General features: G+C 49.1%; 2 protein-coding genes across 5 annotated transcripts in view; both read right to left on the reverse strand.

The window, feature by feature from the left end:
- Positions 1-24053: 24053 nt before the first annotated feature.
- Positions 24054-83327, reverse strand: PRDM15 (PR/SET domain 15). Of its 2 annotated transcripts, none has more exons than XM_070466804.1 (24): positions 83243-83327; positions 70996-71041; positions 70376-70469; positions 68825-68978; positions 66336-66588; positions 57431-57532; positions 56891-57115; positions 55316-55436; positions 53782-53963; positions 53597-53691; positions 53180-53267; positions 45272-45439; positions 42660-42757; positions 40375-40506; positions 39359-39493; positions 38486-38649; positions 37601-37680; positions 37164-37283; positions 35618-35749; positions 34193-34276; positions 33672-33847; positions 29992-30072; positions 28286-28495; positions 24054-26727 (listed from the first exon to the last, which is right to left on the reverse strand). In XM_070466804.1, the coding sequence occupies exons 2-24, from the start codon at positions 71030-71032 to the stop codon at positions 26251-26253; spliced, it is 3408 nt and encodes a 1135-aa protein (XP_070322905.1). In that variant the 5' UTR covers positions 71033-71041; positions 83243-83327; the 3' UTR covers positions 24054-26250. The 2 variants fall into 2 exon arrangements, with proteins under 2 accessions (XP_070322905.1, XP_070322906.1); XM_070466805.1 differs by having other exon boundaries at positions 83247-83316.
- Positions 83328-91145: 7818 nt separating this feature from the next.
- The window catches only part of C2CD2 (C2 calcium dependent domain containing 2), a 62816-nt gene continuing 9782 nt past the window's right edge, over positions 91146-144179 (reverse strand). The window contains exons 2-15 of one of the 3 annotated variants that reach the window (XM_070466808.1): positions 141878-141976; positions 127793-127912; positions 124467-124571; positions 122818-122940; positions 119893-120013; positions 117942-118050; positions 114328-114392; positions 111684-111808; positions 110523-110739; positions 109295-109408; positions 106416-106543; positions 104189-104513; positions 101312-101348; positions 95381-95470 (exon numbers count right to left, since the gene is read on the reverse strand). In XM_070466808.1, coding sequence (XP_070322909.1) covers positions 101323-101348; positions 104189-104513; positions 106416-106543; positions 109295-109408; positions 110523-110739; positions 111684-111808; positions 114328-114392; positions 117942-118050; positions 119893-120013; positions 122818-122940; positions 124467-124571; positions 127793-127912; positions 141878-141976 — 1677 coding nt within the window. In that variant the 3' untranslated portion in view covers positions 95381-95470; positions 101312-101322. Of the gene's footprint in view, positions 95471-101311; positions 101349-104188; positions 104514-106415; positions 106544-109294; positions 109409-110522; positions 110740-111683; positions 111809-114327; positions 114393-117941; positions 118051-119892; positions 120014-122817; positions 122941-124466; positions 124572-127792; positions 127913-141877; positions 141977-144179 lie in introns of all 3 variants that reach the window. The other 2 variants (XM_070466807.1, XM_020875085.2) reach the window with 2 other exon arrangements.

The following is a 144179-nucleotide window of genomic DNA, read 5'->3' on the forward strand; positions in this document are numbered from 1 at the left end:
TGCGGGACCGGCCCACAGGGAGAGGGAAGTGGAGCCCCGGCCACGCCGCGGCATCCTCCACACCCCGTCCACCCACCAACCCTCGGCTCCCCCTGCCCCTCCCCCCCTCCCTCATCCTCCCCGCCCTCCCAGGGGCCCCTCCCAGGCCTGCCCCTTCCCCCTCCCCTCCTCCTTCTTCCCCCACCTCCTCTCCCCCATCTTCCCTCTCCCCTTCTCCCCCTCCTCCCTGTCCCTGCTCCCCGGGGCTCCTCCCAGCCCTGCCCCCTTTTCCCATCCCCTCCCCTCCCCTTCTCTCCTCCTCCCCACCCTCTCCCCTCCCCCTCCTGGCCCCCACCCTCTCTCCTCCATCCTCCAGGAGGCTCCTCCCAGCCCGGCCCCTTCTCTGCCCTGCAGGCTCCTCCCTAGGAAGGTGTCCTTGTTCACCTGGAACTGGAACTCCTGCAGCAACCAGCGTGGCCACTTCGGAGAATTCCCGGCATGGTTTGAAAGCTATTTGCAAATAGAACCTAACTTGTTGGCTGCCAGCGATACTGCCTCCCTGAATTCTGAAAAAAAGTGATTTGGAAGAACAGGAGCCAGATTCCTGGCAAGGATTTCCACAGCTGCCCCAGGGGCTGGGGTAGAAAGGAAGGAGGGGGAACTGACTCCCAATTTCTAGCTTTTCTCAAGCTACTGTGTTCTTTTTACCCAAACTCCCTTTTCAGAGACCACCTCCTCTGACCCTAGAGGTCCCGTATATGTCCTCCCTCGGGTCTTCCTGTGAGGTCAGGGTCAACACCCTGGTTGGCCCTCAGGTGGAGTGCAACATTAAGCACTTGTTTGTTGAATTACATTTGTGACAGTGCTCTGCCCGCTGGTATTTAAGCGGTGGGCTCCATCAAGCCCCATCCAGGCCCTCTTCCCCCTCACTGGATATTCCTCTCTTTACCCCTAGTCATCCAGGCCTCAGTTTCCATCTACTCAACAAAGACTCCTATATGCATAACTTCAGGCCAGACCTCTCCTCTGAGCCTCAGATCCCCAAATCCAGCATGGCACCCCACACTGGAATGTCTTTAAGCCACCTCAACACATTTGAGATGAGCCTATAATTTGCACCCTTAGACTGGTTTTTCCACCCATCTCTGTGAATGAGATGCCTTGTGTTCTGAAGGCCTGGAACAAAGAAGTATGTGAGAATCTCATGCATCCTCCATCCTACAAGATCCAGTCCATTGCCAACAGCTCCACCCTACACATGGACCACAGAGCTGCTCCAAAGGGTTCCTGTCTGCCCTTCTTGGGCTTGCCCAGGGCCAGGAGAGACTCACCCACTGGCATCAAGCTCTGGGCATTTGTGACCCCAGAATTCTCAGCCCAAATGTCCCCATGCCCACCCATCAGCCCCTGCATGGGTCTGTCTTCCAGAGAATGACCCCCTGCTGAGATTTGCCAGCTGGACTTGGGCTCTCCAAGGCCTTGGGAAGGTGGGTTTTTCAAAGCAGAAGGACAGAATACATTTTTTAAAAATTATTTTATTTATTTTTGGCTGTACTGGGTCTTCACTGCTGTGCAGGCTTTTCTCTAGTTGCAACAAATGAGGGTTACTCTCTAGCTGTGGTGCACGGGCTTCTTATTGCAGCGGCTTTTCTTATTGTGGAGCATGGCTCTAGGGCATAAGGGCTTCAGTAGTTGCAGCACATGGGCTTAGTTGTCCCAAGGCATGTGGGATCTTCCCGGATCAGGGATCAAACCCACATCTCCCGCATTGCAAGGCAGATTCTTAACCTATTCAGGGAAGCCCCAGGATACATTTTATTATTATTTTGGTAGCTTGATTTATCATCTTCACCAGTTTAGACAATTAGCATGTAGATTTCAATCTGAACCTGTCCTTCGAAGAAATGTCAGCATAGTCTGATCACTAACAGTAGCTCTTCCCTCCTGAGAATCTCCCAAGAGAACGCCTTCTCCCACACTAGCCCTGAACTATTTGGTTATTTGCCAGCAGAGTCATTACAGCCCCTTCCCATCTTCATACTGTAGCTGATGTTTTGAAAACACAAATCCAGGACTTCCCTGGCAGCCAATAGTTAAAACCAAGCCTTCCAACCCAGAGGGTGCAGGTTTGACCCTTGGTTGGGGACTAAGATCCCACATGCCTTGCAGTCAAAAATCCAAAACATAAGAAGCAACAGAAGCAATATTGTAGCACATTCAACAAAGACTTTAAAATAGTCCACATCAGAAAAAAAAATCTTAAAAAAAAAAAAACCCACAACCCCAATCTCACTGATTGAGGATGGAAATGAGCCTGCCCTTCTAGCTTCATCCTCTAGCTCCCCTGCTCTTGTCCTTGGTGGCCCCTCTCCACCCCCCGCCCCCCGCCGCCTCTCCCAGGTCCTCTGACCCAGTCTCCCCAGGGCCTTTGCACGAGCTGTCCTGTCTGTCTGGAAAGTTCAGCTGATGCCTGCTTCACCCCCACTCAGCACATCTCTCTGTTTTCCCCGAGTCCCAGACTCAGTCACATGAATCTGTTACAAGCTCATGGGGCATGTGGCTGGGTGTATCACTGTGTTTACTGGGGGGGCTGCTGATTAATACCTGGCTCCTCCACTCTGGGCCCCATGGGGACAGGGCAGCCCCTCCCCCTTCCCTGGCAGAGGCCCATGTCTAACGCCACCCCACCCACTCGTGTGGGTTCATCACTGACCAGCACTCCCTCTCTGTCATGGCCACTGGCCTTTTCCCCTTGGCCCATTGGCAGGTGGGGCTCTGGGTTCTAGGTTGCTCTGGCCCTAATCCTCAGTGGGCCCTGCCTGCCTTCACCTCTTTCTGTTCAGCATCACCACCTCCCTGAGGCCTTCCTGTCCACGAAAGCGCTGACCCACTCTACCTGGACGGCACACCCTCGGAGCCATGGGGGGCGCTAGAGACTTTGTCATCTCTCTGCTGACACTTGCTCTTAATCAGTTCAGTTACTCAGGAGTGAGTCTTGCTTACCTGGCCTCCAAGCCTCTAGTGCCTGGATGATACAACTCCCTAAGTCAGAGGCCCCCAAACTTCTTAATATCTCAGCGAGCCCCAAAGAAATGCCCTGAAGTTTCGTGTATTAAGCTTGCATCAGACAACTTAAAAAGTATTTATGGGAAAAGCATATAATCTAGCAACTTCACTCCTAGGTATATACCAATAAGAATTGAAGATAGGAATTGGAACAAAACTTGTACACAAAGGATCCTAGCTAGGAGGAGGCCACCTCCTGTCTCCACCACCGCCCCCCCGCCCCCAGCACCCCCGCCGCCCCTCCCCACAAACGCCCACTCCCTCCGCTCCAGGGCCCACATCCCGCTTTTGCGTTGCACAGGGGTCTGTCCTATCGCTGCTCCAGATCAGACCTCACCAGTCAAGGCTTTCCCCTCCGAGATATCTGTGTGGAAAGGAATTCTCCTTGGGTCTTGCTTCTCACACACGCCCAGGTGGCTTCGCCAAGTTCTGCAGGGAGTGTCCTGCAAGGTGGACGTCTGCCACCTGTGGGCCGAGCGCGGGAACTGCAGCGGCGGCCGCTTGAGACATCCTCGCGGTGCGTGCCGGGCACCGCTGTGGGCACAGGTGGCCGCGGCTTCGCTTTGGCCCTCTGGATCTCTCAGCCTGGGCTGCAGCGGGCCGCAAGGGCTGCCCGGTGGTGTCCAGGCCTGCCTCGCCGCCTTCCAGCAGGTGACAGAGTTTCTCCCTCTATAGGAGGAAGGTGGAACTGCGGCTTCCGACCGCTCAGGACTGAGAATTCAATAGACGTGACCCCAGGACAGTGTCAGCAAGAGTGTGGGCTCTGATTGTCTTTTTTCTTTCAGCCTGGGCTGCTTTCAAGGGCTTTCAGTGATGCACTGAAAACCAATTCTGTTAATTCCATCTGGTGTGTCTTCCCATTGAGAATAGGTTTCTGTTAAAATATGATACAATTTGCAAAAACAAAACATTGGAAGCAACCCAAGTCCCCACTGTTGGGCACTGGGTGAATTACTGTCACTCATCCCCCTGGATGGGGCTTCCCTGGAGGCTCAAACAGTAAAGGATCTGTCTGCAATGCAGGGGACCTGGGTTCAATCCCTGGGTCAGGAAGATCCCCAGGAGAAGGGAGAGGCTATGCACTGCAGTATTCTTGGGCTTCCCTCGTGGGCTCAGACAGTAAAGAATCCTCCTTCAATGTAGGGGACCTGGGTTCAACCCCTGGGTCGGGAGGGATTGAAACCCTGGAGAAGGGAATGGCAACCCACTCTAGTACTCTTGCCTGGAAAATCACATGGACAGAGGAGCCTGGCAGGCTATAGTCCTTGGGGTCACAAAGAGTCGGACACAACTTAGGGACTAACACGCACTGGTCATAGCAAACACCCTCTTCCAACAACACAAGACTCTACACATGGACGTCACCAGATGGTCAACACCGAAATCAGATGATTATATTCTTTGCAGCCAAAGATGGAGAAGCTCTATACAGTCAGCAAAAACAAGATTGGGAGCTGACTGTGGCTCAGATCATGAACTCCTTATTGCCAAATTCAGATTTAAATTGAAGAAAGTAGGGAAAACCACTAGACCATTCAAATCAAATCAAATCAAATCCCTTATACAGTGGAAGTGAGAAATAGATTCAAGGGACTTGATCTGATAGAGTGTCTGATGAACTATGGGTGGAGGTTTGTGACATTGTACAGGAAACAGGGATCAAGATCATCCCCAAGAAAAATAAATGCGAAAAAGCAAAATGGTTATCGGAGGAGGCCTTACAAATAGTTGTGAAAAGAAGAGAAACCAAAGCAAAGGAGAAAATGAAAGATATACCCATTTGAATGCAGAGTTCTAGAGAATAGCAAGGAGAGATAAGAAAGCCCTCCTCAGTGATCAGTGCAAAGAAACAGAGGAAAACAATAGAATGGGAAAGACTAGAGATCTCTTCAAGAAAATTAGAGATACCAAGGGAACATTTCATGCAAAGATGGGCACAATAAAGGACAGAAATGGTATGGACCTAACAGAAGCAAAAGATATTAAGAAGAGGTGGCAAGAATACACAGAAGAACTGTACAAAAAAGATCTTCATGACCCAGATAACCACAATGGTGTGATCACTCACATAGAGCCAGACATCCTGAAATGTGAAGTCAAGTGGGCCTTAGGAAGCATTACTACGAACAAAGCTAGTGGAGGTGATGGAATTCCAGTTGAGCTATTTCAAACGCTAAAAGATGATGCTGTGAAAGTGCTGCACTCAATATGCCAACACATTTGGAAAACTCAGCAGTAGCCACAGGACTGGAAAACATCAGTTTTCATTCCAATCCCAAAGAAAAGCAATGCCAAAGAATGCTCAAACTACCACACAACTGCACTCATCTCACACGCTAGTAAAGTAATGCTTAAAGTTCTCCAAGCTAGGCTTCAACAGTACTTGAACCATGAACTTCCAGATGTTCAAGCTGGATTTAGAAAAGGCAGAGGAACCAGAGATCTAATTGCCAACATCCACTGGATCATTGAAAAAGCAAGAGAGTTCCAGGAAAACATCTACTTCTGCTTTATTGACTATGCCAAAGCCTTTGACTGTGTGGATCACAATAAAGTGTGGAAAATTCTGAAGGAGATGGGAATACCAGACCACCGGACCTGCCTCTTGAGAAATCTGCTTGCAGGACAGGAAGCAACAGTTAGAACTGGACATGGAACAACAGACTGGTTCCAAATAGGAAAAGGAGTACATCAAGGCTGTATACTGTCACCTGCTTATTTAACTTTTATGCAGAGTACATCATGAGAAACGCTGGGCTGGATGAAGCACAAGCTGGAATCAAGATTGCCAGGAGAAATATCAATAACCTCAGATAGGTGGATGACACAACTTTTATGGCAGAAAGTGAAGAATTTCTTGATGAAAGTGAAAGAGGAGAGTGAAAAATTTGGCTAAAGCTCAACATTCAGAAAACTAAGATCATGGCATCTGGTCCCATCACTTCATGGCAAATAGATGAGGAAACAGTGGCAAACTTTATTTTTTGGGGCTCCAAAAAATCACTGCAGATGGTGATTGCTGCCATGAAATTAAAAGACGCTTACTCCTTGGAAGGAAAGTTATGACCAACCTAGATAGCATATTAAAAAGCAGAGACATTACTTTGCCAGCAAAGGTCCATCTAATCAAGGCTATGGTTTTTCCAGTAGTCATGTATGGATGTGAGACTTGTACTATAAAGAAAGCTGAGCACCAAAGAATTGATGCTTTTGAACTGTGGTGTTGAAGAAGACTCTTGAGCATCCCTTGGACAGCTAGGAGATCCAACCAGACTATCCAAAAGGAAATCAGTCCTGAATATTCACTGGAAGGGCTGGTGCTGAAGCTGAAACTCCAATACTTTGGCCACCTGATGCAAATAACTGACTCATTGGAAAAGACCCTGATGCTGGGAAGATTGAAGACAGGAGGAGAAGGGGACAACAAAGGATGAGATGGCATCACCGACTCAATGGATATGAGTTTGAGTAAACTCTACGAGTTGGCAATGGACAGGGAGCCTGGTGTGCTGTAATCCATGGAGTTGCAAAGAGTCGGACACGACTGAGCGACTGAACTGAACTGAACACTTACTTATCCCTGTGGAGGAGCAGCAGGCAGTGGGGAAGAGGGAGGAAGTCTGTTCTGAGAGGTGGCCCTGGGGTGATTACAGAGATCTGTAAACAGAACAAGGGGAAGGAGCTAATGAAGCCCAAAGTGTATATCACAGTTTTTCCAGGAGAGGTGGGGAACAGGAAGGCGGTCAGCTATCATCATAATACCTATCTATCATCATAATCAATATATTGATCATATTTTTTGTTCAGCGGCTAAGTCGTGTCCAACTCTTTGTGACCCCTTGAACTGCAGCACACCAGGCTTCTCTGTCCTTCACTGTCTCCCTGAGTTTGCTCAAATTCATGTCCATTGAGTCAGTGATGTCATCCAACCATCTTGTCATCTGTCATCCCCTTTTCTTCTTGCCCTCAGTCTTAGCGTCAGGGTCTTTTCTGGTGAGTCAGCATTTTGCATCAAGTGACCAAAGTATTTCAGCTTCAGCATGAATCATATAATCATTTTCAGTATAAATCATATAATCATTTCATGTAATCATAATCATTTCAATCGGCTATGTTGTTGTTGTTTAATCTTTAAGTCCTGTCCTACTCTTTACGACCCCATGGACTGTAGCCCAGCAGGCTCCTCTGTCCATGGGATTTCCCAGGCAAGAATATTAGAGTGGGTTGCCATTTCCTTCTCCAATCAATCAACTGTGCCTCAATTATTTATTATCTACCCATCAAGATTTAATCAACTATCTATCAGCTCGCAGCTATCTATCATTATCTGTCAAGTATTTATCAACTTGTTATTGATATTATTCTGGTGTTATTATTCTGGAACTGGTGTCAAGGGATAAAGCAAATGAGATATTCAGATTCTGTCAATACCTGTGATATAGAGGTTTTTGTTTTGAGAGGGTGGAAGTTAAGGAGCTCTGAACTTAAAAGGAATGTTAACACAGGGTCATGAGCAAAATTAATCAAAATGGATAATGGAAACACACTCTAAATCAGGCTGGTTAGCCACCATAAAGTAGTATATTGGGGAATCGTTCCTGCAAATAGCAAATGGCTCTCCTCCTCTGTTCCTCGTGTTAACTATGTTTATATACACATAAGACTCCCATTACTAACAAAATGAGAGGCACTGTTTACTGCAGTGAAACTTCAGGCCATCCTAAGAATAAAAGGTGAAATAGATTATTTAGGGTTTGCTTACAGTCTCAAAATGCCAAAACCCTCCCCACCTGATCCGTTACTTCTATCCATGATCTTATGATAATGAGATTATCATAATTTTTAATTTTTCACTATTAATTGTAAAAGTCAGCAAAACATTCACTTTCTAGAATAGCATAGCATTTGAAAGCTATCAAACAACAGTAGGTTATATACAACCAGTAAAATCATTCTGCAGAAATCAGGGTTTTCACGCTTTCAGTAACTAACTCCCCTTTGGATCCGAATTTCTGGGAGGGGACTGGAGTGAAATTCTGCTGCTGATCTGAGAAGGCAGGTCATGTAATTTCCCACATGCTTACCTAGGGCGGCACATGTGGTTGTAAAGCTGGAGTGAACTCAGATGAAGGTCATTAATGCCATCCTTAAATGATTCTCAGACTCACCTCCGCTTTATGACAAGTCATTTCATTTGTGATTTAAGGATTAAACAAATGCTGCCTGATTTAAATGCTCCTTTTTGATTTGCAGAGAGAAAAGTCAATATTAATTAAAGATGTGACTGAGATACAAGTCCTGTCTAGTGGGAAAGAGAAAACATCAAATATGTGACTGCAGAGTACATGACAAAATTAGTTAACTTTTATAAAAATTTATCCTTAAACTGCATTCCTTCCTAAGGTCTAGAGCACTTGTCTTTCCCCTGTGTGCATGCATGTGTGTTTGTGTGTGTGAACCTGAACCAAGGTCTCCCCACTGAGATTCCCCAGGACCCCCTCCCCAGGACACTGTCACCCAGACAGGCCCCCACACCCAATCCCATCACACAGGTGACCCCACATTCTACACACAGCACTTGGGGGCCTCTGGCAAGGGACTAATGGAAGAGGCCCAGCTCACACCCAAAGAACCTTCCAGACTGGCAGAGATTTGAGAAAAGCCTCCAATGGGAAAGCAGTGAACAATTTTAAAAAGGGAACTCAGAAGAAACGGTTCAGAGACAACTGTGTGGGGTCCGGGCCAGGGAGGGGGGATGGCTTAAAACAGGAGACTTGCATGTAACCTTAGGGGAACAAGATGTTTGCACCCATGAAGTTAGAAGATGGGGGGTGGTAAGTAGAAAGATGACTAGGGAACCAGAAAGAACTCTTAGAAATTAAAAACATTTTTAAAAGCCAAGGAAATCTTCTAGATAGTTCAACAAAAGGCAGAGATAAGAGGCTGAAGGAATGTCAAAACAGGAGGCGAGAGAAATGGAGGGATTGAGAGGTTATCAGAGAAAGAACAGAGAGAACTGCCAGGACTCAATGGACATGAATCTGAGCGAACTCTGGGAGATAGTGAGGGACAGGGAAGACTGGTGTGCTGCAGTCCACGGGATCAGAAAGAGTTGGACACAATTTAGCAACTGAACAACAGCAACAACCAGTAAGTTCGTCTTAACTAATAATTTAAAGTTAGCATTTAAATTAAGTGATTACTGTTATTAACCTCACATTGAAGACAGATTTTTTCATTTTAGGATCCATTTTTAAGTACTTTCACTTTCTGTGTAAATTGTTTTTTCTGCAACCAGCTAGTCTCCATGTACAAGTCAATAGCATGCAGAAGACAAAGAGGTGGGTGCCTGGATGGCAGCCAGGAGCACCTTAACTCAGTAAATATTGACAGGCTGGTGCCCAGAGGAGACGTCAAGACTGGCTGCAATTCCCTGAGAGCCCTGATACACCCTATGTTTAGGGTTCAAGGATAGGTCCCTGCCTTTCATGCTGAAGGCGTCTATAAGCTCTCCTTGGAGATAATTTTGAGTGCATTACATTAAAAAGTCTCATTTTTTAAAGGTGTCTGGCATTAGCATATACATACTACAATATATGATAGGCACTTCCCAGGTGGCTCAGTGGTAAAGAATCTGCCTGCCAATGCAGGAGACACACAGGAGATGTGGGTTTGATCTATGGGTTGATAAGATCCCCTGGAGAAGGAAATAGCAAACCACTTCAATATTCATGCCTGGGAAATCCCATGGACAGAGGAACCGTGTGGGCTACAGTCCATGGGGTCCCAAAAGAGTCAGACACAACTTAGCAAGTAAACAACAACAGCAACAATATATAAGATAGATCATCAACAGGACCTACTGTATAGCACAGGAAACAACTCAATATTCTTTACTAATCTATAAGGGAAATGAATCTCAAAAAGAATGCCCACTTCTTATGTGTAACTGAATCACTGTGCAGTATGCCTGAAACTAATACCACATTGTAAATCAACTATACTCCAATACAAAATAAAAATCAAATCCAAAAAGTTATGGCATCTAAAATAAATCATCATTATGAATGTTAATGGAGAAAATATTAAATTATATAGCCCTTTGCCTTTCTCTCTTCTATTGGTTTTGTTCCATATCAACATTAGATGTTAAACAAAAACTTGATATTTTATTAATTCAGATTCATATGATCATTTTCATACTTTAAGATTGCATAATATAAACCAGGAACACTTTTAAACCTTTCCATCATATCTGAAACTTGAAGTGCTGAAGATCATTCTTTCCTTCATTCAATAAAGTCTTACTGAATTAAAAAAAAAAAAACTATCCCATTTACTTTTCTTCAAGCTGGTAAGAAGAATTTGTGTTATAATTGAGCAGATAACACCTCCCACGTGTATGTTTTCCTGGCTTGCTACCCATGTTCCCTGAGTACGTACGTGGGTGCTAAGTCGCTTCAGTCGTGTCCAACTCTGTGCGATTCCATGGACTGCAGCCCACCAGGCTCCTCTGTCCTTGGGACTCTCCAGGCAAGAATACTGGAGTGGGGTGCCCTGATTTCCTCCAGGGTATCTTCCCTACCCAGGGATCAAACTGGCATCTCTTTCATCTAACATGATTGTCAGGCAGGTTCTTAACCCCTGGCACCACCTGGGTAGCCCTCACTTACTTTCATCCAATTGTCTTCTCCTTGATTCTGTCTTGTTATCACAGAAACCAGAATTCAAGAGTCATTTGTCTTAGAGACGAGACATCGACACAAACCACAGTGCACAACAGTCAGCTTGAGTAGCTAATGAAAAAGAAATCAGTAGGAAAGTTAAAAACAATCCAGTTAATGTGAGTCAACACCTTAATTCTTTGATTTGCAAAACAAAGGAAAAGGCTTTGCAAGCACCTTCCATGATGTTTGCCTTACTTATTAAAAGGTAAATTGGTAGCAAAGATGTTTAAAACAATGTCAACTGTCTTGAATAAATATATGTTCTATATCCAACAAACCCCAACTCTTTGTAGGGCACTGTGGCATGTTTTACAGCAATGGTTTAAAATACTTTAACCCACAGCCCCAGTGGACCAGCATTTCTAAGACGGTCTCTTCAACAATGATCAGGGTGGGCTCCGGACCTCCCTCCTGCCCCCCATGACCCCATGCTGGCTTCCTGTTCCCTTCCTCACATTGACAAGGCAAGGCTGGACAGGATAGTTCCTGCTAGCTGCCAGGGGCTCTCCCCGGCAACTCAAAGCTACAGGGAGAATGAAGAGTCCCACACATTGTAAGAGATTGCAGATGGTCTTGGTCAGAGGTAGGCATTGAAAGCAATTGTAGTTGCTATGGAAACCATACATTTTTCTATGCTAAACTGCTCAGCATCAAATCATGGTCAGGTGCCCAAAAAATGAAAATCACCAGAAAAAAACCTCATTACAAGGAAATTCAGAATATAAAAGTTCCACTTGTTTGTTTGTTTAAAGATGAATTTGTCATATGAATCTCTAGGGATTCGTCTCCATTTTCCTTTCCTCAGATTGGGTAGATTCTAATCAAATTCCCAAATTTGATTTTTTACCCATTTCAGAGTAGACTAGTACATAATTAAAAAACAACATATCTTTTTGAATGTAAATTTAGAAATCTCCGTAAAGTGATCTGTGCATTATAAGAAAAATATGAACAAAGCTAATGGAGGTGATGGAATTCCAGTTGAGCTATTTCAAATCCTAAAAGATGATGCAGTGAAAGTGCTGCACTCAATATGCCAACACATTTGGAAAACTCAGCAGTAGCCACAGAACTGGAAAACATCAGTTTTCATTTCAATCCAAAGAAAGGCAATGCCAAAGAATGTTCAAACTACCACACAATTGCACTCATCTCACACACTAACAAAGTAATGCTCAAAATTCTCCAAGCTAGGCTTCAACAGTACATGAACTGTGAACTTCCAGATGTTCAAACTGGTTTTAGAAAAGGCAGAGGAACCAGAGATCAAATTGCCAACATCTGCTGGATCATTGAAAAAGCAAAAGAGTTCCAGGAAAACATCTAGTTCTGCTTTATTGACTATGTCAAAGCCTTTGACTGTGTGGATTGCAACAAACTGGAAAATTCTTCAAGAGATGGGAATATCAGACCACCATACCTGCCTCCTGAGAAATCTGTATGCAGGTGAAGAAGCAACAATTAGACCTAGACTTGGAACAATGGACTGGTTCCAAATCAGGAAAGGAGTACATCAGGGCTATATATTGTCACCCTGCTTATTTAACTTATGCAGAGTACATCATACGAAATGCCGGGTTGGATGAAGCCCAAGCTGGAATCAAGATTGCCGGGAGATATATCAATAACCTCAGATATGCAGATGACACCACCCTTATGGCAGTAAGCGAAGAGGAACTAAAGAGCCTCTTGATGAAAGTGAAAAAGCTGCCTTAAAACTCAACATTCAAAAAACAAAGATCACAGCATCCGATCCCATCACTTCATGGCAAATAGATGGGAAAACAATGGAAACAGTGACAGACTATTTTTGGGGGCTCCAAAATCACTGCAGATGGTGACTGCAGCCGTGAAATTAAAAGATGCTTGCTCCTTAGAAGAAAAACTATGACCAACCTAGACAGTATATTAAAAAGCAGAGACATTACTTTGCCAGCAAAGGTCCATCTAGTCAAAGCTATGGTTTTTCCAGTAATCATGTATGCATATGAGAATTGGACCATAAAGAAAGCTGAGTGCCAAAGAATTGATGCTTTTGAACTTGGTGTTGGAGAAGACTCTTGAGAGTCCCTTGGACTGCAAGGAGATCAAACCAGTCAATCCAAAAGGAAATCAGTCCTGAATATTCATTGGATGGACTGATGCTGAAGCTGAAGCCACAATCCTTTTGGCCACCTGATGTGGAGAACTGACTCATTGGAAAAGACTCTGATGCTGAGAAATATTGAAGACAGGAGGAGAAGGGGACAAGAGAGGATGAGATGGTTGGATGGTATCACTGACTCGATGGACACGAGTTTGAGCAAGCTCCGGGAGTTGGTGATGGACAGGGAAAACTGGCATGCTGCAATCCATGGGGTTGCAAAGAGTAGGACACGACTGAATGCCTGAACTGAACTAGGCTTCCCAGGTGGCTCAGCAGTGAAGAACTCATCTGCCAGTTCAGGAGACGAGGGTTCGATTCCTGGGTTGGGCAGGTCCCTGGAGAAGGGAATGGCAACCCATCCAGTATTCTTGCCTGGGAAATCCCATGGACAGCGAAGCCTGATAGGCGACTGTCCATGGGGTAGGAAAGAGTCAGATGTGACTTACGACTAAACAACAACAATGTTCTCTGTCTCCATGCTGATATTGATAAATATATGCTCTAAAGTTAAACATAAGCTCACCAAAAATGAACCATAAACTCTTAAATAGAGTATGGTTTAATAAGTGAAAGTGACAGTCACTCAGTCGTGTCCAACTCTTTGAGACTCCATGGATTATACAGTCCATGGCATTCTACTGAAGTGGGTAGCCTTTCCCTTCTCCAGGGAATCTTCTCAACCCAGGGATCAAACCACATCTCCCACATTGCACGTGGAATCTTTACCAACTGAGCCACAAGGGAAGCCCAAGAATACAGGAGTGGGTGGCCTATCCCTTCTCCAGCTGTATCTTCTGGACCTAGGAATCAAACCAGGGTCTCCTGCATTGCAGGTGGATTCTTTACCGACTGAGCTATGAGGGAAGCCTGTGGTTTAATAAAAGATTCTCTAAAAATATAATTCATAATTCATATTTTTCCTGAAAAGCTACCTGAAATGAAAGTAAATACTGATCAGCCCACACAGAAAGGAGAGTTGAGCACAGAGAGAAAGAATTAAAATAAAATCTCAAAAAAACATTTTAAATATAAACTATCATAATGATCAGCAAATATAAATATTTCAGAAGACATTTCTACCTACACTCTAAAGTACTTTTAAACACTCATTTGCAAAAACTTGCTAGATGAAAATGAAAAATAAAAATGTATTCTAAAATGCTAACTGAAAATCTTGAACGTGAGTTACATGTATGAATGTGTGTGTGACAACAGAAGGAAATGTTTTCTTATCGCAGCAGACATCTCCTGCAAGAAAAGCTTCCTGTGAGCAGGGCCTCAAATTTTGGAAGCAGAACTATGCCAGCAATAGATTTTAGTATGGGGCATGAGAGACTAGATATATTGCTGATCTTATAATGTGCTCCATATGTTTGCTTTTCATTTGTTGTTGTTGTTCATTTGCCCATTCGTGTCTGACTCTTTGTGACCTCATGGACTGCAGCACGCCAGGCCTCCCTGTCCCTCATCATCTCCCGGAGACTGCCCACGTTCGTGTTCATTGCATCGGTGATGCCATCCAGCCATCTCATCCTCTGACACCCTCTTCTCCTTTTGCCCTTGATCTTTCCCAGCATCAGGGATTTTTCCAATGAGCCATCTGTTTGCATCAGATGACCAAAATACTAGAACTTCAGCTTCAGTAAACAGTCCTTCCAGTGAATATTCAGGGTTAATCTCCCTTAAGATTGACTGGTTTGATGTCCTGGCAGTTCCAAGGGACTTCCATGTAGAAATGGACATATCAGGACACTCCAGCCCACTCTAATTCCATAGAGATATTTGGGACCCAAGCAGTTTACAAGGACCTCAAGCTGCCCCAATCCATACAAAATCAAGAAGGAAGGTTCCTAAGAGCTAATTCTTTATTTATCTATTTTTTTCTTTTATTTTTTTGGCCACTTGAACGTGGCATGTGGGATCTTAGTTCCCCAAGAAGGAATGGAACCTGTGCCCCCTGCGGTGGAAGCTCAGAGTCTTAACCATTGAAACACTAGGGAGGTCCCAAGAGTTAATGCTTTAGCAAAGTGCTAAATTCTTTTCTTGCTCTTGAACCCAGAGAGCTCAATATGACTCTGATTCCTTACTAAGTCTGAGACTGCACCCAATTTGTCAACACAAAAGTTTATGTCACTTGTAGGTCACCCAAAGTTATGATAAGAAGATAAATGCTTTTACAAGCACCTTGGAGTTTTGCTAAAATGTCTTTCCTTATTATTACATCTAATAAAAGATCTTCAGTAACATAAAGATTTCAAGGAGTCTTTAAGCTAGAATGAAGCTACAATTAGATGACCTCCGAAAACAAATGCATTAGATTGCTGAAAGAAAAAAAAAAGTCTCTTCTGTTTTTTTTATGAATGAAAAATGAATGAAGAACAATAACCACAGAAAAATATGTCATTCTCTTTAAAAAAAAAAAAAATTCTAAACCTTTCCAAAACCTCCAATTTCTAAACTTTCATTTTCCCGTCTTAACAATGTGATGCACTTTCTAAATCTTTCTTAAAAGAACTTCAAATCTAAATATGATGGACCTGAGGCACTTCCCTGGTGGTTCATTGGCCAGAACTCCACTCTCTCAACGCAGGGGGCTGGAGGTTCAATCCTTGTTCAGGGAACTGGATTCCACATGCCACAGCTAGAAGACTCCGTGTGCTGCAACTAAGACCTGGCACAGAGAAGTAAATAAAACACATACAGAAAATGAACTTGAAGAAAGCCCTTTTACAGAGTCTCACACAGTGTGTTCACAGTGACAGGTAAGAGGAAGCCAATGTTACAAATTTTACCTACGTAGGCATTTGCCTGGACCCCAAGCTCATCTGATATTAGCATTACTGACCATAGCCTACATCTTCATGGTACAATAATGACATGGTGAAGCTGATGTCAGGGTCTTGTCAGTTCAGTTGAACTCTAAGAGAAGTTGTTAAAGACCTACTGAACTACAGTGATCAAACTGAGGAACTGTCTCTCCAGCTGTCCAGAAGAGTTGTATATCACATGTACACAATCTCCCTTACTTCAGATTCAAAAGGAAGTACCAAGTTAAAGCATATTACTCTGGGGGCTTCCCTGGTCCACTGGCTATGACTCCATGCTCTGAATTCAGGAGACCCAGGTTCGATTCCTGTTCAGGGAACTAGATCCCACATGCCCCATCTAAGGGTTTGCATGCTGAAACAAAGACCAAAGACCCCTCTCGCTGCAACTAAGACCCGGTGCAGCCAAATACAAAGAATTAAATAATCAGTTTTTAAAAAGCATGTAACTATGATTCAAAAACCTTCAACACATCATACTTTTAACCCCTGGATTGACTCTGACTTTAGGAAAAGAAAATATTTGGCAAGAATATTTACTTTGTTATCAAAAAAATAGACTGCTGTCTTCTGGAACCTGTAATTTCACAAGATCAAAAGTTTACACTTGGGGAGAACATTCCTGGACGAGCAGGACAAGCCAGAACTGCCTCCTGAGGATGTGTGCCTGCTGGGTTGGTGTCTCCTGTTCTCCTGGGCCCCTGCCTTAAAGGTATGTCCTTGTAGGTTATAAAGAGCTCTCCTTCAGCTGGGTCATGTGATAAAAGTAACATTATTTTTTGCAAGGCATTCTAAAAGTGAAAGGGAGATGATTAACTTAAGCAATATTTTCAGCCATTGTCTAAGGGAGAGCTCTATTTACATCCACTTGAAACGGAAGAAAAATACAAAGCACACATACAAAGTAATGTGATTCAAGTCACGGATCCTGAAAGCTTTATTCCCTGTCTAGTCAAGATGGGACATAAGGAACTGGATTGTCACTAATAGTACACATTCTTTCAAAGAACAAGAAGAGACTAGGAAAAGTGTGCAGCCTAGGGCCACGCCAGCTCCCATTGTGGGCCAGCTCAGTTTAAGACATGACTTGGAAGTATATCCAGATGTAACCACAATCCTTAGGGGAGGATGGGTACATTAAAAAGTTAAATTCCCCAAAAAACTGAAAAATAGATCATCAATGAAATTAGGTTCAGGAACTTTCCTGGTGGCCCAGTGGTTAAGACTCTGTGCTTCCTCTGCAGGGTCCGTGGGTTCAATCCCGAATGCTGCACACCTTGGTCTAAGGAAGTTAAGTTCAAAGTTTATATGGAGTACATGTTTGGATGAAAACAAAACCACAGAGGACTTCCCTAGCAGTCCAGTGGTTAAGACTTGATGCTCCCAATGCAGGGGGCCTGGATTCGATCCCTGGTTGGGGTACAAGGATCCCACGTGCCATGGGGTGTGGCCAAAAAAAAAAAAGAGAGATGTTACAGAAAGCAAAGCCACAGAAATGCACAATAATGAACTGCTTCTGTTCAAGAAATGAAAATCAGATTGCACAAAAATGAGCATAAGCTTGATGTCCATGAACAAACACAGCAACAGGTAGATTTCTGCTTGGCTTTATCATTGTTCTTTTTATTAAGAATCATGTAAAGACTCTATTTCTTATTTTATCTTACTTACAATGTTGTGTTAAGGGATCTATTTTTGAGCAACGTTCTTTGTACAAGACCTTTTCAAGAGCAGCTGAGCTCTCCCAACAGTTACTCTTCATCACCTGAGCTTCGACTCAAACCCCCAGGGAGGGTCAACATGTTCAGTTTTACTTCCTCAGGTCACAGAAAAGTCTACAATGAGTCCAGACTCATTGTCTTAACCCCCAAGGAAAATGAGGATTTTAGAAAGGCTATCATCTCAGGAATGTCCTGCAAATTTTATCACCAAAGACAGAACAACAGTCAATCAATTCTACAAGCTACCTATGTACTTTGTTGTTGTTGTTTAGTTTCTAAGTCATGTCTGACTCTTTGTGACCCCCCGGGACTGTAGCCAGCCAAGCTTCTCCGTGCATGGGATTTCCCAGGCAAGAACAGTGGAGTGGGCTGCCGTTTCGTTCTCCAGGGGAACTTCCTGACCCAGGGATGGAAACGGCATCTCTTGCATCTCCTGAATTGGCAGGCAGATTCTTTACTGCTGAGTACTTAAGTCAGGTTTAGTTGAAGTAAAATGATTCAGAGTTGCTAATTCACCAGATATAGCCCTTGTCAGGAAGACCCCTAACTCGAATATGCAAAATAATACTTTTGGGTTTACAGTCAAAAGTATTTGGAACCCTTGAAGAGAATATAGGCAAAACATTCTCTGACATAAATTGTACCAATGTTTTCTTAAGTCAGTCTCCCAAAACAATAGAGATAAAGCAAAAATAAACAAATAAGACCCATTCAAACTTAGAAGCTTTTGTACAGCAAAGGAAACCATAAACAAAGTGAAAAGACAACCCACAGACTAGGAGGAAATATTTGCAAACTATGTGGCCAAAAAGAGCTTAATTTCCAAAATATACAATAAGCTCATACAACTCAACACCAAAAAAAAAAAAAAACAACAACCTAGTCAAAAATGGGCAGAAGACCTAAAGAGACATTTCTCCAAAGGAGACATACAGATGGCCAATAGGCACATGAAAAGATGCTCTACATGGCTAATTATTAGAAAAATGTAAATCAAAACTACATGGAACTATCACCTCACATCAGTCAGAATGGCCATCATCAAGAAGTCTACAAACAATAAATCCTGGAGAGAGTGTGTAGAAAAGGGAACCCTCCCACACTGTTGGTGAGAATGTAAGTTGGTGCAACCATTATGGTGAATATTATGGAGGGTCCTTAGAAAACTAAAAATTGAGTTACCATACTATCCTGCATTCCCACTCCTGGGCATATCCAGATGAAACTCTAATCCAAAAAGATACATGCTTCCCCATTTTCGCAGCGATACTATTCACAATAGCCCAGACATGGAAGCAACCCAAATGTCTATCAACAGATGAATGGATAAAGAAGTTGTGGTGTATATAGTATATATACCATGAAGCATTACTCAGCCAAAAAAAAAGAGCCAAATAATGCCATCTGTAGCAACATGGATGGACCTAGAGATTATCGATGTTAAGTCAGGAAGAAAAATACAAATATGAGATCATATCATTCATATGTGGAATCTAAACTATGCCACAAATAAACCTATCTATGAAACAGAATCATAGAGAGCAGGCTGGTGGTTGCCAAGGGGAAGGAGGTTGGGCTAAGGTTGGAGGGGGAGGTTGAGGTTAGCAGATGAAAGCTTTCTAAACAGAAGGGACAGCCAACAAGGTCCTACTGAATAGCGCAGAGATCTATATCCAATATCCTGTGATAAATTATAATAGAAAAGAATATATATTAAAAGTAATGTGTGTATATATATTTATAACTGAATCACTTTGCTCTATAGCAGTAATCAACACATTGTAAATCAAACATACTTTAATTTAAAAAAATTGGAACCCTTCAAGTTTCAAGGGTAAATCGAAGAGGAGAAAACATCAAAAGTCTGAAGAGCTAGGGCAGATTATGGAGCTAGTTTGTGGGTTTAAGAAGTGAAAGGTTATTGGACAAAAACCTGTAATTGGCTCTTCTTGATCTTTACCACAAACAGAGCAAAGGAGCATACCCTCAATTATCTGACACAAGGGTGTTTTTTTGCGCAGAAACAACTGCATTATGAAATCTCTTCCACTCGCCTCATTAGCAGTAAAATAAATCACGTCTGGGGGAGTTGAGTTGTGTGTCTATTCTTGGTTTGAAATAATGGTGCGGAGCAGCGGCTCAGGGCTATTAAAGTCTGAGTGGTCGCAAGCTAAGGAAAAGCCGCTCTGCTGGCTGTGAGTCACCAGAATCAGAGAGGTTCTCCCAGCGATTCACGCGGCAAGCCAGAGGTGACGGTAAGCTCTGGAGCCTCTCAAGTCTGACTGTGGCTGGTGACTAAGCAGTTAAAACATTTGGGCTGTGACTCCACCTAAAGGCAGGTGTGGGGTAGGGGTGGGGGGTAATTACAGCCTGAGTGGGAAAGCTGAGCCCTGTCCGACCAACTGTCGGATGGGAGCCAGTAAAGTCATTTAACTTTTTCGTTGTTGCCTTTGCAGTTAAAAAGGGAAAAACATACTGTGGAGGTTCCTCAAAAAACTAAAAATAAAGTTGCCATATGATCCGGCAATCTCGTTCTTGGGCACATATCCAGACAAAACTAGAATTTGAAAAGATACATCACCCCAACATTCATAGCAGCACTATTCACAATAGCCAAGACATGAAAGCAAGGATGGAACCATTGACAGATGAATGGATTAAGAAGATGTGGTACATTTACACAGTGGGATATCAGCCTTAGAAAAATGAAACAATGCCATTTGCAGAAATGTGGGTGGACCTGGAGATGATCATACTAAGCAAAGTAAGTCAGAAAGAGAAAGACAAGTATCATATGGTATTGCTTACATGTGGAATCTAAGGTATGACACAAACAAACCTATCCATGACACAGAAATAGACTAACTTAATAAACAAAGTTGAAGAACTAATTAATCATCTCATCAATAAGATTGAGTCATTGGAGACTAGGATTTCCAAGTCTCTCAAAGACTCAGAAGTTTCAAGTGATAATTCCACCTAGATATAATAAATTTCTGTTTTGGGGGGTTAGTGCTTCAAAGCTTTGGTGCTCAAGGAAGTATGTTGTCTCCCTCGATGCTTAGGAAAAACACTTGCCTATTAATCTCTACTGTGGGTCAGGCTTACTGCCTGGGGCTGGGGGTGGCTCAGAGAGAATGATGAAATGATGAGAAAAAGCAGTCTCTGACTGAGCAGAGCACACACACCCTTTTGGAGCTTACTGAATGGCAGGGAGGCTCAGATATGAACAAAGTCATATAATGAGTAAACAGTGTAATTGCCGACTGATCAGTGCTGTGCTTGCTATCAGACGTGATATGAGGGTGACTCCAAGAGGCTTCTTTGAGGAGGTGGAGTTTGAGCCGAGATCTGAAGGACGAGCAGATTTAACCAAGTAAGGCTTGGGTGCTGGGTGGGTGGAGACCCTGGGAGTGGGTGGGGGTGGGAGGCAGGACAGCCACTGCAGCCTTGAGGCCGCAGACATGATCAGGGTGTGTCCAGAGACCTCTTAGAGTCTGTTCGAGGACACTAACATTGATGCATGGGTGACATATACAGCAACACCTCCACAAGGGCCACTGAGGCCGCCATGTGGAACGAGGGAACGAGGGGGGCTGACCGGCCCCATAGGGGTTGTCCACTGGCCACTTGGAGGGGGACAGTCACGGAGATGGGGACACCCAGGCAGATCCAAAGGCACTGGGGGTCTAAATGTGGCTCTGGGTTCTTGCCCGTCAGTAGGTGGAGGGCCAGGCTATCCGCTGTGAGTGGGGACAGTGGAGGGGAGGCGCCAGGTTTGGGGTCAGGGGTCATGGATTCCAGGGTCAGACGTGCAAGCCTGACAACCCTTGGGGACATCCAGGTGGAGATAAGTCGGTGGACTTTCTGAGAACCAAGGATGTCAATGCAGGAACCACACAGCGCCGCTCCCCCAACTGCAGCCAGCCCCCCACTCCCACCCTAGATCATCTAGGAAAAGCAGACGGTGATGCCTGAGGACTTCTAAAATGGCTCCTGCAATGCAGCACCCACTCCCTCTCTTTCCTTGATGAACTTGCTACCCTGTTTTGTGGCTAAAACTTGGAAGAGAGAATTTCTGGGGTAGGAGGCAAGCTCCAGGTGGTCATGCAAGGGCATGATGCACTAGCACCCAGGAGGAGTTGGAAGTCCCAAGTGGAACAGACAGGGATCACTGGGTACTGAGTCCCGGGTCCTGCATCCTTGGTCTTCCAGGGAGGTGTGCTAGACCAGGCTCCCTGCAAAGACTTGGGTAGGTCTGTGTCCCATTGATGGGCCATCTTCCCACAGAGACTGGGTCCGTCTCCCTCCTTATGGAGCAAATGTGGGCAGACACACCTGTCAGTGGGGGAAGAGCAGACGGTTTGGATCCAAGGCAGTCTGCAGGCAGGTGCCAACCCTCAGGTGTCTGGATGCCAGCTGCCTGCACCTGGGACCAGGGGGAGGGAGGAAAGCCTCAGATTCTGGGGCACTGGGGCTTGGCAGATGAGGTGATCCCAGTCAACTGGTTGTGTGGGTAACCCAGAACGGCTTCCAGACAATTCTGTTGCCTCCACCATCACGCAAGTCAGATCATTTGCTGTCATTCCAGAACCAGGACACTTCTGATGCAGAGGTGCTCAAGCTGGATGAAAACAGCCAGAGGCCCAACTGTCTCCCCTTTTCCACTGGAATTTGTTGGACATACAAGTATGTGCTGACAGCCTGCTGGATGCTGAGCAGGTGAATCCCACTCACTGGCAGGAGGGTTAGCTGCTATCAGCTGTCCTCTAAGACAGAACTGAAGCATCTAAAACAAGGTTCTCCTAATTCAAATCCTTAGAAGGTCTGATGGCACACCAGGTGTTTTGTAAGTTTAAAATGATCACTCCTAATAAGTCAGAAAAATTTGATCAATACAATTTAAGGGATTGCTCCAGACCACCCACCCAAAGAAATACCTTGCTTGTTAAGTTCTCCCTTCTCTGGCTATGCATGTTTTTTGGATCTATTCTCTCCATTTGAACTGTGGTGCTTAAGAAGACTTTTGAGAGTCCCTTGAATGGCAAGGAGATAAAACCAGTCAATCCTAAAGAAAATAAACCCTGAATATTCACAGGAAGGACTGATGCTGAAACTCCAATACTTTGGTCACCTGATGTGAAGAGCCTACTCACTGGAAAAGACCCTGACGCTGGGAAAGACTGAAGGCAGGAGGAGAAGGGGGTGACACAGGATGAGATGGTTGGATGGTATCACCAACTCAATGGATATGAGTTTGAGCAAGCTCCGGGAGTTGGTGATGGACAGGGAAGCCTAGCATGCTACAGTCCATGGGGTCGCAAAGAGTTGGACATGACTGAGCAAATGAACTGAACTGTCTGATTCTCTCCATTTAAGGGCTTACCCTGGTGGCTCAGACCGTAAAGAATCTGCCTGCAATGCAGGAGACCCAGCTTTGATCCCTGGGTGGGGAAGATCCCCTGGAGAAGAGAATGGCAACCCAATTCAGTATTCTTGCCTAGAGAACTCCACGGACAGAGGAGCCTGGCAGGCTACAGTCCATGGGGTCTCGACTAAGTGACTAACACACATGTCTCCATTTAAGCTTTACAAAAATTGCTACCACTTGCTTTGTTTTTCAAAAAATTGATGGCTATACTGTGAGACATGCAGGATCTTAGTTCTCTGGCCAGGGATTGAACCCATGCCCTCTGCATCTGCTCTGTTCCTTAAAACAAACAACAAAAAAAAAACCCTGTGAAAGCTTCTAATATTTTAATATCTTGTTTATTTTCAATGTTTGGGTCATTTAAAATAATCCAAACATTTCACAGGGTCTGAACTACACAGGAATTACAATCGTTCTCAAAATATACCAAGTGTGTCCACCACTCAGGATGAGTGATCTGAGCAGACTGTGAGCCACGGAAAAGCACAGCTCCTGGCAAATCTTGTCTTTGAACAAATTGATGGGATTTGAAGGACATGTGACTTCTCAGCCTTGGCACCTTTCAAAACCCAACAGGAAAGTGACTCACACAGCCCTGAGTTGGGAGCCATGAGCTCTGGGCGCCATGGCAATCAGGCCCACACATCTGCCTCCAGAGCCTGGAATCCTCCAGGACGGGTCACCCTTGGTCACATGGTCACAGAGGAGCAGCACCCAGCATGGGAACACATCCCCCACCTGTCTTTCCTTCACAGTCGACGTCAGGCAGTGGACCCTGGGGGCCAGCTCTGCGAGGCTCACAGCGTTGGGTGGCATGGAACAACACAACTTCACAAGTTCACGGGCCTAGATCAAGCATCTTCTGTTTACTGATTTAGTGTAACTCAGAGGGATTCACAGAGCTCAGAGGCCACAGTGATTTCATCCCATTTCCTCCTACAGTTGTGCACCTGGGATCAATTAAAACACTCAATCCTTTCTACCAGGAAACAGGGATAAATGTGCACAACAGTGTAGAGCTGATGACTCTTTGGGCTGAATAGGTTTTTTTTTTGCTCCCCAGTTTTTTATATGCAAACTCATAGCAACTGTTTTACGACAGCACAAATCTATTTTGCCTCAGACAGTGATCCTATAACAAATATTTCTACAGAAAACTCAGGAGTAAATCTGATTTTTATTTCGAGTTTTTGCTTATTATAACAAGAAGTATTATTACACATCTGTGCATTTAAATAAACAGTGGTAAGTACACTGGGGCCACACAATCTAAATTAGGTTCTTTAAAAACATACGCTGCATTCTTATCCTAGGCACAAAAACAACTTTTCTTAAAAAAATAAAATTGTGATTTAAAAGGCCTTTATTTCATAGGGAAGAGGAATAAAAGATAAATGCTAGCAGGTGTTTCATCACATCTGGGTTTTCTCCCTTGGTCATTTGTCCTTTATCTTCTGCAAATGCAAAAAGAAATGGTCAGCGATGTTTAAAAAAATAGCTTCGGGACCTTGGCGCACTTGATGACTCCACAGACACCTGGACCACTTACATTTGGAGAACAGAGACAATGCTTAGAAAATATATCACCCCTAGCCCAAGTTCATTTGATGAAACTATTATGTATAAAGCATTAATTATATACATAAATAACATAAAAATAATTATCATAAATTAAAAGTCAAATAATCGCCCACGACAAATTCAACGGAGAGGTGCAAGCTGGGAGTTAGGGACGAGCTGGGTGTGGAGGGTGAAATCTGCAGTCCCTTTCACATGCTGCATGGGTGATGAACTTGGTTCACGGAGGCCTGTATTGCACACATCAAAACCTAGCCCTCTCTCCCCTCAATATCTTGTGACTTAGAACTACGTGAAGTGCTGAGAACGCTGCCTTTTGCGTGACAGATCACCCGCAGCCTTTCACTGGCAGCATCAGGTGAGTCTGTCTCACTTATTTACTCTTTACTGAAGAAGGTCTCCCAACTAACACGGGATCACAAAGAGTGATCGAGACAAAGCAAAGGAAGCGTTATCTTTTCATTCTGGACAGGGCAAAGGCATCACTCAAGCTTTTTTTTTTTTTTTTTAATTTTTTTTTTCACTCAAGCTTCTCCGCCTGCCTCTTTGTCTCCCTGGCTGGGCAGCCAGAGGACTGGCTGCTGGCCGCCACCTCGGTGGCCCTGAGCCTCACCCACCACCCCTGAGATGGGTGCACATGTGTGACACAGCTGATGCCACTCAGCTCATTCATTCATTCATTCATTCATTCGGGGCGCTGATACTTCTACTGCTCAGCTAATGACTTTTTCTGCTTTCATACTACTTGGCAGGACACAGCACTACCTCCATATTTCAGAAAAAACCTACCCCTTTCCCTGTAAGGAGCAAAGTCCATTCAACATTTTTATAGAAAACTGGTCTTGAAACACATCAACCTTTGGAATTAAGAGTTTAAACAGAAAAAAAGACATGTATTTCTTCCCTGTTCTCCAGTTCAGGGGACTCTAGCCGAGTCTCAGCCACAATAAATATGTTTGGATGGCAGAGTCCTGAGACGGCTCCAGGGAGCCTCCAGGAGGGCCAGAGGGAGGCCCTCTCGATGCACGTCAACAGCGACCCCTGCGCTGGGGCAGCTATGCAAGCTGGACAGAGGCCTACAGTGCAAACAACATTGCGTGTCAAAGGAAAACAGAGAAGAATGTGGTCTCCGCAGTTTCGAACACGCGAGATATGCTCGAGATAAAGTTTATAAAAAGAACCATACTGAAAATGCATTCACGAACCCTATTGCTGAGACGCCTTGCTGAGCGACCTCATGCGACCGCCTGCCTGTGACCAACAGGAAGGCCAGAGGAGGGGCGTCGCCCACAGGGCAGCTTCCCACCTGGTTTCCGTCAACGACTTTGATTCAACTGGAATTTCAAAGAAGATAAATGTGACTTGAACCTGATCTGTTCAAAGTCCAGGAGCCGGGACAAAACTCTGTTCCTGCCCAGCACATTGCTACATTTTAACACAGCAGCTGAGCCCTAATCAGAAAAAGGAAACAAACCACTTCCCTTTGCCAAACCTGGAGTCCCTCCCGCTCTGGGAGGGAAGCCTAGGGGACCTGTCTCCCCTGGCAGAATGCGGGGGGGCTGCTCCCGGGGACAACTGGCCTGCCCAGGGTCACTTCTGAGTTCAGCTGACAGACTGCCATGGTTCTGGGGGCATTTGGAGATAATTCTGCGAAAGCTAAGTCAACCTTACTTACATTGCAATATGTGTGTGTTTTTCTGTTTGGTATCCAGCCAACAAATCTCACATGGAAACAAGCCCCCATCCGTGGTTCTCCCCCCGGTCTCTGCAAGCGGCCTCAGTAACTGTACATCTGAGGCTGCTGCTCAGCCGGCACCGGGGGCTGGGCGGCCTGCGGGGCGGGGGCTGGTGGCGGCGCGGGCGGCCCGTCCGTCTGGGGCACCGCCCGCCAGGTGAGCGGGTGCTGCTCACCCAGCTGGCTCCCCAGGGGCGTGATGGAGTTGACCAGGGTGGTCAGGTTGATGAAGTGGGCCACCGATTGCGGGTTCGAGGCTTCCGGCTGCGGGTGGATCTGGAGGTCATTCTGGCGGTTGTGCAGCATGGCGGAGCCGCTGACAGTGTCAAAGGTCACGGTCAGGATGGGGTTGTCCAGCTGGAGCTGGCGTTCCGGAGTGGTCAGGTGCCCGACGGCCACCGGCTGGAGGTTGGTAAACTGGGTCCCAGCCGTGGTGGTGATGGGGGTCACGGTGATGTTGGTCAGGCCGACGGAGCTGGACGGGGTGGTCACATTGGGGTCGCCCAGAGTCACCACAACCTGGAAGAGTCACGCACGACACGAGACCATTAGTTTCTGAAGAACTGAGAACAAGAGCAGCTTCCTGTGCTGTGCTTTGTAAAGGATCCCCGTGACACGGGGATCACATCTCACGCTTGGCCCAAAGGAAGGAGGTCAAACACCTGCTGGTGAAAGATTAAACCACGCTAGTTTTTCCTGGAAAAAGAATTCCAGGGAAAAAGAGAAACAAGATACAGATGTAATCATTGAGACCATTAGCTGGAACTGAGCAATAAATGATTTCAGTGTCGAGAAAAAAACAGAGAACAGTAATCACGAGAGGAGCTAAAGTGAAGAGGAACTCAAGAGCCTCTTGATGAGGGTGAAAGAGGACAGTGGAAAAGCTGGCGTAAAACTCAGCATTCAAAATACTAAGATCATGGTATCTGGTCCCATCCCTTTATGGCAAATAGATGGAGAAAAACTGGAAGCAGTGACAGATTTTATTTTCTTGGGCTCCAAAATCACTGCAGATGGTGACTGCAGCCGTGAAATTAAAAGATGTTTGCTCCTTGGAAGTAAAGCCATGACAAACCTAGACAGCATGTTAAAAAGCAGAGACATCACTTTGCCAACAAAGGTCCATCTAGTCAAAGCTATGGTTTTTCCAGTAGTCATGTACGGATGTGAGAGTTGGATGATAAAGAAGGCTAAGTGCTGAAGAATTGATGCTTTTGAATTGCGGTGTTTGAGAAGACTCTTGAGAGTTCGTTGGACTGCAAAATCAAACCAGTCAATCCTAAAGGAAATCAACCCTAACTAGTCACTGAAGGACTGATGCTAAAGCCAAGGCTTCAATATTTTGGCCATCTGATGTGAAGAGCTGACTCATTGGAAAAGACCCTGATGCTGGGAAAGATTGAGGGCAGGTGGAAAAGGGGAAGACAGAGAATGAGATGGTTGGATGGCATCACTGACTCAATGGACCTGAGTTTGAGCAAACTCTGGGAGATGGTGAAGGACAGGGAAGCCTGTCGTGCTGCCATCCATGAGGTTGCAAAGAGTCAGACATGACTCAACAACTGAACAACAACAATCACGAGAACAAGAGAGAATATTCTTTGTTGTCTCTTAACACACTGCAAAGCTCAGAAGGACAACACACCCGTGTGCGGTGCCAAGAGCTAATAAAAAAGACAGCACCGCTCTCCCCACACGAAAAGGGACAAAAGGCCAGAGAAACACAGAAACACTTGCAACCAGGATGACCAGGGCCACTCAAGAGAGGTGCGGCGTCCAACACATGCTGACAGAGAGCTGGGGGCCTTGAAACCCAAACAGGGACGGGTCGGCAAAGCGGAAGTTCTGGCTAAAAGCAGCAGCTGGACACACGACCCCCCTGAGAACCTCCCCAAAATGGCCCCAGCCAGTTCCCAACCACGGGGGTACGACTGCTTTTCACCACGATGGCAGTGACCTCTGGGTCTGCACTGGGAAACAGGGTACAGGCTGACGGCGGTCAGGGTCCAAGTCCCCATTGGGAAAAGGGTCACAAGCCGGCCTCCCAAACCCGGGCCCGACTCTGCACAAGCATCACCTGTTGGATGCTCTGCACGGCCGAGTCCGTCTCATCCCCGACAGCCCCCGAGAATGTGCCCTCCTTGTCTGAGAACTCGCTGAAGGTGGCGTCCTCCGGCGCCGTGGCCCCCGCCTCCTCCTCCGGCTTCTGCTTCCTCTTGGGAGCTCTCCTGGTGGTTTTCACGTGCTTCCCTTCGGCCAGCTCCTCCTGCTCCAGACTCAGCTCAGGCTGCGCGAGCAGAAGGTGAGACAATGACAGGTCAGCGTGTCATGCCCCTGGGGCGGCCTGGCACCACCCCCAGACACCGGGTGACCAGGTCCATCTGCTAATGTGCACGTCTAAGGATGGCAGCAAGTTCCAGCCGGTCTCCGCTGCTTTGCTTTAAAGTGAGGGAAGTTGGATACAAGTCATACTTTGTACTGAAATAGAAATATCTCTAAATACAGAGATTGTGAGCCCCTGTTTCAGCCCTGTTGAGCTCTGCCTGAGGCTACAAAGGCTTTCACGTTGGGCTCTCTGCTCCAGGTGCACTATGGACATAATTTTGGGTCAAGGATGAGTCTGACTGCAAGAACCGTGTGGTCATGGTTCTTAGGGACAGCAAATAAGGGCCCAGCAGTAATGGTGACCCCAGATGGGTGCCTGGCATACTTCTTTCCCTCCTGCTGACCCACAGCTGGCCCAGCCCAGGATCACAGAAGCCGCTGGGCAGTGGTGGCCCGCAAGGCTCTCCGCCCTGGTCACCCACCACCACTCCTGTCCTTGGTGCCATACCCATGAGGTGTGGTCCCACCCAGTGGCAGACAGACCCCAAGGAGGTCTGCCAGGACATGGCCACGAGGGGCTGCCCATGTCAGGGGTGGACGTGGTCCTGGGCCTCTGGGGCCTGGCTGTCCAGTGCAACCCAGCCACTGAGCACTGCACTCAAAGCTCTGCTGCAAAACAAGAGAGGGGCGAAGGCGATTTGAAAGTAACTGAGCATGAAATGTTCCCTTCAGAATAAGAGAAAACCTTTGTATAAAGGTACTGACTACAAATTCCTTTTGAAAGTAAGTTCATCTAATACATTTAAGGTTAATTTTGCTTGTAACAGTCTAATCACACTAAGCTCTTATGGATGACACTTGTGATGTTTAACTAAAGTGTCATCTTTGCTAGGTTGGGGCGCCCAGTTGTGTGGTCAAAACACCAGTCCAGATGCTGTCCTGAAGGTGTTTTCCAGATGTGATTAACACTGAAGCCAGTAGGTGCTGAGTAAAACAGCACCTTCTGAAATGCAGGTGGGCCTGGAGCAATCAGGTGAAGACCTTGAGAGCTGACAAAGTTCCCAGAGGAAGAAGGAATTCTGCCTCCAGCATCAGCTCCTCCTGGGTGTCCAGCCTCCGGCCCTCCTGGCAGATTCTGGACCTGCCAGACCCAGAATTGAGTGAGCCAACTCCTTAAAATAAATCTAATTCTCTCTGTACATGCATGCACGTGCGCGCACACACACTTTATTGTTTTCTCTCGGGAATGCTAATAATCTATCCTCTAAAAAGACACACATCTGTTTCAGAAAACTGAAATTCTAGAAATGTTCACAGAAACTAGAAGGCTCCTGGGGTGACGACCAATGAGCAAAACAGGGAAATGAGTGCGACACATGGGGGTTTCCCCCAGGGCTGCTCCTGATATCTGCTGGGCTCCTCCAGTGAGATGCCCCACCCCGCGTGCTCTGTGCTCACCTGGACAATGCCAATGGAGGAGGCGTCGATGGTGGTGGTCTCTGGGAGGTGGTCCAGGTCATCAATCCTCACAGCCAGGACCTAGGAGTGGGCGCAGGGCCGTGAGCCCAGGACACGGCGCCTGAAGGCCAGCCCAGGGCAGGTGGGGCCAGACACACAGCTGCCGGGCCATCTCCCTCAAGGCGTCTGCGTGCCCACCGGCTCTGCTCGGCACTCAGAAGCCTGGGATCCAGAGTCCTGCCCGGCTCTCCTTCCCTCCTCCCAGGTCCCCTTCTCCTTAAGTGTCCGCCGCGTTCCCACACACGGGGGTGTCACCTCGCCCATCCGTGTGTCATCATACTGTCCACTGCCCCCAGGTGGAGACCCTGCTTCCCTTCCTGTCCACGCTGTCCGCTCTCTAACTGCGTCCTCCCTCAATCTCAGTATCTCTCACTAAGAGCAGAGCAGGATAAGACAGTTCAGCAAACCCGTCCTACAGTGAGTTACCAAGAGTGAGACGCGTACGCGTAACACATCTTCCTTTCCTACCTGCGCCCCCCACCCGCAGCCCCCGTGAGCCACACCAGCCTGTCCTCAGGAGGCTGATCTCACACCGGGACACACGCTCGAGGTTGACCCGGCTCCTCCCTCACCCCGAACCTGGTCCACACACCACTGACGCTGGCTACACAGGTGACTGTGGTCACCTAAGTGAACAAGTCACAGGTGGTGCAGAGAGCACGCAGGACACCTGGGGAGGGAGGCTGTGATGGGGAGTTGCTAAGGGACGGAGGTGGCTGTGGATAAACGGAACGCAACCAGGGAGAGCACAGAAGTCTGTCCAGACAGCTCTGCCATCAAATGGCTTTACAAGCATCTTTCCATTTTTGTTCCAAAATTAATAAAGAGCAAAACTATAGGCTATATATCATGGGTGTGGCTTATTTAAGAAAGACGTCAGACCACTGTATTTCTGGGCTTAGGATCCAAGACCAGGACAGCACATACCTCTGAGAGGATGGTCAGCGAGGCGGTCATGTGTGCTTCAACAGAAACACTGATGTGGTGGCGAGAACCCAAGTGTGACTGGGGCTGCAAAGCTGAGTCAGAGCAGCGGGAGGCTACTGACGGTTCTCTCCCACCACACCACCTCCACTGTCACCACGACCCCCTCCGTCCCCATCACCACCCCATCACTGCCACCACCTCCATCACCACCGACGACATCATCAGCGTCCTAGTCACACCATCCAGAAGCCACAGAGAACAACCACAGAAGCACTTGTTGACTTTACTCTCATTGGAGATTAGACCACACGTGAAAAGTACTTTTAGTGCTTGTATTTTCCTCAATGTGACATTCATTCAAAGCAAAGGGAAAGACCGTAAGTGGAAGTCACAAAATAGCATCAATTCTGAAAGATCCTGAATATGTGAGAGCAGTTTATGCTTAACACCCTAACATATACCCTAAGGTGTTCACTTAGGTTGGCCAGCCTTCACCAGACCCCCACGCCTGAGTCTGTGCCCCGCACATCTGCACAGCCTGGCCGCGGGCGGTGCCCCCACTGCAGCAGAGCCTCCCCTGCCTCACTCCTGCAGTCTGGGGACGTTTCCTCCATTCCCTCTGCTCGCCTGTGTGTGACGTGTCTGCATCCTTCTTCTCCTTCCATCTACCACCCTAGATTGTCAGGTCCAAGAGGACGGGGCACACCCGGTCCAGCCGGTCACCAGCGCTCATCCCTGCAGGCACTAAACTATTTGTCTGAACACACAGAAGGGAACAACACAGAAACATCAAAGGATCCAAGGAAAGCAGCCCAGGGGAGAGAGGCTAAAAGTGCCCAAGACAGAATGGACTGAGAACAGAGCCCGGACAGAGGAGCCCGAGCCTGCTGGGGGCCCCTCCAGAGCACTCTGCAGCCCAGCAAGGTGGGTTTGAGAGGAAGAGGGGCCAAGAGGTGGCTGTGCAGATGGACCGATGAGGCAAGTGATCGTTAACCAGAGGAAAACGTCTGCCGAGCCGCTCCGTGTCCGCAAGGCCCCTGCACCCAGCAGCACGCATCACAGAGGCCATGGGCAAAACCCACCGCGCACAGTTAGTGCATGGAGCTACAGACACCCACGTGCCAAGAAGTCACTCGCTCCCACCCACCACGAGCCCCCGGGGGAGCCTGCAGCACCTGCCCTGGACCCCAAGACCCAGGCGGCCCCACTGACACTGGGCAGCCGAATGGATGCTGACACGTCCGGCTCCTGCTCCCGACTTTGTTTCTGTAGGTGGAGACGCTAGCAGGCCACGAGGTGAAAGAGGCTGGAGTGAGGGGAGCAAAGCTGGTGGAAGCCCAGCTCCTCGTGCTAAGCGGAAAGAGCCTGGGGTCCACGGGCCAGGGACCTGTGCAGGCTGTGGAGGACAGAACGAGGTGATGGGAGAAAAAGACACACTTCTCAGCCAAATGAAGCAGACGGTGCTTTTATAATTGCAAAAGTAACCCATGTTCATCAGAGGTAATTATTTGAAATAGAGAAAAACATAAAGATAAGAAATAACCAAAACTTCAGTGCCAGACCACAGTGCAATGCTTTCACCCTTTGTTTTACCACCTTGTTACACAGTTGAGTATCCTGTAAATACACAATGTGAATGACACGCTGTGGGTACACCTGTAGTCTATGCAAGGTGTCACTGCTTTCTTACGATGAGCATTCACAATCTTACTCAGAACTGTCTGCAAACACATTACAATCACGCATATCACTGAACTACCACTAACGTAGTGGCATTCCTCTTACTGGACACTCAGGGGTCCAAAGAGTCATTATTAAAACACTGGGGAGATGATCACACTACCCTCAGGAGGACATGCAACGGTGCATGTCCTAGAATTGGGTGCAATTCCAGTCATTTTGAATCCCAGAACCTCCCCTAATTCAATGGAGGAAGGATGGCACCTTCTTCTGTTAAAGGCTTTCTCTCGTGTCTCAACCACATGTATTTCCTTTTGTGAATCTCCTCTCCTCGGACACAGTGGGTTCTCTGTTATTCTCGTGGAAGGCATGCTATCTTTACTATTAACAGCTAGTATCTGTTAATGATACTGACACATTTTTCAGTTTTCCCTTTGCATGTTCTCTTGACCCCCAGAAACTCTAAATGTTATGTCAAATTGTTTGTTCAAAATTTTCACTGCTTTTGTGCTTATAAAGCGTCTAGTTTTGTTTTCAGTTTACTGCTTTTTCAAACACAATGACTTATTCAATGCCCTGGACCTGCCTTTAGCACCAGGTTCTGGGTGTCAGGGTCTACCTACCTTCCACGATATACTTCCTCTGTCTCAGTCCTCAGGGCCACTTTCTGAGCAGCCCCCAACACCACGCAGAGCCCCGGGTTCTGCACATTTTTTAGCTACTCTAAAGGGAGGAATGGGGGAGAGGGAGGGTGGCACCCCTGTCCCGCTGTAATTCCAGGGAGAGTGCAGTTGATTACTTCAGCAAAAAACCCACTTGGGGCTCTTGTACTCACTCATTCATTCGGTGCCTCCTACCCGCAGGCAGAGGGCAGCGTTGGACCCAGGCCCTGCCTCCAGGAATCCCACGGGTGGGGACCCTGCACGGTGGGGTGGGGTCTCGGAGCGGGGGAAGCCGGCAGGCCGCACAGGGGAGGGTGCGGGAGAGGGCGGCCCCGCCCCGCGCATGCTCACCTCGGGGTGCTTGCGCCGCATGTGCCTGCTCATGGAGGCCCTGGTGGACACCTTGGTCCCGCACAGCTGGCAGCTCTGCGCCTCCACCTTGTCGTGAGTGAGCTGCACGTGCTTCTGTAGCATGTACTCGGTGACATACTTCTTGTCGCACACAGAGCACGTCCACTGCTTGCCCACTGCCCGCGTGCACAGGGAGGGAGAGACCGGTGTGGGTGGTGAGGGGGCAGCCTCTAGGTCTCGGACCCAGTCACCCACCCACCCCGAGGCCAGGCCTCGGAAAGACCCTCCTCCCACCCAGGAATGCTTCAATCAACGTCTGACAACGCGAGCATGAATATTTGAAGGTTTTGTGGCTGAATTTTAGGGGGCAAAGGGCCACGGTTAAGGCACAATAGTGCCAGATATTCTGAAAAAGTCCACATAGAGCCTCACAGCCAAGCTCTCCACACCCCGCACACCCAGATGGCCCCAGCAGAGACCACAGTGGCTGGCCGGCCGGTCCCCAGGCGCCCCCGACATACCCGTGTGGATGAGCTTGTGCGTCTCCATCGTGTTTCTCTCACTGAACGTTTTTCCGCACAGTTCGCACATGAAATCTTTAATCCCTGCAGGAAAAGGCACATTTAATTTCACGATTCATGAGCGTTTTAACTGTACACAGCACCGGTCTTGTCCATGACACATTTCTGTATTTGTAAAGACTGGGAGCTGGTAAGTTACCCGGAGACAACAGGCAGTATGCCTTTATTCCCCTACTCAACCGGCAAACTGTGGCTTGAAAATCATCCTACTGCAGGTGTCTGAGTGTTCAGATCAGTGAGTCGGTCTGGGGTGGTCACCCTGCCTGCCTGCAACCTGGTAATATGGAAGCATCGAGCCATCAGACTGTCGCACTCCCCGAGCTGACAAGAAGGTAGGCCCTCTGCCTCTTAAATAAACATTTGCCCTAAATGTCAAGCAAGGCAAGTGACTTTCAAGGTCTGCTTATCTTGGTCCAAGATAAGATAGGGACCTATCTGCTCGGTCCCTGGTAATCGGAACCCTACGTTCACGTGGCTCCTGGAAGTGAGAGGGACAGAGGCCACTGCACCCCAGTAGGTGGAGAGTTGCGAGACCCCCAAGGAGGTGCAGGACCCAGTCCCAGGAGGTGAGTGCTTCCCCGAAAAGGGAGAAGCAAGAAACGGAGGGACTTCCCCAGGAAAAGGAGAACGGCATGCTTTTGTGAAAGCCCAGGGCCCTGGGGGCTGGCACTCCAGGGGGACCCAAAGCGGACCTGAGGGGTGCCCTGGCCGGCCCTGGGGGCAGCGAGAGAGGTGGGCATACAGGTAAGCTGGGCCAGGCAGTGGAAAGACTCAAATCCATTTTAGAGAGGATATGAACCACCCAGATGCTCCTGCTAGAAACTTCACACACAGCTCCACCACTCAGGGAGGACCGTTTCTCATTCTGCTGTAGATCTGATTCCGTCTTACACACATGTTTACCCACAGACAACCGTTTATAAGAAATGAGCTCACAAACTTCGATGCAAGTTAACGTGCATATCTCATCACTTGAAGGATGCACTGTCCTTTAAGGGGGACACACCACAATTCAGCCTCTGCCCTGATAGACACTTAACGTGGTCCAGTTTCCTGTCCAGATGACATGATGATCAAGGTACACACACGACAGGTCTTTGTCTGGTGGTTTCTCCGGGCTGAGTGGGAGGGAAGGGCACTGAAGGCATTGAGGGCGGTAACCAGGACCCGGTGTGTTTGGGGGGACACAGGGGGCTTGTTGCAGGGATGGGGGAGCTTCTGGGTTAGTTATCCAGCTTCCTAAAGCTCGACCAGAGAGCCTGGGGCCTGCTGGGATCTAAAGACCCTGCGAAGCAGCGGCGGCTCTGCTCGAGCGGTTTCTCACCAGCGGGCTGGTCCCTCTACGCCAGAGCACCGCGGACTCACCCGTGTGCCGCTTGTAGTGCTTCAGCATGTTGACCTTCTGCGCGAACTTGCGGTGGCACTCCCTGCATTCGTACTCCTTGATGCCCTTGTGCAGCTTCATGTGGTGGCGCAGCGCGTGCTTGGTCTTCATGCCTGCGGGACAGAGCGGGTTAGCCACACCCCCCACACCGGCCCCACACCCCGCTCAACCCCGCCCCCAGGGCCCATGCCCCGCCCCCAGACCTGCTCAACCCCGCCCCCAGGGCCCATGCCCCGCCCCACACACCGCCCTCCCCATACCCAAGCCCAGCCCCAGTATCTGCCCCCAGGCACCCCTCCCCATCCGGCCAGGCCCAGTGAGCAGTACTCAGGGTTCAGGTGTGGTGGGCCCTGCCCACCTAGGGGTAGAGCCCACCACACCTGTCCCCTCACAGCCCTCCCCAGCTCCTCTCTGCAGCTCCAGCCTGGTGGGAATGGGGCTGGGGCTGGGGCTCCACCCACTATGGCCAGTAGAAACTTCTAGAAATGTCTGTGTGCAACATTTACATGCTGCTTTCGATGCACAAAACTGAGGTCTGAGGTGGGAAAAACTATTTTGCATAACCATTCCGGTTATTTAAAAATAAATTTTTTTTTTGGTTAGGTGCTTGTGTTACTTTTTCAATAGAACAATCTACACTGCTGCACACAGTTACTCTGGAGAACAGACAAGAAACTGTCGCCTCGGGGGAGGGGGACTGGGGCCACTGGGGGTGAGGAACTTCTCACTTTCTGCCCTTCTCTGCTTAACTCTTTTAGTCTTCTACATGTAATTTTATTTTACGAGGCTAAAATAGGGGTTGATCCAGTGAGTAGAATTGTGGGACATTTGTGTTTGCTTTATACTTTCCTGTTTAATTTTAAAAATCAAGGAAAAACAAAAACTTCATGAAATATTAAATTTTTAAAAGATGCTAATGGCATCAAGACAAACTTTTAAATCAAGACAAATTTGATTTGTCCTGTATCTGAAGGAGGGTGGCCCTGCCGCTCTTCCAGCACACACAGCACTGGCAGCTGCTTGAAGCCACCAAAGATCCATAGCTCCAAGCCTTCCTCAGTTTTGGTTTAAAACAGAAACGGGTAAAAATTTTACAATGGACTGGGATTACCTCTTTCTGATTATACTTAGCGATATGAGCTATTTTACTAACAGGTTCATTTAACTAATTTCACCTGATTAAAATAAAGGTCACCGTCATCACCAGCCACAGAAAGTCTATCTGAATACACAGCTGGTCCTTGTAAGCAGCTGAGGGTTCTGCACCTCCACTGAGGCCACATGGTGATTCTGAGGATGTTCTATACATCACACAGTCATGCTGCACTATCTCCCTGCTCTTAGAACAGCTTAATCTATACCTTGGTTTTATGCCCCGCCTTTGGACTGATTTTCCTTCTTGACCCGCAGTTAAATTCTCTGGGTCTTATCTTTCTTGAGTAGATGACTCAGGTCTGGGCGACCCCCAAACTCCCACTTGGCCTGCTGCCCCTTCTGGATGATGGCCAGGCCCCCAGCTGCCCTCACCTTTCCCACACTCCGCGCACAGGTATTCCCGGATGTTGTCATGGACACGCATGTGCTCCTTCAGCATGTCCTTCCTGGCAAAGGACTTCCCACACTGCTCACAGGCATGGCTTTTCACACCTACAAGCAAACAGGGCAGGCTGTCACCGCAGGGAATCCTGACCCAAGGTCACTGCGTGAGGGCAGCACCAGAAAGCAGCACACCCCACACCCCCAACCCCACCCACCCCTTGCAGCTGGAGCCCTGGCCCCTGAGCCCTCCTTCCTCAGCCTCTGTGAGGACCCAGAGGGGGACTGGGCAAGGAGGGGCTGAGCTGGGAGGAGCAGCAAGTATGGATGGAGAAGGACCAGTCAGGAGACGAGGATGACCCCCCGGGGCAGGAAGCACGCAGAGGGGCCTGGCCCGCTTGGCACCACGTCCTCCCAGGCCCGGCTACCTGTGTGGATCAGTTTGTGCCTCTCCAGGTTCCCGATGCTGTTGAAGATCCGCCCGCAGATTTCACAGGGGTGGATGTACCTGAAAGCAGACACAGGCTCAGGACGGCACACAGCCTTGGCGGACCAGCACAGAGTACACTTGCATAAGCACCTTTATCAGCAGGTGGGGTAGAAAAAAAAAGGTACTATGGGGGTGACAAGGGGCCCAAGACTTTAGCCTCCATCTGAGCTGAGTTGTCCCCCTTGAAGTTCACATGCTGGCATCCTGACTCTCTGCACCTCAGAACGTGGCTGAGCCTGTAGATGGGGGTCTCTGTAGAGGTCCTCAAATTAAAGATGAGGTCACTGGACGGGCCCTAACCCAGTAACTGGGGTTCTTTCAAACAGGGACACAGAGACACGCGCAGAGGGAAATCCACAAGGACACACACTGATGCCAAGGAGAGAAGTGGGACTGACGCTCTCTCATGGCCACAGGGGGACCCAGAGCTCCAGCCTCAGCATTGACATAACACATCGCTGTTGTACAGCCCGCCAGGTCGAGGCCCCAATGGAGGACTCGGCTCTAAACAAGGCTGTAGCCTGATTTCACCCAGACACGCAGTATTGATTACTGGCTGCAGCCAGATGGGGGAGCTGATGTTCACAAAACCTAATTACTCTGGGGAAAAGGGTCTCTGGTCCTATGTAGGCAGGTCTGCAATGCTGCCCACTACTATGGGTCCCAGAGACTGTGCGACCTGATGATGAAGCAAGGAGCAAGGCCACCGCATCCCCCAGGCAGGCCCAGGGCTCTCCGAGGAGACAGTTTGCTCTGCGCTCAGCACCCCTCTGTGGGAAACCAGCCCTCCCTCTCCACCACCCCAGAGTCCCGGGATCCTCACTTCTGCACGTTGGGGTCGGGCAGGTTCTCACGGTGGATGACCATGTGGGCGTGGTAGGTGGCCTTCAGGGCGAAGCGCCGGTGGCAGATGCTGCAGCCATAGCCCTTCTCCTTGTGCACCTCCATGATGTGCTTCAGGTACTCCTTCCCGCGGCCGAAGGTGAGCTGTGGACGCACACGCTGTTCACCTGCGCACGCTAACGAGGCGCAGCCTCCACGCAGGTGCCCTGGGCACAGGGGGAGAACCAGCCTCCACGCAGTAGAGCGGAACTCCAAGGGGCAGGGCCAGTGCCCGGCAAAACCGCGAAGCAGGGGGGCCCGTAAGAGGCGGACCCCAGGTCCTCCCATAACTCTCACAGCAGGTCCCGTCCCCCACCCCCCAAAGCAGCTACTAGAACTCCTCTCCTCTACACTCAACCGACCCCATCTCTCCCCCATGCCCAAACGTCCTGAGAAGTGCAGGGCCAGGTGCGGGTGCCCAGCACACAGGTACCGGTGCCCCGGAAGAACACAGGGACCTACTTCGTGAAACCACAGGGTCTACCAATTGTTGAATATGGAAAGCTCCCCACGCCCCCCCCCCCACTCCCCCCAGCCTCTAAGCGAGGCCCTCTGCTGTGTGGGAGGGCACAGCCAAGGAGAGAAGCCCCGGCGCACAGGTCCACGCTGGTCAGACACACAGGCACGTATGGACCAGACTGGTTCTGAGACGGTGGTCCCTGTGATGGTGATAAGACCCACAACCATCATCCCTGAGAAGCAACGAGCCCTGGGGCGCCCTCCAGGATGTCTGGGAGGGCCCCCACCCATGCCTGAGCCTCTGTGGGCCAGCACCTCCGCTACCCCATGCACCTGGCAGCCGTGGTCCAGTTACCTGACACCTTTTGCAGCTGTACTTGTGAGGCTCTGAGTCTGCGCTCTCATCTGAATGGTCATCGTTTTCTTCTGACGAGATCCCAATCTTGCCAATAAACTCCTCTCTCTGGTGGTCATCCATCAGCGCGATGTCCTGGAAGACAATCACCATGTTCTGCTTCTAACCTGTTCGGCAGAAGCTTTAACGGGTGACCTGTACACTAGGTGCAGAAACTGTCCTCGGGTCACTTGGTACACCCCACCCCCTGACAATGGCGCCATCAGCTCCTGCGTGTGTTCAGACAACTGCACGCCAGGGCTGGAGCTCCCAGGAACAGTCCCTCAGCCAGATGGCGCCTGGAGGGCGTGTTCCCCATCCTCACGTGGGCACCTACCACTCTTTCCTTTTTCCTGGATCGGCACTTCTACTGCCAGAGCGACCCCGAATCCTCACTACCCTGCACACTGGCATGCTCTCATCTCACGTTCCTCAAAGGTAGGGAGGGAAGCAAAAGCCCCTGACCTGACCCCTGATCTTCTCCCAGGAGGTACCTGGCGCGGAGGGTTTTTAACGTGAACCCTTCACGTGGGTGTGAAACACAGCACTCACTCAAGAGAGCTCACCTGGAGAGCAGCAACAAGATCCCCCAGACCCCAAGGGCCGGCCCCGCCTCCCCGCGCGCCCCGCCTCCCCGCGCGCCCCGCCTCCCCGCGCGCCCCGCCTCCCCGCGCGCCCCGCCTCCCCGCGCGCCCCGCCTCCCCGCGCGCCCCGCCTCCCCGCGCGCCCCGCCTCCCCGCGCGCCCCGCCTCCCCGCGCGCCCCGCCTCCCCGCGCGCCCCGCCTCCCCGCGCGCCCCGCCTCCCCGCGCGCCCCGCCTCCCCGCGCGCCCCGCCTCCCCGCGCGCCCCGCCTCCCCGCGCGCCCCGCCTCCCCGCGCGCCCCGCCTCCCCGCGCGCCCCGCCTCCCCGCGCGCCCCGCCTCCCCGCGCGCCCCGCCTCCCCGCGCGCCCCGCTGCTGCACCAGGCGCAGGACTCACCTTGAAGTGGACGTGGATGTGGTCCCTGAGCACGTCCACACGGAAGAACTTGCGCCCGCAGATCTCACAGGTGTACTTCTTGTCGCCGTGGGTCAGCAGGTGCTTGTTCATGTTGCTCCTGCAGGAGAACACCTGCGGGCAGGAGAGTGGGGGCGGAGATGCCTGTTACCACGCACCTGTTACCACACACCTGTTACCACTCAGTGACTAAGGCCTCAATGAGGGAACATAATCGGGCACAAAAAGGCAGTAGTTTTCTCCCAAAATATAAGTTGCAACAGATCCTCAGTGTTCGAGAGAAATAATCGCGTGGTGCTGCAATCATGGTCGTTTAACCGTTTAAACTGGTGCTTACATTATAATACAGAACTAACCATTCTCTAGTCTTCACCATAAACTACTCTGCTCACAATTTTACTCAAATATTTCACTGGAATGGGGCCTACCAAAGAGAGTAAGTCACACAAACAGCTGCAGTTTTCTCAAAGTGAGTATCAGAGAGTTACAGTTTGTGTTCCCTATTTCATGCATAATTATTATCACCTCCCTCAATTTCTCAGTATTTCCTGTCTAAAGTGATGAGGGTAGGGACTCAGCCATTCACCCGATCAATACTAATCCAGATGTGGCTGCAGAGGCTAACCCCCACGACCCCACTGATCCAAAGTCTCTGGCCACATCGCTTTCCCCCTAATGGTCAAGTAACCAGAGGAGCAGGTCTCCTTAGAGATCACCTATGTTCTCAGAAAGAGACCAAAACCTGAATGAAAGGGAAAACGGTTCGGAGGCAAATGTTTTCGAGGGACACTTCCTTTCAAGATCTGCAGGCGACTTGGGGCCGACAGACCTGAGACCACACAGCCCAGGGAGGCCGGGCGGGAAGTCGAGTCAGCAGAGCAGGAAGATGGGCACCTCTGGGGAGGGACAGAGGCCCTGGGTATCCCCCAGCACCTGTCTTCTCCAGGCAGACAGGGCTGGAGACAAGGTATAGTTGGAGGCAGTGAAGAAGTCAGTTCTGGAGACATTCAGCCTCCTTTGTTGCCAGCATCCCTCTGTAAGCGTTCAGTGAATATCTCACAGAATAAAACGTGTCTGAGTGTGAGTCACATAGCTAGCTGGTTCATGCACAGGGTCTCCCAAGGACACGGGAGGGACATGGTGTTGTCACTCCTTAGAGCTAGTGGTCGGTGGGCAGGATGAGCAGGATATGTGGACACAGGGCAGCCTCACCCACCCCTGCCTGGACACCTGGGCTCAGGTGTGCATTCTGATGCACCAGCTCCCTCTGCCCCTTCAGCCTCTAAACCCACACTGAGTCAGGGCCTGCACCGTGGGTCCATGGGCCACACCACCCAGCTGACTTGTTTTGTGGTTTAAAAAAAAAAAATCAGGAAATTTCCCATAAAAACATGAATTTCCGTTTTCTCTTGAAAAGGTCAAAAGATCTGGCAATGTGGCCACGTGCCAGCAGGCTGGGCTAGATCACAGCTGGCCGGCAGCCTGGGGTTTCACTTTTCCACCGTCTGGACCTGGCGTCTGCCGAGGGTGCACCAACACTCCACGGCTACGTGGCTCCCATGGGCTTGTGGGACTGAGAGCCTGGGCCTCCTGAGTGGTGGGAGGCAAGTCTAAGGATGGAGCAACTGCAAGGGGCGCATGCACAATGACCATCACCATTTCCCGTGGTAAGCTGACATGGCCTGGACGGCAGCACCTGGACAGGGTTCCCCACACAGGGCTGATCAATACCCCTGCTGGACGTGGCCCGGGGCTGTTCAGATGGTCAGTGCACTCTGGAAGTTTAGGGTATGCCGAGCAGTCGGGCCTCTCTGATGGCCAGCTCAGACACCTCAGCATTGATTTGCTTACTTGGGGCACCAGCATCCATGGAGGTGCATGGCGTGTGTGGCCGTAGCTGGGTCAGTGTCTCACTTGGAAATAGTGCGGGAGGATCACCACTGACCAAGAGGTAAACCAAGAACGTCCACCCCTTCCACCACATGCACCCAGCTCCGGGCACTGGAGATGGAACATGCGCACTCTGGTGACATCGGTGGCAAATCGTGGCCAAGCGGAGATAAGGCTGAGCTCCTTCACTGGAGACCCAACTTGACGGCAAGAGCAGATGACCAGAGCACCGAGTGAGGGGACCCCGTGGCTCAGAACACCCGAGTATCCACTCGATCCTAAACCTTCACCCCCACCCCGTCCCCGCGTGCAGTGGGTAGAGCTCTGAGGTTTCCCATAGAAAAAGGTGAGCTGGGTCCCGCACCGACCCGTATTACCTTGCCGCACACTGGGCATCCAGACGGCTCCTTCCTGTAGCGCACCAGGTTCTCGCCGCCACCAGCCTCCACGTCTTCCCTCTTCACCCGCCGCACTCCTGAAACCCAGGCCCGCGAGAGTCAGAGTCAGTGAACACCGCACGCGGGAGCCCCGGTCCCTTCCAACCTCCGCCACCCGCCAGGGGCACGCCCAGCCAGCGGAGGTCAGGGCTGCCCACGGGTGGGTCCAAGGAGCCGGCAGGGTCTCTTGTCCATGACGCACTAGCGCCACCTGCCGCTCGGAGACGGAGCCCGGGTGATGGGGGCAAAGGAGCCCATGCCTTACAGGCTCCTTACCGCCAGCCGCACCTGAAACTTGCAAATCCAAGGGTAGCGAGTTTTACAACGTAGAGGAGTCAGAATGCGTTACTGGTAAGGAAGGCATTTGTGCTCAACCTAAAGGCGGGATTCTTTGAGGCAGCTGCGAGTAAGCGGGCATATTTATTAAAAAGATAGAAATATTCATACTTTACATTAAAACAGCCCAATCAGGATCATGGTAAACAGTAAGACAACAATAAAAATTTTAAGGCGTAAGTGTTCATGTGTGCGTGCTCAGTCACTGCAGTGTCTTGACTCTTCAACCCCATGGACTGCAGCCTGCCAGGATCCTCTGTCCATGGGATTCTCCAGGTAAAAATACCAGAGTGGGTTGCCAAGCTGTCCTCCAGGGAATCTTCCCCATCCAGGGATCAAACCCTGGTCTTTTACACCTTCTGCATTTGGCAGGCAGGCTCTTTACCACTAGCACTACCTGGGAAGCCCAAGTGTTCATAATTGGGATCAAAACAGACTCAGAAGTTCTCAGGAAAGAAGGAATTTTTGGATACAAACAAGAAAGAAGTTCTTTCTCAACATCTCTTACTAACCACTGACCTGTCTTTCTGGGGCATTCTTGCATAAACCATGTGAACACAGAGCCAGGCTCAAACATGGCTGGCAAGGTGACCTGGAAACAAACAGTTCCCAGCGGGTAAAGCAAGCAGGTGTAAAGCAGGTGTGGTTTACACTTCTATATAGAGGGGAAGGCCATGAACAGCCACATAGTATTTGCTCATTCCCAAGGAAAATGATCTGAGCTGTGTCAGCTGTCAAACATTGTGAGATAAAAGTTGTAAAATGCAACCCACACATCTGTCAATCAGGAAACACCTGACTTCTCCAGGTAATGCCAGCTCTTAGGGGCCCACCTGGGGCTTGATAATCAGGGTCCAGTTCAACCAGGCCAGCGGGTCAGCGCAGTGGTCATCCCCACTGCAGATGGTGAGGAGACAGGCCCAGGGGCATGCCCAAGGCCACCCAATCACTAAGTGGACACCAGGCCCTCGGAGCAGCCCCAGATCACAGAGGGAGTGGTGGAGCCTATGAACCAGGTGAGGAAGGGCCAGGTAAAAAGGCAGGATGCAAAGGTGAGGCAGGACGTGACCAGGCATGTATTAAAAGCCACGATGACACATGTACATACACAGCTGTGTGCAGTGGTCAGACTTCACGTACAACTTTGTTATCTGACTTTTTCCCCCAACAGGCATATACTCCATTCAGAATTCTTTGTAAAGTGATTTTTTTTTTAATAAGAAGGTACTCTGCTCAGTGAGTGCTGCTTATAGAGGCCGGCTGGCAAGAGAGCAGTGACCTGCAGAATAAAAATTGGGATTGTGCTGTGCTGTGCTTAGTCATTCAGTGACGTCTGCCTCTCTGTGACCCATGGACTGTAGGTCCACGGGGACTCTCCAGGCAAGAATACTGGAGTGGGCTGCCATGCCCTCCTCCAGGGGATCTTCCCAAAACAGGGACCAAACTTGGGTCTCCTGCATCGCAGGTAGATCCTTTACATCTGAGCCACTAAGGCTGAAATGCCTCTTAAAAAGAGGGTCTGTCAGAGCAGGTTCTTGGAGAAAGCCCCAGGTGAGGTGGGTGCTCAGGACACAACTATGGCCCAGGGGCCCAGGTCTCCTCCTTCTCTTTGGTGCCCTGGCCTTCCCGTCGGGTCTGCCCTGCGGGGTCCCCTGCACACACACGTCACTTCCTGTCTTACCGTCTTCCCTCAATTGCCCTGCCAACGTCCCACCCCTTTACTGACCCCACTTAAGTCCACCTCTGTCTTATGGCGGCCTCTCGTGAACCCACCACATGAAGGGCAGCCCCAGGCCCATCGGACTTGGCGAGGGTTATCAGGGCCCCTCGACAAACAGAGGGGGGTGAGGGGGAGTCACTCGTGGCCCCCACAGCATCCTCCTGCAAAGCTCTGTTCCACCCACATGGCTGAAAGCACACCCCATGTGACATTTCATACCCTGTCTTTTCCCTACTTGTATTGGAAGCATTTCCTCAGTATGAAACTCCTTGGAAAAACTGTTTTGGGTGACTGAGAACATTCAGTCCCACAAAGAGTCCAGTTTCCCTAACATCCTCCCCGCGCCCCGTGGAGTGTTCAGGACGGCTCCAGTTCCCACTGACGCATGACGCGACAGCTCCCAGCAGGACCTCAGGCTGTGCCTGTCAGGCAGCGCCTAACAGCGGGCAGCCGCGGAGGCGGGGCGGCGTCACCCCACCCCCACAGGTGCGCCCACCTTCCAGGTGCCGCCTCTGGTGGTCGAGCATGACGTCCTTGCGGTAGAACATCTTGTTGCAGACCTCACAGGCAAACTTCTTGTCCCCGTGTTTCTTCTTGTGCTTGGAGAGGTTGCTGTTGGTGGAGAAGAACCGGAAGCACATCTCACACTGGAACGTCTTGTCGTCTGCCGAGGAGGTAGGGAAAGGAAGCAGCTTTTGGGTACGTGACACTGAGCGCACGTTCCCCTGGGGCCGGCAAGGAGGCCCAGGGGAAGCGCAGAGCCAGGAAAAGGCACTGCCGCCGCCACCTGAACTGAGAGGACACCCTGCCCGGCCAGGCCTGAGCCCTGAGCCCTGAGCCCAGCGCCAGGCAGGCAGAGCTACACCCAGCCCATCCCCTCACCCCCAGGACCCACATCTACAGCATTTGGGGACTCCTAGCGAGGCAAGAGGCCTGGGCCCTCACCCCCTAACCTGACTGCAGTCCCCACCCCCACTTTACCCCCACCCCACCTTGGACAAGCTGCCTCCCACCTGGCCCCAGGCTAAGCACCCCACTGCTCCCCCAGAGCCCACCCAAAACCTGCCCCTTCTCTCCCACCTGGCCCTCCTCAGGCTCCTCCCCCATCGCACAGACATCCCCCATTTCTTCCACCTGTAAACAGGCTGCCTTGTTCCTAGGGCCCCTTTAGGAGACATACACCTTCCATCCCCACCCCTAATGAACGCTCTGGAAATGCCGACAGCCAGTATCCCAGCCTCCCCAGAGGTGGCCAAACTGCCCACCAGGGCCTCTGACAGTCCCCATCCTGCTCTCTCCTTCCAGGCAAGCAGGGCACCCCCTCCTCCTGCCCACCCCCCTAGCCCTGAGGATCTGCTCCCCATGAGTGCAGAGGGGCCATCCGGGGACCTGCGAGGCCCTGGCCTCTCTTCAGCTGTCCACCTTGGTCCCACCCACCTGGTCTCCGCCAGGGGGTCTCGGCCAGCACTCTCCTCTCAGACTGGTCCCCTGCTCCCACCTCTCATGTCACCCCCTAACACCCATACCCACCCTGCTCCTGCCAGGGTCTGTCACCTAAACCAGCCCCAGAAGGGAGTCCCCGCTCCCCACTGGCCCTCCTGCAGCCCAGGAGCCCTGCCCCGTATCGCCTATGCTGGGGCGGGGGGGGCCATGACAGTGTGCTTTCCGCTCTGGAGCAAGGGCCAGAAGATGCCCTGCATCGCACTTATTTCTGGGCCCTTGGTTACAGCCCAGTGACCACTTCCCATGGTCAGTCAGTGCGTGCTGAGTGCACCAATCCCTGAGTTAGTTTCAATTTCTACACTGATTCTGACTGAGGTTCTCATTCTGCTTCACAATGGACCCCCATCCCAGAATCTCAGCCTGTGCACTGCGGACACTTGGGCTGGATCATAGTGGAGGGGGATGGGAGGTGTGGGGGTGTCCCATGGTCTGCATGCTGAGCAGCATCCCTGGCCTCCCCTGCCCCAAATGCCAGCAGCACCCCCAGTTGTTACAACCCAACCAGCTCCAGACTCTGCCCAGGGTCCCCGGGGGGGCTCAGACCTCAGCAGTTAACTTCTCTCCTGACCCCAGCGTGCAGCGCAGGTGAATCCCAGGGGTGTCCACACAATGCCCTGGACCTGGGTTTGTGCCTGTGTGCACAGCACATGCGGCATGCAAAGATTTTCAGACTTATTTTAGTGGCTACATAATATTCTACTCAGTTCATGTATCACAAATTTACTTCACTATTTTTGATATTGCAGATAATTTAGTAGTTCTTGGTTAACTTCCCCCCCACCAACTAGATTTCCCTAGCATTGATTCTTAGGAAGAAGACCACCAGAGACAACGGCATCTGCCATTTTGCTTAGTGAAGGGTCACACCTTATGGTGTGCTGAAGCTGACGCTCCAATACTTTGGTCACCTGATGTGAAGAGCCGACTCATTGGAAAAGACCCTGATGCTGGGAAGGATTGGGGGCAGGAGGAGAAGGGGCTGATAGAGGATGAGATGGTTGGATGGCATCACCGACTCAGTGTACATGAGTTTGAGCAAACCCTGGGAAATAGTGAAGAACAGGAAGGCCTAGTGTGCTGCAGTCCATAGGGTCTCAAAGAGTTAGACATGACTGAGTGACTGAATACCACCTTACTGCGCTATCCCATCAGATTACTGGAGGCCCCACACATCCTGGGCCTCCCAAACCACACAGATGAGTCTCTCTCCCGGGCAGGTTGGCCCCATGAGCCCCAGACGGAACCCAACAGCCGTGGAAAGTGCAGTGCAGCCCTTGGACTACAGCTCCCTCTCCCCCTAACGAGTCCCTCCCAGCTAATGGAAACGACCCGCTTCCAACCTTTCCCAACGCACGGAGGTGGCCTCTGCCCGGTGACCGTGGAGATGGAGCAGCTGTCAGGCCAGGCTGTCAGCTCGGGCGGCTCTTCCCGCCGTGGCATCCACGTGGCACCAGTTCAGGAATCCAGACAGGAGCTCAAGGACAACCTTCTCCCGCCCATAATCCTGCCGCCCTCAAGGTCTACACTGGTGTCTTGACAACATGCAGCAACAAGAACGAACACCTTTTACGTGGTGTGTGGTCAGGTCACGCAGGACGGCCATCCTCCGGCTCTCTGTCCATCTCCTGCTTGCCCAGCATCTGTCTCACCTCCACTCACTTGAACCGCTTGCCCTCTGCGTCAGCTAGGTTCTGTCCTAATCCTTAGGTCAGAAAGACTCCACCTGCTAGTTCATTCAAGGGAAATACTTACCCTTCTGCTGGTCCTGGCTGTTAACCTGAGGGGCTGGAAGGGGTATGCCCCAGCTGCTGGATCCCCTGGTAACTGACAAGCCAACCTGAAGGCAATCTCCCCCTAAAAATGGGGGGTGTGTAGGGGGGGTGGGGGGGTGTGTGTTTCTGACATGTAAGGTAATGTCTCTGTCTCCGAACTCTTTCTTTGGTCTCAAGGACAGCAACTCCAAGGCTTGCAAGCTTGGGAGTGCAGCCCAACACGTAGGCTCTGGTGAAGGGTAGGTGTGCAGGAGATGGGATGGGGGATTTCAGGGGAGCTGGCTGCATGGGAACCCAGGTGCCTCTGTCTTGCCCGATGGCCTAGACATGAACCTCAGCTCTTCTCTAGCTCCCTCAGAAAGGCTGAGACCCGATGAGGGCCATTTACAAGAGTTAAGACCCATGCCTCCTCATACCCAGGACAGACTCCACCAAGCAAAACCTTGAGAAAAGCCCAAGAGACCATCATTTCAAAGCTCACACAAATCCCCGACTTAACAGCCTATGGAAGACACATTCTCCTACTGTGAGTACTATACAAAAGTATAATGGTGCAAATACATATTACACAAATCAGCTCAGTTCCCAGTTTATCCTTTGTTTTCCATTCAAAACTTCTAATGTTTTAAATTACAGAGAAATTACACTTCAATCGACGGCTGCTCTGGTACGTCTATAGAACAGAACCACGAACATCTGTTTTAACAGAATTTTCTGCTGACGTGTAGCAACTGCTGCTTTGTCTTCGTACATTCTGTTTCATTTGTGTCCAGAGAAATAAAGATTAAAAAAAGGACAACTTTTCTTCCTCGGCTTTGAGCCAGCCTCACCAAACAGGACCTGTGTCACCCTCCACTCTGACCCACCCGCCCAGTGCGCTCATGCAGAACCGAGCGTGACATGGGGCGCCATCGTGCCACTGGGCACCAAGGTCAGCTCAGGCCCATCTGACTGTTGCTCGGTCGCTAAGATGTGTCCCACTCTTTGCGATCTTATGAACTGCAGCACACCAGGCTTCCCTCTACTTCACTATCTCCCAGATTTGCTCAAACTCATGTCCATTGACTCAGTAATGCCATATCCAATCATCTCATCCTCTGTTGTTCCCTTCTCCTCCCGCCTTCGATCTTTCCCAGCATCAGGGTCTCTTCCAATGAGTCAGTTCTTTGCATCAGGTGGCCAAAGTATTGGAGCTTCAGATTCAGCATCAGTTCTTCCAATGAATATTCAGGACTCATTCCCTTTAAGAATGACTGGTTGGATCTCCTTGCTGTCCAAGAAACTCTCAAAAGTCTTCTCCAACACCACAGTTTGAAAGCATCCATTCTTTGGTGCTCAGCCTTCTCTATACTCCAACTCTCACATCCATACATGACTACCGAAAAAACCACAGCTTTGACAAGATGGACCTTTGTAAGAAAAGCAACCTCTCTGCTTTTTAAGACACTGTCTGGGTTTGTCATAGCTATTCTTCCAAGGAGCAAGTGTCTTTTAATTTCATGGCTGCAGTCACCATCCGCATAGATTCTGGAGCCCAAGAAAATGAAATCTGACAGTTTCCATGTTTTCCCCAACTATTTGTCATGTGACAGGACTGAATGCCAAGATCTTAGTTTTTTGAATGTTGAGTTTTAAGCCAGCTTTTTTCAGTCTCCTCTTTCACCTACATCAAGAGGCTCTTTAATTTCTCTTCACTTTCTGCCATTAGACTGGTAACATCTTCCTATCTGAGGTTATTGATATTTCTCCCGGCAATCTTGATTCTAGCTTGTGTTTCATCCAGCTTGGCATTTCTCATGATGTACTCTGCAGGGTGACAGGGTAACAGTATACAGCCTTGATGTACACCTTTCCCAATTTGGAACCAGTCCATGGTTCCATGTCTGGTTCTAACTGTTGCTTCTTGTCCTGCATATAGGTTTCATAAGAGACAGGTAAGATGGTCTGGTATTCCTATCTCACTAAGAATATTCTTCAGTTTGCTGTGATCCACACAGTCAAAGGCTTTAGCTTAGTCAATGAAGCAGATTTTTTTTTAATTACCTTGCTTTTTCTATGATCTGGCATATGTTGGCAATTTGATCTCTGGTTCCTCTGCCTTTTCTAAATCTAGCTGATACATCTGGAAGTTCTCGGTTCACACACTGTTCAAGCCTTACTTGAATTTTGAGCATAATCTTGCTGGCATGTGAAATGAGTACAACTGTGCAGTAGTTTGAACATTCTTTGGCATTGCCCTTCTTTGGGATCAGAATGAAAACTGACGTTTTCCAGTACTGTGGCCACTAATGAGTTTTCCAAATTTGCTGGCTTATTGAGTGCAGCACTTTCACAGTATCATCTTTTAGGATTTGAAACAGCTTAGCTAGAATTTTATCACCTCTACTAGCTTTGTTAGTAGTGATGCTTCCTAAGGCCCACTTGACTTCACATTCCAGGATGTCTGGATGTAGGTGAGTGATCACACCATCGTGGTTATCTGGGTTAAGACCTTTTTTGTATAGTTCTTCTGTGTATTCTTGCCACCTTTTCTTAATATCTTCTGCTCCTGTTAGGTCCTTGCTGTTTTTGTCCTTTATCGTGCCCATCTTTGCATGAAATGTTCCCTTGATCTCTCCAATTTTCTTAAAGAGATCTCTAGTCTTTACCATTCTACTGGTTTCCTCTATTTCTTTGCATTTTTCATACAGTCAGCAAAAACAAGACTTGGAGTTGACTGTGGCTCAGATCATCAGCTCCTTACTGCAAAATTCAGGCTCAAACTGAAGAAAGTGGGTAAAACCACTAGGCCATTCAGGTATGACCTAAATCAAATCCCTTATGATTATACAGTGGAGGTGACAAATAGACTGAAGGGACTAGATCTGGTAGATAGAGTGACAGACAGAACTACAGACAGACAGACAGTGATAGGTAGATAGAATGATGGACGGTTTGTAACACGGTGCAAGAGGTGGTGACCAAAACCATCCCCAGGAAAAAGAAATGCAAGAAGGCAAAGTGGTTGTCTGAGAAGGCCTTACAAATATCTGAAAAAGGAAGAACAGTGAAAGACAAAGGAGAAAGGGAACGATATTCCTAAGTGAATGCAGAGTTCCAGAGAATAGCAAGGAGGGATAAGAAAGCCATCCTAAAAAAAAAAAAAGAAAAAAGAAAGCCATCCTAAGTGAACAATCTGACTGATACAGCATCAAAAATTGGTGGGTCTCCGCAGTTTGGGGCACACTGGACAGCAGACTGCAGGTGGCAGGGCACACTATATGGATCCACCTGCAAGCTTCCAAGTCCACTTCACCCCATGACCAACACTGCAGAGCAGCCTGAGCTCAAGTGAGACAAGCCTCACCTGCCACTTCAGAAAAGCCCCACCGTGGGTGGAGGAAACAGCCTTGGTTTCCAACAGAAGCCTGCAGAGTGGAACAAGCACATGAATCAAACAAAGGGACAGGGCAGAGCCTGCAGGAGCAGGCCCCGACAGGGAGGGCAGCGATGGTGGATATGATGGGTAAGGATGCCCCAAGATGAGGACTGGCCAGCACCTTAACAAGAACCAGCACAGAGATACAAAGTGAACAGGGACCCACATGGAGGGTCAACGGGAGGGGGATTCGGAATTACGTGCTAACTTGGAAAGTGTCTAAGCCAGCTGCCACCAGTACCCCCTCCCCCCACCCCCCTGCCTAGGCGCCATGAATCCTAGGAGAGGGACCGAAAAGACAACAGTGACCCTCCCCGGTGCCCGTCCTCCCAGGCTGGGGCTGGGGGCAGTGAGCCTTCACCCACAGACAGAGGCCACCCCAACCGGCTGAGCTCTGCACAGCCATCCCCTCGCCATCCTCAGGGATTTATGTACATCATGTGCACTCACCAGCTGTGAGCTGGCCAGATACTGAGCTCTGGATGCTTGGCTAGGCCCAGAAACCTATCCTGGCCACAGGCTGGTCTGAGCACGTGGCTTCAGCCACACAGGCAGACGAAGGTCCAGAGCATGAGTGGAGACCAGGGACAGAGGCAGGCTCAGAGCAAAACCAGTCGGTGAGAGGGAGCAGCCAGGCCTTTGCTGGACACAAGTGGGTCCATGGAGGGAGGAGCGTGGACGGTTGAGTAAGGTCCTACTGATAAGGAGGCAGAAACCCACTCCTCCAGCTGTGACCCCACCTCTACACGTACTTCTTCCTCGATCCCTGAACAAACCCTCCACGGCCGCTCAACATTCTTGGTGAGGATGAAACCTCCCCAATCTCAAAGGCAGCCATGTGCATGCTCAGTCGCTCAACTGTGTCCATCTCTTTGTGGCTACATGGACTGTAGCCCATCAGGCTCCTCTGTCCACAGGACTCTCCAGGCAAGAATACTGGAGTGGGTTGCCAGGCCCTCCTCCAGGGGATCTTCCCGACCAGTGAATGGAACCTGCATCTCCTGCGTTGACAGGAGGATTATCTACCACTAGTGCCACCAGGGAAGCCACAAATGCAACCATATGTAGCTGCTTTTGATGAATAGTAGAAAATAAAATAAATTCTCTTTTAAATGGGAACTCTCCATCTGCATGTCTTAGCGTAACAGTTGCTTGAAAGCAAACCACATGGAGCAGAATCTTAAAGGTGAGCTGCTGCTGCTAAGTCGCATCAGTTGTGTCCAACTCTGTGCGACCCCATAGACGGCAGCCCACCAGGCTCCCCCCGACTCTGGGATTCTCCAGGCAAGAACACTGGAGTGGGTTGCCAGTTCCTTCTCCAGTGTATGGAAATGAAAAGTGAAAGTGAAGACGCTCAGTCGTGTCTGACTCTTCACGACCCCATGGATTGCAGCCCACCAGGCTCCCCCATCCCTGGGATTCTCCAGGCAAGAACACTGGAGTGGGTTGCCAGTTCCTTCTCCAGTGTACGGAAGTGAAAAGTGAAAGTGAAGACGCTCAGTCGTGTCCGACTCTTCACGACCCCATGGATTGCAGCCCACTAGGCTCCCCCGTCCCTGGGATTCTCCAGGCAAGAGTACTGGAGTGGGTTGCCATTGCCTTCTCCTTAAAAGGTGAGGTTACCAGTTAAATTCACCTTCACCCCCTGCTGGAGCACCTGGGTCCCACCCCGCCAGGGACCTGAGCCTCAGCGCCGGGCAGGGCTGCTCACCTGTGCGGCAGTTGTGAAACTCCAGCGCGCTCTGGATGCGGAAGGTCTTCTCGCAGGTGCCACACCGGTACCTGTACTCGCTGTCGACCTGGTGGGAGGACGGGGGAGCGGGCAGCAGTGGGGCAGCGGGGACACCCTCTCAAGGGAGCCGCTCCAGCAGTGTCATGCATCTCACAGCCCCTCCCTCTGCTACCCTCCCGTCCAGCTTAGACACACGAACCGTGCCTGGCTGACCCATTGCCCTGGAAAGAGAAGCATCCAGGTGACCCTGGTGCCCACACTGGCCTCCGGCTCCTCCCCGATCCCCGGCAGCATCTCACCGGGCCCCGGTCTACCTCGGCCCCTCCGGCTCCTGCTCCCCACCCCCTCGCCCGGGACTCTCCGGCCGTCATTGCTCTGCTTTCCTCCGTCACCCACCTCGTTCCTACTGTGCTTGTAGGAGACGTGCTGCTTCAGGCTCTCCTTGCGGCTGAACAGCTTGGCACATTCCTCGCACTTAAACAGCTTGTCACCTAAGGGCCAGCCAGTGACGAGCCTGTCACTCCTCCGGGCGCGCCGAGGCCTGGCCCCCCGGGGCGGAGGGGGTGACGGCGGGCACTCACCGTGTGAGCGCACGTGCCTGCTCAGGTTGCTGCTGTTCTGGAAGACCTTGCTGCAGATACTACACTGGTACACGCGCCTGTGCTCACCCAGCTGACGCACCACCTTCCGCCGGATGCCGTGCCGGCTCGAGAGGATCAGGCTCCTCTTGAGGGTGATGGTGCCACTCTGGTGATGCGGGAACCTGCGGGATAGATGCACAGGCTGGTGAGGCAGGAGGGAGGCAGGGTCGCTGGGGAGAAAAGTTCAAGGTTACAGTCATCCTGGAAAGAGCGCCGGTCGAATCTTCCGAGCTCGACGCCAGAGGGGGGTGTTGGACTCAGGTGTCCCCCAGCTTTGGGGCTTCTGGATAAGGGAGACACCTGAACGTGCAGAGGCATCACTCAAGTTTTTTCCACACCAGCCACTCATCTCCCTCAGCATTAACTCTGCTCACCAGAAGCCTGGAGCTCAGTGAGTGCGTTGGCCAGAGTGACCCCATCTCTTCTGCTTTCTTCACTTGCCTCTACCCTGTTTCATATCTTCCCTGAACCTGATTTTTTCAAACTTCTTCTCCCTATTAAATGTGTTTCTAGCAGTAAGTTATAGAAATCCTCTGGGCAATAAGACAGAGCATGAATAAGTAGGTCATGCTCACCATTTCTGATACTCTCTGCTCTGTTTTTGCACAGCTTCCTGGACTGTCTAGGACCAGGCATGCTTTGACACTGAAGGACGCACTCCAAAAAGGACCTGAAACACTGTCACTGGCTTATTCAACTTCAGGGCAAAAAATTACTAATAACTAAAATATAAACATTTTCCTCATTCATAAAAAGAAGAGAAATGCAGAATATTAAATTTATAGAAGTTCAGATACAAACTGTTCCATCATAGCAGCCTTGTTAGACACAACACAAGTATCAGCTGGTGGACGAGTGGATGAACCAAGTGCGGTCCTCCTGCATGATGGAGTAATATTCTGACTTAAACCAGACGGACACTCCAATACCAGCTACAATATGGATGGACCTCGAGAGCATTACACTAAGTGAAGTAAACCAGTCACTAAAGGACAACCAGGTGTGATCCATTTATACGAGATCCTGAGAGACACGAGTACCTCCTGTAAGGTCTTTGCAGAGACAGAAAGCAAAATAGTGGGTGCCAGCAGCTGGAGAGGGAGACTTGGGGAGTTAGTGTTTCATAAGGATGGAGTTTCATCTTGGGGAAGATGAAAAAATTCTGGAGATGGATGGAAGGTTGCACAAAGACGTGAATGTATTTGAAACCACTGAACCATACACTTAAAAATGGCTAAGATGATAAATTCTATACCATGTGTATTTTACTACAATAAAAAGGCTTTTTCATCTATTTTCACAGAGGCTGCACTAGTAACTCCCTGAGCTCCAGAACCTTCCTGCTGCTCCCCATGCACAGGCATTTCTCATAAGAAGTAAACCATCCCCTCCCGTCAGGCTTTCCCTCTGAAATGGATTAGCCGCCACACGCCTTTGCCCGTGAAGCCAGGCCGAGTGCCATGCTGGGACTTACTTTGGCACCGAGCTGGTGTCGCTGGGGGTGGCGGCCAGCTTTCCCAGAACCAGCTCCATGATCCGCTCGTCTGGCGTCGCAGTCACGGGCTCGACCTCAGTCATGATCTCTGTCACTTGCTCTGCAAGAAGGGGATGAGACAAGCTGTGTCACGGCTGGGGCCACGGACAGAACACAGCTGAACCCAGACGCCAGGCCCAAGGGGCCACAGCCAGGCCGATGCCCTAGACACGGGTCACAAGATTGACAGAGGAAAAAAACCAGCAGTACTTTAGAATCCACACATTTGCCTGCAGATTGAAAAAAGCAAAAAGTTATTTTTAACTCAAAACTGGAGTTGGAATCGGTGATTCTTTTTAAAACCACAGGAATCATGACCCTACTTCAATCCCTTTTCATACCACCTAAAACGAAACACTTTGATATATAGTACGGTCTTATAACTTATTAAATTCATCCTGACAGAGATTTAGGAATATTAATTTCTGTAATTACACAAGTCATCGTGAGTACATTCAAAAGCAAATAATCATTTTCTGTAAGAGTTAAATATCAAATGACCATAGTAATAGGGACCCAGGACTGACAAATGAAATACGGTAAGATTACACAAAAAGATTTATCTACTTCACCTACTATGTGTCTTCCTAATGCAACTAATAATTAGTGAAATAATAATAAGCTTTTCACTTCTGTCTTTTTTTCTTGTTTATAGAGAAGTACGGAGACTGTCCAGGGGAAGCTTAAACCACCTCTCCTGAGAATATTATCTGAGGGCTGCTCCTCTGAATTCTCTTTAATTCTGAGAGAGAACAAGAATTTCTTGTCACTCAGAAAGAAATCCTGGGCTACAGGCAGACAGCAAGAAGAAAAACTGCCCAGTGGGTGGTCAGTGAGGAAGGCAGTGAGGGGGACTCACGAGTGTCTGAGCATCAAGTCTGGTCCTTACATTACAGACCTCCCAGGAATCTGGTGGCACTTCTGGTGAGGCCATGAGGGTGGAGGGGACATGGCCTCGTGGGGACCCCTCAACCGAGAGACCAAGTTCTCTTCAAACTCAACTGAAGCTACTACAGAGTCAGAGTAACACCTTTAGCCATGGCCCAGAGCGCAGCCGCATACCCGTAGGGAGCAGACGCTGGAGCACCCACATGATGGACCAAAGGAGAGTGGGAAGCCCAACGTGGGTCTTCTCCACACGTGGCCTGCAAGATGCTGAGCTCCCAGGATGGGCGGCTGAGGAGATGGAAATGTTCTGTCCAGACCGCCTACACTGGGGAAGCCGCCTATCAAAGTTCACAGCCCACGCACTCTACCAACCGCACTGGGAGTAAGCTGTTCTCGAAAGAGCTGGTTCACAGCAAGAGAAGGGCTTACACAGCACCTCCACGTAGACTCCGGACCAAGTTTTCCTGCCTGCCAACGAGGCAATGTGGCCTCAGGCCCCTCTCCGCTATCAGCACGCCTCCCCCAGGACCACGCCCCCAAGATGGCGCCTCCCAGGACCACGCCCCCAAGATGGCGCCTCCCAGGACCACGCCCCCGAGATGGCTCCTCCCCCAGGACCACCCTCACCTGCTGGCTCCTTGCCTTCAACAATGACTAGAGGCTGCTCTGGTTTGGATGCTTTGGGTTTTCTTCCCCTTCGAGGCTTTTTCTTCTGCTCTTTGGTGGCACTGACAGTCTTGGGAACCTCAGTAGGTTCCCCCCGGGGCACATCTGCTTCCTTCTCCGGGGCTGATTCCTGCTGGCCAGCTGGGGCGCCGCTCTTGGATTGTTCCAAGTGGCCCAACAGGTGCTCTGCAGAAGATGCTTATGATGAGTCCACCAGGCTGAACACACTTAGGCCACAAAAACAGAGACAGCCCCCACTACCCTCCTTCCCAACTGAACTACTCTGCTGACTGGCGGAAAGACAACAAGATCCCTCAGTGCCAGATACGCAGAGGACTTCAAGCCGAAGCGCAGATCCCTGGGAGGAGGCCTGCAGGACACAGGCCAGGAGCGGAGCCAGGGGAATCCTGACATCCTCGCCGACAGAAGTGACAATGTGCGTCTGGGCGAACGCATCCAGGGGCTCCCTGGCGTCCGGCCCAGCAGGCGCCTGCCCCTTACCATTCAGCAGCTGCAGCTCCAGGAAGGTGGCTGAACACACCTTGCACACCCACTGGCTGGGCTCTGCCTCCACTGGGGTGCTGTTCTCTGGGGTGCCTGCAGCTTCAAAAGACAAGGTGGGGGGAGAAGGTCCAGAAGTTCCTCTCTGTGCTGCCCAGCCCAGTGGAGGGCGCACCTGCCCCATAGGTGACAACTGCCTTCTCTTGGGAGCAAATCCAACCCTCCAAACACTGTTCTCAGAGTTTTACCCACAGGGACTTGTTCATGCCCGTGAGCATCCCCATTTCACAGATGAGGAAACCGGGCACAGAGAACTGGAACCAGTCTGACGCAGGGGTGTCACCAGTCAAGGAAATGTGTCCTCTTCACAGAAGCCAGTCCAGTGGGACCAGATGCACACCCCTCCACACACACTGATGACTTCAGGGGGGGGGGAAAAAAAAAGGCATCCTACAGCCCACAGCAAATTCCCTACTCTCACTGGCTCACGTGACAAGAAGGAGCGAACCCACGATAGTTAGGCCCCATGCCCTGAGTCCAGTTTCACCATGGCTCCTGCCCAAGCACTGTCAACAAAACTTTTGCAATGACAGAAATGTTCTGTAACTGCCTTGCAGGTGGCAGCCACACGTGCCCAGTGCCCCTGAGGAACTGGACTTCGGCTTTTACTGCATTTGAATTTAGGTTTAAATAACTGCCCCGGGGCAGGTGCTTGTGCTGGGGGGCAGTGCCTCTAGCCCTCCTGGTACCCCCACTGGAGTCTGGGGCGGAGGAAGATGACCAGGGTCCATGGAACACAGGGGGAAATCCTGGCTGGGTAGACTCTTTAAAAAAAAGTACTGATGTTCTTGTGAGTCCTTAGGGATGTCATAGAGAAGAACCTTTGTTTTCTATTACAGGTGGCACTAGTGGTCAAGAATCCACCTGCAAAGCAGGAGACGTGAAGAGACACAAGTCCGATCCCTGGGTTGGGAAGATATCCTGGAGTAGGAAATGGGAACCCACTCTGGTATTCTTGCCTGGAAAATCCCATGGAGAGAGGAGCCTGCGGGCTGCAGTCCACTGGGTTGCAGTCAGACATGACTAAAGCGACTTAGCACATAAGCACCCACAAGTTAATCACTAAAGGGATGTTGCCTATAAGCTTAAATTACACATCATGACCCATCCCTGGGAACCCTGCCTCTCAGGTAATGAATAAGCTGAAACACCTTTGTTTAGCTCACAGGAAACATCCTGACCAGGCTCACCTGTGAATGGCTGCAGGAAGGAAGAAATTAACACATCCCCTCTGGAGGCTGACTGGAACCAGGAAATGCTTGCCTTCATTCCCTCCCCTTTTAGTACAAAAGAGGCCTGAATTCTAACTCACAGAAGATGGTTCTTTGGGACATTGTTCCACTATCTTCTCGATCTACTGGCTTTCCAAATAAAGTGGCTGTTCCTGCCCCAACAACTGTCTCTCAATTGACTGGCTGCTCATACAGTGAGCAATATGAGCTTGGATTCTGTAACAGGGACGTTCCAAGTCAATGTATGTTCATGATATCCTGGCCCAGGAGACTGATTTCTCTAAACCCCACGTGGCAGCCTGTTCAGGGCTGGGCAGGGGCCACCAGCTCTCACCACCACCTCCACTCCTGTCTCTGTGCAGCTTGTGTTGACACTCAGGACCCATTACAACAGCCATCAAAACACACTGGGGCCACCCACAAAGCAAGACCCTCTGGGACTGGGACTGCACATGCCTTCAGTTACCAGGAAAAAGCACACCTCTTTCTGTATCAAAGACCAGCAGTAAGCCTGCAAAAGATGGAAGGAAAAATGGAGACCACTGCTACAACTATTTGCGAAAATTTTCTGAGTCTTTGTCAGATAACAAGAGATTAGAAATGTAAGTCGATGTGAAATTTTCAATTATACCAAAACTCGAAGAGAAAGAGCAGAGAGCGAGCAGCACGGAAGCAGCGTATGGACTCAGGATGTGCCCTCCGGCTCAACCTCTGCTCTTGCCCACACCTGCTCTCTGGGGAGTCCGTGGAAGAGCATCAGGAAAAGATGGGGGCAACTGAAACCAAAATCCCGTATCTCACTCACCTTCCCCAACACACATGGTCTAAAGAGGGCGGAGTACTCTTGCACAGGAGAGTTTCAGAGAAGGAGGCTGAGGAGGGGTGAGCGGGCAGCGGACACTCAGGACTAAAGGCAGCTCCTTCTAACCCAAATGAGGTGCAGTCACTGGACCACGAGGTCCCCACCCAGGAGCGGAATTCACGCTGACCTGACCTGGGGCAGGAAACCTTTCTCTTCAGCCTGATGTCCGGAAGTGGGGCCGACAGGACCAACTTGAAGAACCAGTCATGACTGCTGTCCTCTCACTGAGGGCAGTGTTCTATTTCACAAGAACTATCTTAAAAGGTAAAAATTCTGAGAAAAAAAAATATTAGCCAACAATCAGGAGGCAACTCCTGATCACAATAACGCATGTCCAACGAGAGAGATGCATCTATGCAAAATGAAATGGTGCTGCGGGGGAGAGGCAGTGATGACACGGAAGGCTGCCAGCAGACAGTAACCAAAACAAGTGATGAAGATCAAACACGTGGTGTGTCAGCATGCTAGGCAGGACCTCAGCCACACAGAAACGCACGGCTGCTTAAACAATGGAAGAGAAATGGCATTAAGTACAAGGACAGAGGATGGATGCTGGTCACCAGGGGACGGGGTCATACAAGAGAACCTTCTGGGGTGATGAGAATATTCTATCTTTTTTTAAAAAAAACAAGTTTGAATGTTTATTTTTTAATTTCTTTGGCTGTGCCGGGTCTTAGTGGCATGCAAACTCAGTTGCAGCATGTGGGATCTAGTTTCTTGACCAGGGATCGAACCCAGGTCCCCTGCATTGGAAACAAGGAAGCTTAACTGCTGGACCACCAGGAAAGTCCCAGACCATTCTCTATCTTGACTGCAGTGGAGCTCAGGCAACTGTGGACATTTGTCCAAACTCTGATACTGCTCACTAAAATCACTATTTTATTGTCTGAAAACTATATGCCCACTATGCTGGTTTTTAAAAACTGCTAGAAAATGCCAAGCAAAAATGCCAAGAGTCGTTAAGATGGTGATGTTATATGTAATCAAGAAGTTCCTCAAGTGTTAGGAAATGTATTTATAGCTCACCTCTTTTACTAGGAAAATGATTTTGAAAATCTGACACTGACAGCTGACTCTAAACCCTACACGCCTGCTGGCTGAGACCGCGAGGCTTCCTGGGCCGCCTCCTTCATTGGCCAACAGGCCCAGGTGTGTGTAAAGAAGAGAAATTAACCTTCATGGATATTCAATGAAAACATGTGATTAGGAAAGTAAATCCAGTACCAGGGAAAAAAATATATAGATTAGGTTTTGAAAGAAGTGTGTGTCACTGCTCCTTCAGGTGGAAGGAAAAATACTTCCTTCCGTATTTAAATGTCTATTCTGGCAAACTGCAAACTGGCATAAAATCTGTGTAATTATTAATAGCGCCCAATGTTCTTAGAAGCCCAGAGGTGGAGTCATGGCTATCCTGGTGTTCCTGAACGAGAGCAGTCAGGACAGGGTGGGGAGGCAGATGTTCTAGACGACACGGTTCCAGGCTGATTTCATTAAGATCTGTTCTATCAGATTCAGGCCTCAATTAAGAAGCTCTCCTACAGGTTAAAAAAAAAGCCAACAGGACAGCTGTCACTCTGATTGTTGTTCAGTTGCTAAGCTGGGTCTGACTCTTTGCAACCCCATGGACTGCAGCACACCAGGCTTCCCTGTCCTTCACTATCTCCTGGAATTTGCTCAAATTCGTGTCCACTGAGTCAGTGATACTATCTAACCATCTCATCTCTGCCACCCTCTTCTCCTTTTGCCCTCAATCTTTTCCAGTATCAGCATTTTTTCCAATGAGGTGATTCTTCGCATCAGGTGGTCAAAGTACCTGGGCTTCATCTTCAGCATCACTCCTTCCAATGAATATACAGGGCTGATTTCCTTTAGGATTGACTGATTTGATCTCCTTGCAGTCCAAGGGACTCTTGAGAGTCTTCTCCAGCAGCACAGTTTTAAAGCATCAATTCTTTGGCACTCAGTCTTCTTTATGGTTCAACTCTCACGTCCAGACTGGAAATACCATAGCTTTGACCATACAGACGTTCATCAGCAAAGTGATGTCTCTACTTATTAATATGCTGTCTAGGTTTGTCATAGCTTTCCTTCCAAGGAGCAAGCACCTTTTAATTTCATGGCTGCAATCATCATCCGCAGTGACTTTAGAGCCCAAAAATATAAAATCTGTAACTGCTTCCACATTTCCCCTTTCTGTTTGCCAGGAAGTGATGGGACCAAATGTCATAATCGTAAGTCTTTTGAATGTTGAATTTTAAGCCAGTTTTTTCATTCTCCCCTTTCACCTGCACCAAGAGGCTCTTTAATTCCTCTTCACTTTCTGCCATTAGAGTGGGATCATCTGCATATCTATGGTTGTTGATATTTCTCCTGACAATCTTGATTCCAGCTTGTGCATTCATTCACATGATGCATTCTGCATAGAAGTTAAGTAAGCAGGATGACAACATACAGTCTTGTCACACTTATTTCCCAATTGTGAACCAATTTGTTGTTCCATGACTGGTTCTAACTGTTGCTTCTTGACCTGCATACAAGTTTCTCAGGAGACAGGTAAGGTGGTCTGGTATTCCCATCTCTTGAGGAGTTTTCCAGTTTACTGTGATCCACATACGATCAAAGGCTTGAGCACAGTCAATGAAGCAGAAGCAGATGTTTTTCTGGAATTCCCTTGCTTTTTCTATGATCCAACAAATGTTGGCAATTTGATCTCTGGTTCCTCTGCCTTTTCTAAATCCAGCTTGTACATCTGGAAGTTCTTGGTTCATGTACTGCTGAAGCTTAGCTTGAAGGAATTTGAGCATTATTTGCTAGCATGTGAAATCAGTGCAATTGTGTGGTAGTTTGAACATTCTTTGGCACCGCCCTTTGGGATTAAAATGAAAACTGACCTCTTCCAGTCCTGTGGCCACTCCTGAGTTTTCCAAATTTGCTGGCATATTGAGTTCAACACTTTCACAGCATCATCTTTTAGGATTTGAAATACCTCAGCTGGAATTCTGTCACCCACACTAGCTTTGTTTGTAATCATGCTTTCTAAGGCCCACTTGACTTCACACTCCAGTATGTCTGGCTCTAGGTAAGTAACCATACCATCATGGTTATCTGGGTCATTAAGACCTTTTTTGTACAGTTCTTGAGTGTATTTTTGCCACCTCTTCTTAATCTCTTCTGCTTCTGTGAGGTCCTTAGTATTTCTGTCCTTTATGGTTCCCATCTTTGCATGAACTGTTCCCTTGATCTCTCCAATTTTCTTCAAGAAATCTCCAGTCTTTCCCATTCTATTATTTTCCACTACTTCTTTGCACTGTTCATTTAAGAAGGCCTTCTACCTTTCCTTGCTATTCTTTGGATCTCTGCATTCAGCTGGCTATATCTTTCCCTTTCTCCCTTGCTTTTCGCTTCTGTTTTCTTAGCTACTCGTAGAGCCTCTTCAGACAACCACTTGGCCTTCTTGCATTTCTTTTTCTTTGGGATGGTTTTGGTCACTGCCTCCTGTACAATGTTATGAACCTCTGTCCATAGTTCTTCACTAGCACTGGCACTCCATCTACTAGATCTAATCCCTTGAATCCATTTGTTACTTCTACTGTATAATCATGAGATTTAATTTAGGTCATATCTGAAAGGTCTAGTCGTTTTCCCTACTTTCTTCACTTTAAACCTGTATGGCAAAAACCACTACAATATTGTAAGGTAATTAGCCTTCAACTAATAAAAATAAATGAAAAAAAAAATTAAAAATTTAAAATTAAAAAAAAAGCCTGGATTTTGCAGTAAGGAGCTCATGATCTGAGCCACAGTCAGCTCCTGGTCTTGTTTTGCTGACTGTATTAAGCTTCTCCATCTTTGGCTGCAAAGAACATAATCAATCTGATTTCGGCATTGACCATTTGGTAATGTCCATGTGTAGAACTGTCTCTTGTGTTGTTGGGAAAGGGTGTTTGCTGTGACCAGTGTGTTCTCTTGGCAAAACTCCGTTAGCCTTGGCCCGGCTTGCTTCATTTTATACTCCAAGGCCAGACCTGCCTGTGCTCCAGGCATCTCAGACTTCCTACTTTGGCATTCCAATCCTCTATGATGAAAAAGATACCTTTTTTTTGGTGTTAGTTCTAGAAGATCTTATAGGTCTTCATAGAACCATTTAGCTTCTTCAGCATTAGTGGTCGGGGCATAGACTTGGATTACTGTGATATCGAATGGTTTGCCATGGACATGAACAGAGATCAGATCATTCTGGAGTTTTTGAGATTGCATCCAAGTACTGCATTTCAGACTCTTGTTGATTATGAGGGCTAGTCCACTTCTTCTAAGGGACTGTTGCCCACAGCAGTAGATATATATAATGGGCACCTGAATTAAATTCACCCATTCCCATCCATTTTAGTTTACTGATTCCAAAGATGTCAATGATCACTCTTGCCATCTCCTGTTTGACCACATCTAATTTACCTTTATCCATGGATCTAACATTCCAGGTTCCTATGAAATATTGTTCTTTACAGCATAGGACTTGACTTTCATCATGAGACATATCCACAACTGAGAACTGTTTCCACTTGGCCTAGCTGCTTCATTCTCTCTGGAGCTATTAGTAATTGCTCTCCACTCTTCCCAGTACCATACTGGACACCTTCCGACCTGGGGTCTCATCTTCCAGTGCCATATCCTTTTGCCTTTTCATACTGTTCATAGGGTTCTCATGGCAAGAATACTGGAGTGGTTTGCCATTCCCTCACCCACTGGACCACGTTTTTGTCAGAACTCTTCACTATAACCCATCCGTCTTGGGTGGCCCTGCACACCATGGCTCATAGCGCCAATGAGTTACACATGCTCCTTTGCACCAACAAGGCTGTGATCCATGAAGGAGAAACTCCGATATGGGGAGATAACCTCTGGGCCGGCTTTGACCCTGAGTCATGAGGCCTGTGCCACCCTCCAGGACACAACCGATAAGGCTAGACCCGACTGACGCGCAGTCTGGGCTGGTCACATGGAATACGGAATCCAGGACACGAGGAAACCAGGTCAGGAAGATGCTGGTGACCCGGGAAGCAGTGGGGGAGCTGGCTTCATCCCACCCACTGCGGGTGCCTCTGGGGGGCAGGGCCAGGTACCCAGTTTTAGCAAATCCAGAGGGTGGGTCTAGAAGCAGTCTGGTGAAAAAACAAGGGTCTCTCCAAATTCCTTCTGTCCCCTTTCCTATCAAAATAAAGGCCCATCAAGGCCAGTGTCCCTCTGCAAATATCCCTGTGAAGATGTAATCTCTCTGCTGCCATCAGGCCCCCTGTGCAGCATCTGTCTCTCCTGGGGGACTCCCCAGAAGCTCAGCACACCACCACCTGCACCCAGCCTGCAGCGACTGAAGGAAGGCCCTGGAAATTCACGTCTACCCAGGGCTCTGGCTACGGGCTTTGAAAAAGTAACCAAGGCAAGGCAGGTGAGACTGGATTTGGGTGGTCCTAAACCCAGTGACTGGTGTCCTCATAGGGAGAGGACCCAGAGACCCAGGGAGAGATCCCGGCAGGGACGAGGTGATGCAGCGACCAGCCAAGGATCGCCAAGGGCCATCAGCAACACCAGAGCTGGAACAGGGGCCAGGAAAGGACCCTCTCTCCTGACCTCTGGAGGAACCAGTCCTACCACACCTGGATCCTGGACTTCAGGCTTCCAGACTGTGAGACTGTACATTTCTCTCATTTAAGCCCTGACCTGTGGTCCTCTGACAAACCGTGTGGGCCACCTCACGGACCCCTCCCTCCTTGATACTGCTGGGCAAGCCCACTTGGAGTGGCTATGATGCAGGGGTCATGGGATAGCCCAGAGCCCCCCAAACTTGTTACCCCTCTTGCCCTACCAAGCCATCTGTAACCCACAGTGCTCAAAATGAAAGAGATCATTTCCTTGTCAGAATCCTGTGGTTTGGGGTCAGGAGGAAAGTCAGTGTCTGCTTCTCCCCAGAGGAATTATTCATCTTAGAGGCAGCCACAGGCGTGTCTGCCCCAGGCAGTCCCAGGTGGGGTATGTGAAATCCCATTCACCCAAGTCACAGCACCACGTGTAACAGCCATTCACAAGGTCAGGTGGGGAGGACATGCACCCAAAGGACCCACAATGGGGGTGGAAAAGACTGAAGTTCGCCAGCCCCTCACAAGGTCAGATGCCCCAGTTCGGGGTGGCAAGCCCTGCATCTGATTTGCTTCTCCAGTACAATGCAGGTGAAATCACAGGTGCCCACTAGGTCTTTCTCTGACCCCCCACACACACATACATATGCGTATACACATGCATGGACGTGCATACACACACACACACACACAGACACACACACACACATACACACCCCAACCTCTAGGAGAAGGCTGCTAGAGCCAGAATCCAGGTTCAAATCCTGATTCCTTCACTCTCTGCTCTGTGACTCAAGGCAGGTTTCTTAACGTCTCTGTGCTCCATTCCCTCTGCCCAAACCCTGGGACCATAACCTGACCCCAGAAGATGGGCAGGTGAGTGATGTGGGAAGCCAGAGGACCGAGCTGGGAATGGAGTTGCTGCCAGCAAGTCTGGCCTGGGGCGAGCTCTTCTAACAGCCTCTCAGGCCAGGCAATCAACAGGCAGACCAACCAACCCATCCACATTCCCCACCCCTGCAGGCCTGCCCAGCCAGACGCCTCTCGCTGACATCAGACTGCTGTGCGAGGCAGGGGCAGCAGGACAGTGGGCAGGCTGGGGGCAGGGGGCCACCACATACCCTGGAGCCCAGGGCAGGCCTGCCTCAGCATGGGCTTGTCCATCCTCTTGGCGTAGAATGCTGCATACCACACACGCAGCTCGGTGCCCGGGGGGATGTCCCGGGAGGTGGTGAAGTACACGTCGCTGCCATGCTGGAAGGCCGTCAGGTTCTGGTGTCCCGGCTCCGCTGCCGGCCGCACCAGCATCATCCAGTTGCAGTCGTCCTCGTTGGAGGTGTCGAAGCACACGGGGTGCCCGTCCTTCTGGAACACCTGCGGGGGGAGCGCAGTCCACCACAGGGCCGGGTGGGGGCTGGTTATCCACCGGTGTGTGTGTCAGCGTGCACACGTGTCTGTGTGTGTGCAAGGGGCTGCTGAGTGACCAGTCTAGACACTGCCACATCAGTGGCCAAACAGGGCACTGTACGGGCCTGTTCTACATTGATGGGAGGGCAGCCGAAGACCCCGAAACAGGTCAGGCTGGTCACAGGCAAAAGGGAAGCAGGAGGCACAGCTAAAGGTCAGGTGTCACTGGGAGACCTGAGTTCTCAGGTGGGTACTGGGACGCCTCATCTCCACCTGTGGTCCAGGTGGGTACCTAGTCACATGTGCTCTGCTCCTGTCCCAGGATGCACAAGAAAGGCTGGGCTCTACTCCCAGGTCAGGAGTTCTCAGGAGCCCTGAGTTCTATGCATGGTCCTGTTGGGAATGAGGACACCTAAGGTCTACCTGTGGTCCAGCTGTAGAACATGGACTCTCAGTTCTAATCAGTTTTCAAGTGGGCAAGAAGACACCTGAGTTCTACTCCTGGCCCAGGGTGTCACTGGAACACCTGGACTCTATACCTCGGACAGGTGTATCAGGACACCTGAGTTCTTCTCCCAGTTCTGTTGCAAGTATGTTCAATGACTTTGGCAAAGTTCCTCCATCTTTTTTTTAAAAATTTTAGTTATTTATTTATTTATTGACTTTTTGGCCATTCCAGGTGGCATGCAGGATCTTCATTCCCAGATCCAGGGAATGGATCTGTGCACCCTTCAGTGGAAGTGTGGAGTCTTAAGCCTAGACCATGGAAGTCCCATTCTTTGATCTTTATAAGCTGTGCCTTCATCTAAAAAGCAGCACCACCACTTTATGGATGGAATGCAGGCAGGGACAAGGAGGAGAAGCTTGAATATTTTGAAGTTCAAAGTAACCACATGGAATAGGGGGCTCCCGTCCCCTATTTTCTGATGCAACTGTTGCTTCCTCATTAGAGAAAGAAATCTCCCTTCTTCTCCTGGCTTTTCCTGTAGGGGCTCCCCACTGCTAAGAGCTAGAGGCCCCCCTCTGAGGCTGGAGCCCTCGGAAGCAAGAGGAGGAGGTGAAGGGGGCTGCCAGGTGCCTGATGCCCCCCAGTCGGTATAGGGGGTGCTCCCAGTTGGCCTTGGCCTCCTTCTGTGGACATAAAGGTGCCCCCAGCACCCAGGTGCCCAACCCTGAGCTTGCACTGGAACAGCTCAATACCAGACAGAGACCCTTGGAATCTTGAGTCACCGAAAGAAACCGAAACAGGCACAAACAGCTTTTTCAAAGAGGCCTTGGCCAACCATGGGCCCACAGCTATTATGCCCATCAGCCCCGGGTCTCTTGACATCACTCCTGCACATAAAACAGCCTTTCTTTCTTTCCTTTCTTTGTAAACAAATCAAGTCCCTTTCCTTTCTCTCCGCCATGCTGAAATCTGCCTTATAAACTCAGTTCTCCGAGGACTGTCGAGTCCCCACAGTCAGCTGGATCATCTCTGTCCCAAAACACTTGGGTCTCTGCTAAGGGTCTCCAGGGAAGCTTGCGTCTGGGGCTCTCTGCTGCCCGACCAGCGCCTGTTCCTCTCAGTTTATTTCATGGGTGTTTCTGAAGGCTGGCTGCGCTGAGCACTCTGGGCATGGGGCCAGAGCTGTGACCCATACTCACAACCCCACCTCTGGGGGTCTCACTTTAAGTGATCAAGTCCTCCCTGTGATTTTCTTCCATTTCCTTTTTCTCCATGTCACATAGAAGCCATCACCTCCCCGTCTGATGTGCTTTTCAGAGCTGCCAAATTTTGCACTGGTCTCTCATCAACACAAAACATTTTCCTTTCGAAAGAGCCTTGCAAAGTTCCCTACACTCCGCACAGGTGTGAAATCCCCATGTGGTCCTGCAAATTCCACAGAAAGCCCCTCCTACAGCCTGCACTGGGCGGGGGTGGGGTGGGGGGGGTGGGGGGTGTGGTCCACTCTTGCATATGTTTTAAATACACTTTTCTGAGTTTTGCAAAATACTAACTTAACTCATGCTCTTGTAATATAAACTTTAAAAAAAAAAAGAGAAACACTGTCTTGGAAATTCAGCAGAACTACAACACCAAGAGCTGTCTCTGAGATGTTTATAAATCACTGAACTCTTCAGTGAGCATTGCCCTTGCCCACCTGCACGTGAGGAAGGTCACAAACAAGCATGCCACAGCCCCCACCGGCCCAGCGTGTACCTTCAGTGGAAACGCGGATTCCTTCTCCCATTTGGCGACGCGTCGCGACTCAAATGGGCCGAACTGCGTGCGCTTGACGAGCTGGGTCACGGCAAACACCCCCTCAGCTCCGTCTTCCAGGCGTCTGATCTCCAGGTTGGAGGGAAGGGATGACCTAGAGATGGAACGAAGCAAGAGAGTCTCGGCCCCGAGTGCCCACTGGCCAGGGTGCCACCCTCACCAGGGGCAGAGGGTTAGGACGATGGAGAAGGTCGCTCCTGCTGGCCCCAAAGCAGGTGATGGAGGGGCACTGACTTGATGCGTTTATACTCCCCACCCAGGAGACAGAGCCAATGCTCATGTGCACACGTACACGTACACACACATACACACCCTAAGTGTGGGCCCCTCTTTGATGGGCCCACAGAGAGGGAGGGAGGACCAGAGAGAGACCATGAAGAGGTGGAAAGGACCACGGGAATGACAAGAAGTGCCAAAGAGAGTGCATTTCGAAGACCAGAAGAGGGTTTCCCGAAAGGCTGTACTGGGCTGGGTTCTTCATGAATGTGGCCTTTTTAAGTCAACTCAGGCAAAGTTAAGGAGAGGACACGTGTATCCCGGTGGGGAGAGGAAGGGAGGCACGTTGGCAGGGACCTAGCGTAAGCCAAGACCAGGGCATGCCTGACCCACGTCTAGGGTGGGACCTGGACCCCTCACAGGAGCAGCAGGAGGCCAGCTGAGACGAGGAACCCATCTGGGAAGGACCAATGGCTCCCACTGGAGCTTTGTGGGCAACGGGCAACCACTGAAGGGTCTGGAAGAGAGCTGGTCAGATCTGTGCTCTGGGCCAAAATAGGAATCTCTGCTCTGCACAGGTAAGTCACAGTCAAACCAGTGGAAGCTTCTACAAACAGCAGTGATAAGATGATAGCGTGAGTGCCGTCCGAGGGGCCGTCCTCTCCTCTTTACAGATGAGGCAACCGAGGTGCAGCGAGGGGCACATCTTGTCCAGGTCCACACAGCTACTACATGGCAAACAGGGCTGCGACCTGGGGGCCCCCCAGGGGACACAGTCCCCCGCCCCCGGGGAAACATGGACCGGCAGAGCCTCGGAGCCCCTGCACCAGATCTAGGTGCTCGTTCAGCAGCCATTCCCCCTCTGCCTAGCCACCTGCGCTCACTGCCCACGGCTCCAGCCCCCAACCAGGCATGCGTCAGACAGCAAGCCTGGGTGCGAACCACAGGGGAGACTGAATGGGCAGACCTACAACCTCGGCCGTCGTCACTTCGTGTATAAACCAATTCAGCACCCCAGTGGAACCAGGTACTAGATAAAAGGCATTGACCGAGACGCCTCCTCGACACGCCCTGGCTCATCCCAGGGGCAGGTTACCAGCTCGCAGTGGATGGAGATCTCTGATGGCATCGAATGAGAGGACGGTCCCTCTCCTCATTGGCTGTCTCCTCCCTTTGTGCAGACACCGAGGTGGCCAGGCTCTCGCCACAGGTGACAGACAGACAACCCCCTTTGACCGGCAGGATGGTAGAGACAGCTGGAGGGGGGTCACTCACCTGGCCCTGCTTAACACGAAGGAGTCTTTGACCATGACCACCGGGCCCAGCTCAGGACATTCAGAGTCGTGGTACTGGCTGCAGTCCTCGCACCCTGCAAACACACATCCCGGCATCAGGGGGGGCATCAAGAGGGGAGGGAGACACCCACAGAGCATCCTGCAGCCTGGGGGTGACCCAGAGCGCTCCCCACAAGTGCAGAAAGACAGCAACAAAGGCCACGTGCCCCCCAGGAGAAAAACCCAGCTCCTTGGCACGCTGGAAGGCTGACCGAGTCAGCTCTACGGGGATGCAGGACAGGGTCTCTAAATGAGAGGAAACGAAAACTCACCAACATAACCTGTTTCTCATAAATCTAACATGTCAGAAACCCTTCTAAAACCCGGGGTTACCTTTCTGAGTCTGCTGCCACCCCTGCCCCAGTGCCCTTTGGCGGGAGTTCTGGGAAAGAAGATTCTTTGAAAATCGGACCCAGTAGCACATTTCATGTCATACACCATGGTTCTCAGTAACAGGTAAAATCCCATCTAAAAGGAGACAGCTTTTCTCTACGCAAAGACCAGACGTGCACGTGGCTCTACCTGCAGGTGAGGGCGGGCCACCGGCCCTGAAACACTTACAGATGAACATGATCTCTTCATTCCCATCTTCAGCCATTGCCACCACCTGTCAGGACACAGCGCCGCATTAGTGAGTAGCTTTGGGCCCAAGGCATTTTTTTTTTTAAATTTATGGAGTAAACTTGATTTACAAAGTGGTGTTAATTTCTGCTACATAGTGAAGTGATTCAGTTACATGTGCCTGCGTGCTGAGTCACTTCAGCCGAGTCCAGCTCTCTGTGACCCTGTGGACTGCACCCACCGGACTCCTCTGTCCATGGTATTCTCCGGGCAAGAACACTGGAGTGGGCTGCCATGCCCTTCTCCATCAGTTATATATACGATTCTTTCTTATATTCTTTCCCACTGGCACTTGTGATGATTCATACTTTTTGATTGGAGGATAACTGCTTTACGAGCTTGTGTTGATTTCTGCTGTACAATGAAGTGAATCAGCTATGTGTGTACATATATCCCCTCTCTCTTGGACCTCCCTCCCACCCCCATCCCACCCCTCGACATCACTGCAGAGCACCGAGCTGAGGTCCCTGTGCTTCTGGACCTGGAGTCTGTCACACAGAGTAAAGTCAGGAAGAGAAAAATTTCACATAAGAAGGCATATATGTGAAATCCAGAAAAAATGATACAAACGAACCTATTTCCCAGGGAGGAGTAGAGACAGAGATGTAGAGACATGTGAACACAGTGGGGGAAGGGGAGGGTGGGATGTATTGGGAGATCGGGATTGACATATATACGTTACTGTGTGTAAAACAGCTAGCTGCTGGGAAGATGTTATAAAGCCAGGAAGCTCAGCTGAGTACTCCCCTGGCATTTTTTTTTTTAAAGTATTTATTTATTTCGTTGCACCAGGCACGTGAGACCTAGTTCCCTGACCATGGATTGAACATAGGCCCCTGCATCGGGAGCATGGAGTCTTAGCCACTGGACGGCCAGGGAGGTCCCCCTCCATTGCATTTTTAAAGACAGTTCCTGCTCCCGTGGACGGAGGAGCCTCATAGGCTGCGGTCCATGGGGCTGCCAAGAGTCGGACATGACTGAGCGTCTTCACTTTCACTTTTCACTTTCATGCACTGCAGAAGGAAATGGCAACCCACTCCAGTGTTCTTGCCTGGAGAATCCCAGGGGCGGGGGCGCCTGGTGGGCTGCCATCTATGGGGTCGCACAGAGTCGGACACGACTGAAGCGACTTAGCAGTAGCAGCAGCAGCAGCTAATGGCCCCCTAAACCATATACAGAGACTGACTTTGTGATTAGAAAAAAAAATATTTTTCCATTTTGTTTTTTTGGTCACACCATGTGGCTTGCAGAATCTTAGTTCCCTGACCAGGGATAGAACCCGGGCTCTTGTAGTGGAAGCACAGAGCCCTAACCACTGCACAGCCAGGGAATTCCCTGACTGTGCTCTAAAGGCAACATGCAGGACAGTCCTCTTTATTATGGGATGGGTTTGAGCCTTGAAATGTTTCCTCACCCAGAACGATGTTGCTTTTAACAAGCCACGCGTGTGCACGGCTCTGGATTTAGGACACTGTCGTGAACTCTGGATTTCACCTTTCCCGAGCAGCCATCTGCTTCCATTTGTGAAAATGTTGTTGTTGTTCAATCGCTCAGTTGTATCCAACTCTTTGCGACTCCGTGGACTGCAGCACGCCAGGCTTCCCTGTCCTTCACTATCTCTCAGAGTTTTCTCAAATTCATGTCCATTGAGTCAGTGATGCCATCCAACCATCTCAACCTCTGTTGTCCCCTTCTTCTCCTGCTTTCAATCTTTCCCAGCATCAGGGTCTTTTCCAATGAGTCCACTCTTCACATCAGGTGGCCAAAGTACTGGAGTTTCAGCTTCAGCATCAGTCCTTCCAATGAATATTCAGGGTTGATTTCCTTTAAGATTGACTGCTTCGATCTCCTTGTGTCCAAGGGACCCTCAAGAATCTTCTCCAACACCACAGTTCAAAAGCATCAATTCTTCAGCCCTTAGCTTTCTTTACGGTCCAACTCTCACATCCATACGTGACTATTGATAAAACCACATCTTTGACTATACAAATCTTTGTCAGCAAAGTGATGTTTCTGCTTTTTAATATACTAAATTAGTCACAGCTTTTCTTCCAAGGTGCAAGTGTCTTTTAATTTCATGGCTGCAGTCACTCTCCACAGTGATTTCGGAGCCTAAGAAAATAGTCTGTCACTGTTTCCATCATTTCCCCATCTATTTGCCATGAAGTAATGGGACCAGATGCCATGGTCTTAGTTTTTTTAATGTACTGCCATCTAAAGAAAGCCAGTTTTCACGTGGCCACTTCTATTCTGCCTCCCTCACAGGACTGTGAACGCCTCCAGGGCAGCCTCGTCTCACACGACCTCTATCCTTCTCCACCTGCTAAACTCTGCATAACACCACATTTCTCACATTTCTCTCAGGGACTGAGGCACCACCTAACATCATGGAGAGGAGCCCTCCTGCTCTCCACAAAACCTTTATCACATCTGGTCACTTCTATTTCTGGTTCAACCTTGAGGTTCACCTCCATAGCAGGCAGCATGCCCAGGCCCACTACCTATATATTTGTGGGCAATCTGAACATGTTCATTCTGGGGTCTCAGACTCCTGACCCATAAAAGGGAAATTAAGATACCCACCCCATATAGTTTTGGGGGGAGTATAAAGTGAGATACACCTGGTGTGTGCCACTCAATAATAGTTCCTCTTCCCTCCCACCCCTCCATCCCCAATTAAGTCAACCCAATACATCCTTCCTGTATCCCACTCCTGGCCAAGACCATCTGTGGTACCATTTTGGGGAAGTATGCAGGCTGGCATACTTCCTGAATGCTGATTCCACATGCCCTCTGCCCCATTCCCATCCCCAGGAGCTATTAAAGGATGAACAGCAGACAATGCAAAGTCCAAATGAAAATGCAGATTTGCTGAGCACATAATTTCATGAGTAGAGTAGAGGACAGAGTTGAAAATTCTACCATGGAAGTCGACTAGTTACAAGGAAACAAGGTAGAGAGATGGGATTTCCAATTTGCCCTTAAAATGCCAGGAATCCATAACCAGGGCATATTTCCCCCCAAACACAGCACGGTACCTTCTTTTCCCGCAAACACTCCTTTACCTTACAAGACGTCTCAGGTGGCTCAGCATGTTTAACTTGGGGCTTCCTGCCTGATGGCCTGCACGGGCAGGGTCAGGGGTCAGTCTGGTATGTGGGTAGCAGCTGGTCACAGAGCAAAAGAGGAAGGACAAAGAGGAAGAAGCATGTGGAAACCCACTTTTGTGAGCTGCTGAGGTGCCCCCAGGGGCCTGAAAACCATCTGCCCACTGGCAGGAGCCCCCTCCGCTGGTCAATACCCACTTATGTTCAAGGAAGTTCTCGAGAACAGTCCCCAAACTGCAGCCAGATCATGGCAGAATACAGGGTTCCCACAAAGCTGGCAGCATCAGATGGTGCAAATGACGGAAACCACTCTGGTCTTTCTCAAGGCCTGATGTGGCCACCTGCCTCTGGTCTGGCCTCTCAAGGAGTCCACTTCCTGACTATTCTAAGTAGTCCTTCTATGAACACTAGGGTGCCAGAATCTTTCCGAATTACAGTTTTCTCCCAGGGATATACCCAGGGATTGCTGGATCATATGCTAGTTCTTAGTTTTTTAAGGAACCTCCATAGTTTTTTCCATAGTGGTTGTACCAATTGACATTCCCTCCAACAGTATGGAAGGGTGCCCTTTTCTCTACACCCTCTCTATCACTTGTTATCTGTAGACTTTTCAGTGATGGCCATACTGACCAGTGTGAAGTGATACTTCCCTGTAGTTCTGATCTGCATTTCTCTAACAATTAATGATGCTGAGCATCCTTTCACATGCCCATTGGCCATCCCTGGGCTTCCCTGGTGGCGCAGATGGTAATAGAATCTGCCTGCAGTGCAGAAGACCCGGGTTCGATCCCTGGGTCAGGAAGATTCCCTGGACAAGGGAATGGCTACCCACTCCAGTATTCTAGCCTGGAAAATCCCACGGACAGAGGAGCCTGGTGTGCTGCAGTCCAAGGGGTCACAAAGAGTCAGACACGACTGAGCGACTAACACTTGGCCATCCCTATGGCTTCCTTTGGCAAAATGTCTATTTAGGTCTTCTGCACGCTGTTTGACTTGTTTGTTTTTCTGTTACTGAGTTATACAAGCCATTTGTATATTTTGGAAATTAAGCCCTTGTCAACTGCATCATTTGCAAATGTTTTCTCCCATTCCATAGGTTATCTTTTCATTGTGGTTTCCTTCGCTGTGCAAAAGCTTATGAGTTTGATTAGATCCCATTCATTCATTTTTGCTTTTATTTCTATTGCCTTGGGAGACTAAGAAAACATCAGTACGATTTATGTCAGAGAATGTTTGGGCTATATTCTCTTCCAGGAATTTTCCGGTGTCTTGTCTTTATGCCATTTTGAGTTTATTTTCATGTGCAGTGAGAGACCATGGTCTAACTTCATTGCTTTACATGTAGCCATCCAGTTTTCCCAGTGCCAGTTGCTAAAGAGACTGTCTTTTCTCCATTGTATATTCTTGCCTCCTTTGTTGAAAATTAATTGACTGTAGATACTTGGGTTTATTTCTGGGCTCTCTACTCTGTTCCATTAATCCATAGGTTGTTTCTGTGCCATACCAAGCTGTTTTCATTAGTATAGCTTTGTAATATTATCTGGAGCCTGAGTTATGCCCTCAGATTTATTCTTCTTGCTCAGTATTGATTTGGCAATTCTGTGTCTCTTATGGTTCCATATAAATTTTAGGATTATTTTTCTATGAAATATGTCTCTGATCATTTGATACAGATTTCAATAAATCTATAGACTGCTTTGAGTATTATGGCCATTTTAACAATACTATTTCTCTAATCACAGGGCATGGGATATCTTTCCATTTCTTTAAATAATATTTAATTTCCTTTATCAGTGTTTTATAGTTCTCAGTATATAAGTTGTTCATTTCCTCGATCAGCTTTATTCCTATGTATTTTTTATGCAATTTTAAACAGAATTTTTTTTTAACTTTCCCTTTCTGATATTTCACTGTTAGTGTAAAGAAGTACAACAGATTTATGAATGTTAATCCTGTATCCTGCTACTTTGCTGAATTCATTTATCGGTTCTAATAGTTTTTGTTGTTGTCCAGTGGCTAAGTTGTGTCAAGCTCTTCATGACCTCATGGACTAAAGCACACCAGGCTTCCCTGTTCTTCACTATTTCCTGGAGTTTGCCCAAACTCATGTCCATTGAGTTGGTGATGCCATCCAATCATATCATCCTCTGTTGCCCCTTCTCCTGCCCTCGATCTTTTCTAGCATCAGGGTCTTTTCCAATGAATCAGCTCCTCCCATCAGGTGGCCAAAGTTTTGGAGCTTCAGCATCAGTCCTTCCAATGAATATTCAGGGTTGATTACCTTTAGGATTGACTGTTTTGACCTTCTTGCAGTCCAAGGGACTCTCAAGAGTCTTCTTCACCACCACAATTTGAAAGCATCAATTCTTCCGCACTCAGCCTTCTTTATGGGTCAGAGCTCACACCCATACATGACTACTGGAGAAACCATAGCTTTGACTACATGGACCTTTGTTGGCAAAGAGATATCTCTGCTTTTTATTCTGCTATCTAGTTTTGTCATTTAAAAAAAAAAAAGCAGAGACATCACTTTGCCAACAAAGGTTTGTAGTGATTTTGGAGCCTGAGAAAAGAAAGTCTTTCACGGCTTCCACTTTTTTTCCTCTATTTTCCATGAAGTGGTGGCACCAGATGCCATGATCTGAGTTCAAAAATATCAGAATGGGTTGCCATTCCCTCCTCCAGTGGACCATGTTTTATCAGAACTCTTCACTGTGACCTGTCCATTCTGCATGGCCCTGTATGGCATGGTTCATAGGGTCATTGAGTTACACAAGCCCCACACAACAAGGCTGTGATCCATGAAGAAGTGGCATCTTTAGGTTTTTCTATATATAGTATCATGTCACTTGCATATAAAGACAATTTTACCTCTTCTTTCCAGTTTGGATACCTTTTCTTTTTCTTGTCTGATTGCTGTGGCCTGCAATTCCAATAACTATGTTGAACAGAAGCGGTGAGAGTAGACACACTTGTTTCAGATTTTAGCAAGGAGGCTTTCAGCTTTTCACTGTTGCATATTACATTAGTGATGTGCATGTCATAAATAGGTTTTCTAAAGAAGCTTCCTGAAGTCTGTGCTATCCTGGAAAAATCCCTTTGCTGCATGGAATGCTCCTTTGTAGAAGGGGAGTTCAGTCTCCAGACTTCTCCAGCATGTAAGAAATCCTAGAATAAGGGACTGTAGATAGTACTGTTGTAGGGGAAAATGACAGAAAAATTCACAAAGTGTGAAATTCAGCCATTTTAACTACTGATTCTGGAGATGCGTACCTTACACCAGTGGTTTTCAAAGCGTGGTCCCTGGACTAGCACACAGTAACACCAGCATCACCAGGGAATTTCTTGAAAAGGCAAATTCTTGGGTCCCTCCCCAGACCTGCTGGAGCAGCCTCTCTGAGCTGGGATCTCCATACTCTGCAAACCTTAAGGCATTTGGAAACCTTTAGGTTATTCTGATGCAGCTCACAGTCTGAGAACCACTGCTTAACCTTAAATCTTTTTAAAACTTACATAGCTGCCAAAAGAAAACAAACAACAACTGTGATCACTGGAGGACCACAGTAACAGCGTCAGGAAACCAGATTCATCACAAGTGTCAGTTAGGCTCAGGTCAGGATGACCTGTGTGTAACTTGGTAAGAAACAGTTTGAAAGGAGGGGTGATGTGGAGCAGATGTTCTCTGTGACAACTGAGGTTTATGAGGCAGCCCCCGTAATGACAACTGTTAGAAAATGATTCTGAAAAGGAAGATTAAAGTGGGAGGAATCACCCTACCTGACTCAAACTTTATAAAGCAACAGTAATGAGAACTTGGGTTTAGGTAGAGGGATAGAACCAGAGGTCAATGGAAATGGAGAACAGAGTCACACAAATATGCTCAACTGATTTTGAACAAAGGGTAGAAGTAGCTCAACTAAAGAAAGATGGTCTATTCAACAGTGCTGGAGCAACTGGACATGCAGAGGCAAAAAAAAAAAAAAGAAAAAGAAGAACTGTGACCTTACATCTTACACAGGATTAATTCCTAACAGATCAGAAACTTAAAAGGATAAAAAGAATTTTTTTTTATTTTTAGAAAAATAGGAGAAAATCTTCGGAAACTAGGGCTAGCCAGCTTTTAGACTTGTTACCAAAAGCATAGTTTACTAAAGTAAAACTGATAAATGGGACTTCACCAAAATTTAAAGATTTTGCTTTACAGAATTCACTGTTAAGAGGATGAACAAAGTAAAGACGCTGAGACATTTTAACAAACCATGTATCCATATGTAAGATATGCAAAGAACTCTTAAAATCCAAGGATAAAAATGCAAGCAACCCATTTATAAAGTGGGCAAAAGATATAAACAGATATTTCACCAACAAAAACACTGGAATGACAAATAAGCACATGAAATGATGTCCAACATCATTAGCCTCCAAGTAAGTACAAATCACAATGAGACACCACTACACACCTCTCAGAACAGCGGGGATGAGGAGACTGGGGCACCCACCGTGCCCTGGTGGGAATGGAATTCCATTCAACAATTTCTGATAAATCAACATGGCCTATGACCCAGCAATAGTACTGGCTGGGCAGTCATCCCAGAGAAATGGAAAGTTAGATCCATATAAAAGCCTGCACACGACTGTTGGAGCAGCTTTATTCCTAACAGCCCCAGCTGGAGATAACCCAGAGTGCCTCATGAGCGACTGGTGCTGCGGCCCACCTACAGTCTGGAATACTAGTCAGCAACTGAAAACATGGAACTCCTGACACATAACAGACCCTGATGAGTCTCCAGGACGCTGCTGGGTGAAAAAGGTCAGTCCCCAGCAGTTACATAGCGTGTGATCCTGTTCACGCTCTTGAAATGGCAAAATTAGCGAGAAGGGAACTAGAGCAGTGCGTGGTTGGTGGGGGTCGCGGAGGGGTTGGGGTGGAAGGACAGAGGGCATGAGGCTATTCGAGGGCTCCAATGGGGCTGGCGTGTCCTGGGTCTGGACCCCATCAAGGTCACCATTCCTGCTGTTACCTGGTACCGGAGCTGTGCCTGGTGGTACCACCGGTGGGACGTGAATGAAGCGAACATGGATCTCTGCGTTCTTTTTTACAACCGCCTGGGTAGCCACAGTGATCTCCAAATCACAGTAGTTTAAAAGCGACTTCCAACACAACACATGGGAATGGTCTGGATCCCGGTAGAAATAAAGCACATATGACCTTGATTGTGGACAGCCAGATACTTGAATACTGACTGGGTATCTGGCCAGATTTTGACCACATTAAGGTGCCAGCATTAAATGTTTTAGGTGGGCAGTTATTTTTAGAGTCCTTCTCCTGGAGAGACACAGATTGAAATGTTTACAGATGCAATGATGTGACCAGGGTTTGCCTCCAGGTCTGACCAGTGGCAAGGCTTGGATGGGGTGGAGGGGGCAGTCAGGTCCCGGGCAACGGGAGCTGGGGTGGTGATGGACACACGACTGTTGCCAGCCTATCTGTTTCCTGTGTTCAGTTTTTCATACTAAAACCCCTTGTGAGCGGTATCCGTACACACCTTCCCTGTCCTCGTCTTCCATTGACTGTTTTTGAGTCCTGCCCCCAGAGCTGACTGAAGACACGTGTCAAGTCCACTGAACATCTTTTTCTTCACCTCACTTGACCTCTGGGTCACGCCAGACGTGGCTGACCGCCTTCCTCTCCCCATGTTCACTCGCTGTCACCTCCCACGCCCGAGCCCACCCAGGCCCTGACCCCACTTTGATGCTTAGGTCCAGGTATGACCAACCTCTGTGCCGATGGTCCCACAAAAGTGTTGTGAGAAATGCTATTTCCTGCCCTTCACCTGGCAATGTAAGTGGCTCAGCCTTACTTGAAACAGCTTTGAGGGATGTAATTTCCAGCATATTATAAATATTGACTACTTAAAATAGTTCTGTGGCTCTTTAAGCATGTCTATTGGAATCGAAGGACATCCGGTCATGGGGTATGCGGACAAGCTCTTCCCCCCGCTTCAGGAGGCGCTTCTGTCTCTACCAGCGTGTGTTTCCATCACTGCAGGTATTAAACCCCACGTGTTACACTGGTGCCTGAAAGGACTACGGATCACCTTTTACACAAATACATCAAACCGGTCTTGATTTTCTAGGACCCTGAGTCTGTGGTAACTTCTCCTGGACTGAGCTATCGTTCCAATAACTGGAACACCACTGATCGAAATGGAAAGGTTGCCCACGCCGGTGGCACACAAGTTGGGCTTAATGAGGCAAACGGGGCTTCCTCCCCAGTCCACTCACGAATGGTGGAATTTGATTCAGCTCTGTTCCTGTCCTCTGTTCTCACAGATGTGAGTGCAGAAAGCTCTGCTCCACAGACAAGCAATTTTGCGGGGGAGGCGCTCTGTCACTACTTAGCGACAACCACTGCCCGAAGTTGCCCAGACACCGTGATGCCCACACACCTGTGAGCTGACCACGGCCCACACCGAGACTGGGGCTGGGGGTCGTCATGTCCTGGATGACGGGAGGGACCTTTCTTAAGCCGGGAGCACTTCAGGAAGGTGAGGACTAGGGCCGCGAGCACTGGGCAAGGATCTCTCCCACCTTGAGGGGAAGTTTAAAAATGCTGCTGGTCTCCTGGGCCCTGATTCCCCGACCACTCCCCAACCCGCACACCTGTCACCTGACTTCAGTGACGGGCACCTCCTGTCACCCCCTGCACCTTCCCCACAGTCCAGCAGCAAGGCCTGCCTCACTTTAGAAACACTCTTTATCCTGTCCTGACACCTCATTTCCCCTCTGCCTCCACCCTGCTTCTAGGGGAAAGACACGGATTTGCTGGACCCCTGCCCAAAGCCCCCAGGGGTGTCCAGCTCTCAGGGTGAACTCTGAGTAGAATACAGCCTGTGCTGCCCTGACTCGGCCACACAAAGCTTGCTGCCACCCCAGGGCCTTTGCACTTGCCCTCACCCCAGATCTCCACTGAGGAACACCGGTTTCCACTCAGACAGCCCCTTCTCAGATAGACCTTCTGGGTCCCCACTGCTCAAGTGCACCTACCCCTGCCCAAACCCCCACCTCCACCTGCCACCCTTCCTGCCTTCTCCTCCAGGCTCCAACCACTATCCATCTCCTCCCCTCCAGAACATTCGATCCATGGGGCAGGGCCTTCTCTCCTGTTCTCTGCATCAGGGAAGTCCTTGTTCTCTGTAGCACCGGGCAAGTGACAGCTGCTTGATGGATGGCCCATGAACACAGGCATACATGAACTGTTTGAGATGAACTCAGCAAGTGTCGTCATGGGTCACAACTGTGAAAAGGAGGCTGAGAAAGCATTTGAGTCCCTGCTCACAATCTCAACCTCTCAAATCCCATGTCCAAGAAACAGCTGCCTTCAATCTCTCTTAAATCTGCAGAATGGGTGCAGTGTTCTTCTCCTGGCCTTCGACACAGACAATGGTATGTGAGATGTATATGCCAAGCTAATGGAGTTCTTTCTCAAATACAATCATTCCCAGAAAAGCTATTATCCTTGCAGTTGTTTTTTTAATGGGTGTTCTGGAAAAATATAAATGTTTTCCCTGTTTACAAAATAGAAAATATTACTGCTGCATTCTTTGTTGACAACTTTTCTGCAAAAATATGAATCAAAGATATAGGAGAAAAAAACTACATAGGATAAATCCTACTATTTTTCCTCTTCAAAATTCAAACTATAGTTCTTTCTTAACCATTCACCACCATAAGGTAGGGATGTCAAGGAAATGCGGAGAAGCAGAGTGAAGCAGTGAAAATGTGGAAAATGTGAAAATATCCAGGTTTGAAACAAAATATGGTAGTGGTGTGTGTGTAGTGGGGTGGAGAGAGAACTGGGCAGGCTGACTTACAAAAACAAAGTGTCCACATCATTACAGGTTCCAGGGAGAGTTCATACTGTTGCCTCTTAAGATTTGTCACAAAACCAGTTGCTCATTTACTTTTCATCCTTAAAAATACTTTCAGGAACTTAACAGTGTTCTCCAAATTGATATGGTGAGTCCTGACAGTGGTTTAGGCAAACGTAGTATTTGTGGGCTGGCAGCTTTAAGTATGTACACGGTTCCACGTGTCTCTGATCACACACATTTTTCTACCATTTTAATCTACCCATGGTGTACCCAGTGGTGGGGAGGGGGCAATTTCTGAGCGTTTGTGGATAAAAAAAAAATCTCAGCCACTACATTAAGAGCTTAATAAACACATAATAACTATAACCATCAGGTAGATGGATATTTCCACAGGGCGTTTCCACTTATCCCCTCAAAGCTGACCCTCACCGGTCCGACATCCTCTCCAGAGGCCACATGGCCTGCTGGTCCACCTGTCCGCGCCAGGGCGGGGCAAGCGCACCCCTTCCCAGCACAGCCACCCACCCGGAGAGCGGGCACATGTCACCTGTCCATGGGTTTCACTATCTTGCCTCTGTCACGCAAGGGTTTACACAAATGGGATGCAGGGTGCTCTTGGGGGTGGGGGTGGGGTGGGCAGCCCCACCGCCCAAATTCAGGGGTCTGCCTTTGTAATCGCAGGAGCCAGGGGCCCAGGGACCCTCCCCGAGCGCCCCCGCAGGCTGGGACAAGGACTGGGGAGCGTGACATCACGAGGGACCGTCGGCGACGAGGGTGCCCGGGGGCGGGACCGCGGGCCGGGGGCTGGGAGCGGCGGACCCCCCGCGCCGCGCCCACGGGCGAGCGCGGCCCCGGCCCCGCGCCGGGAGCCGGCCGGCCGGGGTGCGGGGAGCGGCGGGGGGCGGCGGGCGGCGGGGCCCGCGGCGGGGCCGGCGGCGGCGGGCAGGCGGGCAGGCGGCGCGCAGGGCGATCCCGGAGCGGCTCCGGGAAATCCAGCCGGGTTTTGACTCCGATCGCCCACGGTGCCCGCAGCCGGCGAATGTAACAAAGAACAGGCGGCATGGCGGATGGACCGGGGCGGGCGGCGGGCCGGGCGGGGCCGGGGGCCGCAGGCCGGGCCGGGGCGCGCGGGGGCGGGCGGCCGGGGGCGGCTGGCCAGGGCGGCGCGCTTGGGGGCGGGCGGCGGGCGCGGGGCCCGGGCTTTACCTGCCTTTGGAATGTGCAGAGCGGGATCGGATCCGGACTCCGGGTTGCGATCCGCTCCGGAAACTGCGCAGCACCGGAAGCCGGGGGGCGGCAGCGGGGCATTGTGGGAGTTGTAGTCCTCAGGGGGCGCGGGCGGCGTGGACGCGAGAGCCCGGACAGGAGAGCGGGAGCGGGCTGTGTGGGCCTGGACTGGGCGGTGTGGCCGCGGAGCGGGCGGTCTGGACTGGAGAGCGGGCAGGGCGGACCGGGAGCGGGTGGTGTGGACGGGGCAGCGGGCGGCGTGGACTGGAGAGCCTGGGAGTAGGCGGTGTGGACGCGGAAGCGGGCGGCATGTACCAGCGAGCAGCAGGGCGCGGGTCGTGTGGGCCGAGAGGAGGTGGCACAGGGCGGTGGAGCGGCAGCGGATGCGATGGACGGGGCAGTGGGATTGCGGACCGCATGGACGAGGGGGGCCGGAGCGGCGTGGACTGGACTGTGGCAGGGCGCGGGCGAGGCGTGGACCGGCCGCTGGGTGAACGGGCGGTGTGGACCCGGATCGGCCGGGAGACGCGTGCCGGGTTCCGGCTGCCTTTTCCCCGGGGCCGGAGGGGGCGTCAAGCGGCCGCGCGCGCCCCTTCCCCCGTGGCGCGGCGGGTCCAGATACCCACGACGGGTTCGCGGGTTCGCGTTAGCACCTCGCACACCCCCACCCCTCGCGGACCTTTCTTCTGACGGCTCCTTCGAGACTTAATTTCCGGGGGGGGCGAGGGGGGGGGTGAAAGAGAGTTGAAGTTTCTTTTTTTCTAACTTATTTATTTTTTAATTGAAGGATACTGCTGTACAGAGTTTTGTTTTCTGTCAAACATCAACATGAATCAGCCATAGGGGCACCATGTCCCCTCCCTCCAAAACCTCCCTCCTGTTTCCTCCCCCATCCCACTCTTCTAGGTTATTACACAGCCCCTGTTTGAGTTCCCTGGTCATACAGCGAATTCCCATTGGCTATTTATTTCACATATGGTATGGCTGAAACTCCAATACTTGGACCACCTCATGCGAAGAGTTGACTCATTGGAAAAGACTGTGATGTTGGGAGGGATTGGGGGCAGGAGGAGAAGGGGACGACAGAGGATGAGATGGCTGGACGGCATCACCGACTGGATGGACATGAGTTTGAGTAAACTCCGGGAGTTTGTGATGGACAGGGAGGCCTGGCGTGCTGCAGTCCATGAGGTGGCAAGGAGTCGGACACGACAGAGCGACTGAACTGAACTGATTGTAAATTTCCATGTTACTCTCTCTATACATCTCAACCTTCCCCCACCACCCCACCCCGCCCGTGTCCAAAAGTCTGTTTGCTGCCCAGGAATAACGGTTTCTGAATTTAGCCCATGGAGCTGCTTGCTACCCTTCTTGGTCATCTTTCTGTTCACTTGGTAAAGGCTTAGAGGCTCTTGACCTGCCCGCCAAGCTCATAAATTAGAGCAGCTCACTGGTGAGTGGAGATCCTGCCATTTCAGTCCAGGCCCTGGGAGTCCCCAGAGTTCTGCCTTAACCACTGCCCCACATTGCGCTGTGCCAAGTACCTACAGGCACCCCGGATGCTGTGAACTTGAGTCCAGCGCACCCCTGCCTGGCACTGACTGTTTCTGACCACTCTGCCTTCCACCCAAGCTTGGGGGAGGGATGGGGCTTGTATGGTCTCAACCCCTATCATTCACTGAACAAACAATCACAAAGGAATAGAAACAGAAGAGACCAGAAGGATCCTCATCTAGTCCTGGGCGCTCAGATTTGGCAGTGTAGCTGCCTTGTACATTTCTGCCTGGCAAAAACTCATTAAGAAAATCAAAGAGAGGGACTGAACTGAGAGCAATGATTTGAAATTGATATTAGAAAGGGCTCCTTCCCCTAATATATATAAAGCTCTTAAGAACCAATAAGAAAAAGATAAAGAACCCAACAGAAAAATGAACAGTCTATGGACAGTTCACAGAAAATACAATGATTCCTACGTATGTTAGTCACTCAGTCATGTCTAACTCTTTTTCAACCACATGACTGTAGCCCTCCAGGCTCCCCTGTCCACGGGATTCTCCAGGCAAGAATACTGTCCATGCCCTCCTCCAGGGGATCTTCCCAACCCAGGGATTGAACCCCGGTCTCCCGCATTGCAGGCAGATTCTTTACTGCCTGAGCCACCAGGGAAACCCATAGGAAATGCTAACCAACTATATTACTGCAGCTGTGTATGTAAGCAAAATTACAGTGAGATCATTTTTATCTCTTACATTAGCAAAGATTTTCAAAGTTTAATAGCATGATTTTGAAGAGCCTGTAGAGAAACAAACGGTCTCATCTTTTCCAGGTTCAGATGTAATCAGCACAACCTCCATCTGGGCCATCTGTTAATATCCACAGAAATCTTCCATGCACAGAACCTTTGACCCAGCAGTTCCACCTGCAGGAATTTATCCTTTGGCTGGACTCATACAAATTAATCCTTTGGCCGGACTCATACAAATCAATCTGTGCAGAGGTTGATCTTTTTTTTCTTTGGCCACACCTTGAGGCTTGTGGGAGCTTAATTCCCTGACTAGGGATTGAACCCACACCCTGGGCAGTGAAGTTGATCTTAATTTCCCATCAGCAGGGCGTGTCCTGCTGACAGGACTGGGGAGGAAGTGCTGCTGGGGCTCCTTTCTCTGCCCCTCCCCACGCTTGCCTCCCCCACCTTGACAGTCTTCCCCAGTGACTGCCTGGTGGCAGTCTCAGTAGGTACGCATCACGGCCACCATCACCTGGATCACCTTACTTGTGCCTCCTCAGTTCCACCATGCTGCGTCCCACCCAGTGGTGAGATTCCAACCTTCTGTTCCTTGAACACGTTGCCAAGGTCTACATTCACCCCTATATCTTGGGACATGTTCCCAGGTTCTCCCCATCATTCAGGTCTTTGCCCAAGTGCACCCCAACTCCCAAGAGCCCCAAACTGACCACAGCAGCTAATGTGCAACCCCCACCAACACATCCACCCCTCTTGAAACATCACTCCCAGGTCTCATCCCTGATGGCTGGTTCTCTGCTCTCTGCACACCAAATAAGTGCTGGTATATATGCACAGAGAAGGTTGTTTACAGAAAACGAAAATGACCCGAAGGTGTTCCTCATAGTGATGCATTCAGCCTGGGGCTGGGATCCACATTCCCCAAGGTCATTGCATTTTCACAAGAATTCTCAGCCTGTTCAGTGTATTCCATCTATGAGGGCTGGAAAGAACTCATTTAAAGGCAGATTTGTATCCAAAATGATAAAGTCTAGGGGGAAAAAAAGTTTGTTGCTGGAAGTTTCGAACTCTAATTGTTAACGACTAACTCATAACAGGTCTTCCCTGAATCCCAGACAGGAAAACAAAAAAACACCTATAAAGGATGTCATGGAGGCAATCAGGAAACGTGAATATGGACTGTGATACTGAATTGCAGTATTGCATCAATGTTAAGTTTCCCTGGCATGATCATTGTGTTAATGATATGAAGATGCCCCTGTTCTTAGAACCAGACATGAAACAACGGGCTGTGATGGCTAACGGTGAACAGTGTCAGATTAGTGATCTCCGAAGAAGATTTAACTTTGGGACCAGGGACCAGGCTTGATCACTCAAGAGCTTTTGTGGAGCAGAGCTTTATTAAAGTGAGAAAGCTTCTGACATAGACATCAGAGGGAGACGGAGAGTGCCCCCTGCTAGTCTTTAGCCAGATGTTTTATGTCTGTCAGAAAGCCATTAAGCAGATAAGAGAGACACCTCAAGGCTGATGGAGTTTCACCAGGCCCCTCTCCCACAATATGCATTTTTGAGATAGGATGGCCCAAGGTGTGTCATCCCCCAGCCATAAAACAATTGATATGAATACTGGTTTGTTGAGCTATTACCAGCCCAAGGTTTGAGAAAAGAAAAAATAGTCTTAGTGGAACCATTTTGAAGAAAGGCAATTCCAAAGCAAATACATAGTTTCATTACATAGCTTAAGAAAAAAATTTCCACAAGAAAAACATGGTTAGCTCAAGGTTTGAGAAAAATTAAGTTCTGGTGGAACCAGGTGTCATCGTGGCAACACAGAAATTTCAAAGACGCTTGCAGCCTATTTCCTCCGTTTGGACACCCCTGGCCTTCCTGCCTGTTACCCTCTCAGCTGGTTCAAAATTGGGAAAGGAGTATGTCAAGGCTGTATACTGTCACCCTACTTATTTGACCTCTATGCAGAGTACATCATGCAAAATGCTGGGCTGGATGAAGCACAAGCTGGAATCAAGATTTCCAGGAGAAACATCAATAACCTCAGCTATTCAGATGACACCCCCCGCCTTATGACAGAAGAGAAGAGGGATTAAAGAGCCTCTTGATGAAAGTGAAAGCGGAGAGTGAAAAAGCTTGCTTAAAAACAACATTCAATAAACTAAGATCATGGCATCTGGTCCCATCACTTCATGGCAAATAAATAGGGAAACAATGGAAACAGTGACAGACTTTATTTTCTTGGGCTCCAAAATCATTACAGGGTGACTTCAGCCATGAAAATGAAAGATGCTTGCTCCTTGGAAGAAAAGTATGACAAACCTAGATAGCATATTAAAAAGCAGAGACATTACTTTGCCGACAAAGTCTATCTAATCAAAGCTATGGTTTTTCCAGTAGTCATGTATGGATGTGAGAATTGGGCCATAAAGAAAGCTGAGCGCTGGAGAACTGATGCTTTTGACTGTGGTGTTGGAGAAGACTCTTGAGAGTCCCTTGGACAGCAAGGAGGTCAAACCAGTCAATCCAAAAGGAAATCAGTCCTGAACATTCATTGGAAGGACTGTTGCTGAAGCTGAAACTCCAGTACTTTGGCCATCTGATGTGAAGAGCCAACTCACTGGAAAAGACCCTGATGCTGGGAAAGATTGAAGGCAAGAGCAGAAGAGGGCAACAGAGGATGAGTGGTTGGATGGCATCACCAACTCAATGGACATGAGTTTGAGCAAGCTCCAGGAGATGGTGAAGGACAGGGAAGACTGGCGTGCTGCAGTCCATGGGGTCTCAAAGAGTTGGACATGACTGACAGAACATGTTCTTAGAAAATGCTTTTTGAAGGATTTAGGGTGAAACATGATGTCCTCAAACAATAATCGATCAATTGAGCACTAGATCCTGGATCGAACAAATGGAGCAAAGCCAGTGAATCTAGGTGAAGGATACATAGGTTATTCTGTAGGTTGGAATTTTAAAAAATAAATTGGGAGAATTAGAAACACACAAGGCCCTTGTGTGTTTGAGTGGCTAAGTCTCCACGCTCCCCATGTAGGGGGCCGAGGTTAGTTCCCTGGTGGGAAATGAATCCTACATGCTACAATTAAAGATCCCACATGCCACAAAGATTTAAGATCCTGTGTGTCAGGAACAGTCAAATAAATAAATATGTGTAAAACCCCACATCGACAGAGAAGTGCTTCCCATACTATCAGTGGATTGTCCTTCCTGAACAGAGAGCAGCTGTGACATTAAGATGTCATTGCTTTACTGTGCAGCCCCAGAGTGGGGCTCATGTCCTCAGCCCTGACATTGGCCTGCTTGTTACATGTCTCATAGCTCTGGGTTTTTGTTAATTTAAACATAAAGCTCCTTTGCTAGGGGATACTGTGGACATACATATCCTAAGCTTCACTTCTCCACACCACCTTCAGCTCCTGCTTTCAATCTGGCTAATTCTTCCCATCCAGATAAAGAGAACTAACCAGCAAGTAGTCTCATGCCTACTATGTGCCAAGCAGTGCATCTCATGTTCTGTCATTCTCACCCATAACGTAAAGTTCGGGAAAGACCCCATGAGGCCACAAGTCCTTGATCTCTTCAGTTGACACAACGTAGGGGAGACTAGTGGTCATAAAAATGGGTTCTGCAGTCAGGCAGCCTGGGCTTAAATTCTGGTCCTGCCAGTTACCAGCTGTGTGATCTTGAGCAAGTGACTTAACCTATCTATGCCTCAGTTTCCTGAGATCATAACTCACAGGGTTGCTTCAAAGAGCATAGAAGTCAGTGTCTAGTAAATACTTTGTAAAATCCTGGCACATAGCAAGCGCTCAGTTAGTTTTGGCAATAATTACTGTGATCATGAGTCCTCCCCTGGTATTTCTGTAAAATATCAAGCAGCCCATTGCACCTATACAAACATCCAACTTGATGAATATTGAAAGCATCAGTATCATGAATAGTTCTGAATGCCTGGCACATGCAAGGCACAGCTTGGCCGTTGTATTACGGACAGTTACGGTTCAGAGCAGAGGTGAGCTGTGGACAGCTGTGGAGGGTGATGCCCCTGGCTCACCTTGGGAAGGGGGCCTGGTCTGGCAGCTTTCTCTTGAGGGCAGGCACTGTGCTAGATCATTCATGCTGGTATCCAGCCCTCTATGGTGAGCAAGCTGCCTTTCTTTTGATAGATGATTTACTGACACATACATACAACACTCTACATTTGTGAGGGACAAAGGTCCAGAGCAGCACTCTTTGTCACGCACATCCCCTCCATGTCCGCTCCATCCCTGGACCCTGGTGAATGGGGTAGGAGTGGGTAAGCAGAATTCCTGATACAAAGCTGTCAACTGATGTCCATCATCACCCTTTGTGGGCACCATTCTAAACCCAGGGGATATGGGCACCCACATTCTTGCTGGGCTTCAAGTCTAGGACAGGGTGAGAAGGGGCTGAGTGACAGGACTCAGGGATGCTGACAGAAGTGCTCTGGGGCAGGCACTTCACGTAGAATGCAGGACTTGTTTGGTTAGACCATAAGGACGGGGAGAGGTGTGTCCTGGGGCTGAGGGGTGTGCACTCCACAATGGATGCGCTGAAGTGGCTGAACTGGATCCATTTGTGCTGTGTAGACGGGATTGGCAGGAACACAGTGTGCGCCTGCAAGTGACCGCCGGGAGATCGGGTTGGACAGCTGGTCATCCAGCACCTCCATCCAGACTCCTCCTGGAGTGTCAGCACAGAATAGAGCGCTGGCCACACAGGAAGCAGCTGTTCAATAGAGGGCCTGGGATGCCTTGATCCCAAACCAGACTCAGCGCCATCGCCACCTGCCATGTCCAGAGCAGATAACCCAGAGACGAGCCTGCAATGCTGGGGCTTTATGTAGGCGGACTCTTCCTCTGAAATGCAGGACTGTGAGTCAGTCTTGGCCCTCAAGGGACCACTCCATACCCTAGAGGATGCTCAGGGTTAGGACAGCTGAGAGGAACAGTGGGGGATGGGGATGGGGGCTGGACTGGGGACCAGTTTTCTTAGGGCTTGGGCAGAGCAGGAGGGGAGGAAATTGACACAAACAGGGAAGCGGATAGGCAGCCAAGACATGAGGCCTGCAGGGCTGGCACAGGATACTCTCTGTGCGCCCCTCCCAGCTGCTGCCCCACCCCTATCCCTAGAACCCGCAGCCTGGATCCCAGCCATCCTGGGGCCCCACCTGGCATCTACCCCTCCAACTCTCAGGCGGCTGGGGCAGGGCGATGATGGCGGCATGGTGGATGGATAGCAGTTTCACCCCAAGGGGAACAGTGCTCCTCAAAAAGTCCCTGGGGATCACTTGGGGTCACACAGCCACTGGGGGACCCAGGTCAAGAGACCCTGAGTAGCAGGCAGCACCTACAATTCACCGGGGCCCTAACATTCACTGGAGACACTGTCGTTCCAGTCAACGATTTTAGCCCCAGGCTTAAAGCAGGTGCTTAGCGACATACGAATCATTTGTGAAGAACCTTAGAACAGCTCCTCCTCCAACCAGCTGACCAGGGTCGCACCTGAGGAGAGAAAGACCAGGATTCCCAGACCCTCAGAGACGCTGTGGGACACTGGGGCAGCACAAGACTCAGCAAAGACATCTCAGTGTTTAGTGTTCTGTGGGCCCGTTTATTTCCTTCCAAGACCATTTGCGTTCCAGCCACATCTTCCCAGAATGAACCCAACCACACAAGGTCAGTACGAGATCGCAGTCTGTTTTTAAAGTGCTACCTAGGAATACAATCACGGTCGGGTAAATTCATCACCATGCTTGGTCATCAAGCCAAACCTCTCTGCATACCTGGAAACCCTTTTGTTTTCTTCTTTTTTTGAAAAAAAAAAAAAAAAAGCAAAAAAAACCCTGTAGCTTTGATACAACACTGAGGAGGTGGGGAACTAGAAGCTTAAATCATAAATGGCACATTACTGGTCATTTGGAAGCTGGGGGAATGGGGCTGTACTGTGCTCAGTCATGTCCAACCCTTTGCGACCCCATGGACTGTAGCCTGTCAAGCTCTTCTGTCCATGGGATTTCCCAGGCAAGAACACTGGAGTGGGTTGCCATTTCCTCCTCCAGGGTGAATGGGGCAGTTTGTTGCATTTTGACTGCTTCCTCATCTGGAAGGAAGGAATGCCAAAAAAAAGGAAAAGAAGGAAGCAGAGAGGTGTAACCTGAGTTTGCGTCACAGGACTAGCAGTGCTGATGTCCCCAGGGCCGCTTGCTTTGGTCATCACGCCTTCACACGTTTGGGGTGGTGGTGGCAGGACCTGGCAGCAAGGTCTAGGCTGGTGCTGAGACCTGTTTTTCATCTGATGGAGTTAAATGTTCTGACTTCCGACAGCCACCAACTTACATTTCAAGTTTCAAGACTGAGGGCCATGAGAACATTACTCAGAAAACATTTGAATTGAGTGGCAGCAGTGTAAATTAACCTTTCCCTTTCTGTCCAAGAAGAAAATGTACAGCATTCTTCTATAGATGTGACCAGTGAGACCAATCAAACATCTGGACAGGCACCCAGCTTGTGATTGGCTGGCAGCAGCAGGCCAGGTAATCATCTCTAGAAATCCAGGGATGCTGTGGACTTATAACTTGAGATCTGATTGAAATAAAGTGCTCGGTCTAAACCTTCTTCCTCAGAGCAGGTTTTCAGCCAGAATGATGAGATGGGTACTTCTGTTGATGCTACATGAAAACAGACACACACCTAAAGGTCCATTTCATTCCTCAGGAAATAACACAGGCTTGTCCTTGAACAAATCCAATAGAAGTATTGAAACTTATTAAAACTGACATGAGCAGCTGGTTCCAGACATACAGATACACAATAATATTAGTGTTCATGAGAAATTGCTTTCAAAACACCACTCTGCAAGAAATTTCATCATAACAATATCAAAAGCCCCCAAACCACTCTCATGTGTGGAAAAGGTAAAAGGAATGGAGTGATTTACAATAAGTAGGTTTTGCATTTGGTGTATAATCTTAATTGATGTTTGGTGTCAATGACATTTAACATAAATATCCTACACTATTGAAAAATACACCTGGATAAACAGCTTGGAAATGAAACATTCACAGTATCAATACAGCCCATGTTCTCACGGCACTACCCTGATGCTACCTTTCATTTTTCTTGTCTTATTCCTATGTCAGTGTCCTCTGTCACTTCAGAAAAATCCATTTGCTGGAGACTAATGTATGTGCATCTGGAGGGTGGCTCCTGGAGTGACTTAAATGTACAGGGTTCTTGATGTGCATCTAATAGACACCAGCAGACGCACATCTGTCAGCACACACTCCCTCTTGTGTTAATCTATGTGTTTCTCCCTCACAGGTTGGACGGAAAGCCCCTGACACTTCCCCAAAACCCTGCAAAGGTTTCAGGTCTTGAGAAAGCTGAGAATCAGAGCCCTGGATGAAGGTATGGAGCAGTGACCAGGATGCTCGTGGGGTTGTTCAGGAATGGGAATGGCTATGACTTCTTTTAGAGCAGCAAAGTTGAAACTAAAACTCTTGACACCTTCACACTCAAAGAAGTTGAGTTCAAATCAAATAAAAAATTGCACTAACAACTTCTGATCAGCGCCTGACATTCTGACACACACATACCCTCTTAGAATTAATTCTGAAATGTCACAGGTTCTGCCAACCACATGAAAAAGGACAAGAATCCCTCAAGTAAAACAGAACATTAATGAGACCACTGGTTCCAAAAGACTAATAGCAATTTCTAGTCTGTGGGGACTAACTTGGTATGAACATACTAGATTTTGGAATGTCAGGTGCTAATTTACAGTGATAAATTAGCTAATTTATCTGTAAATACTAATTGACAGTGATAACAATTGGAGTACAATCTTTAAAAGCAACGTATGCTAAAAAAGTCATTTTACAGTCACTTGATAATTCGTGGGACACCTAAGGATTTTGAAATGTGCATTTAAAAATAAAATTCCTGGTTTTTAAGTGTTTTTGATGTGGACCATTTTTAGTCTTTATTGAATCTGTTTCAATATTGCTTCTGTTGTGTATATTCTAGATTTTGGCCACGAGGCATGTGGGATCTTAGCTCTCCGGCCAAGGATTGAAGCCCCTACACTGGGAGGTGACGTCTTAACCACTGGACCACCAGGGAAGTCCCTAAAATAAAATTCTTAATGTTATTTTCTAATCTCATCCTCAAAAAGAAAAAAGTAGGAAAGGAAAGAATTCTATAAACTTGATTTTTATAAAGGTTTCTGCTCATCCCTGGCTCTCTTACCCCTGAAGTATATGTTGAAGGAGTCACAAAAGCACCTCTAGGAAGGGACTCACCCAATTTCATATCTGTGACAGAAGCCAAGTTTTCATAATTGCCTTTGAGTCTTACGGAGAAAAATGGATCTTATGCAAAACCTGTCATCCTGATGACAGGTGCTCCTTAATAAGTATTTCTCTTAAAAGTGGCTCATCCAGAAGGAGTGAAAAACTGTAACTGGACCTTAGGGGAAGGGCGCACGGATGAGGAATGTGGTTTCCCCCAGGGGAAAGGCGAATTGATGAGGAAGGTGATTTGGAAGATCCATAGGGTACTAACATCGTGTGCCAAGCTCACTGTTTTTTTCCACTGGAAATTAAAACAAGGGCCTCCCAAGAGCGGCTGAGCACCATTCACAGTAGCATTCTGAAGAGCTCATAAAAGAAATCTGATGTATGTTTGGCTCATTTGTTATTAAACTTCCATTCCTAAGACTCACACCTGAGACAGAAAATGATTTGTTCCTTTGCCCTGATAGTACTTTGTTTCAGCTGTTGGCAATATTTGGCAAAACCTTGAACTAAAGAAAAACCACGTATGTATGGTGAACACATCCTTGTGTCTGTGGCTTATTGCTCCTGACTTCATCTGACGGGCTGGCTGCTCTCGTGTGAGCCCGGACGGCAGACGGCAGGGAAAACATTCTGTGTGTTGACTGCTCTGTGGTATTATTATAGCTTCTGACGCTATCCAGAAAAACGTAAAACCACATAAGGATTTACATATCTCCTACTTGCAAATAGGCTCAAAGTAAACTTAGAAAAGTGTTCAGCATAATATGCATAGGATATATTTAGTATTTGCATAATTTTTCAAGTTATATGGCTAATATCAAAGGCAAGTGTCTTCCTATATTTGTCATAGTGTCTGCGTTACTGCGGTGATTTCTCTGTTTGCCTGTATCCCACCTCTCAGTCCGCAGGGGCGGCTGCACTTTTTATTCTGAGTGGCCAATCAGGAGAGGTGACCCATCCATTCCATTCACAGTGACAGCAGGTAGGGACTGTCCCCTTTGTTATGTGGTCCAGGCACCAACCAAGGTTAGAGCATGGAGGACCAAGCTCGTTTCCCCAGCTGCCCGTCCACAGCCCCTTACAGTGAGTTCCACAGCTCACACGGGAAGCATCTTCCCATTTAACTTCAATCCTTAGCTGTGAGCACAGGCAAACGGTGGAGTCTTCGGGTCCCCTGGCTTCTGGTGGCAAATGGGGCTTTGCAGGTTCTCTTCAGGGAAGCCTCCTGGATGGAGACTGTTTCTTTTTCCCCCTTTAAAAGACAAAATGGTTGGAGAAAACCCAGCTAGATGGTGGAGAGGGCAGCCGTCTGGCAGCTCGCTGGCCCCCTAGCTGTATCCCGGCAGGTGGTGATGGTGGGTCCGCATCTGCAGCATCCCCGGGGAGGTGGCGCCCGCCTACGGGCAAGGGTCCGAGGGGGCACCATTCAGGGTGCTCTGGCCCCGGTGCCTGGAGAGCAGCTTCTTGTTCAGGATCCGGGAGAGCGTCACCCCCTTCCTCCGCGCCCCATCAGGCTGCTGCAGGAACACGAGGTCGTTGTGCGACTGGCTCAGGCCGGGGTCTTTCTGCTGGTGCCGCCGGCGGAAGAAGAGCTTGGCACCCTTCCTTAAAATTCCTCCTGAAAGAGCAAGGCACAGGGTCAGGGGGCTGTGGCGAGAGGCTGGGACGTGTCCGGGAGGGAAGGAGAGAAGACAGCTCCAGTGACTGACACAGGCGGCCTGTGACTGCAAGTGCAGAAAGGCAGCTGGGTCAGGCCTGTGTGCAACACAAGAGCTCCCAAGGTGTAGTGAGCAGAGCAGCTTAGAACATGAATGGGGCAGCGGGCTGGACTGTCCCTTGGAATCCAGTCCCAGGGAAGGCACTTAGATCCCCGACTTTTACGGGTCCCCCAGCCCTAACCACTCCCTGTCATGAGGAACAGTGTAAATAGCAGAGCAGGGCTCTAATGACCCAGAAAGGATGCTCTGATATTAAAACCAAATTAAGGACTCTGACAGAAATGATCTTCACCTTCTTAGGAAAGTTGTTGTTTAGTCCCTGAGTCGTGTCTGACTCTTTGCAACCCTGTCGACTGTAGCCCGGCAGGCTCCTCTGTCCATGGGATTTCCCAGGCAAGAATACTGGAGTGGGTTGCCATTTCCTTCTCCAGGGGATCTTCCTGACGCAGGGATCAAACCCGGGTCTCCTGCATTGGCAGGTGGATTCTTTACCACTGGGCCACCTGGGAAGCCCCTTAGAAAAGTTAAATAACACTTATTCTTTGGGGGAGGAAGAGCGTTTGTAACTCCAGATCCAGCATGTGTCTATCAAGCTAAGTCACATGAAATGTCTGTTACTTGATCACTTTTGATCGACAAAACCTCAATTTTGCTTGTTCCAACCTATGCGGATTCGACGTAAAATGATAGAACATGAAACAGAACAAATATAGCAGCAGCAATGATTTCAATGGCGATAGTTCCTTAAAGGTTAAAGGTCAGCTACCATAGCAACAGGACAGAGTCCACTAATCTGCTTTCACTTCCACAAACTAGTTTAACATCCTGTGAACAAGGCCCAACAGGGTCCCTTCCAGTCAGGCTGTGAAACCCATGACCATTTGCATGTAGGAGTTAAGGACTTTGAAAGAAGAATGGCTTGACCTTCCCAATAAGGAGCTTTATAGCTAATCTGGCAATTCATTCTTTTCATGACAGATCCAGCGAGTACTTCAAAAGCTGTGACATATGCAGAAACCATCCGGCTGTATCCAAATGCGAGGCCCAAGGGCAACACTTTGCTCTTCTAGCTGAAATCTACAGATAATTGTGGAATCTGACCCAGCCTTGTCCACAGACCTTTGCAGGATCAGCACTGACTGTGGGGAAGGTAGCAATCCCATGAATTTCAGAGCCCACACCCTAGACCTGAACTTAAGGATGCCCATCCTACTTGCTCTGCCCAGAATGGATGGGTCTCCTCTCCTGACTGGCTGCCCCGGATAAAACGTGCAGCCACCCCTGAGGACTGACAGGTGGGACAGAGAAACAGAGACACCACCACAGGAACAAAAAACACTATGATAAATGTAGGAAGACATTTGCCTTTGATATCAGCCATATAACGTGAAAACTTAGGAGCTTCTGTGTGGAAGCTCAAGAGAAATGCTGAATTTCACTGGGTCAAAGCCGCCCCCAAAGACTTGTTTTGATTTTCTCTTTGGATACAATCACCTTTCAAGAAGGCTGATTAGGATATACATATATACATCAGTATATATATATATATATACACACACACACACACATCAGTCAGTTCAGTTCAGTCGCTCAGTCGTATCTGACTCTTTGCGACCCCATGGATTGTAGCATGCCAGGCCTCCCTGTCCATCACCAACTCCTGGAGTTTACTCAAACTCATGTCCATTGAGTTGGTGATGCCATCCAACCATCTCATCCTCTGTGTATGTATATATATATTTACAGTTATATATATTTATAGTTATATATATTTATAATTATATGTATATGTATAATATGTATATATAATTGCAAATATATATAAATATACATATAATTGTAAACATATATATACACAGAAGATGAGATGGTTGGATGGCATCACCGACTCAATGGACATGAGTTTGAGAAATGGCAATCCACTCCAGTATTCTCGCCAGGAAAATCCCATGGACAGAGGAGCCTGGCAGGCTACAGTCCATGGGTCACAAGAGTCAGACATGACTTAGTGACTAAACCACCACCGCCACCAAAGTTGGGAGGTGGTGTGTGGGGGCTTGAGGAAGGCTGGAAAGGGGACAGAGCAGAAAGGTGAAAATAAGTCTCAGTGGCTTTACTCCTGTCAATAGGCCTGACTGGCTGCTCCCTGGACCTCAGAGGTCCATTCCCAGATCCATTCTAATCCCTGGAAGATGCAGCATATCTCAAAAAAACCAACAGGCAGGGTGCGTGATGGCCAGAGTCACCACAACCCATGGGGCCTGACCCTGGAGTCTGGCCAGTGGGGTGGATACAGTGGTGGATACAGTGGTGCCTGACGGTGAATGACCTAGGGATTCAAATGTCCCGCAGGCTCCCAGCCTGGCCAGGTTCCCTTGGGTTGAGGGTGGGCGGGGGGTGGGAGGCACTTAGGAGGTGTTTCTGGTCTACAGGTTCCTGCTCTGGGTTAAGCTTTGTTGCTGTTGCACAGTCAGTCATGTACGACTCTGCGACCCCATGGACGGCAGCACGCCAGGCTTCAGCCCCTCTAATAGCATGCAAATGTGGGGTGTCACATTAGAACACAGGAGAAGGAGGGAGGTCCGAGGGACCCATCTGGTTAATCTAGACCCTAATCCCACTTCCCATTCCCATCTCCCTGGGGCGGGGGACAAGGAATGGAAGTGTGGGGAGGGGAACAGACTGGTCTGTCCCCCAGGCCAGCTGCAGACCTAGGGATGTGGAAGCCAGCAGTAAGAGAACCTCCCCTCAAACACTCCATCCACAAAGCCCATTTCACACGTGTCCCTCTGCTGAAACCCCATCCGGGGTTTGGAGGCAGGGTCTGAGGTGTGAGTGGGGGCGGTGTCTCGGTTTGGATCTTGTCCATCCAGAATTCTTATGTTGGGGTCCTAACCCCAGGTCCTCAGAATGTGACCTTACTTAGAGATATGGTCATGACATTGGCAATTCAGTTACAGCAAGGTCATTAAGACAGGTGCTAATCAAGTATGACTGGGGTCCTTATAAAAAGGGGAAGCTTGAACAAAGGCACACTGGGAAATGCCATGTGAAGATGAAGGCAGAGATCAAGGTGATACATCTACAAGCCAAGAGGCAATGTGCTATGTTGTTAGCAAGCCCCCCACCCCAAAGCTGGGGGAGTGGCTGGGACAGACCCTCCCTCCCAGCCTCAGGAGCAACCAGACCTGCCCACACCTTGATCTTGGACTTCCAGCCTCTGGAACTCAGAGAAGAAATCTGTTATTTAAAGCACCTCACCTATGGAACTCTGTTTCAGCCACCCCCAGGATCTAACACAGATGAGACAGGGAAGGAGAAGATCTGAATTAAGATGAGGATCCTGAAACACCAGCCATGTCCTCCTGTATCCTTGAACCCTGGACACCGTGTGGAAGACTGCGCCTTGTTTTGGCCATGGACACGCGCTACCCTGCCAGGCACACACGCAGTTTCTGTTCTTCATCCTCAAGTCCACCCTCTGGAGCAGGTGTGCTGTGTTGTTAACTTTGCCTGTTCAGTGTCAATGCAGAACTGGATGCTGTCACGTGTACTCTGGTGCAGATCGACCCCTAACGTGACACGACTTGTTGCGGCTTCTATGGGGACATCGGCTTTTTGGACAGATGGTCACATGAGGAGAGAGACTGAGATTTGCACATCTACAAGCTGCAGCCCAGGTTATATTTCCCAGCCACCTCCGAGGGTGCTCTCATCTCTTGCTTACAAATAAAAAAGTAGAGACTCGGAGAGGGACATACTCTGTCCTGCAAAGCTTGACTCCTCTGTGCTGCTGAGGATGCATCTGAACTGGAGGTGGCCGGCGGGCATCTGGAGGGTCGGTCTGCCAAGTTGCCGCTGGGGAGTCCTCCAGTAGGTGGGACTGAGCAGTTCTCAGAGGGAGCGCAGAGCAGAGCCCTGCTCTGGCAGGGACTTGGATAGGCTTCTGGGTGTGATGAAAGACATGCCAGTGGCCTGGGGAGGACAGAATACTCCACCGCTGTGAGCCCTTCTCCAGGCTCCACAGTTTAACTCATCACACGTGAAGAAGGACCAGTACAAGCCGAGGTTATTCCATTTTCATCACTAAATAAAAATGTGGTCGTCTGTTTAAACTTGGCCCCTCAAGCACGGTGACCTTCGGGGTAAATAACGGGATGGACACAGCCACAGGAGCGCTTGGTGGACGCTGATACAGCCGCACCGCGGCAGGTCGTAGCTCAGACGGGCAAGCGCCCTCTTCTTGGCAGGGAGGCAGTACCGCTCAGAGCCACCGTGACCAGGACGCGGGCTCCCAGTGTTCCGAGTCAGTCTGCCCAGCGTGCCCAGCGACTCCATCCGGCACTGAGCTGAGTGTTGCTGGGAATCCCCTGTCCGTGTGGTCCAGGTCTCCCATCTGTGCCTGAACCCTAGGAGATACCCCAGGTGACGTGCGTGGCCTTCATCCAATCAACTGAGAACAAAAAGGAAGGATCCCCGGGGCAGAGATTCTGCCTCAAGACTGCGGCATCAGCTCCTGTCTGCCCTGTAGGTTTCAGACTCACCCACACAAACCTGCTCCTTGAAACCTGGAACCAATCGATTCTGTTTCCCTGGAGAACCCTGATGATACAAGAACTTTATAGCTTGGAAGGTCACACTTTCCCCGGGCCCCAGAATCTGTCACTCTTTGCTGATGAGGGAAGTCACAAGCATGGGGCAAGGGAATGGAGCTGTTTGGATTTAACAAGCCCACCTCACTCACCTGACGGGCAAGAAGCAAGGCTCAGACCTCACTCCCGATCTTAAAGAAGCCTGAAGGTCAAATGTGAAAATGGGCTATGTGAAACTGAAGGCAAATAACCAAAATCTTAGATGGCACCAGGAAGAGAAAAAAAAAAAATTTCCCTGGTTCCAGTAAGGCTAATTAAAAAAAGAAAAAAAATATATATATATATATAAGGCTCAAGTATAAACACATTGTTGTTGCTTAGTTGCTCAGTTGTGTCTGACTCTTTTGCGACCCTATGGACTGTAGCCTGCCAGGCTCCTCTGTCCATGGGATTTCCCAGGCAAGAATACTGAAGTGGGTTGCCATTCCCTTCTCCAAGGGATCTTCCCGACCGACCCAGGGATTGAACCTGAGTCTCCTACATTAGCAGGTGTATTGACAAGTGTATTCTTTACCACTGGCACCCCCACCGAGAAACCCCATAAACTCATACATGAAGGAATTAAAAATAATTATTCTATTTAATGTTGCAGATACTCCCCACTTTATTCCTGGTTGTTTCCACAATTTAACAGACATAAATTGCTCATGGAAAAATGTGTCCCAACATCTTACAGATAGGAGAACGGTGACCAAAAGCAAACTCGTAGACTGCAGTTTGCTACCCAAAGGACAGCTTTAGATTTCAAGGGGAACCATGGACAGCCCATTTATAGAAATGACTACCTTTCAGAAACAAGGCCAGTTAAGGAAGCCGGTCTGTCTGTATTTCTTGGCGAGGTGGTTTTGTCACATCAGCTAACACAGTTCTGTCTTTCCCTGAGACACTGGTCCTCTATTACCTAACCAGGGCACTTTGAAGGAGGAAGGTGGGAAAACTAGCATCCTGGGAAGGTCAGACTGGGAAGGGACGGGAGGAATAAGGAAGTGGGGAGGTTATTTAACTTCCAGCTCAGTTAGGATATCTGCTTTCCTCATAGCAAGACTATTCTTAATTTAAAAAAAAATATATAAAACAAAAATAACTTACTGTGTAGGCAATTAACTCTGGTTGGCATAGCGATCCTCTTAAGTTAAAGGGGATGAGCAGGAGATGGAGAAAAGGAAGAAGTGAAAAGAAAAGTTTGCAACAGCAAAATCAGAATGCGAGACGGTAAGAGTTTGAAGCATTTACATCACACAACATAGGACGTTACTGTGCAGGACGTTGGTTTGTTTCTCTTTGTCTTACTTTTGAATATTTTTCAGTCTCCACCAATGCTTTTGTTCTTACTTGCAGTAAAACAGACATAAAATGTACCATCTTAGCCACTTCTAAGTTTGGTTTGTCTGAAGCGCATTCGCAGTGTGGTGTAAGCATACCAGGGCTTTGTTAAGCTAAAAATAAAACTAATTTGAGGAATGCATTTCCTGTCTTAGTTGCATCATCACAGTAAGTAGATTTCCAATCAGCAGAATTCCAGGGGAATTCTAACAGGCAGGCAGGTCTCGGAAAGCTAACTTCCTCCTATGACAGGAGACACAGGTGGTTCTTAATCTGAAAATGGGTTTTAGTTTAAAAAGGAGAGCTGCCTCCTTATCACCAGTTTTTGGTGGAAAACAACAACCATCTGCACAATGCAGAATCATCTAAGGTTTTGACAACAAATCTCTCAGATAACACTAGAATGTAAAGCAATTTTTTTAAAGTGCTACCAAATGGGTCCCTTTAAAAAATCCTGGGTCTGCGAAGCCCTAGGAGTGAGGTGCGTCCTGTGAGCCCGGCGCCGCCACCCACAGGACTCAGGGTGGAGAACCGGTGCACCTGTGGGCACCAGGTCCCCAGGAGTGGGGGTGTCACCCATCCCGCCGGCCACGGGAGAGAAGCGGGGTGTCCAGGACACAGCAAGGACACAAACCGCAGGGAAAGAACTCCCTGGGAGGACCACGGAGGGAGGGAGGGAGGAGGGAGCAAAGGTCTCTGAATGCACCGGGTTGGCGAGGCTCAGCCTTTCAGAATGAACTGAGGGTGGGAGGCAGGGTCAGCTTCTGTGAGAAGAGGAGACGCCTGCTTGTCTGTTGGGCACAGAAGGGGCGCACCCACCTATCCCCCGTGTGCCCACCCTGCCCAGCGCCCACCTGCCTGCTTTAGGTCCAGGTGAGCCCCCTTGGGCGGCTCTGGCCCCGAGATGCCGGGGGTGGGGGGGTGGTACATGCCGGGCTGTGGACCAACAGCCAGGCCACCTTTTCTACAACAGAGGCCAGGAAGCCACCACAGAGCCAGTGCTCAGGTCACCGCTCCCCACGCCACCCCTGGCCACCTGACGGGGCCCTGGGGATAAGGTCTCAACATCGGGCAGCAGGCAGATGGAGTCCGATCTTCATCTCAGGGTCTGGAACCATACCCAGGAATCCTCTCCTCTCTCTCTACCCCTCTTCTCACTCTGCCTCCTCCCCCATCTGTCCCTGATCTGCCGGGGGAGAGACGGGAATCGAATGGGGAGGGCTCTCCAGCTCCATCCCAAGGATACCGGGGCTGTCCTGTGCCCCAAGGTGTGATGAGCGGCACCCCTGGCCTCGACATGGCTGAAGCCAGCAGCGCCCCCCACTCCCCACTATGACAATTGAAACTCTCCAGCCACGGCCAGTGTCCCCTAGGGAGGGGACACGATTGCCCCAAGCAGGAACCACTGCACTGGTCCCCGGCACCAAGAACAAAGGAGCAGGAGGCAGAGCTGCTGACCACAGTTCCCGACCTGTGAGATTCCTAATGTCTACCTTCGCCGAGGAGCCAGGATGTAGCACAGAGCAGTACCAGGACTCCCGGCTTGGCCCCGGCCCCTGCCTCGGCTCTCCTGTCCCATCCTCTGCACTGGGACCTCCGATAACTGCCCGGCCGGGGAGGTTCTTGGGGAGGCGGGCACCCACAGTAGGTACATCCCCCGTACATGGCGGAGGGAGCTGAGACTCAGCGGGTCTTGAAGCCTCACAACTAGAGCTGGCCGAACCTCTGGGCTAAATTCTCTAGGTAAGAATCTTCAGGTCACCATCGTGCCAAAGTGCTGTCTGGGTTAAACTGCACATTGAAGAAATGTACAGATTTAAAGCGTACGGGGGAGCTGAGACTCAGCAGGTCTTGAAGCCTCACAACTAGAGCTGGCCGAACCTCTGGGCTAAATTCTCTAGGTAAGAATCTTCAGGTCACCATCGTGCCAAAGTGCTGTCTGGGTTAAACTGCACATTGAAGAAATGTACAGATTTAAAGCCCTGTTTTGTGCTAATGCGAAGCAGTCACATTAGCACTAGTCGCTTATTCTAATACAATGATTACCTTACCTCTGCACATGTATTAAGTTAATTGGCTAATTTTCTAGGGAGCTCTCTCCCCGTGGGTCCTGTTAGGGATGAATGGGAAGGTCTGGTTTGGTTTCAGTCGGAGGGAAGAGTCTGAGAGGCATGCAAGTGCAGGGGAGTCCATCTGTGCAGCTGAGGGAACTCCAGTCTCTGCCCAGCAGGTCTCCTTGGCTCCATCGTGGTATATGGCTCCTGGTGGCCCCCCTCCATGCTCTGGATGGTTCTATTCCCAGGAGGAGGGTGCACAGACAGAGAACAGGGTGCCTCTAGCCATGAACACCAAGTGGCCCCAAGAACAGAGAGATGACCTGGCTGCTCACACTCAGAAGGGCTCTGAACATGCCCCCAGCCCTGCCCATGGGCTCGAAATGGGCTCAGACATTGAGTGCAGCTGTTTTTGTAGGCGTGGGGGTGCAAGGGTAGGGTGCCCTTGTAGAGGAGAAGGGAAAGAGAGCAGAGACTGAGAACTGAATGTTAGTCTGGAAGCTAGCTGGAGACCGAAGCCACGGACTGGCAGAGGGGAGTGATGGAGAGCAGGGTCGGGGTGGGCAGGGAGGAAGGGAGGGGCTGGTACCTTTGTGCTTCTTGGCAGCAGCTGGCTCCAACTCCGATACACTCAGGGAGCTCTCAGACAGCTCGTCCCCCTCGGGGTCCTGCAGGGCCTGGCCACCCCACGCCCCAGCCGGTGGCTCCTTCTCCAAGTCCCAGGAATCTAGCTCTATCTCCTGGGGATCCAGGGCCGGCAGGGTCCCCACTGGGGCCTCCTCCTCCTCCTTGGGCAGGGCAGAGGTCACAGCCACCTCTGGCTGGTCCTGGGGGGCAGCCTCTCGGCGGGCACCATCCATGGAGGCTGCGTAGTCCAGCATCAGGGCTGCATCACTGTCCTGAGATAGCGAGGTCTGTCCGGGGGTGAGAGACAAAGTCAGGGTGAGGAAGATGCAAGGATGCTCGGGAGGAGCACTGAGCTGGAGAGGCCTTGCCGGCCCCACCCACACAGCCGTGCGGTTGGTTTCGGCGGCCGAAGGTGCCCGGCCCTCCAGGGAGACAGCTACGGAAGCTGAGAATCAGTGGACGCAGGTCTCCCAAGGCAGAGCATCGGCCTGAGGTGCCAGGCCAGGGGAGTCTGGGGAAGGGCACCCCGCCTGGGTGCGGAGGTGGTACACAGTCTGCTTAATGACCGTTGACAACTGCCTCTTCTGACCCAAGTCAGAAATGCCCACTGATTCAATCTGGGACAATTTGACCTGCAGTAAAAATGGGGCTTTCTTGGTGGCTTAGCAGTAGAGAATCCGCCTGCCAGTGCTGGAGATGTGAGTTCAATCCCTGGATTGCAAACATCCTCTAGAGGAAGAAATGGCAGGCCACTCCAGCATTCTTGCCTGGAGAATCCATGGACAGAGGAGCCTGGTGGGCTACAGTCCATGGGGTCACAGAGGGTCAGACGCAACTGAGCGACTAACACTTGCACTCTCATTCTTATTTTTTGGTTTTTAGTTTAGCATAGTTTTGTTTTTGGCCACACCGCTTGGCATGTGGGATCTTAGCTCCCTGACCAGGCGATGGAACCCCTGCCCCCCGCAGTGGAAACTCGGGGTCCTAACCATTGGACCACCAGGAAGTACACTCACTCATTTATTCATCCTAAAGGAAACCCAACTGAACTGAGCAGGGTGCTTCCAGAGGTGCCATCGCCCCCTGCTGGCTGCTTCTGGAAGTGCATGCAGGAAACCCAGAGGCATCACCTGGCTCTTGGAAGATAGTTTCCAAGGCCACCCACAGCCTGGGAACAATTGCAACTTTGGTGACTCGCCCCTAGCACCTCCCAGGACCTGTTATGGCCCCTTTCCCAAGAGCCAGGGGCTCAGTTCTCAGCACGCCCTCCAGTCCACCCTCTCATGCCCTCAAGAAATCAAGCCACCTGCCGTGTCCAAAAATGCATCTTCCTCCTGTCCCCTCCCAACTACTAAACTTCCCACCTGCCGCTCCGTCACTCACATTTTCTTTGCTCATTCTGAAAGGTTAACAAGAGTAAGGGACTGTCACCTGGGCCCTTGCCCTGAGGGGCTGGCCTCTCCAGTAGCCTGGCCTGCCCACTGTCCCCCCGGGATGCCTCGAGCCTGCCATCTGCCCTGGACTAAGGTCGCAGGACAGCACAAGAAAGGCATGGGGACGGGGATGTGTCTTAAAACAAGCTTCATTTCTCTGATGGCAGGAGGCACAAACATTCATTGCAAAAGGAAGCGTTTGGAAATGAGTCATGTGTAAAGTGAAAGTTCCCCAAGACAGTGGTGATGGGGGTGGAGGTCCTGTCCCGAAGGGGAGTTGACCTCATCTCGGTCTTTCTCTTTCAGTAATTTTTCTTCAAATGATTCACCAACCTCTCAACACACAAAGCATCCCAGGTCAGAAACCGTCAAGTTCCTTCCTCAACAGGACAAGCTGCGTAAACAAAATGCCACAAGTAACCCCTTGTTGGCGGAACACAAGCTGACATTCTCCAGGTGCGCACTGGTAGTAAAGAACCCACCTGCAATGCAGGAGACCTAAGAGATGCAGGTTTGATCCCTGGGTCAGGGAGATCGCCTGGAGGAGGACATGGTAACCCACTCCAGTATTCTTTCCTGGAGAATCCCAAGGAGAGAGGAGCCTGGCGGGCTATAGTTCATGGGGCTGCAAGGAGTTGGACATGACTGAAGCCCTGTAGCAAGCATGCAGGCGACCTAACACTCGGGGTGGAACTTCCAGAGTTCAGTGGAGAGCTGGGGTGGGTTGAGGCGGACGTGGGAGGCGGAGAGGCTCACCTTGGAGACCCCGGATATGATGATCGTGCTCTTCTTCCTCGGGGACTTGAGCTTCAGCTTCGAGGACTCGCTGAGCTGCCGGATGGCGACTTCCGCCACTGGGTCGGCCCCATTCAGCACCAGCAGCTCTGCAGGGGGAAGAGCAGGGTCGGGCACATTAGCCAAACCTGAAACTTCGACCGGAACTTCAAAGATGGGGCAACAGATCTGGTCATTAAAGAGGGGATGGCAAACATTTTCTGCAAAGGGCCAGAGGGTGACTAGCTTGGGCTTTGTGGGCAGCTGGCCTGTCGCAACGACTCCACGCTGTCTCAGAAGTGGGTAAGCAGAGACCGGATGTAAGAGTGAGCACTGGGGACTTCACCCCTGAATGTGGTGGTCCAGTGGATAAGAAGCCGCCTGTCAATGCAGGGGACATCAGATTCCACATGCCTCGGGCCAACTGAGCTTGTATGCCACAACTATTGAGCCCAGATTCTAGAGCCCGTGCTCTGCAACAAGAGAAGCCACGGCAATAAGAAGCCTGTGCAATGCAACTACAGAAAGCCTGTGCGTAGCAACGAAGACCCAGTGCAGTCAATAAAATAAATTAAAATAAAATTTATAAATAATTTCTTTTACAGTGGGCATGGCAGGTTCTGGGGAAACTTCACGAGCAGGACAGGCAATGTTCCTGGTCTACAGCTGATGCTCTGCGCTTACACACATTCACCAAGGTGTACGCTTTACAACATGCACTTAAAAAACAAGTAATAATTTTGTGTACTTATTTTTGGCTTAGCTGCTGCTTGGGCTTTTCTCAGGTGCGGCAGGTGGGGCAAGTCTCCAGCGCAGGCTCAGTAGCTGCAATGCACAGGCTTAGTTGCTTGGCAGCATGTGGGGTCTTCCCAGATCAGGGATCGAACCAGCATCTCCTGATTGGCAGGGGGATTCTTTACCACTGAGGCACCAGGGAGGCCCTCACATCATGCATTTTAATGTACGGAAGTGATGTCTCAGTGGAGCGATAAATGACTAAGGCATGTAAGGGAACAGAAACCTCTGAGCTCTGGGGAGATGTGAACTCTGAAGGGCAATGCAGCTATTCCCTGGCCTTCCCAGGAGGTTTGGACACATAAGCCAGTGTTCAGGATGTTGAGGGACTGTTCACGGAAGCCACTCCTCCCCAGGATTGAGCCTACACCCCAGCCAATATCCAGGGAATGCTTAACTCGGACCCAAGTCCTGGAAAGAGCTCTGTGAGTGTCGTTTCAGGTAACTACCCCCAAGGTCTCAGAGGGGGGCAGCTTTTTCAGTCTCCGTTTGAGGAATGGGGAAGGCAGGAGGCAGCCAGGTGAGCGGCAGCGGGGCTGGGAAGCCCCGCCTCCCCACCCGGCCAGGTGTCTCCTACTCAGAGATGCTGCTGGACCTCACAGGTAATCGCTGCTCTGGGACAATAAAAAGGACACAGGGTGAAGGGGCAGGATGTCAACAGGAACTTTTTCTCAGCTTGGCCTCAGTCTGTGGACCACAGATGCTCCACTTCCACGGCCGTCGTGAAGGACCAAGTGGTGGAGGCCTCTGTGGCCGCTGACTCCACCCCCCACCCCCCGCCCCAGGGGAAGAATGGAACGTGGGAGATGGCTGCGATGTCAGTCCTAGGTCTCAGGACGGGGGTGGCGTCACTGAGCCCAGAGCTTCCGTCCATCCTGAGAGAGCCCATCCATGTGTCCGCTGTACTTGAGAAAGCCAGGGTCCCTGGCTGCACAGAGCGGGCTTGGGGATACGACCCTTGGGCCAGCGGGGGAAGCACAGCGGGGACACCCCGCTCAGGGTGAAGGTGCCACCATGCTACAAGGCAGAGCTGAGCAAGGACCCTCGGAAGCAGCCAAAGGAGGGGTGTTGTCTCCGCCGAGGATTCTGCAGTTGGTGGGCGGGGAGGGGGGGCTACCCTGCAGCTCCCATAGAACCAGGGAAACTCCCACGGGGAAGAGGCAGTTTCCCACTCCTGCCAGGCTCTGAGAACACAGCCATCCCAAGACAGCACCCATCAAAGGAGAGTTGCCTGCCCACCGCCCACTCCTCCCATCCCATCCGCAACCTTAACAAGAAAAGAAACAGGACTCGGTGGACAGGGGCTGGTGGGCGAGCTGGAGAGAAGCTGCCTGCCCCATTCTTCTCGAACTGCAGGTCACATGTGACGATCAGAGGGAGGAAATTTAACCCCAAATTTAGATTGTGCTTTGACTCCAAAGGCAGGGACACAAGCGACCAGGTAGTGGGAACCTGCATCCAGAGTTCTGGGAATACTAACCCAGTTACAGGGGCTTCCCAGGTGGCGTTAGTGACAAAGAACCCACCTGTCAATGCAGGAGATGTAAGAGACCCAGGTTACATCCCTGGTTGGGAAGATCCCCTGGAGGAGGGCATGGCAACCCACTCCGGTATTCTTGCCTGGAGAATCCCCATGGACAGAGGAGCCTGGCAGGCTACAGTCCAAGGGGTTGCAAGAGTTGGACATGACTCCGTGACTTAGCGTGGCACCTTCTTACAGAGGTTTCCGGAGACAAAAAATAAAGAAGTCTTTACAATTACATCCCCGAATCCTGCTTATTTTATGATATCCAGGTAACTGGCACATTGAACAAGAGGAAAAATAACAGTGATAAATTTTTCGTTGTGAGGCTTGAGCTGGGTTTTATGCTTCTTTTGTCCAAGTTCCCTAAAACAGGGCAGGGATGCCAATGCCACTCTGTCTTCCATTGACTTCCTCACTTATCCTTGAAAGAAACAACTCTCCCCAAACTCTAACAAGGAAATGCATCTTCTTACCAGATGAGAGCTTGCAAGCAGAGCCTGAAAAAGCCGACTGGGGACCATCTGGAGTGGTCTCACGTTACCTGTGTCTGAGGAAGAGAATGTTTTGCTGACGGGGGCACCGTGGCAGGAAATGGCCTGGACCGAGATGTCCTTCTCGATGACCTTCACCTTGACAGGTGTCCTCAGGGGAGACTCTGCCGGGAGAAATCCTGGTTATAGCGGCCCTTCGAAAGCTGTCTGACTCTGCAGTCACCGGAAAGTGAATCATGTCTCATTTCAGCTCTACTTCAAGCAGTCTGGGGCTTCCCTGGTGGTCCAGCAGCTAAGGCTCTACACTCCCAAAGCAGGAGGCCTGGGATCAAACCTTGGTTAGGGAACTCGATCCCAACAAAAGATTCCCCCGATGCCACAACTAAGACCCAGCGCAGCCAAATAAGTAAATATAACTAACTGTAACAATCTCGAGGGGTGGGATGGGGAGGGAGGTGGGAGGGAGGTTCAAAAGCAAGCGGACATGTGTATATCTATGGCTGATTCATGTTGATGTTTGGCAGGAACCAACACAATTCTGTAAAGCAATTACCCTTCAATTAAAAAATAAATAAAATTTAAAAATGTATTACTAATTAACTGTTTATGCAGCTGGAAAAGGTAAGAGGAAAACCTTAAGATATTTTTAACACACTCTCTTATTCTTTTTTGGGGGGAGGGAAGGAATGCCCCCAAAGAGGCATTGGAAACCTAGGTTTAAATAAAATTTCAGAAACCTTTGAATTAAGCCAGAATTTCACTTTCTGCTTTTCATTCAAGAACTGAGCCAAGTGATGTATTCTGGCACGGTAATACTTCTGTATACGCAGGAACACAGTACAAATTAAAAAGTAATAATAAACCATACACTTATACAAAAGTTGTCTCCAAGGTGGTGGATGTGGGGACAGCTACAGAATTTGGCTAGATCTGAAACTACTATGCATCAAGCCTCCAAATGAATGATTTTTAACATGAGAAAATACACTGGCCGCTCACATCTAATGTTTTAAGGTAAAGTGCGGCCCCATGTAAATGTCATGGAGTGCTTAATTTAATGAGATATTTCATCTAGTATCTTGACTTTGGTATCAGAATACACTGCAGGGTTGAACCTTGCTTTGTCTTGTCTGACAAGATAGAAAGATAATTGTCTTAAAAAAAAAAGAGCTATGCAAAAGAGTTGCCAATTACCATTCTTCCTGTGCCAGGAGATTTTTCTTACAAATAATCCTGCAGCCTACAGTGCTCTGCAATTTATAGATGCAAGACATTTACCGGGGAAGCGTGATTTCAGACTTTCTGCAGGAGGAGCCTCACCAGAGCCCAGCGGGGACGCCCTCCCTGCGTCGAAGCGAGGCTTGGTTTTCACAGCAGTGACAGTAGTGACCACGGTCCCGCACGGCATCACAGTGCGGTCTTTTTCTATCTTTGCAGCAGGAACAGGTGGAGGCATTTGCCAGGGTTTTACCTCACCGGGTTCTATGTAAGAAAACTGCAGAGAAGGCTGGTTAACTGCTTTGTAGTCCGTGCCGACGGACATCTCGCCATGGGGCACTCCCTGCCTTTGCAATAACCTCTGATATCTTTAACTGTCACTTAGTATCATAATTAATGGGTAAGAATTGAGATTTTCCCAGAATTGACATACCCAGCCACTCAACTTGTAATGATGGGAACACAGGCTGAAGAACCAAACAATATAAGATAGCCCCTTCTGAGTTAGGCCTGAGTGAAAGGACATCACAGGCAGTAATGTCGGGCAGACGATGCAATGTAACCCTGGGCAGGAAGCATCCCACTCATGTCTAGAAATGTGTGGGAGGAAACATCAAGTGCTTCTTGGAGGAGCTTCTTGTTTCAAGGTGAAGGAGAGCAGGAGTCTGACAGACATAAATCGTGGCGCCCTACACCGAGGTCACGGGTGTGGAGTCCTACATCATGGTCACAGGTGTGTGCCCTACACTGAGGTCACAGTTGTGCACCCTACACTGAAGTCACAGGTGTGGAGCCCTACACTGCAGTCACAGTTGTGGCATCCTACACTGAGGTCACAGGATAAAAATTTCCGGAATTAACCAAGCCCCACAGTAACTGTTTACCATGAACCTCTGGATCTAAACCTGCCAGTTCCCTGACGTATTAGGTAAACCACCCACTCTATAGCATCCTAACCAATCACCTAACACCACCATCCTAGCATGAATATCCTCTGTCTTAAGGTGGTGAAAATTGGCCAATAGTCCTCGAAAGGGGTTGGCTCTCCCTTGAGCCTGTCCGCTGTTCTAAGAGTGTCTCCTACTCTAATAAATTCTATTCTCCTCTCATTCTGCCTCACGTCTGGAAATTCTTTTTCAACTTGTGCTCAGACCATGACATCAACAAAGACGTCCCTTTGCTCAAGTGGGTGGAGCAGGACCTTCACAGAGGACATCATACCTCTGCAGTAACTGAACCCAATGCCGAGCTGCCCGAGGAGGCCCCGCTGGTTAACGTAAAGCTCTGAGGCCCGGAAGGCTGCTTCTTGAACAAATCCAAGGGGACAGTCGTCATCGCCAACGGAGCTAAAGAGACAGGGGATGAGTGGGGAGAACCATGGGTGTCTGCATGGGAGCAGGATGGCCCAGAGCAGCTGCATCCAGAAGCAGCCCTGGACGTGCCCCCCACCCCTCCCCGCTCCCCACCCTCCTGCCTTGCTCCCTGGGAAACACTCCCATTTCAGAACATTTTAGAAAAGTTAGTGTTGTAAAAGATACAAGAAGGCCGTGGAAATGCCCCAAACCAAGGTGGCTACAGAGTTGTGATGATCAGAGGCGGTATGTGATCCTATCCTGGACTGGGAAATACTGCTAGGAAGGACTGAAAAATCTGGTCGGGATATTAACAGAGTGAATCAGTGTGACTCAGGAAGCTGGTAACTACACTGCGGACAGATAAGAGAATGCCCCTATTCTTAGGAAGCACATACTAAAGAATTTAGGAGCAAAGGGCCAGGACGCCCCATACTTAAAGGCACATGGTTTGCCCTGAGTGTGTGTGTGTGGCGAGAGAGAAAGACCACTGGACAGCAACCACCACCTATGAACACAAACAATGAAGGAAATGGGCAAAATGTTAAAAATATTTGAGTTCGAGTAAAGGTTATATGGTTGTTCTTTGTTCTGTTTTTTGTTTCTTCTTAAGTGAGAAATTTCACAAATCCCATCAGGCTGGACTAGAACGAAATTCCCACATGGCCAGCAGGGGCGGTGCCCTGGGCATGGATTAGCAAACAGCAGTTCCACCCTGAGTTCAGACCACACACCCTCTCTTGGAATGTCAGTTCTTATCTCAGGGGCATCCCAGTTATCTCCAGACTACAGAGCTGAGGAAACTGCCTCAAAATTATGGCTAATTAACTAGGGGGCTTGAATTGCTTTTTCCTATGTCTTGGTAACTTTAGGAGATAAACAGATGGCTTAGTTTCACAGCTTAATTAGCCAGGCAAAGGTCACCTCTCCCTTTTGTTCATAAACATTTTAAGAAACCTAACAAATACTGAAACTATGGATTTACACACATGCATATACACAGGTCCACACTCACTCTAGGGAGTTTTACCTCTGATTATTGCTTTCTTGTATCTAAAGCATGTGCCCAATATTGGAGAAGGAATGGCAACCCACTCCAATATTCTTGCCTAGAGAATTCAATGGACAGAGGAGTCTGGAGGGCTACAGTCCATGGGGTCACAAAGACTCGGACACGACTGAGCCAACTAACACTTTACTTCAAAGTATGTGCTCTATTTAAGCTGCTGGGGCTTCTTTCACAAGGAAAAGCCAGTTGTAATTCATGGAGACAGAAAGCAGAAGGATGTGTGCCAGAGGCTACAGGAGAGGCATGGGGAGTGAGTGTAAGTTTTGTAAGATGAAGGACTGATATCGAAGCTGAAGTTCCAATACTTTGGTCACCTGATGCAAAGAGTGAACTCATTGGAAAAGACCCAGATGCTGGGAAAGATTGAGGGCGGGAGGAGAAAGGGGAGACAGAGGATGAAATGACTGGATGGTATCACTAACTCAATGGATATGAGTTTGAGCAAACTCCAGGAGATGGTGAAGGACAGGGAAGCCTGGCGTGCTGCAGTCCATGGGGTTGCAAACAGTTGGACAAAACTGAGTGAATGAACAGCAACAAAGATGAATTTTGGAAACGGATGGTGGTGATGTCTGTACAACCATGTGAATGCACTTAGTGCTACTGAATTTTACACTCAAAGATGGTTAAGATGGTAACGTTTATATATGTTTTACCACAATTAAAAACTGAGATAAAATTTTTAAAAAAGAAGGTTTATTAAGCTCAAGAAGGCTGAGAATTGCTTCTCAAGCCAATGATTGTTGAATATAAGATTTTGGATATTTGTATTAAAAAATGAAAAGAATTAGTTGAATATACTCTTTCTTAGAATGTTTGACCTTGTTAATAACTAGAATAACTGCTGACAAAGGTTCATATAGTCAAAGCTATGGTTTTTCCAGTAGTCACGTATGGATGTGAGAGTTGGACCATAAAGAAGGCTAAGCACCAAAAAATTCATGCTTTCAAACTGTGGTGCTGAAGACTCTTGAGAGTCCCTTGGACTGCAAGGAGATCAAAGCAATCAATCCTAAAGGAACTCTTTGGGATTTCTATCAGGCCACCTGATGGAAAGAGCTGACTCACTGGAAAAGACCCTGATGCTGGGAAAGATTGAGAGTAGGAGGATAAAGGGGTGACAGAGGATGAGATGGTGGCATGTCATCATTGACTCTAGGGACATGAGTTTGAGCAAACTCCAGGGGACAGTGGAGGACAGAGGAGCCTGGTGTGCTGTGGTCCATGGAGTCGCAAAGAGTGGGACAGGACTTAGTGACTTAACAACAACAATAATTGGAATGGACTGTTGACTAAACATTCCCTTGGGAGAACTTGGAGTGGCTTAGTGGGCAGAGCGGGTCCTTCTGCTGAATCTCCCACCCTCCCTGCCCCAAGGCCCTGGTCAGGGCTGCTGTATGACCCTCCCAGAGAGCAGGCCTCCTTCTGTCTGCTGAACACCCACCTTCTGAGGACTGCCCGTCGTCTGAAATCTGCAGGTGCAACTCCCTCGACTTGGCATTCAGCTCACTGCGGAAAGAAGGGCTGTGAGTCCTTAAAAGTGCTTTACTATTTTCTTGAAATAGTATTTTTTTTTTCTGATTTGACAGAAAGGAATGCAAATCACCTTCAATATTTAAGAAACTACAGGGACGTATAAGTCAAGTAAATACAAAGATTATCAGCAACTTCACTATCCAGAAATAATTACTGTTAATATTTGGTGACTAGTCTCCTAGGATCGGGATTCCCAGGTGGCTCAGTGGTAGAGAATTCGCCTGCCAATGCAGGAGATGCAGATTCAGTCCCTGAGTGGGGCACATCCCCTGGAGTAGGAAATGGCAACCAATTCCAGTGTTCTTGCCTGGAAAATCCCATGCACAGAGAAGCCTGGTGGGCTACAGTCCATGGGGTTGCAGAATCAGACATGACTTAGCAACTGAGCCCACATGCACATTCCTAGGATTATTCAGTGGAACTTAATGAATGACAATGGAAAAGTTCTGTAGAACTGCCATCGGATTTGGTGGCCAGCAGCTACATTTGGCTATTGAGAAATTTATTTTATTTTTGGCTGCACTGGGTCTTCACTGTTGCGCATGGACTTTCTCTAGTTGCAACGAGTGGGGGCTACTCTTTGTTGTGGTGAACAAGCTTCCCATTGCAATGGCTTCTCTTGTTGTAGGGCATGGGCTCTAGGCACACGGGCTCAGGCACCTAGGCTCGGTAGTCGTGGCTCATGGCTAAGCAGCTCTGTGGCAGGTGGAATTTTCCTGGAACGCGGATCGAACCTGTGTTTCCTTGCATTGCAAGGCAAATCCTTAACCACTGGACCACCAGGGAATCCCAGCTACTGAGAACTTTAAATGTGGCCAGTGTGAACGGAGGAACTGGGTTTCATTTTGTTAATTTTAATTAATTGAAATTTAAAGAGCTACATGTGGTTAGTAGTTCCTGTATTAAAAGGTATAGCTGTATAACTATTTGAAAACAAATACAGAACATAATACGCTTCCCCACTCCTTTATAATCTGTTGTTTTCACTTAAGATTTCATGGATATCTTCCCATGTCAATAGGTATAGAGCAACATCCTTTTTCATAGGCATCTAGTACTCCACCATCTGGCCCTATAAGATTTTATTCAGCCAACTCCTTAATAACCAAGCCTCAATAATGGTTTGCCTCCAATAGTTCATAATTATAAACAAGCTGAGATAAACATCCTCATATGTATATCTTTGCACACACTGTGTGATTATTTCCTTAGAATAAGAGCAATTGCCAATCAAGAGGTATATGCATATAAAAGATTTTGTTTTTTTATATATATTGATGACTTCCAGAATAATTATTCCAATATATATATCCACTGGCCACTTTCAGTTTTTCTCTGATCCCTTGTAAGGGGAAAAATAATCTTTGCTTAAGTTTGCATTACTTTAGCTATTTCTGAGATTGAATATCTTTTCAGATGTTTCTAGCTATCTATAATTCTTACTTTTTTATTTCTAGTTGAGATATTTTGCCCAATTTTGTATGAGAATCACATATTTGTATTAATAATTTATAAAAAGCCCTTTACATTATACATGGGACACCTTCTTCCTTTACTTTTCTAATTATTTACTATTTAACACCAGAAAGTGATTTCTATATTTTTGACGTCAGCTACTTTACCAAAATATAATCTATGTTAATTTTTGTATTATTGTTTCTATGCTATATCCATTATTTCTAATAGTTTCAATTGATTTTCTTGAGTAGTCTGTGTGTGTTAGTCACTCAGTTGTGTCCAATTCTTTGTGATCCCGTGGACTGCAGCCCGCCAGGCTCCTCTGCCCATGAGATTTCCCAGGCAAGAATACTGAAGTGGTTGCCATTTCCTTCTCCAGGGGATCTTCCCGACCCAGGGATCAAACCCTGGCCTCCTGCATTGCAGCAGATTCTTTACTGCCTGAGCCACCAGGGAAACCCTGAGTAGGCTAAATATGCAATAATATCATCTCCAAGTAATGATTAGTTTTGCCTCTTCCTCTCTACTACTTGCATACTATTTCTTTTTCTTATCTAATTGCATTAACCAGCACTTCTAGAACAAAACACTGGGGATCCTTCTCTTGACTTTAGTGGGACTGCTTCTAATACTTACCATTAACGTGATTTTTTTAAAAAATCTTTTGGAAAAAAGTGAACATAAATCTTGTTCTAATTAAGTTTTAAAACTTAGAAACTGGTATCAAATGCCACTGACTATCTTTTGGGCCTATATAGAGATAATTACTTTGTGTTTTTCTTTGATCTAGTGACACGATGGATTTCATTAATAGATCTCACATTAACCCATACTTGCACTTTTGGTATGAACTCGGCCTCAGTGTATTACTCTTTTCTTTTCTTTTTTAAATTCAATAGTTGCAGCACGATGCTCAGTAGTTGTGGCTCACAGGCTTAGCTGCTCCATGACATGTGGAATCTTCCCAGACCAGGGATCGAACCCATGTCCCCTGTATTGGCAGGAGGACTCCCACCAGGAGAGTCCTTGGTATATCATTCTTCATGTGCTACTGGATTCTATCTGATAATACTTTAGTTAGAATTCCTGCATCATAATTTATAAGTGGTCTACACATTTCCCTTTTTCCATTCTCTTTGTCAGACTTTGGTATTGAGAGAGTTAATTCTTAGGTGAGTTGATAAGGAGTCTGGGGCCCTCAAGGAGGAAGGGTCTGGGGCCCTCAAGAAGGAGAAAAGGACAAACTATTTTTTCTACATTGCTTTGTCTTAGTCACATAAGAGGCTATTTTCTTTAAGCCCAGAGCCAACGATGACACAACAAAACTCATCTTGCTCAAGGATCTGTTTTGCCTTAAGCTCTGTACTAATGATTCTATAACAACAATGTGTCTTGCTCGAGGACATGTTTCTTCTTCTTAACAAGAACCTTCTGACTAATCTTGTTATCTTAAGATGTATGTTGTAAGAGTGGGTCTGGTAAGACCTTTCAATTGTTAGTTCTAATTTTGCTAATTTAAGATTTATGTTGTGGGAGTGGGTCTGGTAAAAGTATATAAGGCCTTGATAAAACTAGCAAGTGGGGGCATTCTTCATCCCCCTTCTGATGTCTATGTCAGAAGCTTTCTCTCGTCCCTTTTCTTACTTTAATAAAACTCTGCTACACAAAAGCTCTTGAGTGATCAAGCCTGGTCCCTGGTCCGGAAGCTAAATCTTCTTCCAGAGATCACGAATCCAACATTGTTCACTGTAAGCTATCAGTATCAATCAGAAGTTGCCTTTCATTCTGCTCTGGATGGCGTGTGTTTCTAAAGCAAGTGGGAGGTCGGACAACACATCTCCCTTGTCACAGCAGGGCATGGGAGTAGGTGAGGAGTGAACCGATACTAAGAGCTGCCTTCAAAAAGAAATCCATGTCTGACTTAAAGCCACCTCAGTGTTTCCCCCTTCCTCTCTTCCTTTCCTTTCTTCCTTCCTTTTGTGCTACGGGATGGTTTCAGAATTTGACAGCATCGAGTAGGTGAGGCCATGGAAACCCAAGTCCATGAGAGCCAGCTGTACTCACAAGGTGATTTCTTCTTCCCAAGTGAGGGCAGTAGCGTTTCTTGCGAGGGTGCTGGAGAACTTCTGAACAGGATCATTCAGCCGAACTATACATACTGGGTTAACATTGCCTGTAATCAGACAGAATGCCACCGTATTAGCCTTTATTTCTCTCTTCTAGTTGGATCAAGACATTTTGCATACAAGAGAAAGGCTGAATTCGATGTCTGTGGTCTTGGCTCTCCTACTTCTGAGTGTCCATTTACAACCTCTCAAAGCACGTACTCTGGGGTGACAGATTCTATGCTCGCTGGATGTCCACAGCCGTAGACTGCCTCCAAGTCACACTCTCCCCCTCAGCTCTGACTGCAGGCACTGCCCCCCAGGGGGGTGTCCTCCCTGGGGTGATATCACAGCAGAGATGCGGGCCCCACTTTGGACAAGACTAACTGCTTGGAAAAGTCAGGGCATCAGGGGTAACTGCTAAATTTGGGGGTACCTCACATAGAACCTGCTTCCCTCTTACAAAGATGTATGTTTTTACAGTTGACTCAGCTCAGCCAAAAATTTTTGAGGTATCTGATCCAGGTAACAGGACATTTCACTAGTGAAGACCTGTGTCTGCTTCAAGGCTATGCTTGCCCTAGGGCATAAAGCTGTGACTATATCGTGTAATCAGTGATCAATGGTAGGACTTCCTTGGCAGCTGACTGGTAAAGAAACTACTGGTGAACGCAGGGGACACAGGTTTGATCCCTGGTCTGGGAAGATTCCACATGCCACAGAGCAACAAAGCCCATGTGCCAACAATTAGTGAGCCCCTGCTCCAGAGCCTGGAAGCTGTAGCCGCTGGGCCTGCACACCCTAGAGCCCATGCCCCACAACAAGAGAAGTCACTGCACCCCACGGCTGGAGGGTCGGCCCCGCACCCCCCAACTAGAGAAAAGCCTGAACGGCAACAACCCAGCACGGCCAAAATTAAATAAAGTTACATATGTATGTAAAAAGCCAGTGGTGAAGGACTGGACTGTGTTGACCCTTTACCATGTACCAGGTGGGGTTCAGAGTTCCATGCATATCCTCTTACTAATCACCACAATCACCTTCAAGAGGAGACTCAGACCCAGATGGGGACTTACTGGCAGAGGTGAGAAACGGGGCCCCCAATCCTGGCCAACTGGGTCCCGGGCGGCCCCTCCCACCTGCTAAGCTGTGTGGCCTCCAGAGGTGACCACTGAGTTGCCAAAACAGCCACCTGTGCCCAGCTCCACAGAGCCTTGGCTGTCAGATGTGCTCTGCCTGCACTTCTGGAACTGGATGAATCACCTCACAAATAAACACAAGTAACCCCTGATGTTCTCAGACAATAAAAAAGAACTCATTGCTATTCTTGGCAAAAACCACATTGCAGTGGAAAGACGTGTCCAGTCCCAGGCTCCTCGGCATCTGGAGTCTCGGCAGTGATTCAGAGTCACCCGTTCTGCAATGTTTCTGTCCTCCTTCACAGCAGCCTCTCCTGGCAACACAGGGGCCCCTGGGGGCCCGACACCTCTGTGACACCCATAATCCCACGTGGTACATCCTCTCCCAGGAAGAAAGGCGTGCGCTGGTCAGGGATGCTTCACATGTATTTACAGCGTCACCAGGAAAAGATAAAAATAGAAAGGTGGCTTCCAGGCTAGAGAACAGGACAAAGCAAAAAGTATCTTCCTTTTTCCTTCAGCCTCATGTGTGCAAAATCAGGACTGTGGTTTCACTGTCTTGCATCATTACTACGGTGTTGAGGAGGTCCTCTCTGCTCAAAGGCAGAGATCACACTGCACACCCGATTGCCGGGAGCCACCGAAGGAAGCAAAGACCACAGACAACCCATGAGGCAGCCCGGCCCCTCTGCTCACACTGCAGAGAGTCACGTCCACAGCCAGCCGGCACCCTGCCCGCCCCTGGGTGCCTTCTGCAGCCCCATCACCCACCTGAAGCACCAGGATGGCTCAGGAGCGAGACTCGGATGTTCTTCACCAACAGTTTGAGCTCATGAGCCCTTGGAGGTTTGGGAGGGCAGGATTCCTGAGTGGATGAAGTGCACTGAAGATGCTGCAGAAGGGAAAACGGAGAGCTGTGACTCCTGGGGCAGAGGCAGTGGCCACCGGGCACCTGTTCCGGGGAAGGGATCTTCAAGCAGACCTGTAGAGGGAGCCTGGCACTCACGCCAGCTCTGGAGCAATGTTCCCTTCTCAGGAGGGTGGAGGGTGCCCGTCATTCACAGCCGCTTCCCACAGAAAGCAAGTGGAGGAGCAAGGTGTTCACCCAGAGAGGGCGCCCCAGAGCCCCACTGTGGGTGGAGATGGGGTCAAGCCCAAGCCAGTCCAGGAGCTGAAGACAGAGTGGGACACGATCCCTGGGCTGCAGGCGCCCACTGCTCACCAGCAGCGAGTGGGACACCAACCAAGATACCAAGGGCTGCTTCCCACCTCCGGGCAGAACCGCCATCCACGTGGGGAAGACCTAAGTGTCGTCCGGGTGCCACGCTGGGGACAGAGGAGAGGCAGGTGCCCCTGGGGCAGCTCTGTCACCTCATCCTCAAATCAGCATCGAGGCATTTCCAATGGAGAGCCTCCCCAAGTTCGGGGGACCCCACCTTCAGACCAGCCTTTCCAAGCTAACTTCCGCCTCCCACTCACAGCTCTGAGTGTTCTTTAAGAGGGGCTCTTTAGACACAAATGTTTGGGAGTCCTGAGAGGTTTCTCATAGACATCACGGGCCTCTGCACCACAAGGTCTTCCATGAGAGATCCTTAAAGCTGACTTGACCTCACAGTGCTTTCCAGGGGGATACTTAACTAACATCTCAAGGACTGTAGTCTCCTTTAGGTCACTACCTAGAAAACACTATTGCCAACTGTGAGCTGAAGGGGCTGGGTGGCCAAGAAGTCATCACAGAATCCTTAAGATCCAGGTCCCTGAGCACTGGAGATAGAGTAACCCACATGTCTGGGGTGGAGATGCAATGTTTTCTCAATTCTGTGTGTGTGATGGCTAATTTTATGTGTCAACCTGACTGGAACGTGGGGTGCCCAGGCTTGTAGCCCACGACTAAGCAAATAAGCACGCATAACACATTATGCAATTATATGTATATAATTGGCTCACACAATTACAGAGACTCTCATGTACATAAATATATGCACACACACATCCCTTAGTTCTGTTTCTCTACAGAACCCTAATATAGTATGTATGCTATTTTGATGTATAAACTGCAAATTTATTTAAAAGCATTATAGAATGCATTACAGAAGCAGGCAAGAATACTGGAGTGGGTTGCCCTTCCCTTCTCCAGAGGATCTTCCTGATCCAGGGATCAAACCCGGGTCTCCCGCATCGCGGGCCGATTCTTCACCCTCTGAGCCACTGGGGAATCATGTACAGTCACCCTGCAAACAGGCAGCTTTGATGAGCTGGGAAACCGGCGCGAACACCCACAAAGTCCTCACTCTGCCTGTCTGCTTACTCAGTGGCTCCTTCTGCTTCGTCGGGAGGTGAAGCCGCCTTCCTATGTTCTGATAACCCTCAGGGCCCAGAGGGAACGACGCAACACTGGACACTGGTATGTGTCCCGTGAATCAGAGAGATTTTGTCTCCAGACTCTACACACTCACAGCTGGTGATGCCCTAAGAGGAACCAGAGCCCGAGAGCCTGGATCAAAGTCAAATTAAGGTTATATTATCATACTTTTTTTTATATATACACAGTTCATGGGGTTCTCGCAGCAAGAATACTGCACTGGCTTGCCATTCCCTCCTCCTTCAGCATTCCCTCCTGATGCTGACACTGACGCTCCAATACTCTGGCCACCTGATGTGAAGAGCTGACTCATTGGAAAAGACCCTGATGCTGGGAACGATTGAAGGCAGGAGGAGAAGGGGATGACAGAGGATGAGATGTCTGGAACACTGATTCAATGGAGATGAACTTGAGCAAACTCCAGGAGATGGTGAGGGACAGGGAAGCCTGGCGTGCTGCAGTCCATGGGGTCGAAAGGAGTCGGGCACGACTGGGAACGAACAACTTTGTCACACCATATGATAATAGTGGCTATTCTACCATGTTACATAAAAATACTGGAAACACATATGAAAGACCACTTTAGGGACTGTACATGCCTGTTTTGCATAACCATCATAAGAAGATCTGCTCATAATTAGGAGAATTAACTCAGCCCAAGCAAAGGTTTTTTGATGTGCTGCCAATAAAGATGTGAGAGGACAAGCCCAGAGACTGGCCTGGATAAATGTCGTGGATGTAAATTTAGCCAGAGAGTTATTAGCACCTAATGAGGCAGTGGTGAGGGTCCCAGAACGGGGGGGGGCAGGCAGCATAGGAAGGGACCCACAGAGAGGAGACAGCCTCGTGTGTCTGCACCAAGGGAGGCAGACCTCCGAGAGGTGTTGCTGTTGGAGGCAGGGTCTGGTCACCAGGCTGTCCCTGGCCTGGGCTAAAAGTCTGTGGCTACAGTGTGCGGGCTCTGTCTGTCTTGGGGCAAATTCCCAGGTACTTCGATCCTGGAAGGATAAGGTCTCAGACAATAGGCTCTGGGTGGACAGTGAAAAGTCGCATACTGGTCCCTGAAAATGACAGTTTCTGGGACGTCCACTTAGACGTGGACCATGATGAGTGGTCCAGACATCTCCTCCTTTCCTCCCACAGGCCCTTGGAACCCCGCGCCCTGAACTCAAAGCTTCTCCCCAGACTGCAGTCATCACCCACCAGCAGTGGTGCAATCTCGCTTTGCCCTGGGGCTGGGCAGAGGGATGGCAAGTGCCACCGATTCTCCAAGAGAGGATGACCACGGCCCCTCAAGCGGCGGCGAAGCGCCCGCACACGGAGAGCCGGTTTACCTGGACTTCTCGCAGGTCTGCAGACTTGGTGCTCAGAACCACCGATGGGGAGGCAGAGCTAACCAGGTGCTTCAGGATGTCCTTGAGGCTCTCAGAGACTGCCTCCGACCCAGCTACTAGGTCCTGTCAAAAGAGGAGGTTGTCACCAGATCGTCTCCGAACTGGGCAGAGAGCAGAGGGCAGGCCAACACATGGCTCTCCTGATGCCCTCGAAGTGAAACAAACTCCATGTGGCCGGGGCTCTGGAGTGAGTGGAAACACTCACTCGTTCACATCTTTACTGACCTCAGAGGTCACTCATGCTCCTTACTCCCAAAAGTGGTTAAAAATAAGACATGCGCAACATAGAAATATGTCAGCATTTCCGTGTATGTTATTCCAGTCTCTTTCCCCAAATACACACACGTGTGTTTTTTCTGTCTGGACTGACATCTGATTTTTTTTTTTTTAATTAAAAAGTATTCAAGGGACTTCCCTGGCAGTCCAGCAGTTAGGATTCTGTGCTTCCATTGCAGAGGATATGGGTTCGATCCCTGGTTGGGGAACTAGGATCCCACATGCTGTACAAGCCCTGATCTCCCTGCTTCTGAGAAATAAACTTTTGTATTTAAAAAAAAAATTTTTTTTTTAATCCAAAAAGTTGAAAAGCCCAAGAATGAAAAGAAGTTTGTAGAAGAACAAAGCAGGATGACACGCACCACCAGATGTCAAGCTCTATAAGATTACAATAATTAATACCCAAAAGAAATGTGTCTATATGTTCTAGAATGTTCCCACAAACTAAAAACGGAACTACCAGAGACCAGACCCCTGCCCCCTGCATTGGAAGTTCGGAGTCTTAACCACTGGACCGCTGGGGAAGTCCCTGGAAGAATTTTTAAATACACATATTTCGGCTGTGGTGATAGCTTTGTAATAGAATAAGAGTCTGAAATAGAGTGAAATTTCAAGAAAATATCACAAAAACCACCGCAAAGGAATAGCGTGACAAGCTCAGTCTTCGGTGTCCATGATTTTGCATGATCTTTCCAGCAACTAAGAGTGACAGCACTTATAAAACTTAGCAGCCTGCCCCACACCCCCAGTCCCGCTTCCAAAGTCACTTCCTCAAACACCCAAGGCCAAGGGAGCAGGGGGATGACCTTCAGATTTGAGAGGCAGCTTTGAAAGAGCTGCGAGAGAAGGGAGGTGGTGGCCTTGGGAGTCAGGTCTTGGACCCAGCCCGAGACGGAGGTGAGTGAAGTGCCCTCCCCGGGAAGGAGAGCAACTGAGGCGCAAGTGTAACAGAAGGTCAAGGAAAACCTAGATGCTACCACCACAGTGGCTCTCAGCCTCCACTGCACGAGAGGGGTTTTAAAAGCTTTCTGGCCCAATCAAACCCGCCTGGGGAGGCGGGGCAGTCTTTGCGAATTTTTAAAAGCTGCTAGGTGATTGCAGGTGCAGGCCAGGTGAGAGCCTGGCATTAAATCCATGGAAGCTAGCCACCCCCACCCCACCATGCTGTGCTGGCTCTGCCCTGCCTGCCCATCCCCCAGGATCACACACCAGACCCCACCGATCAGAGGCTCCATCTCCCAGAGCTGGTAGTCACAACGTGCCCACATTCACATATTCATGCTGGGGGAAATCACAAAACCTCACAAACTGACCTCCCCGAGGACTTTGGGCTGGACTGTGATGGCCATCTCTGGGGCGCTGATGAAGGACCACTTGATCTGAATGTCCTCCCTCTTCTCCTTCATGTGGAGCTCCAGCTGTTTAAAAAAAAATAAAAGATTATTGGAGGATTGCTCTCTCCACTGGAGCCTCGATGTATGTCTCTGTGTTCATTTCTTTTCTTAGACAGTGGTTTGTCCCCTGCCTTGGCATGCTGTGTGCTTTCAAAATGGCAAGGAGGGTCCCCAGTCCCTGACTGCCCCTCCCCTGTTGTGTAGCCTACCCCATTCCCACCAGTACCTTCCTCTGCCTTAACCAACCACTCAGAGAGGAACATCAGGGTCGGGGATGAACACCAGATGTCATGAAAACCCTGCAAATCCTCTGCTTTGCAGCTTTCTTCTGCAAGCATCACCAAGACATACTGGAGCCAGAGGGACAGAGAAGGGAGCCGGGACACCTTGTCTGTTCCCACACACTCACACGGCCCCCTCCCCTCACCCTGCCCATGATCGTACACATGGGTGCATCAGCACTCTTAGCCTCTCTTGCCTGGGCCACTGCACACCTTCACATGGACTCCAATCTCTCCCAGGGCCCCATCCAGCCCTGCCTGTAAGTCATGGCCGAACCATGGCCGAACCAGGGGGTGCCCCCTGCCACCCCCCACAAAGACAAGCATGCTCCTCGGAACCTGTGAATAGATTTCCTCACATGGCAAAAGGGACTCTGCACGTGTGATCAGGGTAAGGACACTGAGGTGCAGAGACAATCCTGCATGATTCCAGTGAGCCCACAGAGGTATAGGAGCCCTTAAAGATGGAAGAGGAAGACAGAAGAACATGCGGAGAGAGGAGACTTGAAGACAGAGGAGGATGCCAGAAGCCCAAGGGTAAGGTTGCCTCCAGAAGCTGGGACCTGTCCTCAGCTGACAGCCAGCCAGAAATTGGACCCTCAGTCCAACAACCATAAGGAGCTGAATTCTGCCAACAACGGGTGAGCAAGGAAACAGATCCCCTCCAGTGCTCCCAGAAAGGAAGGCAGCCCACCAGCACCAGGATTTTAGCCCATGTTGGACATCACACCTCCAGATTGGTGATGTGATAAATGTGTGCCATTTTCAGCTAAGATGTGGTGATTTGCTTCAGCAGCCACAGCAAGCTAAGCTACCATCCTCCTTCTTCAGCAGGAGACTCCTTCTAAAGCCAAAGTCTTGACCCTTCCCATCTCTATGCTTCCTCCCACCAACCAGGGAAAGAGAAGGAAAGGATGGCTATAGAATTGTTTTCTCAATACTGGGTCCTCCCACTCATGCTAGCAACCAGGTAAGACAAAGGATGCTCCTGTTGCCCTGTAATTTTGGGCGACTCTAGCAAAAGCGTGCTTTAATTTCATTGCCACAGTCCCTGAGTTGTTCCACCAGGTTGGGGAGAGGGGGTAGCTGCTGGTGTCTATGCAGTTTTTATCTGAAGAACAACAGAGGAGGGAATGCCTCCTGCCATGAGCATTAATAATTCACCAACCTCTAGCAGCTGCTTCTGCTTTGAGAGGTAACCCACCTTTAAACTGTGTCAAGAGATCAAAGACACAATTGAATTATCTGTGTCTGAGCTGTGTAAAATGGCACATCAACAGCATCTTGGAAAACATGTTTCTTGGGTGAATGTTTGTGGTCCTTGCTGAACTCACCCCATCCTGAACACACCCCAGACTTTAACATTATCTTCTAACCACACTGTCCAAAAAACTAGGGGAAGCAGGAGGGCTTTAACATCTGACAAGTCCATAAGCTCAACTTAACTTCCCTGACTCTTGAAAACGGATAGGGGTGGGGGATGGATTTCAGAAAAAAAGCCATTTAGGTAGCTGGAAATTTTTGTTTGTCCTGGTTGTTTAAGACCATGTCTTTTAAGAAAACCCAATGGAATAATCTCTTCTTGTGGTTGAGACTCTTGAAAGATTTGGGTTCACCCCCCACATTAGCAGCCAAGTACAAGTTGAATTGGCAGTTACCCCTAAACAGACCCAGAAATTCACAATTTCTACATGTCAGCTAAACAAGAGCATTGGTGAACTTCTGCTCTGCATGTGATATACATAGTTTTCTGATGGGTTAGTCACCCAGAAGCTTCACTAAGTCTATTATAATTATTATCTCTATTTATAATTGTTCAATGTATAAAACTATATCAGTTATAAAAGTTACATACTATGTGCCTATTACAATCATTATAACAATGTCTATTATCCAAAAATAATGGTGATACTCATTTTCTAACATAATAATAATGAGCCTTTTAAAGTTGATTTTTTTCAAACACTAAAAGGAAGATGCTAAGTCCAGACCTTGAGCTGTTTTTCCAAGTTGCAGGGGACTTTCGAAGGCCAGCACCTGATTCCAAATTATTAACAGAACCACCTTCCTCATCTCAGATGCCATCATCCTCAATCCAACAGTCAACAACATCTGGGACATGTGCCTTGAAAACTACCATATCTCTCACATTTGTTAGATGGAAACTCTGAATTCATTATATATATGTATACATATGTGTGTATATATGGTGGTTTTGGCGGTTTAGTCACTAAGCCGTGTCCGACTCTTAGAACCCCATGGACTGTGGCCCGCCAGGCTCCTCTGTCCATGGGGATTCTCCAGGCAAAAATACTGAAGTGGGTTGCCATTTCCTTCTCCAGATGTGTGTATATATATATGTGTGTGTGTGTGTGTGTGTGTGTGTGTATGCCTGTGTATATACCTAAGTGTATATATACCTATGTATGTATATATATGTGTGTGTGCATATACCTGTGTGTGTATCCATGTGTGTATATGTGTGTATATATACCTATGTGTGTATATACATGTGTGTATTTATTTATTTATTTGGAGTGGGTAGCCTTTCCCTTCTCCAAGGGAACTTCCCCACCCAGGGATCACACCCAGATCCCCCACATTGCAGGTGGATTCTTAACCAGCTAAGCCACAAGGGAAGGCCAAGAATACTGGAGTGGGTAGCCTATCCCTTCTCCAGTGGATCTTCGTGACCCAGGAATCGAACCAGGGTCTCCTGCATTGCAGGCAGATTCTTTACCAACTGAGCTATCAGGGAAACCCATGTGTTTTTATACATAAACCTATGACATGCACACTTTTGTATTTCCCACAAAGACAACATAATATGACGGTAACAGTCTGAAACTAATGAAATGAGCAGTAATTAATAAAAACAGGAGCATTCACGTCTGTGACAGCGCCCCACTCACCCTACAGATTTACGAAGCGGTCTTCCTAGGACAGACTGTCTCCCAATTTTACCTGCAGATGGAGCGGAGAGAGCCGCACGCCATACAGCGAGCGCCCCGTGTCCTCAGACGAGGGCGGCCCCGCGCTGACCAGGAACTGGATGGTCTCGCCCAGCACTCGACAAAACACCACCTGGAGGAGGGAGCAGAGAACACGTGAACTTCACGCCAGAGAGAGGAGAGCATGCGCCTTGCCCATCTTCATTTCACTGAACAAAACAGCCTGGACTCTCTAGATCAGCAAGCATGAGAACTCAGTCTCAAATGTGGGTGAATATCTAGATGCATATTTTCTATTACCCCAGAGCTTAAAAACTAGAAACAATACTTCAAATCTTTTCTTTCTGATGTATTCTCAGCACTTGCCCAAATCTAGTTAGAATCTTTCCACACAATTTTTTTTTCCTTTAAATATTTCTTTTTTCTATTTCTTCATGCAGCTGATTTTTAAATTTCCTGGGCAATTTATTCATATGGTGTGAAAGCCATTAGCCATCATCTCTCACTAAAAAAATGAGCCTTAAAAAGAAACTTAGTTCTGGATGTTTCCAGGTAAAAATTCTTTTAAAGTACCTAGAACACAAGAAATTGTTTCTATTTAAATATATTGTAACCTATTGTGGTTTACAAAGATGTGGGGATAATTGAAAGAACTGTGAAATATTGAACGGTTACAAAATGATACAGTCTTAACAAAAATTGAGTTATTAAAATAAGCTCATTTAAAAACCTATGAGACAAAGCAATTACATCAGGAACAAACCAGACCATATTCCTGACATAAATCAGAAAGCATTTTAGAGAGAGGGCCGTGAATGCTGTCACTGTACAGGGAAGCATTTAGTCCCTGCCAGCGAATCCCCTACAGGAGCAGACCTTCCAGAATGAGGGACCGGCCACGCTCCTGGCAGGACGCCAAGCGAGCCCAGGGCGGGTCGACTATGAGGCCAGGTGTGCCTGGCAGAGGGGTGGTGGGGAGGATGAGGGGTGTCTGGCAGGGGGCCAGCGTGTCTGGCCAAAGTCAAGGCATCAGAGGCTGAGAGGAAGGCAAGATGGACCCCCACATTCCCAAGGGAACAGCTGACCCCCACACTGGATGGTGTCACTTGGGAAGGAAGGAAAAATTCTTTAACTCTCTGGTGGATTTAGAACCTAAAATACCAAGTAGAAAGATTAACAAAACAGTTATTTTGTCAGGGCAACTGCTATTTCACAAAGTTCAGGCTGAAAACATGTCTCCCTCCCCACTCCTGATCCCTGGCTCCCTGGGCCCCTCACAGGCATAGCCCCACTCGGGGCCCACCTGCCCCTCCAAAAATGACCTGACCTGTACTACACAGAGAGCCCCCAGAAAGGGTCCCTTTCCAGGGCCCACTATAAAAGCTTTTGGCAGCATAGCATTAGAAAAAGAGAACCTTGCCTTTTCTAAATACTGGCAGAAAATTGCACAACCCTTATTTTCATCCGTTGTTGTAAAGGCCCTCTCTGAGGACTGACTTATGCGGATTAGTTACATATCTTCATTATGTTATTGCATCTCCAGAGTTCATCAAAGGTTGGAACAAAAAAATGTTTGTATAAGAAATGTCGCCTATTCGCTTTAAAAATACATGCTCTGTAAACAGTCTTTGGAGGAGGAATGTATTTTGATACCGGATGAGTTATACACACACAAGTGACATGATAGACAGAAAATTCTGTCCTTTGTCTCAAGAGCTGAGGTCATTTTACTCCTTAAAGTAAAACAAAACAAAACAGTCAGTGATTGGTTGACTTCTGTTATTTCTATGGAACTTTCTATATGAAGCTAATTAGAACGTCACTGGGAACCTTGACAGATTCATTAGCGCCCTGACTCAAGGAAGAGTTTGGCTTCTGTTTGTATTCAGTTCTACAAAAAGCTGGAACCCTCTGCGGATCCAGTGGTTAAGAATCCATGGGGGCAGGCTAGATGGGAGGTGAGTTTGGGGGAGAATGGGAGAGTTTGGGTGAGTTTGGCTGAGTCCCTTCGCCGTTCACTTGAAACTATCACAATATTGTTTGTTAATTGACTATACACCAACACAAAGTTAAAAGTAGCTATAAGAAAAGAATAGAATCTGCTTGCCAATGCAAGGGACATGGGTTCCACCCTTGGTCAGGGAAGATTCCAGATGCCTCAGGGCAACTAAACTCGTGTGCCTCAGCCACAGAGCCCCTGCTCTTCAACAAAAGGAGCCACTGCTATGAGAGGCTGCAAACCACAGCTGGAGAAAGCCTGCCTGCAGCACTGCAGTCAAAAATAAATCCATTAATTAACTTTTAAAAAGAATGAAAAAAAAATTTTTTTTTTAAAGTTACCCCTCTGCTTCCTTTCTGATACACGGACAGCTGAAGCACCTGGTTAAAAGCAATTAAACCAACACTCCAGCATAGATTTTAAGACTTTAAAACTTCTAGAATGCAAGCCTCAAAGGTCACGATTACCATTCACGTCACATCTGGAAACTAGGTGCAATCATTAAAAAACGGGACACCTTTTGCAGAGATCCCTGGAAGGTCTTCCTGGCCCTGTACCAATGCCCTCAGTAACACCTGTCATATGGACCAACCGTTTCTTGGCCTCTCTTCAGTGTTCAGCTGAAAAACCTAATTAAAACAACTATCTGATCATATTCAAGATGGGCAAACAAAATGCCCCCCACCATTCTTACGGATCCAGTTGGGAGGGATAATGACCAGGGCTAGCCTCCGCTCCTCCACCCTGAGAGTAAAAGTCCCATTTGTCAAATGGACCAGAACAAAATGGAAAGGAGATTTTAAATATAAGTAATCTTCTTTCAGGGCATTATGGTGTTTTATACACAATGGGGATTAAATGATCTCAACCCAGGCAAATGGTGGCCAGGCTGTCCCTGTAACCAAGGGGTCCCCTCTTGGAATGGCAGAAAGCAGGATCACCCGATGCAAGGTCAAGCAGACCCTTCCAACCAGGGCCAGAGTGACCAGGGTTGATGTCTATTTAAATACGGACGAATAGGTAGAGACCCTGATCTTGACCCTATAGTCTCCCAACCCCAAACACAGACCTGTTCATGAGGCTTCCTTCTGAAGTTTATACATTAGGTCCTCAGAGCATCCCAATTACACTGAGCTGTTTAATATGGCTTGGGCTTCCCAGGTGCATATGTGCTAGGCCACTTTACTCATGTCCGATTCTCTGTTGTTTAGTTGCTCAGTTGTGTCCAACTCTTTTGTGACCCTATGGACTGCAACCTGCCAGGCTCCTCTGTCCATGGGATTCTCCAGGCAAGAATACTGGAGTGGGTTGCCATGCCTTCCTCCAATCTTCCCTACCCAGGGATTGAACCCAACTGGCTCAGTGGTAAAGAATCTGCCTGCCAATGCAGGAGATGCATGAAACACAGGTTTGATCCCTGGGACCATAAAGAAGGCCGGAGGATGAAGAACTGATGCTTTCAAATTGTGGTACTGGAGAAGACTTGAGAGTCCCTTGGACTGCATGGAGATCAAATCAGTCAATCTTAAAGGAAATCAAGCCTGAATATTCATTGGAAGGACTGATGCTAAAGCTGAAGCTCCAATACTTTGGCCTGATGTGAAGAGCCAACCCATTGATTGGAAAAGACCTTGATGCTGGGAAATATTGAAGGCAAAAGGAGGAGAGGGCAGGAGAGGATGAGATGGTTGGATAGCATCATTGACTCAATGGATATGAGGCTCCCAGCAAACTCTGGGAGATGGTGAAGGACAGGGAAGCCTGACATACTGCAGTCCATGGGGTCTCAAAGAGTCAGACACGACTGAGGGACTGAACAATTGCCCCAGCTCCTCCTTCTCTGAGAACATTCTAGAGAACTGGAAATAATTTCATTACTTTTGTCTTCAAAAAAGCTAGGAAAACAGCTGATAAAAGGGACCTAAAAGGTTTATATCACTTTATAGCTTTATTATAGCTTTCACTTTAATCAGACTACATGACATCATGGAGAAAGAAATTCAAAATAAAACAGAAGAAATGACCTTTCACTAATCGTTCAGAATTCTCGGTCAGGTTTCTGCCCCAACTCTGCACCCAGTCTTGGTCATATAAATATTCTTTAAGATGGCACGTGTGTGAGTGTGCGCTCAGTCAATAAGTTGTGTCCGACTCCTTTGTGATCCTATGGACTGCAGGATGGGATTCTTCAGGCAAGAATACTGGAGTGGGTTGCCATGCCCTCCTCCAGGGGCTCTTCCCAACCCAGGGGTCGAACGATCATCTCCTGTGTCTCCTGCACCGCAAGCAGATTCTTTACCACTGAGCCACTGAGATGGCATGAGTCTGATATAAAATATTACTTCTACTTTGGAACAGAAACTCATTTTAAAAAGTAAAGTGTCACTGGCTTAAAATTCTCAAAACATCTATAAAGCTAACCCTATTGCCTGCTTGTTCACAACACATGGCTGAAGATATATTTTCATCTGCTATCTCCCAGTGGGCTAGGGGCTTCCCCTGTGGCTCAGCTGGTAAAGAATCCACCTGCAATGCAGGAGACCCACATTTGATCCCTGGGTTGAGAAGATCCCCAGGAGAAGGGAACGGCTACCCACTCCAGTATTCTGGCCTGGAGAATGTCCAGGACTGTATGGTCCATGGGGTTGCAAAGAGTTGGACACAACTAAGAAACTTTCACTTCACTTCACTTCACTTCACTTCCCAGTGGACTGAGGTGAAAAATGCAGGAAACAAGATGGCAGCCAGCCCCAAGGGATGCTGGGTAGGTGCTCTATTTCATCCCCTTGAGGGGTGTGCCTCCACACAGGCTCTGACACCCCACCCCCACCCATACTCTCCGTCCCTTCTCCTGTTTGGATTCTTTAAAATGAAACAATGAGGCTTTGAAACTGTGGTGCTGGAGAAGACTCTTGAGAGTCCCTTGGATGGCAAGGAGATCAAACCAGTCAATCTTAAAGGAAGTCAACACTGAATATTCATTGGAAGGACTGATGCTGAAGCTCCAATACTCAGGCCACCTGATGCAAAGAGTCGACTCATTGGAAAAGCCCCCGATGCTGGGAAAGATTGAAGGCAAGAAGAGAAGACGGTGACAGAGGATGAGATGGTTGTATGGCATCATCGAGTCAATGGACATGAGTTTGCAGTCCAAGGGGTCGCAAAGAGTCAAACACGAATGAATGACTGAACACCAACACTACCAGGAGGTATCGTTACTACATAAAGCAGCTTAATGTGGGCCTTCCTTGGCTTAAAAATCTGCGAATGTGTTCTCCCCCATGGCCTCTGTGCATTAAAAGACACATACAAGACACTGCCTTTAAAATGAAGGCAGGAGCGAGCTGGGTCTTTTTCCATTAGTGCTCTAGTGCTCTACTAGGCCATATCTTCACCATTAGCCACTGGCTGTTTTCATTCCAGTCCCAAAGAAAGGCAATCCCAAACAATGCTCAAACTACCGCACACGCTAGTAAAGTAATGCTCAAAATTCTCCAAGCCAGGCTTCAACAATACGTGAACCACGAACTTCCAGATGTTCAAGCTGGTTTTAAAAAGGCAGAGGAACCAGAGATCAAATTGCCAACATCCGCTGGATCATCGGAAAAGCAAGAGACTTCCAGAAACACATCTACTTCTGCTTTATTGACTATGCCAAAGCCTTTGACTGTGTGGATCACAATAAAGTGTGGAAAATTCTGAAAGAGATGGGAATACCAGACCACCTGACCTGCCTCTTGAGAAACCAATATGCAGTTCAGGAAGCAACAGTTAGAACTGGACATGGAACAACAGATGGGTTCCAAATAGGAAAAGGAGTGCCTCAAGGCTGTATATTGTCACCCTGCTTATTTAACGTATATGCAGAGTACATCATGAGAAACGCTGGGCTGGAGGAAGCACAAGCTGGAATCAAGATTGCCAGGAGAAATATCAATAACCTCAGATATGCAGATGACACCACCCTCATGGCAGAAAGTGAAGAGGAACTAAAAAGCCTCTTGATGAAAGTGAAAGAGGAGCATGAAAAAGTTGGCTTAAAGCTCAGCATTCAGAAAACTAAGATCATGGCATCTGGTCCCATCACCTCATGGGAAATAGATGGGGAGACAGTGGAAACAGTGTCAGACTTTATTTTTTGGGGCTCCAAAATCACTGCAAATTCTGATTGCAGCCATGAAATTAAAAGACGCTTACTCCTTGGAAGGAAAGTTATGACCAACCTAGACAGCATCTTAAAAAGCAGAGACATTACTTTGCAAACAAACGTCCATCTAGTCAAGGCTATGGTTTTTCCAGTGGTCATGTATGGATGTGAGAGTAGGACTGTGAAGAAAGCTGAGCGCCGAAGAATTGATGCTTTTGAACTGTGGTGTTGGAGAAGACTCTTGAGAGTCCCTTGGACTGCAAGGAGATCCAACCAGTCCATCCTAAAGGAGATCAGTCCTGGGCGTTCATTGGAGGGACTGATGCTGTAGCTGAAACTCCAATACTTTGGCCACCTCATGCGAAGAGTTGACTCATTGGAAAAGACCCTGATGCTGGGAGGGATTGGGGGCAGGAGGAGAAGGGGATGACAGAGGATGAGATGGCCGGATGGCATCACTGACTCGATGGACATGAGTTTGCATGGACTCCGGGAGTTTGTGATGGACAGGGAGGCCTGGCGTGCTGTGCTTCATGGGGTCGCAAAGAATCGTACACGACTGAGCGACTAAACTGAACTGAACTGTGTTCCAACTCACAAACAAACCCCCAGCTTGCCCAAGGGTCTTTTCACCCGTCCACACCAGGCAAAGTACCTGAGGGCTGACTCAGCCCAGATTCCATCTGCCTCCCTCCAAACAAACAGGTGGCCCTCCCAGAGGCTCTGCTCCCATTCCAACCTCAAAGGGTGGGGCCCCCAGGAAGGAATCTCTCACCTGCCTTAGGAAAGACCCTGCTTCAAAGCAGTTTCACAAGCTGTTAGAATTTTAGCATAAATACCAGGCTAATGGGGTAGCTGGAATTTCAAGTCATGCAAAACCAAAAAAAAGAAAAAGTCAATCAGCTCGATGGTGGCTCAGTGGTAAAGAATCTGCCTGTCACTGCAGGGGACACCAGCTCCATTCCTGGGTGGAGAAGATCCTACATGCTGCAGGGCAACTAAGCCCGAGCACTGAAGTACTGAGCCTGTGCTTTAGAGCCTGGGAGCTGCAACTACTGAAGCCCGTGTGCCTAGAGCCTGTGCTCTGCAAAGAGAGAAGCCGCTGGGACAAGCAGCTGTTGCACCATAATTAGAGAGTAGTCCCCGCTCGCTACTACTAGGTAAAAGTCCCTGCCCAGCAGTGAATACCCAGCACAACCAAAAATAAATAAATAAATATTCCCTCATCCAAAAAAAAAGTCAACCAAATTTCCTATTTGGAACTACAACTTTGTGTTCCACTACCCTGGCAAAGGAGAAGGGGGTGACAGAGGATAAGATGGTTGGATGGATAAGAACTTGGGCAAACTCTGGGAGATGGTGAGGGACAGGGAGGACTGGTGTGCTGCAGTCCATGCAGTTGCAAAGTCAGACATGACCTAGTGACTGACAACAATACCTTTGCAAAGTAAGGGGTTCACCAAGGTTTGGAGAGAGAAGAGGAGACCCCGGAATCTCTCAGAGTGTATTTTAGTGTATAAATGTATAACAGACAGCCTTTGATCTAAAAAGTCCATGTGTTCAGAGTACACAATTCATATCCAGGGAGGGTTGCGGGGTTTCCCGACATATCACGTGGAATAAGATTCTGGGGGAAATTCCAAGCAAATGCCTCAATCCGTTTGTTGCCATGGTTTCATGGAAGCAAAGGTTGGTTAGTGCTTTTCAGTTCCCCTTTTTCCATCTTCCCTCTTTCCTAGGGAGGGTGGGAGATTAACTGAAATGATAAACATAAAATGATAATAATAAAAAAGGAAAGAATAATAGTAACAGCACCATTTATGGTGTATCACAGTCAGAGCCTGTTTCTGGAGGCTGACTCGGGTTCAATTACAGCCTCTGCTTATTCAGTGGCTCTTAGTTCCCTCACCGGCCTCTCTCTGCCTCGGCCTCCCTCTCTATACAGAGGTCACCATGCTTCCTTGGGTAAAGGAGAGCTGTGGGTGCTAAGGAGAACAGACAGAGCCGTTATAGCCCAGTGACATTAGGAGCAGGTCCCTGCAGGTGCTGCACAGGCTGGGGCCAGGCCGGGGTTCGCCTTTACAGACACAGCCCGTGGCTCAGAGGGAGAAGGAAATACCCAGGACAAGCTTGGAGCCAGCCTGGATCTCTCTGACTTCTAGATCTTTCTCCAGTCTGAGTGGACTGTTGTTTATTTAAAACTTTAACCTGCAGCTGATCACTGCACCATTAGAAGCCGCTGTTTATTTATAAATGACACAGACAACAAAGCTAACTCATACTTTTCATGGGGGTAGGGCCACCCACCAAGGTAAGCTTCGCTGCAGTTCCTCAGCACTGATGTCTGTTGCTTCCCCCAGTGAGCCTTCAGCATACTGGTTGCGGGGACACTCACCACACTTGCTAAGGAAATGCGTGGCCTTTGCAGTGAGTGCCTGTCCCACACAATCTGCCTAACCCCGGTTCATGTTCAGGGAGCTCAAATGCTGCCTGTGTAGACCTCATGTCTCCACAGATGCACCAGGAGGGGCCTCTGCTCCCACCTGAGGACGAAGGGCTGCTCTCAGGCCACTTGCAATACAGAAATTAAGTCTCCATCTTCTGGGTCAAACATTCTGGAGCAAAGCTCTTCCAGGACATGAGCAAAGAGAATGCAGCTGAAACTTGTTGCTCTTGTATAACTGTGTAATTATAGTCTGGGAGAGAGAAATGTGCTTGGGGCGTGTTGGGACTGGAAGGGAGGACACAGAGAGTCCTGCAGAGAAGTTGAAGGGTGATGCCTTGCTCCACGAGTCCTGCAGACAGGGGTACTTCCAGTCGCCACCCTGAATAGATGCCCTTCCAGAGGAACACAGGTGCCCTGTCCCAGGAGCACTCCCTTAGAGAAATGCCCCAGCCTCTGGTAGGCTTGTCTCTTGGGATAAATATTTGGTGGTGTCCTCAGCTCGTGGCACACAGCTTCTAAAACCTTTGGAATCTCCAGAGTGATAAGAATGTCTTTTGGATGCTAAGAAGATGACTGGTGGCTGGGGGCCTTTAGATAACAATGGGAGGCAGACAGGAGGTTCCCACAATCAAGGCGTGATGAGAGAGGAGAAGCTTTGCCACCTGGAGCTCAGGGGAATGGACAGGGACTAGAGATGGGATCACAGACCCACGGCCTGTGGTTTAATCAGACGTCCTCTGTGATGGAACCTCCATTAAACCCTTTAACAATGGGGTTCAGAGAGCATCTGGTCCTGGAAGGGTGGTACACGTGCAGGGCGTGGAAGTTCCCGTCCCTTCTCCCTTCCCTGCTCTGCCGTTTGGCTGTCTCTGAGCTGTGTTCTTTATAAGACACTGGTAATAGTAAGGAAGGGCTTTCCAGGTGGCTCAGTGGTAAAGCATCCTCCTGCAATCCAGGAGACCCAGGTTTGATGCTTGTGTGGGGAAGATCCCTTGGATGGCTACATGCTCCAGTATTCTTGCCCGGGAAATCCCATGGACAGAGGAGCCTGTGGGCTGCAGTCCATGAGGTCACAACGAGTCAGACACGACTGAGCAAGTAAACAACAACAACAGTAAGTAAACTGCTTTCCCAAGTTCTGTGAGCTGTTCTAGCATGAGGAGGGGTTGTGGGAACCTTCAACTTTAGAGCCAGTTGGTGGGCACAGGAGGCCCAGACCTAGCGTTGGCGTCTGAAATAGGGGGCAGTCTGGTGGGACTGAGCCCTTTGACCTGAGGGGTCTGCCCTGTAGTTAGTGCCAGCATTGAATTGAATTGTAGGACCCCCAGCTGGTGTTCAGAGGATTGGAGGACTGCTTGTTGGGTGGAAGAAAAAATGCACACATTTGGTGTCAAAAGAGTCATCAGTAAACCACTGAGAGGTCCCCACTCAGCCCTTGCTGCAGGGTGTGGAATGTGTAGCTCCCACGGGTCCTGATGACTCTGATGCTCTGAGCCATGCAAGACCCCACTCTCTGTGCAGGCCCGGGGCAGGGGGCTTGTTGAGGAACAGATATTTGCAAAGGTGGTTACTCTGGCACACAGGGGTCTTCAGGGGCTGCAGGAGAAGGTCAGAGCACAGAGCACTTGGAGCATGGGGGAGGCCCAGTTCTGTTCTGGGGGGTCCTGCAGGGAGACTCAAGTCCAAACCCAAGTCAGGAAGATACCCACAAAGGGAGACCAGAGCCCCTTTCTCATCTGATCCAAGCCCCATTCAAGTCTTGATCCAAGACGTTGACTATACACCAGCCCCCTTGTCCAGGCAGATTCATCCTCTTCATTACCTCAAACACCACCCACATGTCCCTTGTCAGGGCTGAGACAGGAGGATGAGAAACATGGGCCCTGATGCTCTGTGGGGAGCAGAGAAAGGGCAGGGTGGAGGGGGACGTCCTAGAATCTCCTGTCTGTATTCCTCGGACACATTCTGTTTGCATCCTGAGATTCTCCTATGCATTTTCCCTTCTCAGGAATTGGATTCAGGATTGGTACAGGATTCAGTCTAAGTTTGGAGAACCCAGGGGTAGTTCAGACCCTGAAAGGAAGAAGGCACTGTCATCAGCTCCTGGGATAATGTCTGTCCTTCATTTAACTTGTGGATATTTGGGAACCTCCCATGGGGACACGTTACAAGAGAAATTGACTAGCCAGGTTCGATTGCTTTGCGAGTGGGTACCCTGAAATGGGCTGTGACCAGTCAAGATGCACGTCCAAGAGAGGAAGAGGTTGTGTACAGGATCCAAGCACTTGGGGGTATCCTGCTCCCCACTTCCCAGGGGCCAGGTGGATCCCCACAGGGTCCCTGAGCTGGTTCCCTGGGACCACGACACTCAACCCACTTTCCTGCATTGCTCAGGGGGCTGGGTGCCTGCCCAAGAGGAGGGCCCTGATGCCAGCACAAAGGTACTGGCAGGCGCTCAGCTCCTCTCTGGCCAAGAAAACATAGCAGTCAAGAACTATGAAGAAACTTGTCAAAGAAAACAAGATTGTGTGCACTTCCCAGAAGTTTACTGGGTGAAAAGCTTCCTAGAACACAGTGTGGACTGCTGTCTGTGGTCCCACCTGCAGGGAGCAGAGGAAGGAGGATAGAGAGCAAGGAGAAAGAGGGCAGACTTAAAAAACTTCATGCAGGGCTTCCCTTGTGGTCCCATGGTTAAGAATCCACCTTGCAATGCAAGGGACACCTGTTTGATCCCTGGTCTGGGAAGATCCCACACGCTGGGGGGCAACTAAGCCCATGTACCACGACTGCTGAGGCCACGAGCTGCAACTACTGAAGCCTGCGTACCTGGAGCCCGTGATCTGCAACAGGAGAAGCCACTGCAATGAGAAGCCCGCACACCGCAGCCAAGAGCAGCCCCCACTTGCCCCTGTTAGAGGAAGCCCAAGGGCAGCAGCAAAGACCCAACATGACCACAATAAAAATTAATTAAGTGTTTAAAAAAGAGTTAATGATAGGCTTAAAAAAAAAAGCCTGTGCACTTCTATATGTTGTTTTCAACTTTTTGATGGGTGTGCAATATTTCTGCCATGGTATTAAAACAAACACAGTTTAACCATCCACTTTCCAAAGGCAGCGTTTCTGGCACCATCTATATATCAGGACCTTTAAAAATGGTCTATGGCCATTTCTAATCCCTGCTCCCTCCCCAGCATCTCCAGACCAGTCTCTGAGCTCTGTTCTCTTAATACTGACAGTGTCAGAAATCAGCAAACAGAAACTGTCCACCACAAAGGGACTTGAGGCTTATTTGTCAATAATAGGGTACTCAATCAGTGCACAGGGCCACATCCCAAGCAGGGGACTCGGACAGGTCAGGCCTACAGCAAGCTGCCCCCAGACCCCTAGCTTCTGAAACCTGGGCACTGCACCATCTGCTCACAGGGCCCCTTCCAGCTCTCATGGGCTGTGCTGGTGCCAGCTGCCTTGTTGCCACCAGTTTTCTCCCAACATCTCCCATGCTTCCTGCAGGGGTTATGGAGCTCTGAGACTCCAGGATCCACCAGGGCATGGGGACAGAGAACCCTTCTGCACTGCCAGGGCAAAGGACGCTGGGTCAGTGCCTGGGTGACCGATTCTGGAATTCATGGTGGAGCTGATTATGTGTACCTACAACCCAGGACCCCCACACCTGCCACAGAGATACTCCCAGGCTTGAGTCTGAGGGCTCAGGAGACAGTTCAGGGCAGCTTTGCTGCACTTGTGAAAAACAGAAAACCATCTCATTGTTCGTCTGCGGAAGGTGGGCAAAGCTGCCTTTGTCCACCGAGTCGTGAACTGCAGTTCCAGCTAATGAACTGTTGCTGCTAAGTCACGTCAGCTGTGTCTGACTCTATGCAACCCCATAGACGGCAGCCCACCAGGCTCCCCCGTTCCTGGGATTCTCCAGGCAAGAACACTGGAGTGGGTTGCCATTTCCTTCTCCAATGTATGAAAGTGAAAAGTGAAAGTGAAGTCGCTCAGTCGGGTCCGACTTAGAGACCCCTTGGACTGCAGCCTACCAGGCTCCTCAATCCAGGGGATTTTTCAGGCAAGAATACTGGAGTGGGGTACCATTGCCTTATCCAGCTAATGAACTAGAGCCCCCAAAATCAACCTGGGTGAACATTCAAACTGCCATGTTCTTATAAAGAGAAAGCTTGTTGTGAAAATGTACATACAAAACAATAAACACTTGAAATGCACAAATGATGTTCCAGCTGACCCGGGGTGGGGGTGGGCGGGGATACACAAGGACCAGATTCCAGAGGCTGGGTGGGAGCTCCTTCTGGGCCCAGGGGCCACCCAGGTATCTCCTCCTCACAGTCTGCTAAATGGTATGCATTTAACTTGACAATAAAATATCAAGATCCAAGGGGAAGCTTATACTTAAGAGTCTCTCAGCACTTCACAGAGACTTATTTAAAAAAATTATTCCCATTTTTTATGGTAGTTGACCAATGTAACAAGTAATCTCAGCCTGTAAACTGTTAGCAACTATAATATAAACTCTGTGTAATAGCTAAATGGCTAAAATCTATATATCATGCTACAGAATTATTCACATATTGTTTATAACTGCACCTATATAAATCTAGAGCTTCCCTGGTGGCCCAGTGGTAAGGAACCCGCCTGTCAGTACAGGAGACATGGGTTCGATCCCCAGGTCGGGAAGATCCCCTGGAGAAGGAAATGGCAACCCACTCCAGCATTCTTGCCTGGGAAATCCCTTGGACAGAGGAGCCTGGTGGGCTGCAGTCCTTGGGGTGACAGAGTTGGAAATGACTTAGTGACTAAACAACATTTTATAAATTATACAAAGTATGTTTATAATTTAATAAAGTGTATATGTATATAAATTTATGTGTAATCTGATCATTTAAACTATACAATCAAATGGCTTTTAAATATATTAAATATATGTTAAATATATTTCACATTGTTATACGAGCATCACCAGCACCACCTTTAGAACATTTCATCACCCCCTAAAATCCCATCCCTATTAGCAGTCACTGTTCACAGCCCACTCCCAGGCCCTGGACACTGCTTGTCTACTTTCTGTCTCTCTTGATTTATGTATTCTGAATATTTCATGTAAATGGAATCTTGTAATATGTGTCAGGTCTGGCTTCTTTTGCTTAGTGGAATGTCTACAAGGCTCATCCACGTGGGAGCACGTGTCAGAATTGCATTCCTTCATGAGGCCAAATAATACTCCATCATGTGGGAATGCCATATTTTATTTATCCATTCGTCAATGATGGGCCATATTTTATTTATTTTTTTGGTGTAAGAGGTCTGGCATTTTCAATAATTCTAAGAATAAATTCCCCCACCCCAGTTTAAAAAAAAAATTGAAGTATAGTCAATTACAATGTTGTGTCAATCTCTGGTGTACAGCAAAGTGACCCAGTTATACACCCCGGTTTTAAACTGGCTTCCTGGGTGAGGAGAGGCCTCCAGCAGGTGACGGCGCCTGGCTCACCTTCTCCTGGGCCGACCGGGCCACGCTGGAGACTTGCTGCACGGTCAGCTCCAGGGGTGGCTGCAGCAGGTCCTCCTGGAAGCAGAGAAGCAGCGGGCCCTGGAACAGAAGAGCAGAGTGAGGGGACGGTGCGCTGGGAGGGTGAGGGGCAGCGGGGTGGGGGGAGCTACCTTCTAAAGGACATGACATACTTGCTGCAAAGCTCTGCAGATCTAAGAAGATGTGATATGACTTCATTTAGTTCAATGTGTGCTTCTGAAGAGCAGCAATGGACAGATATCAGTAAGAAGCTCGGGGACAAAATAAAAAATGTGGCAATGAAGGCGGCAGAGGGGGTTCTGAGAGCTCAGGTTCACGGTGACAGCGGAGAAGCCCAGGCTCCCGGGAGGGTGGGTGCGCGGCCAGCCTGCAGGTGGGGCACAGCAGGTGCACGGGCTGTGTCCTCCCCTTTCTCTAGAAAGCTCTCTCTCTGGTTTCAGAGAACCACCTCTCCCCGCCCCACGTGGGTGCTGGCACTCTCCTTAGGTTACCCTCTTCTCATCTCCCCCTGCCCAAGTGGCAGGTGGGCAGGAACCCGTGGGGAGCAGACAGGTGCTTCTCCCGGGAATTTAGGATTCCTTGCCTGGAAATGAGCCAGCCGGCAGTACTGCTCAAGGATCAGGTTCCTGAGTCCCTGCTTTGAGGACCCCCAGAGCTGCCAGGCTCCTGCCCACTGTGGTCTCCTGGTTTAACTCCACCTTCAGCTCTCCACATCCTCTCATACCCTCCCAGAAATGTCCTCCAGGGCTCGTCACCCTGGCAGGTGACAAGTTCTTACAACTAAAATCTTGCTTACAAATTCTGCATTAAATATTGGTTTTTGCAATCAAAATCTTCAATGCAGGACATGCAAATCAATTAATATGACCACAAGGCAACAAGACTGATGCTTTATGAAAGAATAAATCAGGACTTGGATTACCAACCAGGTCTCGGTTTTTTAAAAAATAAGTTCTCTTGTGACGCTGAACACGTACGCCAACAATACGACCCTGGAACGAAACTCTCCTTCAACTCTCTTCCTGACATGCTCCAGAAAAGCCCATCATCATCAAGTGAGTTCTGATCATGTATTTAAAAAAGAGACTCAGCCCCACAGCTCCCCACCACATCGCATCTCTTTCCAAGACTCCCGGCTGTGATGAGCTGGTTCCAACTGCAAGGCTAGATCAAGGGTGGGGGATAGAAATGGTACAAATGGCAGCAAAGCTCTCCTGGCAAGTGCAGTGGGGATGAGCAAGAATGAAGTCAGCCCAGGGCTGTTTCTTAAGAATCCCCAGTGCTGCAGCGTACACCTACAGACACAGAACATTGTCACTGACGTTCTTCTAACCTCATCTTGTCTTAGCGACATTAATCTCACCTCTACAAACCATCAGGGGAGAATTAAATCTATTTTTCGAGAGTGATGAAGTCATGGCTTGGGGGCTGCTCTGCGGATGTTCTCCATGACCAGAGCTTGTTTTGGTGTGACCTGCTGGCCAGTGGCTTGGGAGTGACATCACCCTGTGTGCCAGGCCACCTGGCCAAAAGAGCAGCCCCAGCACAGAGCGCAGTGCTAGGTGGGAGACCGACCCCTCGCAGGAGTCGTTAGAGCTGCTGGACCACCACCAACTCTGTGTGACCCCATGGACTACAGCCCACCAGACTCCTCTGTCCACGGGATTCTCCAGGCGAGAATACTGGAGTGGGTTGCATTTCCTCCTCCAGGGGATCTTCCCCACCCAGGGCTAGAACCCATGCCTCTTGTGTCTCCTGCATTGCAGGCGGATTCTTTATCACTGCACCACCTGGGAAGCCCCACAGCTGCTGGGACTGCACGTGAAACAATGTACCTTCTACACCAGCCTGAAGAGACCACATAGACTTAAGCAGCCTGGATGTCATCTCCTGCCCCCGCCCATCAGGAGGTGCCATCTACACCCTCTTACCCATGGCACCTTCTGAATGAAAACCCTGTAGATGTTCTGCTAGGAAAGTTAACGTCAAGAGGCAGGCTCACAAAGAAAATATACGATTCAGTTAAATAAGGACCCAAAAGTCCCTCTTCCCTTTCTGATTGATCCTGGAGCTTCAGAGAGCCCAGCCTGGGTGCAGCAAAGTCCCTGCCTCTCTGCACTCTGTCCATGGGCAGGCAGCCTCATTCCAGACTCAACCCCACTCAGACCAAAGAAAGACTTTACATCTAAGAGGAAAAGCAACAGGCAGGAATTGCAAGGAGAGCAACTGAGAAAGAAACACAAGATACAAGCTCTCCTGGACA

This window comes from Odocoileus virginianus, chromosome 4 (genome assembly GCF_023699985.2).
Source record: "Odocoileus virginianus isolate 20LAN1187 ecotype Illinois chromosome 4, Ovbor_1.2, whole genome shotgun sequence".
Taxonomy (NCBI): Eukaryota; Metazoa; Chordata; class Mammalia; order Artiodactyla; family Cervidae; genus Odocoileus; species Odocoileus virginianus.

Bases quoted from the DNA above. Each gene is read 5' to 3' on its own strand.
- PRDM15 (XM_070466804.1), bottom strand. From the start codon at position 71,032: ATGGCTGAAGATGGGAATGAAGAGATCATGTTCATCT. The intron at 66,589-68,824 runs GTACACGCTGGG...CTCCCCCCGCAG, and splicing joins AATCCGCGTTTCCACTGAAG to GTGTTCCAGAAGGACGGGCA. The intron at 35,750-37,163 runs GTGAGGGCAGCT...TCTGTCCCGCAG, and splicing joins GTGCGCGGAGTGTGGGAAAG to GCATGAAGACCAAGCACGCG.